This window comes from Pimephales promelas, chromosome 8 (genome assembly GCF_988280905.1).
Source record: "Pimephales promelas chromosome 8, fPimPro1.hap1.1, whole genome shotgun sequence".
Classification (NCBI taxonomy): Eukaryota; Metazoa; Chordata; class Actinopteri; order Cypriniformes; family Leuciscidae; genus Pimephales; species Pimephales promelas.
In genome coordinates this window covers 20,300,919-20,445,097 of record NC_142776.1, presented here as the reverse complement: position 1 = coordinate 20,445,097, position 144,179 = coordinate 20,300,919, and the positions used below count along the sequence as shown (strand labels likewise).

The 144,179-nt window shown below is 37.4% G+C and overlaps 2 protein-coding genes and 1 long non-coding RNA gene across 3 annotated transcripts; 2 read left to right on the top strand and 1 right to left on the bottom strand.

Moving 5' to 3' along the window:
• Positions 1–11,845: 11,845 nt before the first annotated feature.
• dzip1l (DAZ interacting zinc finger protein 1 like) lies at positions 11,846–20,926 on the bottom strand. The gene is made up of 15 exons (XM_089134128.1): positions 20,392–20,926; positions 19,764–19,848; positions 19,480–19,604; positions 18,668–18,829; positions 18,341–18,469; positions 16,569–16,631; positions 16,343–16,489; positions 15,880–15,910; positions 15,711–15,770; positions 15,482–15,615; positions 15,178–15,367; positions 14,864–15,041; positions 14,533–14,726; positions 13,256–13,389; positions 11,846–12,039 (listed from the first exon to the last, which is right to left on the bottom strand). Exons 1-15 carry the CDS (start codon positions 20,872–20,874, stop codon positions 11,893–11,895), a joined length of 2,262 nt encoding a protein of 753 aa, XP_088990254.1. The 5' UTR covers positions 20,875–20,926; the 3' UTR covers positions 11,846–11,892.
• An 11,450-nt stretch (positions 20,927–32,376) lies between these two features.
• hs2st1b (heparan sulfate 2-O-sulfotransferase 1b) lies at positions 32,377–143,717 on the top strand. The gene is made up of 7 exons (XM_039691659.2): positions 32,377–32,813; positions 135,500–135,738; positions 137,217–137,302; positions 139,522–139,660; positions 139,779–139,876; positions 140,023–140,180; positions 142,222–143,717. The coding sequence occupies exons 1-7, from the start codon at positions 32,690–32,692 to the stop codon at positions 142,446–142,448; spliced, it is 1,071 nt and encodes a 356-aa protein (XP_039547593.2). The 5' UTR covers positions 32,377–32,689; the 3' UTR covers positions 142,449–143,717.
• LOC148977717 (uncharacterized) lies at positions 113,024–122,462 on the top strand. Its single transcript, XR_016169494.1, has 2 exons — positions 113,024–115,241; positions 121,972–122,462. It is a non-coding gene; the product is annotated as an uncharacterized LOC148977717 (long non-coding RNA).
• Positions 143,718–144,179: the final 462 nt, after the last annotated feature.

The following is a 144,179-nucleotide window of genomic DNA, read 5'->3' as shown; positions in this document are numbered from 1 at the left end:
GCCACCCTGCTCAATACTAGCTACGCCCCTGAGTAAAACATCATGCTGGGTCAGTCAGAATGTGGCATGAAAACCTATGACCTACTCCATTAATTTGTCTGGACAACCTCTTTTTGGCCTTTATTTACAGTAGTTGCAGAGATGATGGGAAATGGGATTCAAACTCTGGTCCCTTAAGCAAACCACTGTGTGCTACCTACAGCACAAAAGCTAAAAAAAAAATAAATAAAAATAATTTCTACCTACAGCACAAAAGCTAAAAAAAAAAAAAATCATCTCCTACAAAACACAGCAACACCGTAATAAAATAGATTTTTACAAACACTTTCCGGCTTTGTCTGGTGTTGACTTGTTGTGGTAGCTCTGTTCTGTGAGATTGGGTAGATCAGCCTGTTTAGAGAGACATTGCTTTTGCTCCACTGTGGCATCTATATCAAGCTTTCTTTGCGGGAGGATATGGACGGGGGTGTAAAGACAATTGGACAAAATGGCCTTAACACGATTAGAGCCTCTTCTTTCTTTAATCAAAGCACACACACATGAGGCACAAAGGGAAACAGAGAAAACGTGATTCTCCGCTGGAGCTCCGTAGCCTCTGTTCTCTGGCTTAGCTTTACCAGCTGTCCCCTATGCTGAAAATGAGGCGACACACAGGATTTCAATGCCTCTTTCACTTTTAAACTCTCTTAACCATTGAAAGGCTCTCACTATGTTCATTCCAAATGAAATCTGGTGTAAGATTTCTGATCTTAGCAGCTATGACTGGAGTGTTGATGGATTATGAAAGCTATCACAAACTTGATAAAGGTGCAAGTGATCTTAAAATACTAAATATTTGGTAAGGTGTGACACAGTCAAAAGTAAGCACTAAGCCATTTTTGTCCAAAGCAAATGACCTTGCATTCAAAATAATTTCATGCATTCCATCGGAATTGAATCCATGACCTTAGCATGCTAGCACCATGCTACTGTTTGAGCTACACAAACACCGTGTTGCTATAATGCAGAGATCACCAATAAGCAAAACTTTGAATCCATTCTCCAAACTGCTTGTCCTATGTAGTTGCAGGGATGGTTGAGTCTATCACAACTCATAGCGATGTGGATCTACAATTTGGCAGTCTAGTCTAGTCATGTCACATTTATTTATAGCAATATATTTTATTTATACTGCTTTAAAGTATGCAGCTTTACAGTTTTTTGTTTGTTTTTTTTACAGTTTTGCTTTCATTTAGAATTGCAACCTCAATTTCTACTATAAAGCAGCACGTTTGACCTCATTGGACTGAACAGAAGAAAAGAATTGGAGACATCCACATCAAAGAGGGCGGAGCCCCAGAGAAAACATAACTATTATGTAATCGACACAAACCAATGGTTCAAAGGTCTTCACCAGCCATGAGTGAACGTTTCCAGAACGTTTGGTTTTACAAGTTTTTGAACTCCTGAAATGAACTTCAAAAATCCAACATTTTGGCCTGATTTTGTTTGAAGTTCTGTCACACCAGTCCGTTCTTTGCTTTCGCTTGAAGTATATCGGGGTCTTTAAAGCATCTGGTATTCCCAGGCGGTCTCCCATCAAAATTAGAACCAAGCCATACCTTGCTTAGCTTTTGAGATCAGGTGAGATTACATGTGCCCACTGGACCATGAGCCACTGCTATTAAACTATTATTAATATAAAAACAGCACTTTTGGCTACACAAAATGGTTAAACAAACTTTACTTTGCAAAGTTGAAACAGAAGCTAAATGTGAAGTAACATATAATCATGACATGGATGGAGCATTTATACTTTTTGATGCAATAAAGAAAAAGCCAGAATGCAGATTCCACACAGGCTTCATTTATTGATTTCTACTCTTGTATTGAGGTATTGCGGCTGCCAACCTAAAATTAATCATAGGCCGTTCTGGACCCTCATTTTAGAAATCTTTTAACAACATACTGACTGCTGGAACATTGTGAGTTATGATTTGACCTTTAGGAACTTCAGTTGAATACCCATGATATTTCATTGCTGTGGACGTTCAAAGCTGATCATTTTGCCTGATATCACTGGTCTTTCTATTCTCCACTCTGCCCTTGTGATCTTTATTGTTTATTCAGTAGAGAGATCTTTATTTGTTTGACATTTCCACATTTCAGCACATGCAGGTCCGAGAAGAAGCTTTACTGAAGTCCAATAAGAACAGTGACATAATGTTGGATTCCCATCTGTAATTTGATAGCCGAATGAAAGGAGTATACCTGAAAGGGCACAAAGCGTTTAAAGATGGCTGTAGCTGGCCCACTTGCCCTTGCCCTTAGTATAACATTCAAGGGGAGAAGAGTATCCCTTTGTTATCATCCTTCTCTCGCTTGCAATTATCACCCTCTCCACTTCCCCCTGCCCCGCGGAGCCCAAGAGCTGAGCCGGCTGAAGACGAAGAATAGCTACATTTATAATTTTTTTTTTACTCTCTTTCTCTCTCTCTCTTCACTCTCCATAGATTAATTTTCCAGGAAGCCCTGTCACTGCCCATACAGGGAGGGTGAGGGAGAGAGAGAGAGAGAGAGAGAGAGAGAGAGAGAGAGAGAGAGAGAGAGAGAGAGAGAGAGAGAGAGAGAGAGAGAGAGAGAGAGAGAGAGAGAGAAAATGAGGGGAGGGAAGAGATTGGGGCTATGGTGCAAAAGCCTTTTCGCATTTCTTTTTCCCCTTCTTTTTTTCTTTGACAGATCATTTTCATATGGGGTATCAGGGGGTCTGGCCGATAATTGGCATGCAGATTGCTACTGATGGTGTCCTGCAACAGAAGAAAAGAGCCGGATAGTTAGAATAATGAGCCAGCCGTTCTGATGGATGGCCGAGAGAGGAGGTCATACAAAATGTTTCAGACACAATCCAAACCCCGTTCCCCTCCCCTCACCTCCGCACAAGCGCCGCCAATATCCCTACTTCTCCCTTAAAGAGCCGCTCTTCTTTGCCTGATATTACATTATTGCTCTCCAATCTCTCGCTCTCTCTCATTCTCCCTCTCTTCCTCACACTTGACTTTACTTAGATACACCTCTACTTCTTTATGCTTGCATTCCTCTTCCAGCTTTTAGCTCACATACTTCTTTTTGTTTAAAATAGCTTCAATTCAAGGCTTTGATGTCAACAATATGAACAGATGTGTTTGATATGAATAAACCGCAGTGTGTAAACAGGCATGTTTGATAATGACATGCCATTTAAAGCATTTTTTAAAGCATCTGAAACATCCCCTGAGTTTGGCAATTAACTGATGGCGTTAAAGGGATTCTATGCAGTTTTTTTTTAGCTTAACTGAACAGCTTCGGAGTTGTTGAAAAGGTTATATGACTTCTTTCGGTGACACTTTATTTGAAGGGGTGTGCATAAGACTGACATGACACTGTCATAAACATGACATAACACCTGTCATGAACATAAAGGAGTCTTTATGAATGTTTATGACTTTTGTCATTAAGTGTCATTCGGTAAATTATGACACTTTTAATGCAAAGTTGACATTGTTTGAAATTTCTTTGTTATGACAACTTGACATTAACAAAGGCAGAAATGTCTTTGTTATGACAACTTGACATTAACCAAGAAATCATAACCTGTCAGCCTGACATCTTAATAACTAGTCCAACATGTTCCACTTTACTTGAGGTAAGGGGAAATATTAATGACACTGTTGTTAAAGCATTTGATAGTGTAATAACCCTTAATAGCCGCGTTTCCACTGCTGAGCCAGGGCCGGGCTGTGCTAGTGTGTGCCAGGGACAGTCGTGTTTCCACTGTCACTTCCGGGGCTTGATCGGTGCTTACTCGGGGCCAACGGCCCGTCGAATACCTTGGGCCAGAGGGGGCCAGCTTGGGCTAGCGGCGTGCTCAAGGTAAAAGGCTGAGTTTATCGGTGTTATGGAACGTTATGATCTGAAGCAAGATGCACATTTCACTTTTTATATACGCAAAAAAAATCGCTGCTCGAAATGGAGAATCGCCTGTTCTGGTCTGTCGAAGATACCACAGCTCTTCTGAGCATTAGGGAGAAGAAAGGGTACGACGTCAATTTGACGGCGTGTGAAGAAGGATGTTACAAAAACGGCGAGGATGTTACAAAATACATCGATGCCGAACTTTCTAAGCTAAACATTCAGCGAGCAACGCTTCAAGTTCAGGAAAAAATAAAAAAGTTGCGGGCGCAGTATTGTACAAGGCGATTAAAATGCACAATGGACAAAGGATTTTTCCATGGTTCGACTTGATGGACGGTGTGCTGGGTCACCGTCCCTCTGTTAGTGGCGACTTGCTATCTTCCTAACTTAAAAAATAAATTAATAGAATAGAATAGAATAGAATAGAAGGTTTACTTATAAAGCACATTTAAAAACAACCGAGGTTGACCAAAGTGCTGTACAAAAGAAGATAAAACAAATACAAGCTGTAAAATAGATGTAAAATAAAATCCTGGAACAGCAAATCAAGGTAGGCCTATAATTAAAACGCCAAATAAAATAAATGCGTTTTGAGGGAGGACTTAAAATTTCCACAACTTTATCTACTTTTAAGTCCTCCCTCAAGAAATTATGGAACACTCCTACCCGGGGAGTGTTCCATAATTTGGGGCCGATGACAGAGTGTAGCAATCTGTTAAATACTGTGGTGTCTCATTACGAATGGATTTAAAAACAAACAATAGAATTTTGAAATCAATTCTATATTTGATCGGCAGCCAATGTAGTGAGATCAATACTGGCGTGACAGAATCATATTTACGTTTCCCGTAGAGAAGCATTCTGAACTAATTGTAGACGTGAAACACAAGCCTGAGGGGCGCCGATATACACAGAATTACAGTAGTCCAGTCGAGATGTTACGAAAGCATGCATAACTATTTCAAATTAATTCATAATACCCGCTGAAATGGGTTGGGTTGTATGACGTTTGATCCAGAAAGGCGTGTTAGAGGCGGGGTTTAGGACAGCGCTGTGGGGCTACTGGCCCGGCAGTGGAAACGTAGCTCGGCTCAGCTCGCTATTAGCTCTGGCCCAGCCCTAGCCCGGCAGTGGAAATGTGGATAATGGCATCTTTATAACTAGTACAATGTGTTCCACTTTACTTGAGGACAAGAAAAATATTCATGAGTTATAATGGTGTCATGACGGCCAAAGTCAAAACTAACCACATATGACAGGGTAATGTAATGTTAACGCATCAGCTCTCGCGATGCAACATATTCCTTTACGGCACTGCACACATACACACCCCCATTCAGGAACAAGATAGAGAAGGATGGAGGATGTCTTAGCAAAATTTCTGCCACTGGACCATGGGGGGTCCAAGTTCATGGGGGATAATTGTCGGATATATGTATTTAATCGGATGAAAATTCTTACCACTAACAACATATAACAGATCTCATTAAACGACAAATTAAACACAATGTACTATTGTATACTATATTAACACATCACGCTCTGTGTGTTACGACAGTAACGTTAAATACAAGTACTCCACAGCGACTCTAGGGGTCGCTGTTGACAAAAACGGAATTCCTGCATGGTGTCCCTTTAAGTGGCTTCTTCAGTTCGTGAGAAAAGGGTGGTTCCCGAATGTTACATAAAGGGTTAAAAATAAAGCTTTATACTGTTATTTCTAAAGGGTGGACAAAAGGCTGCACAAAAGGCTGCCATAGTTTCTAAACATTCCTTTTGATTATCCTAGATTTGTATAATGTAGTACATTAGATGCATATGTAAATGTTTACACCCTTGTTAAGGAGTGCATGTGAATAAAACCAAAGCTATTTCACTCAATGACAATGAACGGAAAGGCATATTCATTTGATGCATGGAAAGGTGGCTGGTATAACAGACTGTAGAGAATGCATACAGTAAATTTTTATTTACTTATTTATTTTTTGCTTAATATTTTTGTGGAAAATGTTATGCATTTTCAGGATTCTTTGTTAAATAAAAAGAATAGCCTTTATTTGAAAGGAATCTTTTGTAACATTATAAATGTAATTCACTGTATTTACTATTATTACTTTTTGAAAGGTAGTATATATGAAGAGTTCAGATGCAAAAGCCTCTAAGTGCCATTTGAAATTTTCTTCTTTAATGATGATTTTTATCACACTTGTATATTTAAGTTCAGTAATTTCACTTAAATAACAATTAATAGGTAATTATCATTGCCATTTAAGTGAAATCACTTAACTTAAATATACAAGCTTGATAAAAATGATCATTCTAGAAGAAAATTTCAAATGGCACTTAGAGGCTTTTGCATCTGAACTCTTCATATGTAATCAGGAATATGTATGAAAAACATTCATATAGGCCTATATTGTATTATTATATTATGTCTAATAGTATCTAGCAGAAACTTATTATCAATAATAATAGTATATAGCAAATAGCTCTGCCTGAAAGACCTTGTATTTCAAATCAGTATTATTTTTATACAATTTAAATTAAGTACATAGTTCCTAGAAGGTGACTTATGTCTATAATTCGGATTTGACTAAATCTCAAGCTGAAACGCCCACTCAGGGTTTCATTGCCATGCCTTGAGGAAAGATTCAGTTCTTTAAAGATAAAAAGTTCTCAATAGCACACTGACAAGAGGATTTGTGGTGTTGGGCCTTACAAATATCAACCACCATCAACTTTCCACCAGAACCAGAAACCTGTTCTCCTTTGCAGGCAGCAGTAATTATTTTTTGAATGAAAGTAGGTATTGGAATGCTGACGCACCCTATTCTGCCTTTGTGTTAAAACCAGAGGCTTTAAACGTTTCTTTTTTTAAATCTCCCCCTTTCTTTCCTTGACTGTTACCTGAGGTCTTAACTCCCATATCTGTAACCACATAACTACCCTAGCTTAACCCCACCCATTGTGTCAATACTTGTCTGTCTCTCTAACTTTAATATGGCTGTTCACTCGCTCACAGATCTGTTGGCGATGGTGAAACAACCCCCTGTCAATGGCAATATTTCCCCTCTGCTCTTCTCCATGACTCTTTACCATGATGTCAGAATGGGCCTGGAGGGTGTGGTGAGGCCTAGTAGTTAAAGCTTCTCACACAAAGGAAGCTGTCACATCCACACCGCCCCTTGAATGCCATACCTCCTCTCTGATCGCTTCTAATCCCTGCAGCTATACTGATAATTAGCCCGTCCTGTCATCCATCCAGGCACTGCCTCCTCTCTTTGATCACCTCCAGCACAGGTAATGCAGCAGAGGAAGGCTGATTTTAGGCCCGGTCCACACTAACACGGGTGTTTTCAAAATCACAGCTTTTTCTATGCTGTTTGGTCGTTCGTCCACGCGCAAGTATCCAGCGCAGTATCCGGTCACGGAAGCTGAATATTTTTCAAAACTCCAGCCAGGTTAAAGATTATTAGAAACTCTGGTTGTTATGGAGGCGGTGAAACCGCAGATTTTGGCTTGTGATGTCGGAACCGTAATAACCTTTTTTTCCAAGCTTTTGATTGGCCAACATGGCTTTACGTTTAGGGTTATATCGCCACCTGTTGGTTGGGAAAGATCTTGACAGCGATTCATAGCATATTTTTGCATTTTCATGTGCGTTTTCAAAACAAAAAAAGGAAAAACTTGCTAAAATATACAAACGCGTGGACTAGGCCTTAGTGTGGAGGAAATACACTTTACACCTGTATTCAGATACGTTTTGGTCGATCGAATCATGGATAGACGAGGAAAACACCCGTTTACACCTGGGGGCAGATTTACTAAAAAGGGCAAATTAAAGTGAGTGCAATTTCAAAACAGCGCTGATGATCTAACGACCACGTCTTAGTCGACAAATTTAAAATCGTGCCTGGCTAGTCCGCCTCCCATTATGTTGACACATTAAAGGAGTAGTTCACTTTAAAAAAAAAAAAAAAAAAAAACTTTTGCTGACAATTTACTCACCCCCATCTCATCCAAGATATCCATGTCATTCTTCAGTCGAAAAGATTTTTGATGAAAACATTACAGGATTTTTCTCCATATAATGCACTTTACTGGGAACCAAACGGTTCAAGGTCCAAAAGACAGTTTCAGTGCAAACTGCAAACTGTTCAAAGGGCTTTAAACGATTTCAGACAATGAATAAGGGTCTTATCATGCGAAACGATCGTTCATTTATAAAAAAAAAATAAAGTTTAAGTTTTATAAGCCCAAATGGTCGCCTTGCTCTGTTTTGTAATGCGCGTTCGTGACTCCTGTTCGAACTCGTTCATCAAAATGAACGAATCTTTTTTCAAGTCATTTGGTTCATTCAACGAACGAAATGAACGAATTGACTTGGAAAAAGATTTGTTCATTTTGATAACACTTTATTGCATTGTCTCATCAGGCATTTGAAACTAGATTATAGTAGTATATTTTTGTTCCTTTAATGTAGTCAACATGTACTTGAGTAAATTATTAAATATAAAATTATTTTAACATATGATGCTTAATATTGTTTGGGAGACATGATACATTTGTACATTGTACATGGCAAAATCCATACCTCATCAATTATATGGCAAAAGAAAGATAGCCTATATAAATATATAAAGGAAATTATAACATAATGCACTATGTATCCAAGTAATGCATTTGTGCAAATATTTGCATCTTTAATTTTTCAGAGACCAGAAGCTATTTTTCATTGGTCCAAAATCCCCACACACTTATTGGTCACTTGTCATTTAACACAAAATTTACCCAAAGCGATTTAAAGTTCAAAGCATCAACCTTTCCAGTGAGTTACATCACCTTCACTGCTGCAGTTTGCAAGTGCTGTGTATTCAGGATTTGCTAATCGGGATAGTCCAATTTACTGCAAGTTGTTGAGTATTGTGATGGAGATGTCAGGGATTGAACCAGGACCTGCAATTTGCACAGCATGTGCGCTATACCACCATGCTACATCCTCTTATTAGCATGATTCATATTCCTGAACAAACTCAAACCTGGAAATTTCAGGAAACGCCAACTTTAAAGCCCATACCAAATCCGAGCTGCGCTTTCATCAGCTTTTGCGTAGAGGAAGTGTCCATCCCAGAGGGTCTTCCTCGCTGCAAACATAATCTCTTCCGCACCCCCATCAACGGCAAACAGAAAGGGAACAAATTCACTGTCTCATCCTCATTCTTTCTGTCGTGCCAAGAAGCTGTATACAGTATACTGCAGATCAAAGCCTTAATTGAAAAATAATTATAGGCACTTAATCATGGGAGGCGGCGGGCTAATTGAAGCAAAAACAAGGCAGTGAGTGGAGGCCCTCCGAATCGTAGCAGAAAAAGGATATTGTGTGAGCTCCCGTCTTTAATAAAGCATCGTCTTCAATCCCCCATTGTCTCCCAGATTAAATTGGAGAGGGCTATTAGCAGAGTTAATTGGCTCTCTAATTTAGATCTGGCCAGTCTCAATGCATAACGGATGTGAGTCGCAGCGGCCCGTGATGTGTTCACTCTGTCACACCATATTGCCAGACCTGATTGGTTAATTGCTCTGGAAACAGCAAAAGTTTGTGCCCATCCTTCAATTGCAGGGGACCTCTGCTTTCCTGGAGGAATCTCCACCCACAACTCAGTGTGTTGTCAAGTGATTCTTCACTCGTGCGTGATGGACAACAGCTCCAGACCGCACTTAGAAGTGTGTTTGCAAGTCATTTGGACAATAAAATCCAATTGCCGATCTCTTGAGTGAGTTTATGTTTCCTATAGTAAAGATGAAAATCCGCACAGCTTCAATAAATTCACCCTGTGACCTCTGACCCGGGGGTCAACGCATTAAATGCGGCTATCGGTAATAGAGAAAAGGTCTTTATTTTCCACCAGCTTTTTATGGGGAACCTAAGCCTGCTGTTTCCAGCCCCAATGGGACCATGTCAGTTTCAAGCATCTGTGTTTCCTCTGTGTTAGAACAAAAAACTATTTCAATGTCACTTGAATCTGCCATTTCCCGGTCTTTCCGCGAGAGCCGCGCTGGATGTTGTTTCGTGTGCTTGGTGTTGCGTATTAGTGGATGCTGCTCATTGAAGCCGGGCCCCCGGGCATTCATCTTGGAGGATTTGAAATCCTCTGTCTGTCAGCTGAAAGCGGCAGCGCTGGCATTATGGAGCTTCGGGATGGACAGAAGATAAAGAACAAGGACACAGAAGATTGTGAGGAACTATGGATTGACTGTTTCAACACTTATTTCGAGTGTGAAATGTGGCTAAAAATCCTAATTGTCCTCTTCTTGACTGGCCCACATTCAGTGCGAAATCCTCAAGGCCAGTTTCGAAGTACAAACAAACTGTGTCCGCTTGGGGCTTCGGAGAAAGAAAAGAGAATGAAAAGAAACACTCTTATCAAGTGCTCTGCAAATTTGCTTCCTGCTGTGATACAAGCCGCTTATTCTGCACACTCTGCGCCCTCTAGTGACAGCTGAGCTGCAATAGCAACTAGGCATCAATCTAGTGGATAGTGAAGAAGAGTTACAGAGGAAGTAAGCCAGGTAACCATGGGTAAAAGGCTGTAAATGGCACCCTATTTGTCACCATTTTCCCTGGAGAGTCTTTCATCTTCACCAACACTGCACGCCTTGGCTTCTTTTCTCCGAGACTTCGCTAATGGAGGGCCCACAATGATTGCAGCAACTCAGGCTATCAGAGCTCAGAGGCAGGGACAGAATTTAAAGGCCAGAAACCTTTATGCCTCTTTATGAGGATGCAAGCCATTCTAGGTCACGGTGTAAAATAGGACAAACAATCGCCAGGCCGCTGCTGAAAGAGCAGGTAGGAAGGCAGGTTTTGCGTTGCCTGGTGAGAAACGGAGAGGGGTGCGATTCAACATTTAATCTCATTCTGAGATATATGTGTGCTGATAAGAATGGCAAGGAACCCAACTCTGTTGCCCGAGAGATAAGAACATGCAGCCAAGCTATTGTGGCGACTGTAGCCTGCATGGTCGCTTATTTGGTCAGAACTTAAAGCCAACTCACTTGTTGCAAACTATCGTGTTTCACCTTTACTTTGAAATATTTTCTCATTAGCTACTGTTTTACTTTGCATTGTTACTTCTACAGCTATAAGCATACTTAAAATGATGATGCCTTGCTTTAAATTATGAAAGATGAAGAACTATATAGTTGGAATCACTTTCAGCATGCTTTTTTTTTCAGTTGATGAGCAAATTACTAATTGACAGCCAATCAGAATCCTTTAAAGAGACTATAAAGAGAACAAGTATTTAAAGTAATAATAATAATAATAATTAATCACATTTATATAGCGCATTTCTGGACACTCAGAAAGTAGCAGACAACATAACTGTAGTGCACACTTATAATAGACAGACAGTTACCATTCTTGGTGTGAATGGGCCTTCAGACATTTATTAACCTGATTTTGTTTAAATTATATTTCATAAGGTCACGAGTAATGTTTTCATTTTCATCAATACAGCAACCATATATTTATTGCCCCATATATATGATATATTCACGATTGACAGGAAGTCTTCAATATAAGATTAAGATTTATTTCAAATATCAATTATAATTAAATATTACAGACACACACACACACACAAGGTTTTGAAACCAAATGGTAATTTGCTGTACATATATATAAAAAGCTAATTGAAAATTTACTTCCTGCTTGGCTGCTAAAAAATAAATGTGTCTCAATCAAGTGCACAGTTTATAAAAAACTAAGTGTCTCAAGGTTATACTACAGCACACAAACAAATAATGGCTGATATTTTTGGCTACAAATTGAGGGTACAGTTATGATAATGATTTTTTTTTTTTTTTTCAAATGCACTTGTAAATTATATACGAGTCTAAGTGCAATTTTGGGTTTGGAGTGAAAAGATACATTTATTTGACAGGTCACATCACACATTATCACCACGCTCCTGGTCTACTGGCCGCTGAACTCCATGCACTGGTCCCCGAGGTTCCGCCGACCTCTGAACTTTTGCGTACTCCTGCACGGTTTGCTGTGAGCTCTTCTATGGAGGACAGCTCGAAATCACTATCTTCATCAGACAGCTAGAAGACAGGTATGATACAAAGCCATTCAGTCCAATACTAAAGACAAAGAGTCTCATTCACTAATAATTGCATACACTGTTCGTATTTATACGCACATTTGAGCTTCTCAGAAAAACTTTACGCCTAATCTAAAACACATGCTTATGTAACGGACGTAGGCCAGTAAGAGCTGTGCGTGTAAACCTCACTTAACAACTGTCTATTTAAGCAGATATATTCATCTACATTCTTCATTTGAAAAGGCAAAGCAAAACTAAGACTGCAACCGCTTTGAATATCAATCATGCTGATCATGTTCTTTATTCCACGCAGCTCATGTTATTATGAAAATATTTACGCAGTGGAATGCTCAGGTAAGATGATGTGAAATTAGAACAACCTTCTGTCTTTGCCGTCATGTTTTCTTTGCTTGATTTCATCACTTTTGCTTGATTTCATCACTTCTGACTCGTTCGCTAAACTGAACAGCCAATCAGAGTTCTCTCTCTTACCGACGGCCAGACGCTGATTCTAGATTCATCTGTTAAATTGGACAGAAAAACCCTGTGCGGTGCAAGTGTAAACCTTCACTCCCCTGGCCTCAAGAGGAGCAGTTTTTAGCGCCTTGTTAGCGTGTCCGAATTCGAATTCGGCTCGGAGTTGGTCGAGTAGGACTGTATATGAAGAGTTCAGATGCAAAAGCCTCTAAGTGCCATTTGAAATTTTCTTCTAGAATGATCATTTTTATCAAGCTTGTATATATAAGTTCAGTAATTTCACTTGAATGACAATTAATAGGTAATCTTCATTGCCATTTAAGTGAAATTACTGAAATTTAATATACAAGCTTGATAAAAAATATCATTCTAGAACAAAATTTCAAATGGCATTTAGAGGCTTTTGCATCTGAACTCTTCATATACTGTATGTGATGAAATGAAATATATTTAATATCTATATCTATGTTTAAAATTGTATCTTAACATGTTTATAAGGCCACCAACAATATGTGATTTTTGTGTATGAGTGGTTTCCGTTTTCTTACATTTTTTGCAAATTTAGAATAAACTTTAGAATGGAAGCTATTGATGGATCATGAATGTTCATTTCATAAGCAAAATTCATGCACAAATTTGTGTGTACGCATGGTTAGTGAATAAGACCCAACAAATTATATTTCTGCAGCAAGATTTCTATAGGTATGGAAATAGCTTATAGCAAGCTTTTTTTTTACCGCTTTCTGTTTTACAATGGCAGGACGAGGGGAGGGGCTGGATGGTGGCATAACCCTAGTCCCGCCTACAGGCTTTTTGACTGGTGTGCTTAACTGTCTTTCCAAACTTCTTGTCAGTGTTTGGACAACAGAACCTGCAATCATAAACCATTCATGTTAACCGACTAATACTGTAATGTAAGACTAAACTATAATTAAACTGAATTCTCCACATCCCACAGGACATTGAATTGGAATGACAGGAAGGAATTTACTGCAAGGAAATTCAAAGAAATTTCACCCCTGTCCACAAAAGTTTATTAAATATGATAAAATATAGAATTCAAATACCCAAATTTCTATGGGTGGCATTTAAAAAGTCAGTCTATTCTTTTGTTATAGAGTGTTGCAAGGATGATACATTTTTGTAAGCCAAAACCCATTAGATTAAACCCATTAAACCCATAGATTTTAGCACTTTCGGTTCCATCATCCTGACGTCAATAGGTTTTTTGAACTGTTTTTTTTTTTTTTTGGTTAAATGCCTGAAATAAGGTCTGTGGTTAATACAAGCTCAATACATTTTAACGATTTTATTTCACAAGATGAAATACATCAGTAATACACTTAAAATCTTTTACTTGTCTTGAAAAAGGCGGTTGTTTACAAGTGGCTAAATGGTATTATTCGAGGACATTAAATGTCATCTTCTAGAACAGGTAAACTCATCTACTGACTAGTCTGCTTTTTTATAATATGCTCTTGGAAACCAATCTAACTCAAACTTTCAGTGATTTTTTTGTTTTGAAATTTTTTTTTTTTTGAAAAATTTAAAGTCTGCGACTGTGTTGCACTTTGTTTACAGCCTACGTTTAGCCTTTTACTGCTGGTGATTGTATTTAGGCTTCAAAATGAAAACAAAAGTTGTGTTAATTTGTGAAGATTATCACAAATGTACAAGAATCAAACTTTTGTTGGTCACATGTCTATTTTCTATAATAATTAAAAGCCATTAGAAATTTCCTTTTTTTTTTTTTCAAGGGAACCAGGGTAATGCTACAGTAACTTCCAGGTTGGCCTACAAAAATACATAAATCACAGCAGAACTCTATTTTAACTAAATGATTTAGACATTGATAAAGATGTCAGGGAGCGGTGATTATATACATCATTTATATACTGTATATTCAATTCTCTAAATAAAATTCTAAGAATAAAATTCTATTCAGACTAGTTCCAAATGGCCATGTTGTGATTAAAATAAATAAATATGTATAGGTAATTTGGTATTTGCTCACCATGTGGATTGGGAGTTCTGGGTGTGTCTGCAGCCTCTGAAAGCTCACTATCTGTCCAATCAGGCTCAGCTGTTGGGTTTATCAGTGATCCCGATTGAACAAGGCGGACAGAGGTGGATGGCTTGGCCCGTGAGCTTGTAACATAGGCACTGTCCTCAACTGTCTCATCCTCATCTGAACTGAAAGGTGGTGTGCTGAAGACAGAAATATATTAATTAAAGACTGATATTAAGCTAAAAGCTGCTTGGCCTCACAAATATATTTCATGTTTTCGTTTTCATTTGTGTTTTCAGTAGTCTGAATGTTTTCCAATTGTAAAAAAAAAGTATACCTGTTCTTTTTCTGCTTTGTTTTTGGAGTCTGAATCTGAGGAGGTGCATTGGAGCGTGGGGTGGGTGTTGGAATAAGTGCTTTTGGCTGTAGTCTTTTGGCTTTCTGAATGGACGGCGTTGTGCCCTCACTAGATCTGAGCCTTTTTTCCTTCACTGGTGTTGAATTTTTTTTTCCCTCTAAAAAAGATAAACACGGTTGACTGATCTTGGTTCAAATGAGTAGCAATCAAATAGAACATGATATGAAAAAAATATAAGAAATATGTATGAATATGGGTAGTGTGGTGGCATGATAAATAACACTTCTGCTCACTCTGTTTCAAAGTGCTGGGTGTTAATTGCCCCTGGCTCTTCTGTAGGCTTTTCACTCGCCTGGTGACCTCATGTACCAAGTTGTCTCTATGGTTTTGAAGGTTTGGCTGCTGTCTATATCTCTGCTCCCGCTGACCAGTCAACAGTAGACTCAGACTCTTAAATGTTTGCTTAGAGATGCCCTTGGTACCCTGCCAAAACATCATCACTTTAACCACTAAGCAATGTTTTTGAATTACATAATATTCATGTGTCCATGGTCCAAAATGAATAATGTGCTATAATGTGTCTATAATGTGCTCTACCTTCCGTAGTCCCATATTCTCCAGTTTTTTCTCCAGTGATTCTTCTAGAATGGGTCTAGACTCTCTCACCAGCTCTGGCTTTCCTTTGTGTAACTTTCGAACTTTCCACTGGGGTTCATCTGAATCATCCAGGCCTGGAGGTGCATGTACAAGTTTGCTTTAAATACACAATGGCATGACTGGTGTATGCATACAGTATACTGCACCTAGAAACAACTGAACCACATACTCTCCACTTCCTCCTCTAGCTCCTCAGGAGAATCTTGGGTATTCTGAGAAACCACTGGAACTACCAAATGAGAGAGAGAAATGGGCCAAACCAGATTAGACTTAATTCAAAGCAACAATATTTTATTTAATCAAGCTATGAGTAAGTCCACATAGATATAATTCATTACCTGAGACTGGAATGACCGACCGTTTTTTAATCTGTGTGATAAAGCATCAATTAGAAAGATAATTAGCGTTTAAGAATCAAGACATAAGGAGATCATTTTACAATAACTACAATCCCTTTAATAATCTAATTATGAACTACTATAAAGTGTAAATTGTTAAATGTGAAAATACTTAGAATAACTTTAAAATAATAACATGTTAATAAATTTGACGGTTGTCCAAAGTGTAAGCACTGTGGTGCTTCTTTTTACAGGGTGTCCTGCAATAAACTTGGGATGTTGAAGCAGGAGGGCTAGTGGGTCAGTTTGGGGAAACCTTTGGAATCTGGAAACATTATTTTTGTAATTATGTTTGGAAGTGGAACTAGTGGAACTCTACCTTTAAGGAAACTAATTCTGACAATTGCATGATATTATTGCTCACTTTCTTCGACTGTTTGTGAATGTGAAGTAAATAACCAACCTTCTCCTCCAGAGATTTGATGAGTCTGTCCTTCTGGCTCAACTGAGAAGAGAGAGAGACAACCTGCTGCTGAAGTTTCTTCAAACTGGAGCCAGAGTTTTTCTCAACAGACAAGGCCTCCAGAAGCCTGGCATTCTCCCTCTTCAGCTGTGACATACACATACAAGATGATATACATGAGATGATTCTAAAACGTTGCCAAGACCAGAATAGCAGAAATACTTGCCTCCTCTTGCTTCTGCTGGTGTCTGTTCTGTGCTTCCTGGTATTTCTTCTTCCATTCACTGTTCTGAAAGATTAAAAACAACAAAAACTTACTTTACACTAACAATACTTACTTTATTAGGTACCCCTGTTCAACTGCTTGTTAATGCATATATCTAATCAGCCAATCACATGGCAGCAACTCAATGCATTTAAGTATGTACTGTAGGTGCATATCAATCAGCTCTCTAGTTAGGTCAGTAGTCAGGTCACTGTTCAAAGAGTCAGCCATTTAAAAGGCTTGCTCAATCGCAAAATTGTTACAGTGCAATGAAACGTTCGCTCCCTAAAAACTCCCACAATGCATCATGAAAACCAGGGAGCACCGATGCTCACTATGTTCCCTTAAAGGAATTCTGAAATGCAAAACATAAATCACGTGAGCCAACTCACTATGTAGTTTTAAGTAAGTTGGCTCACTTTATTTATGTTTTGGGCAAAAATTTCGAGTGGCGCAATCATCTCTTCCTCAATTACAGAATGGATACCTGAAGGTATGTTGAAAGAAACAGTATACTTACTGAAAGGCATCATGAAATTGTGTAATCGCTCAATCAGTGTTTCAGCAGCGGAAAGACGTCAATAAAACAGCATAGCTTGTCACTAGCATTATATTTACCTCAACAGGCAAGTGATTCAGTGTCCACAACTTTGGTTCCTATAAATGAACTCTTGCACTAAATAAATGCACTACGTTAGCCTATATATTATATTTTACTTAACCTTTTAATGATATCTTGATTATTTAATGTATATTTAAAATATCTTTCATGAAAATGACAACTGTGTAAATTATTATATTTCAATAACAAATTAGAGTAAAAACACAAGTTAATGCAAAAACTGCCTTATGTTCGGTTTCCATGTTTTCATACAATGTGTTGTGTGTTGATTACTATATCTAAAACATAAATAGCATCTAAATTTAGGTTAAAAGTCTAGGCTAAAACCTTTATAGTAATGTTATAATGTTATAGTAATGTGCGGCTCCCTATATAGTTTACAACATTATAGTAGATTTCTTTTCAATCCTTGTGAAATGTTTAATTTTAATTGAATTAATTTAATGAAAAAAATATATATTTTGTCTTTAAACCACTGTTTAAAAAAGGAAAAAAAGACAAAAGATATTTTTTTAATTAAGCCACTGTTTAAAAAAAAAAAAAAAAAAAATTTGGCTTTCTAAACCGAACCGAGACGTCAAAACCGTGGGAAAACCGAACCGTCAGTTTTGTGTATCGTTACACCCCTACTCTATATATCCTTGTGGTCACCATGATTTTGCCAAGTAAGACATGTTCCTGGATCAACATATTTTGTAGATCCTGAATCAACATTCCTGTCCCAAAATGTAGTCCTCCAAAACTCAATCCCTACCCCTAAACGTAACCCAACCCATAACCTTTCCCTAAAATCAGAGGGTAATGAAAGGTGAACAACACTGATGTTTACGTATTCACCCTGGTTCTACGCCTAAACTTGACTTAAACTGTAAATTTGTCCCTCAAATCTGATTGGATTGGAAAGTTGTTCCAGGATCAACAAAAGATGATAATCCAGGAACATGTGGTACTTGGTGAAATCACGTTCACCATATACCTGCCTTTGAGTTGTAGATGAATAATCCCTCTCTTGCCAGTTTAGAGGACAGTGAATAATAATGTCCACTGATTTTAAAAGTGCATTGTATTAATTACTCATGCATGACTCACTGAGCAAGGAGAGAAATCTTACCTTCCTCGCCATTATCTCTTTCAGCTCTCTCTCTCTGTTTTCTCTCATTTCTTTCTCAAGGTCAATCTCCTCTTGTAAACTGGCATTGTTAAATAGACCTACATCTTTGTTCTGCAACACCAGCAGTTTCTATATATGAAACAATGACAAATAACAGACAATTATTACAACAACACTAATCTACTTTTCCATCATACAAAAACATCTTACATGTTCCTCCAATAGCTCCTCTATTGAATGGCTGGTAGAAATACATAGCAAAGGATCTGTCTCCATCTACTGGTGACAATTTACAATGTTCATTTTATTAAACCGGTGTACACTCACAGCCTCTATGGATGAGCTCTTGCTTGCCATATCTTTTGACTCCTGGAGAAACAATTGTCTCAGCTCTCCAATTTCCTGCTGAAGTTTCATTCTCTGTTCTTCTTTCCATCTCTCCAGCACTTGTTTCTCTGACTGTTCTCTCCTTTGTTGCTCTTCATGTTCCTGACAGAATACATTTATATATTTTCTTTTTTATTTATATAACAAAAAGGTACTTAAACGGGTATTTCATCTGGAGTGGTCATGAACTGGATTATTTTATTACTTTATATACTGGTTCCCGTGTGCCCTTTAATGTTAGTATGATTTTAACATAAAAAATTGTCATAATTTATAAATAAATGGCATTTTTCAAGCCTGATTTTAGCCTCTGATTTGTTTTCTTATGCAACTTTTGCATTTGCTCACAAAATGTTTGTTTTTCTTCCCATCCCTTTTGGCGCTCAGTATTATAAGGAGGAAAAATTATATTTCAGTGCTTTAGGGTTTGATCAAAAAACTTTTGAGTTCCCCCAATAAACATTTTTTTTTTTCATTTTGATAAAAAATACAATGCAATCAGATATTGCCAAACCCAAAAATGCTCATTTGCAAGTCCCCTTCCACTTTCGTTGTAATTGAAAAGAGCAGCTAGGACATTTTTTAGGTGACCTATAAGGCATACTAAACTGGTAAATAAATAAATAAAACATTCAAATGTTCAGCAAGTACCAGACATTGGAAATAGACATACAGTAGAAAGAAATAGGGTTATTTAAGAGGTTTAGAGCTATATGTATTAGAGCTGGATCTTGATTCAAACACTGACTCACATGCTGCCGCCTCAAAATATCGGTTTCTCTCTCTGCCTGTAGCTGCAACTGTGTCACTCTCAGTCTCTCCTTCAGTTCTTCTATCCCATCTTCCATCTGTTCGACTTTCCTCTTTTTCTGCCTCTCTGAGAACACACATGCACAAGTGATTCTGAATTGACAAAATAATATTTATTATTTTACCACATCATAGAAACATATTAAGTGAAATTAAAGTGCTAGCTTCCCATATCTGAAATTTTATGAAATTTTGTTTGAGTGTGTGGACACATTTTCTCACCAACCTGCATCTGTGACCTCAGGATGTCTTCGCTGAACATGCGCTTGTAAGTAGGAGTAGTTGACAAATGATTTTTCACAGAACTGGCACTTTCACAAGGAAAAGGGATCGAAACATTAGATCTGGTTTTATGCTTACTAGGCTCTTGCACGAAAAAGACAGTTCACCTTAATATAAAAAAGTGTGTTTATTAGCCTATAGATATTCTACCATTCAAAAGTTTGGGCTCAGTACTACCACAATAAAGACATGCACAATGTATCTTAAGATTTCTATTTCAAATAAATGCTGTTCTTTTGAACTGTCAAATGTTAATTTTTCTATTAAATTATCACAGTTTCCACATACAGTTAGCACAACTGTTTTCAACATTGATGATAATCACAAGAATAGATTCACTTTTAAAATTTATGAAAATAGAAAAGAGTTATTTAAAAAAAAAAGTTAAATATTATTATTTTTGCTGTATTGCTGATCAAATATACGCAGTCTTGGTGACCATAAGACTTCTTTCAAAGTAGCAAAAAAATAGCATGGACCCCAAACTTTTTGATCTGTACTGAATGTGAGTGAACCATTTTTAAAAGCCTTTTCGAAAGCTCTTTATGTGTACCATTTTTTAAGAAATCCACCTTGTGATAATTATTAGCACTGGCCTGCAGAAGGAGCTGTTGAGTGCTGATCAACTTCTTTCTCCGTCGATTCTCCAGCTTGGCGTCCTGGAGATTTTTTTCGAGTTCTGCTCGTTGTTCTTCTCCTTGCTGGACCAAAGAGAGCGCCCCCTGCAGACGCTCCTCCAGTCCTGACAGCTGAGTGCTCAGGAAGTCCTGGCAGTGCAGCAGGTACTCAGTGCTCAGCTGAGACATACGAAGCAGCTTGATCAAAGAAGGGTCGGCATGCCCACGGCAGTTTGGACACCGCTCGCCGTCCACAGCACAGAACGTTACGGTCATAATAAAGTCCTGAAGCATGCTGATATCTATCTCTTGCACAACGCGGTCCACGTCAAGGGCGGAGAGACGTCTCCAGTCTATGGACTCAGTGCGTGAGCGGAAGCGGAAGGGCTGAAGTTGGGGTGGTGTGGGGGACACAGTAGGGGAGAACTGACCCAACATGGTGAAAGGTTTGAGATACAAAGATGAGTCAATGTGGTGATCCCTAACCAGAGGCTGGATGGGGAGAGAAAGAGAGAAAACAAAGAGTATTTCGATTAGCTATTGCAACCAAATCAGCATGTTGGAATGAAAGTAATAAATTACATTTTAAAATAGAATAAACTAGAAAAACAACTATTTTAAATTGGAAAACTGTTACCATATTACTGTTTTTTCTATTTCAGCAAACAATGCAGTCTTGGTGAGTATACGATACTTCTTTCTCTAAGCTGCCTGTTTATTTTCTCATATTTCTTTCTTTACTATTGAGAAAGTAACCACTAACATGAAGATAACTGCATAAGGAGGACATACAAATGTTACCATATAACTATGGTAACTATATGATACCATTGTTATCTGTTCAGTTATAGAGAGAAAGAGACTTCTTCCAAAAACATAAAAAAACAACAACATTTGACTAGTATAAATGACAGAGAGAGGGAGATTTTCATTGAAAAAAGTTTTAAATTTCAGACTGTTCATCACATGCTTTTGTATTGTTTCAAAGTATCACCTGTTTTTTTTTTCTTTGAGCTATTTACAATAATATTTTTGACTGTTAAAATGTTACATATTCAGCAATGTAGAAATGTTTACAGAATAATGAAGGCAAAACATTGAAACGCTGAGATAACATCCAGTTTACATTTTCAGTAAAGCTTAAAACAGATCATTTATTATTATTTATTTTTCATTGTACTTAATACTATGTTATATATACTTTTTAAAAGGAAGGGGCAACGGTTTTTCAGGGTTTCTTTTTTCCTATTCTAAAACACAATTGGAAACCACTGTCTCAGAGATAGTACACCCATACAGTACAAACGCACAGGCACATGCCCTTTTTTAGCAAGTGAATGAAATACTTTTCTTTTCTGCATACTATGGCAGACATCATTATCGTCTCTATGACAACTCTTAAAGTCATTGTCAATTTCAATAAAAATTGTATATATATATATATACTGGTTGTATATATATATATATATATATATATATATATATATATATATATATATACTGTATATTTTGTGCGAAAGAGAGAAAAAATGCATTGCCTTTCTTATGCTCTGCGCAGTAGTTATAGCCTTCATTAGCCTTGGCATAGCAGGCCTACATTTATTACATCAGCCGTAACAACAGAACATAGATCTATTAAGTATAAGAGAACTCCCATTTTTTTAAAGAGCAATTTTCTTTATAACAGTCAAAGACGCACATACAAATCTGTTCTGCTATTTACCTGAAAATGCTTGTGGTAAGGGTTCATCTCGCGCCTATGAAACTGTGTCATAGTGTCTGAACTGAGTTTGATGCCTCTTAGTTTACATATCAACAATAAACCGTCTCTCTGCAACTCAAAACACAACCCCTCTGATAAGCAGCTTAGTATTTCACTTCCCCTGTTTCTAGACAACCAACCACGCCTTTAAAATCACTGGTCTTACTCTTCTTAACTGCACGATCTCTGAGCTTACCAGGCCATTTACAAGCAATCAGGCAATCAATAGTAATATACAGTCTATCAATAGTAATATAAAGTCTCTGGGTCATATTGATTGATTGATTGACTAAAATCAGCATAATTAAAGGATCAAATAACGATGTGGTATCATCAAAAAGTATCATCAAAGTTCTAATGATATTTTATCAAAACACAAAGCCTTCTCTTTATCAGGCCACATTGTTAAAGCTGCAGTGCAGACATTGCAAATGTCACCTGAACTAGTAAGACACATCCACCTTTGTTCTGGTTCTGACATTGCAGTAAATCGCGCTGATTTTTATTATTATCATAATATTATTATTATCATGATATGATTATCATGTTTTTTTTTTCTGTAGCCTCTCCGAAGTCCGAACGAAGTCTTTTGCATTTTACAGCGGGTGAATCTGGTGATTGTCGTTTGAACCTTTCTGGATCTGCCATCAGATTGATAAGGTTAATTACTGTATATCAAGTGCTGTGAGAAAAGTCTATCTCCACCTCCAACATCCTCACACGCAATATAGCCTACTAGCCGAGACTCCTTTATTATGTGTACAGATCTGTGTGTACAGATATGACGTAATGACGCAAAGACATGCTCGAATCTCCAGCGGAAATCCACCAGTACCACTGGAATTAAAAACATTATTACAAGCCACGCTTTAAATCGAGATAAGACAAGCAGAGAGTTTTGAACACTGGCTGGTTATGTATTTTCAAAAATATGTATTTTGATCATTTTTAACCCCCAAAAATCTACAGACTGCAGAGGCATTCAAATGAAATTCTTGAAAAAACAATTTTTTTCTCTGATCAACATGGTTTCAATTTCTAAATTCAATTCTGATATTTCTTTCTTTCTTTCTTTAAGAAAATGCTATTTAAAAGTAGTTTGGCATACTATTTTATTATCATTTCTTTTAAAGAAAAAAAAAATAGGCTATGCAATAAAGTATTTTGGTTTGAAAATATAAAATCAGATCAATGTCAGTGTGGCATAACCAAGATGCAGGATACAGTTTATTATCATGTGACCAATACAAACAACAGTGAGGAACCCGGTGATGATACACAGGGCAACGTTTTGAACAATGTTGCTGGGCAATGTTGCCATCAACGGCAAACAGAGACAGGGCCCATGACAGATCTAAATTATCCAGATAGAAATGTATTGCCCATTTTCAATGGGAAAGTGCCAAGCAACAATCTCTCGGCAGATTACCCAACAACATTGCTCAAAAAGTTGCCCTGTGTATCATCACCTTTACTCATGAGTCATGACTGTGTCACATACTTTAAACTTTTTATTGAAAAGAAACATTTTGTTCAGGTCGAATATAACCCCATGTAACCTTAAAGGTATTCATGACTTAAAAATCATGATAAATACCACATGATGCTCATAAAATCAAATCATGATCAAGTCATGATATATACAGTATATTAGGTAGGTACATCTGCCTATTGATGAAAATATTTTATTAGCCACAGCCACAGATGTACAGCTAAAGTACTAATTGAGCATCAAAATGGGTACGAAGGGCGATTTAAGTGACTTTGAACATGGCATGGTTGTTGGTGCCAGACAGGATGGTGCCAGTATTTCAGAAAATGTTAAATAACTAGGATTTTCACACACAACCATCTCTAGGGTTTGCAGAGAATGGTCAAACAAAGAGAGAAAATATCCAGTAAGGAGCAGCTGTTGATGCCAGAGGTCAGAGGAGAATGGCCAGAGTAGTTTGAGCTGATAGAAGGGCAACAGTAACTCAAGCAGCCACTGAGGTCTGCAGAAGAGCATCTCTGAACACACAACATGTCAAACCTTGAAGCAGATGAGCTACAGCAGCAGAAGAACACACCGGGTGCTACTCCTGTCAGCTAAGAACAGGAAACTGAAGCTACAATTCATACAAGCTCATCAAAATTGGACAATAGAAGATTTGAAAAAAAAAATAATAATTGACTGGTCTGATGAGTCTCAATTTTTTGCTGCAACAGAAATGGTAATTTCTGCAATTCAGATGTAGGGTCAGAATTTGGCATAAACTAGGCCTACATGAAAGCATGGTTCCATCCTGCCTTGTATCAATGGTTCAGGCAGCTGGTGGTGTTAATGGTGTGGGGATATTGTCTTGGCACACTATGGGTCCCTTAATACCAACCGAGGATTGTTTAATGCCACAGCCTACCCTGAGTATAGTAGCTGCTGACCACACCCCTCTCTTTATGACCACAGTGTACTATCTTCTGATGGCTACTTCCAGCAGGATAATGCACCATGTCACAAAGCTTAGATCATCTCAAACTGGTTTCTAAAACATGACAATGAGTTCACTTTACTCAAATGACTTCCACGGTCACCAAATCTCAATTCAATTGATCAACTGTGCGATGTGGTGAAATGGGAAATTCACATTGCGGATGTGAGCTGACAAATCTGCAGCGTAATGCCATCATGTTACTATGGACCAAAATCTCTGAGGGATGTTTCCAGCCCCTTGTTAAATCTTTGCCACAGAGAATTAAGGCAGTTCTGAAGACAAAATGGGGTCCAACCTGGTACTAGCAAGGTGTACCAAATAAAGTCGCCAGTAAGTTTGTTTTCCGTCTATAATATGTTTAGCTAAACGTTTAGGAAAATGTAGTTTACTACTCTACTACTCTACGTCATGTAGTTTTTATATTACCTGACAGTGTAATTTACAGTCATTAATTAATCTAAAAAAAAAAACACTTGGTAAACGTTGCAACTAGCCTATAACATATCAGTGGTGATATTTATAGATCAGCGATGGACACAGACTTCTAAGAACTGAGACATGAGATTTAAACAATATTTTTAAAAGATTGCTCTGATCATCGGATGTCCTTATGTCATTGATCGATTTGTAACCTTATTAATTACAGTACAACGGTATGAATCGATAGCAATATAATAACTTGACTACATAAATGTGTAACGTAACCTGGCTGTATAAACAGTTCTGCGATCAACGGTTGGCAACTGCAAAAACACTGTACAGGAAAAGTAACTAATAACCGCAATAGTTTTGCACAGAGATTTCAGACACTTACCTTTGTTTCTATTATAAAAGATCACAATAATAGTGTATACGTTAAAAGAAGAAAACTCATGATGGCAGTTTCAAGCTAAAAATTGAAAGGAGAAGTTAACAGCTGGCAAATGTTGCTGATGGGCGGGGCTAAGAGAGAAGCGCTTGCTGTTGCCATGGAGACTACTGACTCATGACCTTAGTCAGGAGCCAAAACTGAGGATAAGCAAAGAGGAAGCTTTCACGATATTTGTGAGTTCATCTACTTGTATACTATATTATAATTTTATAATTATATTATAATTGTATTATATTATAATTTTCTTTCCTCACATTTTGAACATAAAAAAGTGGCAGAGGAGACGCAGGAGACAGAGAGAAATGTTTTAAGTTTAGATTGATCACCATGGAAATGCGTTTCCAGTCCACTGCAAACTAGCGGTTATTTGATATACTTTTGTCAAACAATTATGTTTATCTGTCAAAACTTTAAGATAATCTATGCTGTTACTTTATTTAACTTTTAGAAACGATAATACAAACACTGCCATAAAACAAATGAACACAAGATGGCGCCACAAACTAGGCTACACGCCTGAGATGTTGGCAACATTGTATGTAGGCCTATTTAATAAATATGAAGGTTTATTTATTTATTTACACAGGTGAGTTGAGAACAATTTCTCATTTACATCAACGACCTGTGTGTACAGTACAGTAAACAATCAAAAATAAATTAAAAGCAATTAAAAAGAAAATGCAAAACAACATGAAACAAACATGGTCAGTAATAAAATGATCCTTAAAGGACGAATTCGGTATTTTACATGTAAAGCCTTGTTTTAAGATCGTTTCTGATAAATAGAACGGTTAAGATTGAAATTTGGACACATGTTGTTGGCCCAAGAATTTTTGGTTTCTGTGGTTGCACGCGTTGCACCCCACCTCAACAATGATGCGGAACAATCCTGCATAAAACGTATTAAACTTTAGTTTACAAAGACGTGAAACTCACCGAGTAGTCTTCATGGGGTGTTCACTATATGCTTACACAAAGATCGCTGTAAAAAATGCTTTCCAACAGGTTTTATTGTCGTTTTTGTCAAGTCAATGAATTTTCAATCTTAACCGTTCTATTTCATCAGAAATGATCTTAAAACAGGGCTTTACATGTAAAATACCGAACTTGTCCTTTAAGTAAACGTCTAAAATGCCATAAAGGCACCAGATCATCCAGTTTAATGTTGTAATTCATTCCAAATGTGAGGGGCAATCTCCCCAATTCAGAGGAGATAGGGATCTGCAGTATAGCCATCCCTGGGCTCTGGTCTGGTAACCAGGCTATCTAGCAGTTAAAAGTGAATTAATAAAAGATAGTTTGTGCAAAAGAGCTTTATACACAAAAAGAGCAAAATGCATTTCTCTATGAGATTTTAGGGGCAGGCAATTTACTTTCTGGCAAAGTGTAGCCCGTCCCCTGTAATAAAACGAATGGGACTATATAGGCTACTGCATTGAGGTTTTAGAACAGAGGCAGAGGCATGCATATAGATTGTGTCTAGTCAATGAGAGGGAAAAAAAAAGTGGATTCAATAATTTGTTTTCTATTATTTAGAGTAAAACAAGATTTGTTTCTATAAAAGAAACCCACTCTGGACTGGCTCGAGCTGAGGCGGACTGCTGGTGCATGTGCTCTCGGTCGAAGAGCCTGGACTGGCTTGAACTGAGAGGAACTGCTGAGCATGTTCTCTCCAGTGTTGGGTAAGTTACTCTAAAAAAGTAATTAATTACTAGTTACTGATTACCTCTTCAACAGTGTAATTAGATTACTGTACTAATTACTCTCTCTAAAAAGTATTTAATTACTTTTAATTACTAATTACTTTCAAAATCCCATCTCAATCTCATCCAGCTGAATAATACAAGGATAGACATGAATCTGTTTTAATTCTTTTAAATAAATACTATAAAATTGCATGAATTATCCTTAAACAGACCAAGGTGGAGAAGGTTACATTATAAAAACATACTTTTTAGCATCAGACAATAGATTTTGATGTTAAACCCACTATTGTTTTATGTCTGATCTCACACTTTTTTTATACATATTTTACAATAATTCATACGAATTTGTACGAGACGAGTGCGGTCGTAATATTTAGACACCTCATAAAATGCGTACGAATCGCTGTGAGATCGGATTGATCTATACACACTATTTACCTCAATTACATCAGAAGTAACTGTAATAAATTACAGATAAATGAAGAGTAATCCCTTACTTCACATTTTCAAGGGAAAAGTATTTAAATTACAGTAACTAATTACTTAGTAATTAGTTACACCCAACACTGGTTCTCTCGCTGTGAAATACGAACACTGCAGAGAATTTCAACTATGGCAATTTCTCCTGAACGAAAGCTCTGAATTAGATGGGCAAACGGACGTTTGTGTTGTGATGTGAACCATCCTTTCGCCTGACTGAACATCCAGGTATCATGCAGTATTCACTATATAGAAATGATGATGATAATAATGAGTATTGCCAATGTTAACGGTTAACGGGGTTTGTTGTTGTGGGAGGAAGGAGGTGGGAACCGGCGAACATTTAAACATTTTAATAGTAAAATGAACAAATACAAAACGAAAGTAGGCTATAAGCCAACAGCCCCTCATTGACGACTGCTGTAATGTAACACAACAGAAACAAAACAGCATAAAATCAGGCCTGTTTCTCTCTCGATCTGCCGTCGTCGCTCCTCATTTTATGCTTTCGCTCGTCCGTGAGAGACGTTAGACCGGCGCGCTGTGTCTTTCATAATCACTCAGGCCACCGGCCTCTTACGTCCCTCGATCGTCCTGCTCGCCACAGCCAACTAACTAGAAATTTTGTGTGAAATATATTTCAAACGCTGGTGACAGCAAACGTTAGCCTTGTAGACGGAAGAGTGATTTCTCTTGTGCGTGCGCAGTTCCGGATTAGTGGGTGTGGCTTGCGGAGATGTGCATATGTGGTGTGGGAGTAGTTGTCTTACAGACAAATGCGCCCCTCGGTTATTTTCTGTCTTTTCTCGGTCAAGAAGGCACCAAATTCCAAAAAAATATTTTACATTTCGACTTTACATATGATCCACTTTCAATAAAGATTAATAATAATAAGAAGAATATTAATACATTTTATTTATAAAGCACTTTTCATTTGCGAACAGATCTCAAAGTGCTACAGCAAGCGTAAAATGGGCAAGAATAAGATAACATAAAAAGTGAAAATCTAGATTAAAAGTATCTTTTTCTAAATAAGAACGTTTTTAAGCCTTTTTTAAAATGGTCAACTGACTGTGGTGCCCTCAGGTGGACTGGCAGTGAATTCCACAGTTGCGGGGCAGCAGAGGAGAAAGCACGGTCTCCCATAGTCCGGAGAGTAGTTCACTTTCGGTAGAGTAGTTCACGTTTGGTAGATTAATGTTGAAATGGGTGAAATGCTCCTTTATTGCCCTTTGAACAGTTTGCAGTTTGCACTGAAACTGTCTTTTGGACCTTGAACCGTTTGGTGCCCTGTAAAGTACATTGTATGGATAAAAATCCTGAAATGTTTTCATCAAAAACATTTATAACATGGATAAAGATAACTTGGATGACATGGAGGTGAGTAAATTATCAGCAAAAGGTTTTTTTTTTTTTTTTTTTTTTTAAAGTGAACTACTCTTTTAAGAAGAGTTATTGTAATGTAAAACACTTTTAATAGGAAAACGCCACTGAACCTCAGATCTCTGTGTTTTTCTCTGCTATAATAAATTAGCATTTAGGCCAAAACATTTATTATTAATGACTAGTTTTGCGGTTAATAATGGATGTCTGGGCATGATTAATGCATTGTTAATTAGCTTCTAATATGTATTTTCACTGCCTTAACAGATGCCTTACTGCTGATTAGTGTTGTAATCCTTTTAAGGTTGCCTCCCGTATGTCTTTGTTTTACTCTTTTCTCCATAATGCCTCTCAACTGCTAATTTTGCTGCAGTAATGTTATTTCAAAGTGCATGAGGGACAATATATTTCAACTCATAAAAAAAGAAATAATTCAGGAAAAAAAAGCCCCAGATCTTACTTTTGGTCAAGTCATACAAAAGCGTCTCAACAATACAACATAAAAAACACTGCATGTGGATCTCAAATAATTTCATGAAAATGTATTGGCCGTGTATTGTACTGATAGATCCTCCGTAGAGTTAGTTGACATGTAGTTGCTAAGTTAGTTAGTATAGGTAGTCTAAAATGGACCATCAAAATAAAGTGTAACCAAACTTAAAGAAACACTCAAAATGTTTGGGCCTTTTTAACCAAGTCTATATTGGTTGAAATGTTGTTGTTTTTTTTTGTTTGTTTGTTTATTTGGTTGTTTTTTTTTTAAATAATAATAATGGACAAGGTTCACTTAACTTTTTTATTAACCATAGGCTTTTGTCAGATTTTTTTTTTTTTAATAACCATAGGCTTTTGTCAGATTTTTTTTTTTTTTTTTTTAAATATGTAATTTGAGTAGGCCTACATTTTAAATGTTCAATTAAAAATTAATTAGAGGCATACAGCAGTAAAATAAATAAACTTAAAGGTTTAATTAACTACACAACACATCAATACAAAAATTAACTAGTGGAGGGTGAAACCTAAATTATAGTCTAAAACGCTTGTATGAATTTGTGGATAAATTGCCTTTTGGCAAAGAAGACTTTTAGAGATTTGACTTTTAGAGAGTGTTTGCATAATAAGTTGAAAAAGTTGATATGTACTGTAGCTGCAAGGTTATGGTCAGTTGAATACCTGCTGGTGAACCATCACAATAAAGAGTTAGCAGATATTCAGTCTAATAATGACATGGTATAGTTGCAAAGTTATAGTTAGTAATGACTAAAGGGGACTATCGAAAAATTTCTTATAAAAGAATCAACAACATATAATATAATGCACTAAATGCACAACAAGATGCACTAAATTTAACACCCCTGACTTGACCATGTAATGTAAAAGGGCAAATTATTGAATTATTAACTCTTTTTTTAGGACTACAATAAACGTTCAACAATACATTAATTTGAGAAATGGCACTTTTGGCCAATACATTATATTGGTTAAAATCACTAACTTGAAATCACTAACTTGAAGTGCAACAAATAAAACAGCATTTTGTCTTTTCTGCTGTCATCAATAATTTGCAGTTAAACAAGATCAGTTAAACTGTGAGCATGAGAAAAGTAAAACTTATTAAAATAAAAGAAATCCTTTGAACATTCTTATGACTAATACTAAGTACATTTTAATAAAAAAGAAAAATGTAATAAACGCCAGATACAACCAATATATATATATATATATATATATATATAATTTTGGTGTGGTGTGTGTGTGTGTGTGAATACATTTTACTTCTATCTTTCATTGTGTAGAAATGGAAAGAAATGTAGAATGCCAAAATGGATTTAACAACTTTCAGAAAATTATAAGCATTACCGAGGAAAGCAGCATTGACAACAACATTGTGTGGTAGGAGTTTAAGAGTGGTACAAAAAGCTTCATGCTTTTTATAGTTTCACACAGTAAATGCTCAAAAATGTTCTGCTTTACACAGAGACTGATCATTCACCCCTAAAAGAAGCCACATTCAAAAAAAAAAAAAATCTATTCATCAATGTTTGCGTCACTGGAAAGTCTGGCAATAGAGAAGCTGTTACAAACATCTTCTTTGTGTCTTTTGGGCAGTCTGTTTGAGACATTGCCTCTCTTTGTTATCTTCAGTGCTTATATTGAGACACAAAGGATGCCAAGCATAAAACACATCACAATCTGGCCATGGATGTGCAGTAAGCTATTGGTTGCTTCAACATCATATACTGCGGTTTGTGAGGCAACATGTGGCTTTATATATTTCTATTGCCACAGGAATGAGAGTGATACATAGGCCTATAGGCTATGATAATTCAGCACCGTGCCTGCTGTGTGACAAACAGTAAGAGGAGTTATTTTAAGAAGCCAAATCTAGATTATTTGACCCGTGGCAATTTTAATGCATGCCTCTACAGGTCTTACTGTGTTTAGTACAGCAGAGAATAAATACAGTTATTCTTATATCTACACATCATTCCCATGGTGGACACTGCAATTACATTCAGAAATATGAGTCAGATGCTAAAAATACTTGGCGAGGTCTACAGAATCAGCCTTCTAAACCATTATGCAGTTTTATCATCACATGTTCAGTTGGTTATGTTTCTCAGTTTTATTTAGCCTATTGTGTTCTTCATATTTCCTAATGTTTTTTTTTTGTTTTGTTTTTTTTATTCTCTCTCAAAACGTTAGTGAAATAGAACAGTAAACCCATGAACCTAAACATATAAAAAAATAAGCCAATAAAAAACTCTAAACCCAGCATTTTAGAGCGTATGCATGTTTGTTTGTAGATTAGCCTACCCATGTAGCCCTATGTTTTTAATTTGTATTTATTATAATGTATTATTAATGTATAACTACTAATTATTGATAAATTATTGAAAAGAACCCACGCTTAAATCTTATTTAGCCAAAGATTGTAAATCACTTAGAAAAGGCCTCAAAACCTTGACATATCGCTTAGAGAACGGCGAGACGCAAAATTAATACATTTGACTTGGCCACATGACAAAGGCCAAGTGACTAAATGACTAAAAGATAATAAACAGTTTTTGGGACAGCCACTTAAGCCAGTATTTACGCGTAGGCTAGAATAGAGGTGCAGAAACAGATTCTTATTAATATTATGCATATTAAGTCAAGTGAAGTGAGTATCAGCGATCGTTTCTGTCAATCTCCAACTCGATAGATGGCGCTATAAGCGTCATCTCGTTCCACTCGCCTCACTTTCAGTCCGCGGAGGAATAAAATCCCTGTGTTGACTGACGCAGGAGAACAGAGCAGTGGACGATTTGAGCTGCGCTGATGTGCAACAACTAAGACCGACAGTCAGGAGTCCTGGGTTTTTATCAGAATACCACATTCTGCTAACAGATGAGCGTCTGAAATGCCATTGTTTGCAGTTGATGTATTCGGTTACCAAATTATTAACTTTACTGTGTTCTCTGCTGCGCATAATCGAGATCATCTGTCCGGAGTCTATATTACTGCTCCAGTAACGGATTGATCCACGCTTCTCATGCAAATTTACGGCATGACATGTAGATAATCATCCGATACTTAGATGGGGCTCCTGAGGATCATCATGCCACCCAAGTTCCAGCTGCTGGCTGTTATGGCGTTTGGAGTGGCGATGCTTTTTATTGAGAACCAGATTCAGAAGCTGGAAGAGTCTCGGTCAAAGCTGGGTAAGACTGCGGTTTTGTCTCAAACCTTGTGTACTGCCTACATAGCCAGAATGATAGGGATATGATATGCATGTTCGATTCTCGATTGGTGTAGGTGCACATGATCCCCAAAAATGTTGACCGTTCATTAGGGTTTCACATTCTGCTGGTGCTGTTGTCTACTTTACAACTAAAACATCAACTGCGAGGAAGACAAATGAGTTTGCATTGCATAGTTCACCCACAAATAAAAATTCCATACCCATCATCTTGTTCTAGACTCGTGCCTTATTGTTTTTCTTCTGTGAAACACACAAAAAAAGGAGATTTTGAAAAATGCCATTGCTTTGCCATGCAGTGTAGTGTAGTGTAAGTAAAGATGTCAAACCTGAAAAGGATACAATATCACCAATGAACTATAGCTCAGACTTTAAGTGCTATTCTTAATGTCTTTTGAAGCTGTATGGTAGATTTGTGTAAGGGACAGACAGACTGATATTTTGTTTAGAATCTTTACCTCTGGTGTGCAACATTGCCTACTTTTTTAGATTTTTTTTTTTTATCCTGAAAGTAATTAGGACTAGGATAAAAAAGTCTTCCATGAACGAAACTAACCAGCTATGAGGTGAATCACAACATTACAAACTTTAATTTGAGGAAATCGAAAATTGGACAAAAAGACAGGTACAAGACTGTAATAAACTGTTTTATTGAGGGGAAATAACACCAATCATATGAAGCATTGTGAATGATGCTGAAATAAAGATGGATTAATAAAAGCTTTTTGATCAAATTTATTAGATACTGCACCTGCCAAAATTGTGAAATTGTATTTTTCATAAGTCTCTAATGTTCACCAGGGCTGTATTAATTTAAACAAACATTTGATTCAGTGTAGTCTACAGTTACATATGCGTTTTATCTCTGTTTACCTTTAGTTAAGACCTAATTGACTGCTTATTGAGTCTTCAAAATTACCGCAAAGGAAATTACTTCACCGTGAAAGCCCTAGCTGACACTTTAAAAGGCCGCGCTACGATAAAGACCGCCGCCGTGCTTGCGTTACCCCTCCTACCAGTTCCTATGGCCACTTGGCCAGTGCGAACGCAAGCAGCAAAACCGAGTTTGGGGGAGAATAGTTCTTAGAACTGTTTAAAAATGGACAGTTCCTATAACTAAGTTCCTGTAAGTACTTGGTCGGAAAGCGGCTATGGTTACTTTGTGCACGAGACCGAGAAAAGCTTGATATTTGTTTGCATTTTCGCGATAAGGCACAGTTTCTTGAGAACAAATGAAAAGGGGGAAGCAAAAGGAAAGGGGCTCTATTGGGAGAGACAACACCACCAAGCAGCGTTATTTATAGAATAAGGGTGTCACGATTTTTTTTTTAATCGAAATCGATCAAAATGTATTCACAATCTCGAACTTCGAATTAAAAAATGGAATTGTCGATGCTGCCATGCCCCCATGTCACGTCCGTTCGGCTTGCCAAGCGGAAAAAACACACATGTTGAAGTGCTGTGAGTCCATGGTCAACCTCCTCTAACCTGCTCCAAACCGTATTGCGCGCACGGCAGAGATGGAGAGAGCGAGAGAACTCATGAAGCACATGAAAGACAGAGAGCATCCTGATTGGCTGAGAAAATCGAGAATCGTATCGAACCGTGAGTGTAGAATTTGCATAGAATTTCATAGAATCAAGGATTTGGAGAATCGTGACACCCCTATTAGAGAAACTTGACATCAACAACAACATGGACACGTACGACCTGCTACAGAATGGACGAATGACCCGAAGCATACCACCTTTCACACACCCGGACGTAGTCAGTTACCTGGTTTATGTTGTCCGAGTTTAAGTCATTAGAAACTTATGAACAATTCTACTGCGGCTGGGTGCAAGACTAGGATACTCCTAAACCTGCAACGTTAAACTGCGGGAGTTCAGTCATACTTGATGTTTCAGGCCTCATTCATATGTGGAAATAAATCTGATATGAATCAGATACGTGCATTTGCACCTCCCTTGCAACTTTAGGCGGACAGGTCGGACATTCCCGTCAATTCCCGTACTTTAAAAAAGTGTCTTTTTTTTAGAACATTTTGTGTGATTAACACATAATACAAACGAACTAAATTAATACTGTGTTATTTAACTAGAGTTGTTTAATTTGTATAGAGATATACAGATATATATATATATATATATATATATATATATATGAAGAGTTCAGATGCAAAAGCCTCTAAGTGCCATTTGAAATTTTCTTCTAAAATGATCAATTTTATCAAGCTTGTATATTTAAGTTCAGTAATTTCACTTAAATGGCAATGAAGATTACCTATTAATTTAGTTTGTTTGTATTATGTGTTAATCATACCTCGATTTCTTGAATAGAATACATTGCTTTTGTCTGAGCTTTTTAATAACTAGAGCTTTCTGTTTACAAAATGGTGTGATAATAATACATCTGTGAGCTCCGTACCCACTGCTGATGTTCCTCTTAAAGGCATGAAGCTGGCGTGTTTAATCACACACATCCTCCAGTGACCCATGACAAAGCAGCACAGGTGCATCCACACATTAGTGCTGCCGAACTGCTGAAACAGGTCCATTTATTTGGTTTGACACTGAAAAGATTGCTAGAGAATGGGTAGAAGTCTATTTAGGTCTGTGAAAATCCAAGTTAATTTGGACTCTGAATGTTTTTCCAGAAATAAGATATTTACTATGTAAGATATTTACATTTATTTAAAATTTTTTTGTTTGTTTAAATTTTAAAATCTAAAAATATTAATAAAACTTACAATAAATTGTTGGTTGTGAACATCTGTATGAATGCTTTTGCTATGGAATAATCGGATCATTTGTGCTTAAAAACATTATAAACAAGTAATTAGGCCTAATGGAATCTCATCAAAACAAATAGCATGACAGACATAATATAATTTTTCTGAAGTGGGACAAACCCCAATTTTTTTTTTTTTTTTTCAGAAGAGAGAGGAAAAAATATTTACATTTAAATAAATAAATGCATATACACACACATGCATGTGTGTGTGTGTATCCTGTACACTCACCTAAAGGATTATTAGGAACACCATACTAATACTGTTTGACCCCCTTTCGCCTTCAAAACATTTTAGGTGGCATTGATTCAACAAGGTGCTGAAAGCATTCTTTAGAAATGTTGACCCATATTGATAGAACATCATCTTGCAGTTGATGGAGATTTGTGGGATCCACATCCATGGGCACGAAGCTCCCATTCCACCACATCCCAAAGATGCTCTATTGGGTTGAGATCTGGTGACTGTGGGGGTAATTTTAGTACAGTGAACTCATTGTCATGTCCAAGAAACCAATTTGAAATGATTCGAGCTTTTTTATCCTGCTGGAATTGCATCAGAGGATGGATACATGGTGGCCATAAAGAGATGGACATGGTCGGAAATAATGCTCAGGTATGCCGTTACATTTAAACAATGCCCAATTAGCACTAACCTAACCCTAACCCTGCCAAGAAAACATCCCCCACACCATTACACCACCACCACCAGCCTGCACAGTGGTAACAAGGCATGATGGATCCATGTTCTCATTTTGTTTACGCCAAATTCTGACTCTACCTTCTGAATGTCTCAACATAAATCTAGACTCATCAGACCAGGCAACATTTTTCCAGTCTTCAACTGTCCAATTTTGGTGAGCTCTTGCAAATCATAGCCTCTTTTTCCTATTTGTAGTGGAGATGAGTGGTAACTGGTGGGGTCTTCTGCTGTTGTTGGCCATCCGCCTCAAGGTTGTGCGTGTTGTGGCTTCACAAATGCTTTGCTGCATACCTCGGTTGTAACGAGCAGTTATTTCAGTCAAAGTTGCTCTTCTATCAGCTTGAATCATTCGGCCCATTCTCTTCTGACCTCTAGCATCAACAAGGCTTTTTCGCCCACAGGACTGCCGCATACTGGATGTTTTTCCCTTTTCACACCATTCTTTGTAAACCCTAAAAATGGTTGTGCGTGAAAATCCCAGTAATTGAGCAGATTGTGAAATACTCAGACTGGCCCGTCTGGCAAGTCTAATAAGTAAAATATTTGTATAATAATTAATCCTTAAGGTCTGCGAACATCTACATGCTTGCTTTTATTATGGAATAATCTAATCATTTGCTCGTATATATAAGGTACAAATACATAGGCCTGAAATCCAACCAAAGCAAATAACATGACAGGCATCATTTACATATAGTGACACTTTTAAAAGAAATGAATAGACACGCCAATCTATTAGCAGTGCAAATGATGCTGTCATATTTAGCATTGAGCCCAGTTTCTGCATTATGGATGAGGAAATATTAATCATAAGTCCATGAAGTGGCGACTTAATTAAATTGAAAGCAATGCTGCCGTTCTAACCCTGTGATGGACGTTTGTTGAGGCTTAGGATGCCAGGACTGACAGAGGAGTGAAATCTGATTTGCCCTGTGCAGGCTTTGAATTTATAGACTCTGCACTATGCTTATTAGGTTGTCTCACATGACATGGTTCATTAGAAGATGGAAAACCCTTAGCTTTGCCTCCCACTCCACTAAGTTACAAGCATCACTGTCAAGCTATAAATCTGGTGTTCAGCCACTGCCAACACGTCTATTATTGGTTTTTTTCTTATGCCGTAGAATAGGTTATACAACATCAGTTTATTCTCATTCCACTACCAGTTGTGCAGCTCAAAAAGAGAAATAAGCAGAACCCTGTGTGACAGGAATAGCTCCGCTTTAAAAAGCCCACGTTGCATGTCGTAAAATTCTCATAATATTGTACCATATAGGCAAAGAGAGAGATGATGGCTCTGAAAGACTGAATTTCTGAAATCCATTTGATGCCAATGATATGCAGCATAATCTCTCGGATATGCTGTGCAAATAGTTCACGGGATTGTTAGAAAGGCATTTGGAGGCATAAAATGGCAGACATGTATTTATGCATTAAAGACAGTAAGGACATTTATAAATGTGTTTCTTTTGAACTTTCTGGAAAAAAAATGTTTCATTTGTTTTCATAAAAAATATTAAGCAGCACAAATCTTTTTAACATTGATAACAAATGTTTCTTAAAACCAAATCAGCATTAGAATTTCTAAAGATTAGTCATTTTGAAATCAGTTATCATTATTTTCGCATCTGTTTTGTGGTGCAGAATATGCTCACTTGACATTTTATGAATACTTTCTTTCATTCCTTTTATCAAACCACTTTAACTATACAGTCGTACTGCTAACTGAAAGTCCTTTTCACTTATAGCACAAGCATTTTATCATTAATCATTTTGAAAGGTCTCTTTCTGCAGTGAAGGTAGTTAACTGTTAACAGACATACAGACAAGATTGGATGTCCTTGTTAACAGGTGATTCATTCCCATGTCAGCCACTGAAATCTCTCAGGACTGGAGGACAAACTTGCTGTCCATGTGCCCAGGGGTGAGTGGCTGATAGCAGACCTCTCTAAATTGGAGACCTTTCTTTGATGACTTTTAAATGGAGCCGTTTTACTAGAAATCATATGTTCTTAGAATTGAATGCTGGCCGTGTTGTCTGGGTAGATGCAGAACAGGTCTGATCTGATGACAGTGCAATATATTTTTTTGTCTGGATTGCTTTTCTGTTGTATACAGCCTTTTGTGGGCAAATCAAAATCTTGTGCTTCAAGACAAAACGTTTGATTCCTTATGATTTTATGGGAAATGGTGCAATTGTTGATTTGACTTCCTAATTAACCCCTTAAGTGTCACCCCCCCTTTTTTGAATATAGATGAAAATACACATTTCGAACTTAAATGGTTGTAATTCAAGAATGTTCTGGAATATAGACGTAAAAATGGTCTCGTTTTAAAGAAGACATTTGGCAGATTTTTGTAGAAGTGAAATAAATTAAGAATGTGAAACAGAAGAAAAGTTATAGAAGTTTGAGTTTATGAAAATGTACAATATAAAAAATTTAATTATTCATATTTTATATAAAATATATATTTTCAAATCCTGGCAACTCTAAAACTGCTAAAAAAAATCAAAGCCAAAAATCTGAATAAGTTGTGTTTCAAATTTTAGGTTGATATCTCAAAAAATGAGCTTTCAGTGAGATTTTGTTTGGGCGCAGTACCAAACTTTTTCACTAGGGCACAACCAGACTCCATTACTGCCCATATAAGGGCGCCTCCATTTCCATATGAAATAATAATTATTATAATTATAAAATAATTGAATGGAGGCTTTCTTTTGAACTCTTGGCATGAAAACAAACAGGTTTCTACCCTTCTTTCATGATTTTTCATGTTCATCACAATTTCAAAATAAAGGTTAGAGTATGAGTATGAAAGTATGAAAGAGTATGAAAATATTCTTGTTGCAAATTGATAAATTAAGGCTCCTCTGTAATATATTTTGAAAATAAATCACCAAATATAAAAACTAGAGATTCTAAGCTTTCAAATGATATATAGTGTGTCAAGATTAGTTTAGATTTAGTATAGGATAATACTGTTTTAAAAATGTAATGGATGTGGGCCCACCGGTGGGCCGTGACACTTAAGGGGTTAAGGCTAATTTATGCAGACTGCTATGATGCTAATATCTTTAAAATATTATAGAATATAAAAATGAAAAATGTCTTATTCTCTTTGCAAAAAAAAATATGTTGATGGAGCACAATTTAAGTTATTTTTCAGTTATGTTGTTTTAAAGGGATAGTTCACCCACAAATGAAAGTTCTGTCATAATTTACTCATCCTCACGTTGTTCTAAGCCCGTAAGACTGATTGAATTTAGGTTTTTATTCACATTTAAACATTGATTATTACTAAGCAGCAAACAGAAGCTCAACCGAACCTGCATGACGCACGCTCGAGAACATACCTCATTGGTTCTTGCTGAAGCTCAAATGTGCTTCGTAACATGATAATGAATCTCATCGCTTTTCACACATCAAGATAACATACAGAGCTTCAGTTTACCACAACTGATGTGTTAGTTGATGAATGTGAATAAAAACCTAAATTCAATCTGTTCATCAAAGCCATCATGTCTCTACAGAAAATTTGTACTAAACCACTCAATTCACATGGAATAGTTTTACAATTTTTTTAAGCGTCATACTGGTAGTTGCATCAGAGAGGACATAAATCACTCAGATTTTATTAAAGATATATTAATTTGTGTTCCGAAGATGAGCAAAGGTCTTTTTTGGGTGAACTAACCATTTAAGGTAAATGTAGAAAATAAATGTGTTTAAATAGTTTTCTTATGCCAGGTTCAGACTACAAAATATCAGCTGGATTTTGGCCTGAACCATTGGACGTAGGGTGTCTTGGTGATTCTTAAATGACACTGTCCGTCGGGATCATTTTATCTCATATAGTGTGTTATAGTGGATCACATAGTCTGTGATGCTCTTCTCTTCTCATCTTACGTACTTTCAAACATGGAAAACGAAATAGACAATGGTATTGGAGCTGCTAGGTGGAATTATTCAATTGAGGAAAGGTTTGTGGAGCTATGGCAACAATTCTCCTGCCTTTATGGTGTTTCCTCAAGGGACTTTAACAGAGTGAAAAAAGATAAATGCTGGGGAAATATAGCGGAGGCACTTCAGCAACCGAGTGTGCCACTTTGGTAGCCAATGTTTGTTTGTGCTCTTGCTTCTCCGAGAACAAGAGTGCAAGCAAGAGCAATCATAAACTTTAACTAACGCATTACGTACCGTTTCACTGGCTGGTGAACGATCCTGCTTCAGCGTCATCATTACGACATGGCATTGATTACGGCTTTTGCACGTGTTCTGGGACTGATACCGGCAATGTTACTAGGTCCCCAACCCGTCATAGATCCCAGCATCAATCCCAGGTCGTGTTTACGGCAATTTCCCGGGATCAACGCGCTGTGTGAAATGGGCATTTGTTACATTGATACAACAGCTTTTATAATTATTGAAATTCTCCTGAATTCTGTTTTATTGATATCTGTAATGCAGAGCAGATGGAAGGTGCACTGCATGTTGTGCCCTCTATTTAACTCTTTCCTCGGCATTGACGTAAATTTCAGATATTTTTGAGAAAACACATCCCCGCCATTGACAGATTTTCTGTTTTTCCAGACTGATCTCATGAAGTAGCGTGTGTATGACACGCCAATTCGTATTTCCATTTTTGGCGTGCCATCAAGACGCATAATCGCCTTTCAGCTTGTTTATGAACGCCGTTGACTTAACGTTATATAAATATATGACTTACCTCAACCCCGTCCCTAAACCTAACCGTCACTGGGGTTAATGGCATTTATGACTGTTCCCTTACCATCCTAGGTAAAAAAAAAGATATGACTTACCTCAACCCCATCCCTAAACTTAACTGTCACTGGGGTTAATGGCATTTATGACTGGAGATTTGACTGCGTGTTCAGACACGCGGAATGACGCGGACGTTAATGGCGTAGACATACGCATACACGCGGATACACGCGGATAGCACAAAATGCGTGCTGACACGCCACCTGACTCGAAAGTGGCGTATATGTTTACGCAAAAGTCATGATGTCATGTTGGTTTTTCTGTTTTCACTGTGGTAGGGGGGCGCTATTACGCATCTTCTGATACGAGTACTGGATCTCCTGATCAAAAAACACGAGAAGATGCAGAGACAATCGAGATCATATGTTATCATGCATATGTAAAATAACGTGATCACCAACATTAAACAGCATATAAACTAAAACTGCCTAATGTTACTTGAATGAAATGTTGACCCAGGATGAGTTATAGGACTGTAGTAGTTTTTTTTTTTTTTTTTCAATTTGTGAAAATGATCAAAAATGCTGGCACTGGTTGGCAACTTTATTTTCAAAATGCTGGTGGAAAAATAGTTAATTGGCATGAATTTAATTTTACCATAGTCGATTGCATATTTTGCTGTTGGTGTGAGTAGATCATTTGTTGGCATATCTTTTTTTTTCTTTCATGTTTTGTGTGAAAGGGCCTTTAGGTACTTGAAAGTTGAAGCTCCCATCCCTTTCTCCTTTCATGATTTCCAATTACCCATCTCTACAACAATCTTGATGTTAGGTAGGTTTGTGTGTTCTTAAAAAGTACAGTCCATTATCAGAGGGTATTATGTAGAAACTGGACAGTTATGTGTGCTATTGTGACTGTGATCTTGGCAAAATTGCAAGTTAATAGACTTTTGTGTAATGTGTTAGTGATTTAAATAACGTTTTTTTTAAATTTTATTTTAGAGACCTGGACAGAACATATTTAGTTTATTGATTCTGCCTTCCGTTATGATCTAATTTATTTTGAAGTTTATTCTGAACATTTCTGTGTAAAATAATTATGGCTTAGCTTAAAAGGTTGGGTTACATGTGATCCTTAAAATCATTGTGCATTAACAGATAGGCCTGTCATTGTCATATATTGTTGAAAATGTCTCAACTAGACCAAACTATGAAAAAGTGCCACTTACGCACATGTAAACTGTATACACATGCTTTTACGCCACATTTTTGTTTGTAACTTTGTAAAACATTAGTAAACCATATGCATGTTGTTGAACATATTGTAGTAAACCACAATATGTACATCACAGAGGGGCATGACATGCTGCTTGGCTAAAGCTAAAGGGCTTCAGGGATTCATTCGTGTTGCGAATGACGCAGTGTTTTCCAAAATCATTTGAAAGTTCAATCAATCTAGTCTGGATTGTGGGTTTGGCGGTGGGTGAGTATAGTGGGTTGGTAAATAGACTAATCCAGATTAATTGCATCTAACAGAGTGTAAATATTTTCCGTGGCAAAAAATGTATTAAATAAAACGTACATGCATGAAATATACAAAAGCAGCCATGTTGAATTGTGAAATGTGTGGCAGGTGAATAGTTTTCTGCAGTAAATATATTTGTAAATATCAAATGTTCCTACTATATGGGTCATTTTTGATGTAGAAATAGAAAAAACGTGTTTGTTTATAAAGTAAGAAAGGAAAAATAAACAATGATTTGTGGAAATTAAAAACAAGAAATCTAATGAATTCCTGGATGAATAAATGATAAAATACATTTCTTTCAAATATTCAGCAAAGAAACACGAATACGGGTCTTTTTAGACCCATTTTGCGCATTTGAAGGGTAGTGACACAAAAATGATTTTTATTCGAAAAGTAAGAAAGGAAAAATGTAAATGAGGATTTGTAATGATCTAAAAGAAGTTAATTGAGGAATACCTGGAATATATACATGTATACCTGAATGATGAAATACATTTTTCTTGCAAAGATATAGAAAATAAAAAGTCGGATCTATTTAGACCCATGTTGTGCATCGAAGAGTTAAAGAGTTAGTTCACCCAAAAATGAAAATGATGTCTTTAATTACTCACCCTCATGTCGTTCCAAGGCCCGGAACACAGTTTAAGATGTTTTAGATTTAGTCAGAGTTTTCTGTCCATCCATTTGTAAATGTATGTACGGTATACTGTCCTTGTCCAGAAAGGAAATACAGACATCATCAAAGTAGTCCATGTGACACCAGTGGGTTAGTTAGAATTTTAAAGGCTTGGGACGACATGAGAGTGAGTCATTATTGACTTAATAATTTAAATTTTGGGGTGAACTAATCCTTTAAACCATGCGTGTTGTTTTTGTCACGTATTAAATATTGTTGTAGTCATATTTTCCATGCATCGGTATTCAAACTCCAGCTCTAACCGCATCCTGGGAAAAATGCAAACACTTTTGTGCTACCATAATACACATGTGACGTGTGTCCGAACAAGCAGAGGCGCTGATTTGGTCTTGTTACATTTGGATTCTTCACTGTAATGTGTTCTCATGCGTATCACAGTAAAGTGATTGGATTAAGAGTTTATTCTAATGAATAATAGGGAGAAACTGGTGACATAGACGTTTCCAGCCACGTAGATGATGGCAGCCAACCGCTGCTCCAAAATGAATGCATGTACTACACTTTTCGTGACATGGTTAAATTTTAAACCAGAATAATGAGATAGGCCAGAAAAACATAAACCACTTTAAAAATAACAACTTTCCACTTAATAATAAACACAGAGTGCTTTTGGTGTTTTCATTGATGTGAAACACATCTGTTAATATCTCCAAAAATGTGTTGTGTCCTCAGTTTTTAAAACGGTGGTCGCAGATACACAAGGTCTTTAGTGTCTTCTGGGGCCCTTTTAAGAGTAAGATTAAATATAGAATGAACAAACATTTGGCATATTTTGACATGTTTGGAACTTGTGGAATAGAAGGTCACTTTTCAAATTTTTGTACGTTGCTGTCTCCCATGATGAGACTGAACGCCCTCCCTCCCTTCCTTTTTTTGAAAAGAAATCCCTTTTGAAAGAAGTGGGTTTTAGCCACTTGGAGTCCAAATCTGAAAGCAGACAACACAGAAGCCCAGTGAGGGAACAGCTGAATAAATTTTCCAACTCGCTTCCCTCCGTGCTCCTCCTCTTTATCTGAAAATTGGAATGGCTCTTGTTCTGTAGTGGATTCCCTGCTCAACATGCAGGTCTCCTTGGCAAAGTTGTGTTTACTGAGACTAGTGAGGGAAAAGGGAATGGATGATTGACAGATGCCTCTCATTTCACTGTGAACTCTAGTCTGTTGTTCCACAGAGACTTCCCTTTAGTTTTATCACAAAGAAAACACTCTCAGGAAAAACTTGTATGGGCCATTGTAGAGGAACATATAGCCTATTTATTTTTTGAATGGGTGTCGCTTTGACCGTTCTTTCAGTTTTTAATAATTGAGCCCATTCCCAATACACTGTATAATATATATTATGCATACAGTGTATATTTGTATATCATATTTTTTTATATGTGTGTATATATATATATATATATATATATATATATATAGTCATTTTGACCCCCTTTATGCATTTGTGTAGTGTTTTTTTTTTTTTTTGGTGCATTATCGGATTAATGAGCATTATAAGGCATTTTACATATAACATTTACAACCCTGTTACTGGTGAAGTTTTAAGGTCTTCAATGTTTTCTGAAGATTAATAATGCCTTTCAGAGAATAAACGGTTGGGTGGATATAAAATAGATATACGAAATGTATTTAAAAAAAAAATTCAGGTCATATTTTGTATTTTTATTCATGAAATGATGCAAATATTGTTTTCCTGATAAATTGGACTTAATGTATTCAATCCCTTTGTGTCTTTGCAAGGCTATATTTAATTGTCCCTCCCCCTCTGTTACTCTATTAATCATTCCCTCGAAGTCTAGCTTTTAGATTAATCAAGTGACAAATGATCCAGCCTGGATGGTGAATCATAGCTCATCAGACCAATCCTCCTCAACACTAGGGGTTTCACCTGCAACCTAAAGATTTTTTTTTTTTTCATTCTTGCATGGCGTATGTGTTCCCACTGCACACAGTTTCATTAATACAATCTTCAAAACCTTTTAACAGCTGCAGTCCACTTATCAGTTGCTCCCATAAGGAAATTCTGACTGCCGAGTCTCTTTCAGGGCTGAAATTAATTATCCTTAATATCGCTAAATGAGAATAGCTGAATATTAATAGCACCAGTGCTGACCTAAGAATAGCGCTCGTCTGAGATCTTTTTGTTTCCATTCTCATCTCGCTCAGCCATCCTGGAGCCACATGCCAGAGGCTTTATAATGTGCAAGTATGTTCTTGCAGACATTCACTTCTCCATCACTACCCACACATCACCCCAGCCTCCACTCCAGCCGGCAGCCTCACACACGCTCCAATGATCACGGTAATGTTGTCAGGGGAGAGCAAGTGTACCATACACTGGTAATAATGGACAATTGGAGGTTTTTAGTAGCAATATGAAACTGGTTTTGCTTTAGGAGCTGTTCTTGGGCATGTTTTGCATTGGACATCAAGCCCAGCATTATATAAAAATATTAAATGAGTAGAATAATTGGCATTTTCAATTTTTAAACGTCTCTTGTATAATTTGTAGATTGGTTGTTGAAGATCTTGACCAAAAAGTGTCAGAAGTTTGAATCATTCACAAGCTTCTATAACTGAATTTCAACCCACACATTGTAATGCCTTTTTTATGTTAATGCTGGATGAAAATACCAAGATATATCTGGGTCTTTCCATCTAGGATTTGTACAATATAATTATATGTAGAATTGTTTATTTTTTTTGGACATGCATAAACTATGAAGCACATAAATTAAGTCATGTGACTGAACAATTAACTCAGATGTTTTAACTCAGGCTGCTTATCCTCTAGATCTTTCAGATAATTTTGCTCCCAGACAGAAGGCAAAAATCAAGTTCATCGGAGCATTTTGTTTGTGCGCTCTAAACCAAAAGTTATTTTTTACATTAATAAATGAGCCAGTTACTTTGCCATGTGGCTACACCTTCCGTTTTCATTTTGAGACAGTTTTCCAAGTAGTTGTGATTTCATTCTCTTGAACGAATGGGGCTTTATTTGCAAATTGTTTTTGAGAAAATAATTTTTTTCACACAAATTCAACTTGAATGGACTTGGCTTTTGAAGTGACAGAAACATTTGCATTTTTAAGGGCTGTTCACAGTCACAAAAAGTAAAAAAGTTGTCACATCAAAGCTCCATACATAGAAAAATAATTTATTGCATATTATAACCAAAGCGATTTTTCAAGCCATATGGCTCTTGATCAGACAATGAAACCGTTTACAAGAAGGCTGTAATATACACTCACCAAAAGGATTATTAGGAACACCTGTTCAATTTCTCATTAATGCCATTTTCTAATCAACAAATCACATGGCAGTTGCTTCAATGCATTTAGGGGTGTGGTCCTGGTCAAGACAATCTCATGAACTCCAAACTGAATGTCAGAACGGGAAAGAAAGGTGATTTAAGCGATTTTGAGCATGGCATGGTTGTTGGTGCCAGACGGGCCGGTCTGAGTATTTCACAATCTGCTCATTTGACTGAAATAACCACTCGTTACAACCAAAGTATGCAGCAATACATTTGTGAAGCCACAACACGCACAACCTTGAGGTGGATGGGCTACAACAGCAGAAGACCCCACCGGGTACCACTCATCTCCACTACAAATAGGAAAAAGAGGCTACAATTTGTAAGATCTCACCAAAATTAGATGGTTGAAGACTGGAAAAATGTTGCCTGGTCTGATGAGTCTCGATTTCTGTTGAGACATTCAGATGGTAGAGTCAGAATTTGGTGGAAACAGAATGAGAACATGGATCCATCATGCCTTGTTACCACTGTGCAGGCTGGTGGTGGTTGTGTAATTGTGTGGGGGATGTTTTCTTGGCACACTTTAGGCCCCTCAGTGCCGATTGGGCGTAGTTGAAATGCCACGGCCTACCTGAGCATTGTTTCTGACCATGTCCATCCCTTTATGGCCACCATGCACCCATCCTCTGATGGCTACATTCAGCAGGATAATGCACCATGTCACAAAGCTCGAATCATTTCAAATTGGTTTCTTGAACATGACAATGAGTTCACTGTACTAAAATGGCCCCCACAGTCACCAGATCTCAACCCAATAGAGCATCTTTGGGATGTGGTGGAACGGGAACTTCGTGCACTGGATGTGCATCCCAAAAATCTCCATCAACTGCAAGATCCTATCCTATCAATATGGGCCAACATATCTAAAGAATGCTTTCAGCACCTTGTTGAATCAATGCCGAGTAGAATTAAGGAAGTTCTGAAGGCGAAAGGGGGTCAAACACAGTAGTATGGTGTTCCTAATAATCCTTTATGTGAGTAGTGCAACAGATTTGTATTTTATTTTAAGGATAGGTGTTCTCCTTTTTCATTGTACTGCGATTAAAACCTGGCCATCCAATTAAATTAGCAGTTTTAGTCACATACCCAGTGTTGCTGCTGTTACAAATACAATTAGTAAGTAATACAATACTGCTACAAATTACAATAAGTAAGTGCCAGTAATAAACAGACTATTTTGCTAAGCGACAGTGAGGGATAGGATAAGGAAGGGTAAAAAAACGGTTTGCTCACCAAACTACTGTATTTTCAATTAAATGTTAGTTGCCCTTTATTATTTGCATTGATCTCCAGCTTGGCTTCGATTTCTTCAAATCCAGAGTTTCTTTACCCTTTAAAGGGATACTCCACTTCTTTTGGAAATAGGCTCATTTTACAACTCCCTCAGAGTTAAACTGTTGAGTTTTACTGTTTTTGAATCCATTCAGCCGATCTCCGGTTCTGGCAGTAGCACTTTTAGCATAGCTTAGCATACATCATTGAAGTGCACTAGACCATTAGCATTTCTCAGAAAAAAATTACCAAAGTGTTAAGATATTTTTTCCTATTTAAAACCTGACTCTTCTGTTGTAACATCGTGCATTAAAACCGACAGAAAATGTAAAGTTTTGATTTTCTAGGCTGATATGACTAGGAACTATACTCTCATTCCTGCGTAATAATTGGGAAACTTCACTGTCGTACCATAAGTGCAGCAGGCGTAATGTTATGACGCAGTGTCTGAAAATAGTCCCCAGCTTCTAACGTGACCGGGACTAAGTTTGTGTATTCATTGCGCCTGCTGCACTCATGGTACAGCAGTGACGTTTCCTGATTATTACGCAGGAATGAGAGTATAGTTCCTAGTTATATCAGCCTAGAAAATCGCAATTTTATATTTTCTGTCTGTCTTACCGCACAATGTAACTACAGAAGAGTTCAGTTTTAAATAGGAAAAATATCGAAACTTTTTGGTAATCTTTTTTGAGAGAAATGCTAATGGTCTAGTGCACTTCAATGATGTATGCTAAGCTATGCTAAAAGTGCTACTGCCAGAACAGGAGATCGACTGAATGGATTCAAAAAATGTAAAACTCAACAGTTTAACTCTGGAGGCGTTGTAAAATGAGCATATTTCCAAAAAAAGTGGAGTATCCCTTAAAGGTCATTTTAGAAAGAAAGCAGCACTCCTGATGATACAGTGTCACTCTTACCATTTTAAACACTCTCAGGGCTTATATAATATAAAGCTCACCCATTTTAACAAACATATCATATTCACCATCCCACAGAAAAGCCAATATGACAGCCACTGTGTAACAGCAGCCTGTTGTGAGAGGTTGTGTGCATGCTGTGAAGGAATTGATCTGGTGGTGAGAGAGATGATCTCAAAGATAAAGACTGAACAGAGATCCTATAGATAACAAACCCTTTCCCAGAGCCAGTTTGTGAAGAATTTCTCACTTTGGCTGGCGTAGCTCGCTGTAGCTTCCACTCACAGCAAGAAGGTGAAAGCTGTTGTGCTGAATCACTACGGCAGAAGGATCGTCATAAATTATTCATCAGACTCTCACACCTTACTGCCGCCTTGGCACAGAGAAGGAATGCTGGCTATCTTCACCCGTCTCAAGTGTTTTTGTAATCCAAGTAAAACTATTGATGGCTTTTTGACAGCTCTTTTTTGATCTCTCAATAGTAGCAGTGAAAGGCTTACATTCTGGAGGATTGCTTTAGAGAAATCTGACGATGACTAGTTTGTGACTTTGATGTGACTTTCGTCTCAAGCTTATGTGGTCGGCTTCATACCCGCTGAGATCAAAGTTACAGACACATGCTCTTGATCTTAAACTCTGCCTTATGAATAACACTTTTTTTATCCATATTTTCACCTTTCTGCTTAATACTGAGACCACATTAAGTCAAGGTGACTCTTGCCAACCAGAATTCGCTGCTGGGACACCCAATGCCGAAATAAAAAAAATAGCTCAAATGCATGAATTGCATTCATAATTCTGTTGTATACAGTTGTATAAAGTATGTAGTTTCAAGAGTATTTTTATTCAGAAAGTCACAACTACCTGACAGGCCTAATTGGTTTTGTGACAGTTTTTGAGTAAACCTGCTACTCTCACAAATAAAAGGTGAGAAATGAGAAACGGTTATCATAATGGTGTTGTCACAGTGGATCATTGGTGACATTTTGTTTGTGTGTAGTTAAACAATAAACCATATAATGTTTACACTGACATAATTGATAGAAAATATGAAGAGGCATTTCATCATGTTTGTCAAAAAAAATAATAATTAGTAATTATGGCAACATATATATATATATATATATATATATATATATATATTTTCCCACATTTTAAGCAGTTTTCTCTTTTACATTATACATGATTCTTGTAAAGTCAGTTTATAGTTAGAGCTGCAACATAAAAAAGGTTTAAGTTAATAAATGGATTTTTACAGGTTGTTTTTGTTTACTGTTTTGAAACTTTGAACTCAACTGTGCTGCGCTATATTTGTTCTTGGTAATTTTGCATGCAATTTCATACTCTACACTGTTTTATGAAGGCCCACCCCTTGCGATCATGGTTGGTGAATAAATGCAGTCCGTGCAACCTCTGTGCTTACAATACAGAGTAAAAATATAACAGACGTTTTTTAGAATTAATATTAGCTATTTCAATGTTCAATTTCACAATACAGTCAATACAGTTTAGCTATTTATCTAAAGCTATAGCAGCTTCAAAACTGAAACTACAAATACCTGTTTGTATGCCATGATAGGCATTACTACCATTCTAAACAGTAAAGTAATGCATAGTATGTAGTTTGTCATACAACTGAGGATAGTTTTATTTTTTACCCAAACCAGAAGTAATCGGCAGTGGTGGAGGAAGTACTGAATCTCAGTACTTAAGTAAAAGTACAAATACCCAGATAAATATTTACTTTAGTAAAAGTAGAAGTAACACAATGACAACCATACTTAAGTAAAAAGTAAAAAGTACTTTATTTTAAATGTACTTTAAGTATTAAAAGTAAAAGTACTTGCCTAACAATTTATTATCTTAATGTCTATTTTCTAATGATTAATAAAACATTTAATTCGAACTCATTCAACCTAATAGCCTACTCCTATAATGATGTTCAATAATGATGGAAAAAAATGTCACCATTTCTGAAACAAGCTTGCAATTAGGCAATATCATCCTTACTATATGTTAATAACTATGTTTGGCAGTAAACGTGATTCATTTATGGTGTAATTCTGAACCTCTTGGCTTGCCATAATCCTAACCAAACCAAACATATATTACACACGGTGTGTTTCCTATGCACGTAAAAACAAATTTTCGCGTATGAGTTGCATGATAAACACACTGCGTGTGAGACGCATTTAGTGTGACAGGGTTGATATACTGTATCTATGGCAACCAAACGTCACTGGAGAGACAAACGTGGAACGAACGGACGGTCAGATGACGTTTTGGCAGGGGAAAAACTGATCAGAACATGTAACGAAAATGTAACAGAAGTTGTAGAAATATAGTGGAGTAGAAAGTAGAATAATTGCTGCAAAATGTAACGAAGTAAAAGTAAAAAGTAGGCACTATTTATTGTACTTAAGTAAAGTAAAGATCCGTGAAAAATGTACTTAAGTAAAGTAACGAAGTATTTGTACTTCGTTACATTCCACCACTGGTAATCGGTAGTTTCGCTGGTGTTGGACTGGAAAGTGTGTCTGCAAAATCTGAAGCCTGCAATCTTCCTGCATTAGAGACCTGTGCTATTAGTTCTTCACACGGTCCCCATGAGGTCTCAAACACTGTCAAAGTGTCACACCGCACAGAATCCATTAACATGGTATTCTCACTCACACGTCTGTGTCACAGTCTGGTAACAGTCAGAAATAATAACCACCAGTTCAGGTCATGCTGTTCTTCAAGTTTGTTTTGTTCATCTCTTCTATCTACAAGTTTCTATCTACAAGAGAGTTGTAGAGGGTCCTTCAGCCAGTTAGTGGATAAAGGACCCCTATACTTTTGCTCTAGTGTCTTGTTGATGCATCTTAGTCTTATTTAAATAATTTGATATAACCAAACGTGTGATGTGCCAAAGCTTCAACAGATGCTCATGCTGATAATATGAGTATGAGTCTGGCTTGTGACATTTCTTGATCCTGCTCCCCCACTCTCCTCCTCATCATTTCTTGTCCCATTTCTCACTCTCTTTTGAAATAATATAGGCAAATGTCACTTCAAATGTCCAGAGTGACTCTGGGCAGATCCAATAGTTTTAAACTTCAACAGAGGAGAAAGTTAATGCTTGTCAGTGGAGTGAGGTCAGACTCTCTGTACAGTACGAATGAAATGTACAAAAGTCTGGTGGGACTATGCTACTGCCACTCAGGGTTTCCCCTGTATTGACCAGTTTTCGTTTAAGCTTTCTATTTACAACGTTGAGATTTGTAGCCAGTCACAGACATATTTGTAACGCATGTGGGCTGTTTTAGTCTGCCCTTAATTATCAACTTAATGTGTATAGCAATCTTTTTTAATTGCAGGAGAATCCAGACTACAGGCATGTCTCACGCTCTCCTGCAGTGCCGCTGCACGCGCCAAATATGACATCCAGACTTTTGTCAAACAATCATCCCACACGACTGGTTGCATGCACACACATCAACATAGTGTTCAGTCAGTTTGTGAGGGTGTGTGTAAGCGCTCTGTGAAGAGCGTTTAAAGTTTCTATTTACAACGTTGAGATTTGTAGTCACAGACATATCTGTAAAGGATGTGAACTCAATGGCCAATCATGTGTGTCAGAATCCGCTCAAAATAGCAGATACCCTAGCTACGGCCCTGCATACGCAGGTAACTGACCTAACACAAAACTTCTGTATTTAATTGTTAGAAATATTGCATGTCTGGGATTGTTAGCCGGAATGGTTGACAATGCATCATCCTGCTCTGAGGGACAGTATGCTGGGGGAAAAAAAATCCTTGTTAAGCCCATTCAAAGCAAGCAATATTTTTTTCCAGCGAACCATTTCAATTAAAATACTGTACTTAAAAATAATTAAATAAATAAAAACAGTATTCACAAATACCACATAATTGCACTACCAAGGTGAATAATGAAATGAATGAATAGTTCACCTAAAAACAAATATTCGGTCACAATTTACTCACCCTCAAGTTGTTTCAATCCAAACCCAAATGAATTTATGTCTTCTGCTGAACACAAAGGAAGATATTTTGAAGAATGTCAGTAACCAAACAGTTGATAGACCCCATTGACTGTCTGATTACCAACTTTCTTCCAATATCAACAGAAGAAAGAAATTCATACAGGTTTGAAACAACTTGAGGGTGAGTAAATGATAAAATAATTTAATTTAAGTAATTTAACTATTCCTTTAAGTTGTAGGACCTGTGCATATACCTTAAAGCACAAATCTATACCAATTTCAGAATGAGCACTTTGACATTTGCTGTGGGCTTATATCTAACTTGCTCACTTTTTTAATAAGCAGGGACAGTTACCGAATTTTAACAAATAATAATTTACATATGACGTTTGCATTGTAAAAAATGTACAGGGAGTTCAGATGTAAAAACGCTGACTCTTTAGGAAACATTTACACATAAGATGGCTGCTTAACTTGTTAAGTCATGAGCAATTCAGTATTTTATTCGCAAAGTTCATAACCATTGTGAATGGCGTGTTGATTATTACTGCGGTAGAATGTGTCAGCATGGACAGGCATTGACTACGCTACGCAAAGTTGTGCCTAGTCATAGTTTTGGTTGGTGCAATGTATAAATATTTATCGGAAGGATGTGCGTAGCTAAGCCCAGCATAGAGCTTACACCCCAACATTTTTATGTCCAGCAGCTGCAACCAACCCCAGACGTCTAATAATTATAGTTCACTTAAAAATGAAAATTCTGTCATCGGTTGCTTACTATTCATTGCAAACCCATAAGACTCAACCCCATGTGTATGATGGATGAGGACAAACCTCATTGGTTCTCGCACGTCAAGCAAGCACACTATGCGAATAAGAGCCTAAATTACATCTGTTCATAAAACCATTGTCTATTCAAAAGACTTGGATTAAACTATTCCATTTATGGATTTTTCACGCTGTCTCTTTATGAACTTTGAAGCGTCAAGTTTGGTGGAACGGATGGACATTTGTTTCAAAGACTTGAAAAGTTCAAAAGTTGTGGGTTTGCAAAGGCATTTTTGGGTGACTATCCCTTTAAGAGTTAAAAACCTAATCAGAATGAGAAATATCAAAAGTGCTGCCTTTCAAACTTTATCTTTTCCTTTTTTTTTTAAGTTTGGAAGCTGCTAAAATTGCTAAGAACTGATATTTTGTTATTAGACCTTGACTCAAGAGCGGAGTTATTGTGCCAATAAAGGTGAACTTCAAGTGGTTTCCATGGTGACAGTCTTTAGTTTAAGTGTTCTGGAATGGAGGTTTAGATTTCAGCCTTTTGAATGCTCATTGAGAGACTGCAGTGCTGTATAGGTAGATTTGGAGACCCAGACCTTTAGAGCTGGCAAGTAGGCCTATAAGGAAGGATGCTCTAGCAAATCAGAAATGTATAATGTGATGGCTGCTTGTTCATGTATGGGTTCTAAAAGCTTTTGTGACCTCTACGTCTTCCCTCCTGCCCTGCTTATCTGTGTGAACATTCCCCTATATTCACTTGGATTCAGTGTCAAGGTAAGAGAGGGCAAACTAACTATAGTAGGTGCACGGGTTGCATGGAGATGTGTGAAAATTAATGTCAAATTTTCTTTTTTTCAACTGGCATCATGTGTAATTGGGACAAATCTTTTGTTGTATTATTGATTTTGGCATGAATGTAATACAGGGTAATGGATTTGTCTCCAGTGCCTAGATTTATCTCCAGAACAGTGAGTTTCTAAGAAACAGAAACGTATTATTTATATATTTATTTTCTTCAAGACAAAAGAAAAATGAAATCTTCTTTAATGGCACAAAATAGCTTAGGGAATTGTTTTGTTTCCAAATCATACTGCAATCAGGACTTGACATTAACACCCACCAACCCGCCCAATGCAGTTGGATTTCACCCGTGACATGTTGAAAAATTGTAGTCTTGTCAAAAGACATCTGAAATAACAAACAAATTGCAATTTATCACTACAACACCACAACTCCCATTAGTACTACCTATACTCGTGTGTTCTCTGCTTGTAAACAGAAAGTTTTGCGCTTCCGGCACATCATCTTATACGGTAGGTGGCGGTAACACTCCTAAGCGGTGAGTAGCCGGTAACAAGAAGTAGTCGAAGAAGAACGTCCTCATCTCAGTTCTCGCGCATGCATTCTGGAAATCTCTTCAACTCTCGTCTCAAGGCCCACAAGGAAGTAATGGAATAGTCGAATAAAGTTGTTATTTTTTACACAAAAAGTAGTCTCGTCGCTTGATAAAATTATAGTTGAGCCACTGTAGGCACATGGAATATTTAAACATTTTCTTCATTGAATTTCTGGGCTGTCAAGTTTCATTCCCTTAGGCAGCCTATGTAGCAGTGATCCACCTCTCAGATTTAATCAAAAATATCTTCATTTGTGTTCCGAAGATGAACAAAGGTAATTTTTAGGTGAACTAACCCTTTAATAAGTAATAGGCTATTTTGTAATCAAGTTGTGAGCCTACCTGAAAAACGCTCGATTTTTATGGGTGTCTTGCACTGAAGACTTGGAAGTAAACGCCCACTGCTGTGAGTTTGAACTCACCCGTCGATGCACTTGGGGGAAATTGTTTTGAAAACGTCCAATGTTGTAAAAATGGCAACTGGAATGATTCGACCCAGAGTCCGTGTGTTGCACAATTCCTGTCAGATCCAATATAGACGGCACGGCACCGTTCTTTACTCTTGATAAGTCTGCAAATCCAGTCTTGTTTACAAAATAATCCTCAGCAAAATGAAGCGAATAGATGGACGGACAATGTTTTACCCTCATCAGCTGGAGTGGAACTCCATTAAAAATAAAGTTTATCCATGCAGTCCTATTGGAATCCAGAGGAAGCATATGCAGTGACTGTCTTCCACAACCAGGCACTGCACAATATTTTGTATTGTTCGGTAGCTCGATCCGGATTGTCATCACGACTCACGAGGTAGGAATCTGTTATTTAACTATGCGTGTAATGCACGAAACCGGCCGTGTTGAAGCAGGCGTTGATCTTCTTCTGCGGAGGCGTTTTATCCTCTTTGACATCTTAGTTCCCCACTTTGAAAAACGAGTTGTTTGCTGAGGCTGGTGTCAATAAAAGGACTAACAATTGGACTAACAAGGAAGGACGTTTTCAGTTCTGAAACTTACAGGATATTCTTATAATATTCAAAAGCTCAAGGAAAATTAGATTTTTCAGTTCATCACCCCTTTAATTGTGGATTTATTTTTCTTAGAAAAATAATTTATTCTTTGCTCGTTGTTTCTAATGCAGATAATTGTTCTACTCTGTATCACAGTATTTACTGCTGTAAAATATAAAAAATAAATAAATAAATAAAATATAATTTTATTATATACAATAAGAAGCTATTAGTTATGTGCTATAAGTTATGAAGCTACTGTATAAGTTATGTGTTTATCTTAATAGACAACCTGTTCAAAAACAGGAGCTTTACAACCTTATCAGAGCTTATGATAATATTAGTACATTTTGGTACGTTTTAACTGTCAACTTTAATCATATAAAACATAATTTTTCAACAAAAATGTGGCTAGTGAAAATGCTGCATGGGAAGTAATTTTGGAAAACCACTAGCCACATTGACTGGTGGTGAGCAAAAAAGTTAATGTCAAGCCCTGATGACAATGCATATAGTATGTTCAATATTTTTTATATTTATATTTTATTTTGCATTCTTCACATACATGCACGCACGTGTGTATTCAAATAGTTATAAATAATTTTAATTAGAGTTTTATTTGTAATTTCAGTCATATTTTGGTCATATCAGTTCATAAACTGTCAGATATATTTTTTTTTTAAATTTTTTTTTTTTATTGATTTTAGAAATTTGTAGCCTGGGAAAACCCAGGCAAATTTAGATTTGCCCTGCAAGTTAGTCTGTCAAAGAGCTTATTCAAGCCCATTTCTAATCCGTTGAAATCGCGGCACCAATCATAAACGCTGGGGTGGGCTTTACACGATGACAGCACAGCGACAGTGAAGCAGATTTTGTACATTTACAAAGATGGATGCCGCCATGGAGCTAGGAGTGTGGCGGTTATAGTTGAAGACCGTCATTAGAACTTTATACCTGCCAAAACCATGTTATTAATTTTTTTTTTTTTTTTTCACAAACATTTTTTATCATTGAGAATGATTAAAATACTAATAGCTGCTTACGAGGGAAACGGAGGCGGAGTTAGTGGTGCTTGAGATGATTAGAGAGAGGTTGATGCACCTTCTATACCAACGAACGTCTCTCTGCATACATCATCTCCTTCATTGCTCTGATTGGTTTTAGGTATATCCAATTGCACTCAGAGGCATTTGAGCTACGTCCGTTGGTGACGCCTCTTGGAAATGATATGTCTATGAAGCTTTGCCAGGCTAACTTGGTTACAACTGAGAATGGTCTGGTGGTTTTAACCAGGCAAGGGAATTTGCTAATTTGAGAATAATTCATGACCGATTTACTTTAGTTTTCTGAGAAGCTCATAATTAAACTCTTCTCTCACTTTTTGATTAAACTCTGAACAGTTCATGAACCCCTTTTATTTGAAATCATTTTGTATTTGTTATGCTACATAAATTGACTATAACAGCTTTATTTTTATCAGATGGGTATTACCAAATATTACCTATTTTTTGGCTTGGTTTCTTTACAAATTTCTTTATGAATTATAATCAAATACTAGTGTCTTTAATAATGGAAAATTCCGGTCATGTATTTGTCTTTAGTCGTTTAACTCTTTTAAATGAGCGCACTAGAAATGTAAGCATTCGAAATGTAGTGTACTGTGGTAGCCCTTAATTCTCAGCTGCCTTAGAGTGAGGGTGCAGTTGTTTGAGCTAGAGGTTGTAAAGTTGTTCACGGAGCAAGAATGGACACGAGCTGGAAAATCTGCATGGCTGGCAGGATTTATTAAGCCTCTAGTGTCACTGTGCCTGTCTCAAGAGTATCTTTTTCCTTCAGATTTTAGGCAGAAATAATTACCTTTTTTCTTCATTTGTTTTCCTCTTTGCATGTATGAAGTGAAACTGACACCCTTGCCGCAGTTACTGCATGATTACCTTTCATATTCTCGGGAGAATTTAATTGTAAAATTCAAAGGAATATTTTGTCCTGTGGAGTAGATTGTGCTCTTTCATGAGGTAAATTGATCCAGGTAGCGGGGCTTTGCAGAAACACAGTGGGACCAAGTGTAAGTAATGTACTCTTTGAAGTCTGCACTCATTGCTGCAGTCTCCCATGTGCCAGTGTGGTCCATCCTGCCGCATGGGAACTGCCAGTAGCTTTAGTGTTGTTAATAACATCCTCCAGGAACTACTCTTCAGCACAGCTTCTTGAGCAATGAGTGATGCAAGGTAAAACATTTCTACAGAGAATGTGAAAGAGTGTAGGGGAATATTTGCCTCTGAAACTGTTTTTACTCTGTAACAGCAGCACAGGGTCTACATTCTGTCAGCAACCATTCAAAACCATTCAATTTTTTTTTTCTCGAAAGAAGTGTCTTATGCTTACCAAGGCTGTATTTATTTTAACAAGAAAAACAGTAATACTGTAAAATAGTACAAAATATTATAAAAAAATATACAAGTAGTTTCCGTGTCCAGAGACCAGGATGCCGGGGTTACGCCCCTACTCTTTCGGAAGACATCCTTTTTTTAATGACCACAGAGAGTCAGGATCTCGGTTTAACGTCTCATCCGAAGGACGGTGCTCTTTGACAGTATAGTATCCCCATTACTATACTGGGGCATTAGGACCCACACAGACTACAGGGTGAGCACCCCCTGCTGGCTTCACTAACACCTCTTCCAGCAGCAACCTGACTTTATCAGAAGGTCTCCCATCCAGGTACTAACTAGGCTCAGCCCTGCTTAGCTTCAGTGGGCAACCAGTCTTGGGCAACAGGGTGATATGGCTGCTGGAAAAGTACCGTTTCAAGAACCGACTAAGCACCGGAAACATTAAAAAAAAAATACTGAGTAGGTACCAGGGGCGTAGCCAGAATTTTATTTTTGGGGGGTCCCGTCTTTAAATGAGGGGGCAACATTATTTATATATAGACGAATCCGGCGAAACTACCGGAAGTAAGCGGGGCGCCATTACTGAGCTGTTGCTGGGTAGCGTTGCGCCATTGCCTCCTATTGTTTTAGTTGCAACTTGCGTCCACTGGAATAAACAGCCCGCGATTTACAACTGTCACTAACGTTACAACGTTACCCCTTGTATAATATCGAGTGGGTAAACAGTTTCCGTTATAAATTGTTTCAATGGTGGCAGTAAAATTTCAATTTTAAAGAGAAAACACTGTGAATACCCCGGGTCGACTGCCCCTGTCTGGTGCCGTACGTTTACAAAGATTTCCTGGGCGAGTACAAGACGTGGACATTCCCGTATAATAACAATTATTTAATGACATAAGTAAAAAATATATAATAAATATGTGATATAGTGATCAGCAAAATCTCCTCTCTTGCTATTTTTTCTATTCAATTAACACGCTATGGTCATTAAATGGCTTTCCTGAGCTAAATGTAACGTTATGTGACATAATTGTTTTCCTGCTGTTATTGACCTCTTTCCATGGTTTAAAAACACTAATTGGTCGATATTATGTATACTTTCTAGCTGTACCTTACCCTTGCCCGTTGCAATGTGAAAATGAGATAAATAATGGACACAAATGAAAAACATGAATTTGTTTATTTGATTTCATTCATTTATTTATTTATTGCTGCCAAATGGACCGATCTTTTTATAGTTTCCTCGTTAGCAAACGTTAGCCTAGCTAGCTTGCCAAGCTATTTTCATAAATAACGTTAATCTGTAAGATCGTTTGTAACTTCATCTGTGACTGGAGGCCACTGCAGTCACAGATCAAACCAACAAGTCATTCTGCCTGGCTGTAGCTGTCATCGAGGGTGAGTTCGCGTTATCACCGAGGTTTGTTTACATACCGGTGCATATGTCTGTATGCCTGTGTAACAGCTCAGTAATGGCGTCGCCACAAGATGGCAGCCTACACAGAACGCTCGTCGGATTCGTCTATATATCAAGTTGATCTTTCCGTGCTTTTTAAAAAAAGTGTAATATTGTACTTTGAGTTTGAGCGCCTGCCATTGTCACGGCATATTAACTCTCACGCAAAGATGAAGATGACAGCGTAAGTTACGCGCAACACATTATATAAACAAATCAAGTTTGAAAATAAGCCGCATTTTACCGCGCAGCATTTTGATTGGTCAATCTATCAATCCTAATAAAACAACTTTTTTTTTTTTTTTAAGCAATCAGAAATCTGAGGGGACCGGACATGTAAATGAGGGGGCCTAGGCCCACCCAGGCCCCCTCGTGGCTACGCCACTGGTAGGTACTGGTATCGGATAAAACCCAACCAATACCAAACCCTGCTCATAATGGGCTTCTGAACCGTTCTTATTCTGACCCGTCACCTAGGACCTGTTTGGCTTGGGAGACCCTACCAGGGGCATGTTTGTCTCGGCATGTTTGTCACAAGAAACCTATAGGGATAGGAATCGAAAACCAGTTCCACTCGAGAACCAGTTCTAAATTTTACGATCCATCGATATTGTATGCCCTCGACGTTAACGATTCCTCTTATCGATGCTCCTGCTCTGAGTCAGCCAGTATGTAGGCTTCAGACAGTGAACTCACAACTGTCCCTTTGTGCTTTATCAAGCACCATAGCACGGCGTCCAAAGCGTTTTTTTTTTTGTTTTTTTTTTTTGAACCACCAAAGCCTTATTTGATCGGTGAGTAAAATTGTCTTTCTCTGTAGTTATGAACCGCTGCGCTTGTGACAGGCCGCGTGTTAAACTGAACGAGCAGGGAGAGAGAGATTGAGCCCCGGTCGTGCGCGCACTCACCTCTCTCTGGCTTCACTGCTCAAAACTAAGCGCTGTCTTGCTCTCTCTCTCCCTCGCACATATTAATTAAAATAATCGACACAATGGTAAGGTCGGGAGACTAAAGTTTCATGTGCAGCATTCGGAGATTTGTTTTTCCTGAATTACCGCTGGTTGTGAATTGTGCTAAAATAGGCCTAAGTTGCCTTATCTTCTCTGAAAAGCGTTCCGCACATTTAGCTGAAAAACCACACTTCAAATAAACGGAAAAGATGAAATGTTTTCTGTGATGACACACATCTTGTGTGGGATGTCCCAACCGCCGGGATAAATCACACACAACACGCACACGTCCGATAACGACACGTTCAATTCGCGAACTAATGACTCATTTGAATCGATTCGTTTTAATGAATGGTTAACAACTGAACTGATCTTCCAACACTGAACTCATGGGACGTTTAATCGGTGTATAACTAATCGTAACACTTTTCAATAAGGTTTCATTTATTATATAAATTACATCAAAAGTACAGTTTGCTTAGTCGAGTGTAAGGTTTAAAACAAATAAAACCACTTGTTTTTTTCCCCCAAAAAAGCATATGACTACTTTTTCCCACACAGTGCTATCAGGAATCGATAAGAGATTCGTTAAAGAATCGTATCAATAAGCAGAATCGTTAGTGGCATTGATATCGATAAAATCTTATCAATTACCATCCTTAGTAGCCTACGCAAAATCCGACTCAAGAGTCCATTAATTCTGCTAAAGCGCGTTCTTGAATGCGCCACTCAGTTCACTGTGTTACTCTGGTTATCTCTGTATGTATATTTTACGCAACAATAAAACAACATATGTTATAAAACACCATTCTGCTTCTTTTCTATTTTATTTAAATACATTTTAAACATTATAAGCACACAAATGTGGTTCAGGCAAGAGGCAACGCGTAACCTATTGATTATTCACTGCATGTATGCACGGTATATATTTATAACAAAACTAAATATAAAACATAACCCTGCCTCTTTTTGTTTAAATTTAAAAATATTGAACATATTCCAGGCAATATGTAATGTATTTCATATTGCATTGGTACAAATTTTGCAATAAACATCACAGATGATCTTGTAATAAAATAAAAAAATGACACAACCATCTCTTTTTGTTGAATTTCAGTTTTATCAATAATAGCCATTATAAAAGTATAAGTAAAAGGTACAAAAAGCTGTACAGTAAAGCTTCAATAACATAAAGCAAACAATTCATTCAAATATACAAATTTAGTGCTCATATGAAACTTCACTTAGCCTTCTGCCAAAACTATTGGCCAGGGAACGAATTCTAGATTCACGAGACCAAAGATTGCTTGTTAGGTCTATACAAGACAAATTATATCTCATGTTTAACCACTACAGAGACGTCAGAGTCAGTGGCAAACATCAGAATTAGAGCCCGACCGATAAAGGATTTTGAAGGCCGATACCGATACATATATTTTTGGGTTTTAAAATCCGATATTCCGATATATCGGCCGATATTTTATTTATTTATTTGAAACTGGACATGATAGTCACAAATTTTGTCAGGCTTATTTGAGTTACGAGAACTGATGGGGATGTTCTTTTAATTGTTATTCAAGCATTGTATGTATCGTGACCAACTCAACGAGTGGTGCCAACAGGAACGGTGTAGAGTGCCCTCTGGTGGACAAACTATACAACTCCAACACTCATGACATGGTTCAAGCGTGTTTCGTCCGTTTTTATTTTATTTTTGAAATATTCATTTATCGGCCATTATAACTGCCGATACCGATAGTTTGGAAAAAGACTAATATCGGCCGATAATATCGGTCTGGCGATATATCGGTCTGGCTCTAATCAGAATGACCAGCCGAGGAAAGGCTGTTCCAGGCGGGGTGCAAAAGCGCCTAGCGCCTGGTGATTGCTTGGAATGGATCTCAGTCAAATTATCATAAATCTATAAATAAACCACAGACTGCATTCTTGCCTGAAAAACTCTTAAAACTACATTTCGTGACACAATATTATATTTCAACTGTATATTTAAAAAATGGCACTTCTAATGCCCTTTTAGCACATGCAAGTGATGATTATATGTCAACTTGTCTCCGCTCTGCCGTGAGTCTAGCTCCACCTTTTAGTACCGTACCACTATGCTAGGTACCCCCAACGTAAGGGTACCCAAAAAGTGGTACGGTACGGTTCTTTTGAAAGTGGAAACGCAAATAATTGCGTACCATACCGAACTGTACCGTACCGCTCAGTGGAAACGAGCCATAATTCAATGAGTTGAATTATGGAGTTGAACTGTCGGGTATTGGTTTTTTTTTTGTTTTTTTGTTTTTTTTTATTAATGCTATTCCTTTTAAAGTCACCTACAGTACCTTTTGAATAACACATTAATAAATACATGAATACAAACAAAGCTTTCATTTGTAGCATTCTCTCTTACAGAAGAATATTTATCTTATTTGCATCAGTGCTCATTGTTTTTCTCACAAGGGTTATAAATAAAAGACCTTTCAAATGTCATTAGTAGCTCTTGGAATGTATTTTTGGGATGTTAATGAATTAGTCATGAATGACTCTCTGTAACACTGAAGTTGAGTAATTTTGTTAAATTGTCACGGGGTATTGAGTATATGTGAAAACAACAGTTCAATTCTTGGTCTCAGTCACTATTCAGTATATAGGTTATGTCGAAATGGTAAGCAAACAGACACAGTTGTCTCTGTTTTGCTTTGAATGATGCTCTGAGTTAGTCTGCTTTCAGTGTGTTTGTGTTTTGAGAGCTGTCCTAAACACCCTTTTACACTAATGATGTGTGGTACCTGATTCATCTAATGTGAACCCTAGGGGGTACCTTTCCTAATTTGGTACAATATTATGTATTCATGATGTACACAAACACCTAAAGGGGTGGTTCATCTAAAAACTAACAGGGCTGGGTGACATGTGGCCAAAAATATTCTTGCAATAGTTAAATAAGGTGCTGTACAACAGAACTGTAAAATGTTACATTAAGATATTACATTATTATTATTATTATCATTATTATATAAAAATATGAATTTTATCTACAGACTTTTCTATATATACTATTTATAAATAGATATGATCGCCCAGCCCTAATTTGCCATTAAAAATGGTTTTGAAAAGAAGCTTAGAAAAATGTTCATACCATTTTATTCAATACGGTGAAAGTGAACGTGACCAGGGGCTCCAAAAAAAGTAAAGTTCTTCTGACTCATGCACTATTCTTCTGTAGTCTTCCGAAGAAGCCATAAAATCAATTTGCATTGGGGATTTCCTTTGAGTCATTTGACCAATATGATTCAAATAGTTGAGCAGATCTGCTTTGATTTATATTTCCAAATGTGATCATAGATGACCGGGTTTGCACTGCCTGCGGCATCTCTAGCATGGCATCTCAAGGTAGGAAGAGACAAGGTGAATATGAGGAAGTAAGATTGACACAGAGAGCTGAAAATAGCCTGTGATGCAGTGATGTCTCTGTAGAGCATCCATCTAATGCTGTGATTCTTCACATGCCAGAACTGATTTGACACACTCAAGCTTTAGGTTTGTAGTTCATATTGACAAATGTTACAGTCAAATGTGTCAGTTTTCTTTCTGACGTTAGACGTTAGACTAACCACTGATACTGAAACATGACAAAGCAGAGAAACAGGAAGTAGCATTCAGTTTTTATTCTCGAAGCTGCATGTTGGTCGCAAATCACAATAAGAGAGCGAGTATGAAAAAGATCAAGGAAATAATAATTAAGGGAAGGGAAAGAGATGGGAAAGAGAGTGAGCGGCTGGGTGTGTTGGGAATGCTGCATAATTGACAGTCAGAAAGAAACCGCTGAGGCACATACATTTTCTCTCCCGTCATGGTGAGATTAATCTTAGGTGTCAGTTGGATTTGCCTCAATATTTATCATTTATAGCACGCAAGAGCCCACAATGAAGTGCCGAAACTTTTGATGCCTGGAACCGCAATTTCCACAGAAATAGAGTTGGATGATCATGTGCAGCAAATTTAAAATCAACCCTCATGCATGATTTATGAGGAAAAGTAAAATTGACTGCAGACACTGAAATGTGTTTTATTGGAGCTGAACATAATTATGTGAGGTTGATGTAATAATCTTTGTTGAGAGGGGTTTGTGTTATGTGTGCAGCGGATAAAGAATACTGCGACTACTTCATGAATTTTTTAATGTAAATTTAGTGCTTTGGATGGACCTTTCATGTGCTTCATTTGCAGGAGTGAGCAGTAACTCTGGGGGCGAGAGTGTTTCACAAGGCCTATCAACACTTTGGCTGACCGCAGCTTTCAGTAATTCTGTCAGATTGAAAGATCCATTTCGCCATGTGTGAAAGTTCTTTAAACATTTTACATTGCAATCCATTTTGGATGACATCATGGATGACATGCCATGGTGGTTATTACAGTACGGAGTCAGCTTTTTCCTCACCTTTTTCTCTCTTCCACAAATGTATAGGGCTGGGTGATAAACCGATATTGATAATTATCGTTTTTTTCAATTTTCCTCTGTAAAACGATAACAACAGTTCGATAAATGTTCAATGTAATGTTAGTAAGGAACGAAACAGCACTACTTATTTGAACGGCGCCACACAGACCATTTATCTGCTCGTCTCAGTTCAAATGGCAGAACAGTGCGAGCTTTCTATAACTGATGCGTTTACTTGATTACTTGAATTCAGTGAAGAACACAAATGGGTTTGTGATTTAAACTAGTTTAAAGCCAGATTAAAAGGCGCTGAACCTGGAGGAACACTGCACAACGATACAGTCAAAAGGCTTTTCAATCTACATATCACCATCATTTACCATGGATTTACTGTAGTGACACTGACTGCACCATGGTATTGTGGGATATTCATATATAATTGAATTAATTATTAATGCAGACTGATGCGTATTAAAAGAGTAATGGAATATAATTGCAGTATTTTGGGTTTTAAGCTATAGCATTTGTGCAGTTATACTAAATGTCTTATAGGGTACTGTTTTTCATTCAAATATAGGCCTACCATAGAAAAAAGGAACATGGTAGTCCAGTGCTATATGCTGTTTTAACTGTGGTTACCATGATCTAAATGTATGCCACTATGGAAAACCCAATGGTTAATTTGAATATTTTTTTTTTTTTTTTATACATATATTACTGTTTTTGTTAATGGACATAAATGCACATCTGCATCTTAATTTAAGCTACTACTACTGTCAACTCAAGCTACTGTCAAATGTCAAAACAAAACATGTATTAATCTTGTTGCCTGCAGTGAAATCTGTGCTAAACCCAATGCAAACATGTTTTATAACTTGAAACAACCCATTAGAACATGTGGAAACTAAGAAATACATTTTCATATTATAATATTTGATTTGTTAAAGGAACATGAATGGAAAAGTGCAAATAATTCAAAAACATGAAGTGTGTGTCATGTTCTGACAATAAGGGGGTTGGCCTAGTTTAAAACAAATCGGTTAAAAGACAGCCAACGAGCGATTAAACATAACCGTCAACATGTATTGAGTTTATTATTCTGGATGACCAGCCACTGTCAAAACTGAAATGCTGTTTATTTAACAAAATTGTTTATGGACTTATTGTGAAACTAAAATACCCTTTTCAGTTTACAGATGTGTGGTTGCATTTTAAGTTCTTTTTCACTTAAAAAAGATAAATAATATATTGCTGTGAAATGAATGTCAGATAATAAAAATACTGTAGTTCACTGTATGTATTTGTTCATTTCTATGATAATTCTGAAGCACACCATAAAATAATTCTATCAATTTATACAGTGCTAGTATGAATTGCAGCTGTATAGAGACTGTACACATCCAGATATCGGATCAGTACCCTGTATTGTCCAGTCCAGCCTCCGGGCCCCGCTTATAGACGCCAAGCCACAGCCATTCTGGCGGGCTTGGACGTGTTGAGGGCGCAAGTGCCCTTCATTGGACGTGAAGTCACGTCAGGCACACTGGTAGGCTGCTGCAGTTGCTGCAGGGCAGCCAATGAGCATGCTGTGTTGACAATAGATGCAAAATTAAGGATAGTTTTTGGCTTCAATATTTTAAAGATGAATCTTTCCCTTAATCTGAATCTTTTAGCTTAAGCTAAATATACCTCTGACCTGAATAATCCATGTTGAGGGGCAGTTCCTTTAAGACTTGTCAGTAAACAGCCACTGTTATGATTGGCCATAATGTCATTGCATTCGAAAACGTATAAACTCCTCCCTGCTATTGCACATGAGTAAAAGTTTTGAAAACATAATCCATGTAAGTCCATCATTTACAGAATCATTATGAAATTGTTTATTTATGGTTTGCGAAGTAGCTGCTGTCTGATCCAATACAGTTGGTTGCTTCATCTTTCAAACATGTTTTTTTTTTTTTAACTCTTCATTACATTGTGCCTCGTTTACAGAACACTCTGCATTGAAATGCTCCTTATGAACATAATTCTCAGATGCAACCCCATCTGAATTCTGTATGGAAACAAGCTGTTTAAATAGGACACGTCAAAACAAACTTTCAGTTTCTTTGTCCAGTTGTCAGGAGTCCCTCAAGCGTGTGGAGTATATAAGTATATCCAGTGTTGACAGCTTCAATTAGTATAATAGATTCTATTTGCTTTAGACGCGACACATACACCTGGTATGGACTGTCAGACTACACTTCCACAAACAGCGCAACATTTTTGAGAGAGAAAGGCTACATGATTTTTCCAAAAGTCCAAAATGAGCCAAAATATGCAATTTGGTGCTGTCACTTTCTGATATTTATTCGGCTAAACAAAGCTTTTAAAAAGGATGTATGGATAATCAAGTGAGCTTAGGTAGTAGATTGTGTGTAACAGGTTTTTCAACAATGTTTTGATTAATGGTTATGATAAATTAGGCTTTATAGTGTTTTATCGAAGAAATATATATCCATGTGGCTTTAGAAGACTTAGAACATAGAGCACAAGTCGATAACTTTCATAGTGCGTTTGTGTTTCCCCAGTCCCCATGCGTTCATTGTAATTGAAAAAAATAAATAAAAGCCTATTATATTATTTTATATTTTATATTTCTTTTGTGTTTCATGGAAAAACAACTGGCTAGGAGCATGTTTTGGCTGGATTTGAGCTGAAGATTCCTGCTATAGTGTCCCTTCAGGCATTTTTCTGCTCACTTCGGATGATGTAGGAGCTGCCAGCGGTGGCAGGAAAGTCATCGCCTGTCAAGAAATCAATAGCCCAATTAGCCAGTGCTTCCCCAGTCAGACAGAGGGACTGTGCTCCACAGATCCAGACTGGGTATTTGCCTGTTTGGCTGGGTTTGAAACACAGTTTTGCTGGGGGTTAATGCTGAGGTGATGGTCTTGGATTTTGGGTTGTTTACTGTCGGATTGATTTAGTGAGTTGCTGTCTAGACAGAAGCACAGTGGTATTATTTCCCATCAGCTGATGTCCTGGGAAATGTAGATTTGAGCTATTTGGTCTGAGACTGGTACGTGATTTAGGATTGATTGATGTGGCCTTAAAACGGAGGAGTGTGGCTTAGTAATGTTGGAAATAAAGAGGGTTGCAGTTTGGTTTGGACATCCATTGTGCACTAGTGGCTTTCCTTTCTCTTGCCATTTAATGGAGTAAATAAATAATAAAAATACAAATCTATTACTTCCAGTTCCATGATCTTAAGGTGGCAAACAGTTCTGACATTTGATATGTATACTACTTAACATGTATACTACTTAATATGTATTTTTATGGATTCTTTGAAAAGAAAACATGAGAGAATCCTGTAATTAGGGGCCAAGCACCGAAGGTGCGGATGATGGGGTGGGGGGTTGTGTTGTGCAAATTTGCTCTCCCCGGTCTGCATTTTCACCAGACATCCGTTCTTCTCCCACACAAAAACAGAATTTCAAACCAAATATGTAAAAATTACCCGAAATTCTGCGTTAACACTAGATTCCACATTAATTTGCCAGTTACGCAATTCCGTCCGTGATTCCGTGATCGCAGAAATCATAGGGCCCTAAGTAATGGGTAGTAAAATTCAAAGTCACGTGTCAGTCATTTTTAATGTGTTTTTTCATATAAATGTTCATAACTACGAAGCGAAATGTGGCACACATGCATGGGCTCATTCTGAGGACACATGAAAAAAATGGTGGGATTTTGCCTCTTGGTGGCGCTATAATAGAACATAACATGCTATACTTAACGAATGCATTGGTGTAACATTATGAAAATCAGTTTGTCAGCACCATCTTCTGAAGGTACTCAAAGGATTTCAAGGCACCGCCATCTTTTGGTCAAAATTTCAAATAATCTCTTAACTTTTGAATAAATCTGCATATATTAATGCCACTGGTCTGAAGGTTTTTTCATCGTCACCAAACTTTGACCACATAGATTTGGTTACTACGCCACCTATTGTTCGAAAGTGATAATCCATTTGATCACATACTGTGTTTAGTTCCCTATCGAGGGAACTCAACACTGCGTCGATAAAATCGACTCTTTGGGGACGCTCCCTAAGCGTGCGCCTCTGAAGTATGAATGAAACTAATCCAATCCTGATTGGTGTTGCGTCGTGACGTAACATGTGACGGCATACCCGGAAGTATAAAAGTGACGCTGTCACAACACACACTAGCTTTCGCTCTTCAGCAAGCGCTTTATGTTGAAACTGTCTGTCTTATTTGGTGTTGTTTGTCTTATTATTGAAAGAAAGTATGGCCAGTGAACAATTCAAGAGGTGTGTGCATCCCTGCCCTCGTTTCATCACGGGTGGGGACGCACACTCTCTCTGTGTGTATTGTTTGGGAGTGCAGCACGCACGGGCAGCTCTCGAGGGGGCTGCTTGTGAAATGTGTGAGGCTTTGCCTATTAGAGTGCTGCGCTCCCAGCTGGCGTGCTTTGACGAGCACGGTCAGGCTCGCGTTCCCCAGGGTTCCGGTCCCGCATATGTCGAGGCGATGCGGCGACTGAGATCCTGGGGTTCGCAGCGGGATCTGCCGGAGGAGAGTGAGAATGCTGAGGCATTTTCTCGCTCGCCATCGGCTGATCCCGCAGCCTCTGAGAGTGGTGTGGGAGCCCGCGCTGCGGTTTCTCCTACCCGCGATCAGGTCCCGGTGCTTGAGCTGTCTACTTCTGAGGAAGGGGACGTGCTCAGCATCGATGCGGACGACCGTGATCTCAGCACGCCATCACGCGGCCTGGGTTATGAGGAGCTGGTGGAGGTTGTGACACGCGCTGTGGCCAGACTAAACATCAGCTGGCCACAACATGAGCAGGAAACGCAAGTCACCAGTAAAATGGACGAGCGTTACCTGCAGCGCAGGTCACAGCCTCACCGCCGGGGTCTGCCGTTTTTCCCTGATCTCCATAAAGAGATCTCGAGAACGTGGGAAAGACCGCATTCGTCCCGTATTTCGAGTCCCAATGTAATAGATTACAGCAATGTTATGGGGGCTCGAGATATGGGATATGGGAAAATGCCGAAGGTGGAGGAGGCTTTAGCGAGCTATCTCTCTCCCGAATCGGCGTCTTCCCTAAAGACCCCGGTGTTGCCTAGTAAGCCCTGCAGAGAGACATCTGCATTGGTGGGCAGTGCTTACATGGTGGCGGGTCGGGCTGGTTCGTGTCTGCACTCAATGGCGATTTTGCAGGCATACCAGGCCGACCTCCTGAAAGATTTGGATGAGGGGGAGGGGCCTACTCCTGAAGATGTCGCGGAGTTGAGGAAGGCCGCAGATTTGTCTCTCCGGGCCACTAGGGAAGCGGCCAGCGCTATTGGCCGCTCTATGGCGGCCATGGTGGCCACGGAGAGGCATCTGTGGCTGAACTTATCCGGTATTAAAGAAAAGGATAGGTCCTTCCTGCTGGATGCGCCGCTTTCGGCTTCTGGCCTGTTCGGCGACGCCGTTAATTCGGTTGTCGACAGGTTTCAGGAGTCGAGAAAACAATCTGCGGCGTTCCAGCAGTACCTCCCCCGGAAAGCGAAGGCCAAATCTAGTAGGGGGGGGCAAAGCAATCAGCCCCAGCCATCAGCCAGCTCCTCCCACAGGGCAGAGCAGAAGGAGAGCGTTTCCTCTAGAGCCCCCCCTCCGGGGTCTTGGCAACAGAGGAAACGCTCCCAAAAACCGAAGTCCTCCAGCCAGAGGGGCGACCTGAGGGACGTCATTCAGGCTAAGAGGACTCCGGAAAAGAGGTCCTAGCCAAGGCAGGACTTCAGAGGGCTGCCCCCTCCGCAGTGAGACAACCGAGGTTGTTCTCACAACGGGGCCCTCTAGGAAAAGATGCAGGTCCGCCGTTAACAGCGCTTCGGGCCGCATCAATTTCCAGCGAAAAGACACCAGAGGCCAGCCTCGAGAGGCTGGTACCCTTAGCAGATTTTGTAGAGGGATGGTATCATCTTCCCAACATATCTCCATGGGTCCTGCAGATAATACGAGTTGGGTACAGACTGCAGTTCGCGCACCGCCCCCCCAAGTTCTCTGGGGTGGTGCTCACTGCGGTGGTCCCAGAGCAGGCTCAGGTGTTGGAACAAGAAGTACAGACTCTGCTGTCGAAAGGAGCCATAGAACGTGTTCTTCCGGTAGACAGGGAGTCCGGGTTTTACAGCCGGTACTTTATAGTTCCAAAGAAGGATGGGGGGTTAAGGCCAATTTTGGATCTCAGGGTGTTGAACCGGTCTCTGAGAAGGTTCAAATTCAGAATGTTGACCATTCCAACAATCATGAGTCAAATCAGATCCGAGGACTGGTTTGTCACGATAGATCTGAAAGACGCCTATTTTCACATCTCCATCCTTCCTTGTCACAGGAGGTACCTGAGGTTCGCTTTCGGGGGCGAAGCATACCAATATCGGGTTCTTCCGTTCGGCCTAGCACTCTCTCCTCGCACATTTACCAAGTGTATGGACGTGGCCCTTGCTCCACTGAGACTTCAGGGGATTCGCGTATTGAATTATCTCGACGACTGGCTTATTTTGGCCCAGTCTCGGGAGATGGCAGTTCGGCATCGAGATGTCGTTCTTGGCCATATTCAAAAATTGGGGTTAAGACTCAATTTGAAGAAGAGTGTGCTAGAACCGTCCCAGGGCACGACCTTTTTGGGAGTCGTGTGGAACTCGATTACAATGCAGGCACGTATGTCTCCCGCACGTATCGAGTCAATTCTGGCGATGGTGTCCAGGGTGAGGCTAGGTCAGGCCGTCACTGTGAAACACTTTCAAAGGATGCTGGGCCTCATGGCAGCGGCATCCAACATTATTCCTCTGGGCCTCCTTCACATGAGGCCCCTCCAGTGGTGGTTGAAGACCAAGGGGTTCTCACCCAAAGGAAATCCGTTCCGTATGATCAGAGTAACGCGCAAGTGCCTTCAGTCTCTGCAAATATGGAAGAAGCCTTGGTTCCTATCCCAAGGGCCAGTGTTGGGGGTGTCATGTCGCCGGGAAACCGTTTCGACAGACGCCTCCCTTACGGGCTGGGGCGCGGTCATGGACGGCCGCTTTACCAGGGGTCTGTGGCAGGACCATCATCGCACTTGGCATATAAATTGCCTGGAGATGATGGCGGTATTCAAGGCTTTGAGGAGCTTCCTCCCAGACATCGAGGGTCGCCACGTCCTTATACGGACAGACAATACGTCAGTGGTGGCCTATCTGAACCGACAGGGGGGACTCAGATCGCGCCCTCTGTGCAAACTGGCGCATCAGATTATCCTTTGGTCCCAGGGAAAGATATTGTCAATAAGGGCAATGTATATCCCAGGGGTTCAGAATCGGGGAGCAGACATCCTGTCGAGGCAGGGGCTGAGGCCCGGGGAATGGAGACTTCATCCGGATGTGGTGAAGTCGATATGGGAGAGGTTCGGACCGATGGAAGTGGATCTGTTTGCGTCTCGAGAGACGTCCCACTGTCCACTTTGGTTCTCCCTCTCACATCCAGCCCCGCTGGGGTTGGATGCCATGGTACAGGCTTGGCCGAGGCTTCGCCTGTATGCTTTCCCCCCGATCGCTCTGCTCCCAGGGGTCCTGGAGAGGGTCCGTCAAGAGGGCATCAGTCTACTTCTGGTTGCCCCGAGATGGCCGACACGAGTATGGTTCTCGGATATAATATCACTCCTCATAGCTCCGCCATGGCCGATTCCTCTGAGGAGGGATCTATTGTCTCAGGCGGAGGGCACAATCTTCCACCCTCGCCCAGAGTTGTGGAAGCTGTGGGTCTGGCCTCTGAGGGGGTTCAGTACCTAAATGCTGGCTTATCAGCTGAGGTGGTTGAAACCATACTTAGCTCTAGGGCCCCATCTACCAAGAGATTATATGGCCTCAAGTGGAAGGTGTTTCACACTTGGTGTGGAGAACGGAGGTTGGATCCAGTAAACTGCCCAGTGGCTTCAGTTCTGGAATTCCTTCAGGATCGTTTCTCTGCGGGTCTCTCCCCGTCCACTCTTAAGGTGTACGTGGCTGCCGTTTCGGCTTTCCACGCGCCAGTAGATGGTGGACCTCTGGGGAGGCACCAGTTGGTCATTAGGTTTCTCCGTGGTGCTTGGAGGATGAGGCCGGCGATCAGGTCCAGGGTGCCTGCCTGGGATCTGGCAATAGTTCTGGAAGGGTTGTCCCTCGCTCCCTTCGAACCTTTAGAGTCGGCTTCGCCTAAGGACTTAACGTTGAAAATGGTCTTTCTCTTAGCGATTACCTCTCTTAAGAGGGTGGGAGATCTCCAGGCCCTGGCGGTAACGCCAGCTTGCTTGGAGTTTGCCCCTGGCAAAGTAAAGGCCTTTTTGCACCCGAGTCCGGGCTACGTGCCTAAAGTTCCTTCGAGTACGGCTCGCTCTGTAGTCCTTCAGGCATTCCATCCTCCACCTCATGTGTCGGCGGGAGAAGAGAGGCTTCACTTGCTCTGCCCCGTCAGAGCTTTGAGTGTATACTTGGAAAAGTCTGCTTCTTGGAGAAGATCTGACCAGTTGTTAGTATGCTTTGGGTCACCTAAGAGGGGGCTCCCGGCAACCAAACAAACTATAAGTAACTGGATTGTCCAGGCTATTACTGAGGCTTACAAGGTGCGTGGGGTTCCTTCACCTTTGGCCTTAAGGGCTCACTCGACTAGAGGCATGGCTTCCTCTAGGGCCCTTCTGTCGGGAGTACCTCTGCAGGAGATTTGTGAGGCAGCCGGCTGGGCTACCCCGCATACTTTCATCAGGTTTTACAGTCTCAGCCTTCCCAGTACGCCCGGTGCACACGTACTCGGCCCTTGCTGAGTGCCTAATCAGTTTCACTCTGGGGCGGGTCTGTTTGGTGCGTGGCCTAGTGGGTACTCGTTCCCCAAAGAGTCGATTTTATCGACGCAGTGTTGAGTTCCCTCGATAGGGAACGTCTCGGGTTATGACTATAACCCTTGTTCCCTGAGAAGGGAACGAGACACTGCGTCGTGTTGCCACGCCCCCCTTTCAGACCCTTGAGCGTCTTGCTTCATCGCGAGGCTAGTGTGTGTTGTGACAGCGTCACTTTTATACTTCCGGGTATGCCGTCACATGTTACGTCACGACGCAACACCAATCAGGATTGGATTAGTTTCATTCATACTTCAGAGGCGCACGCTTAGGGAGCGTCCCCAAAGAGTCGATTTTATCGACGCAGTGTCTCGTTCCCTTCTCAGGGAACAAGGGTTATAGTCATAACCCGAGACGTTAATGTATGGGATTTTTCAGCCATTTTGCCTAAATTTATATTTAAATGTCTTCATTTGCTCCTTGCTGCAGTTGTTCTGACACATGTTGGCATGTCTTTGTGCTTGGCCCCGGTATTGCTGCTTGTAGCTATATTTTTAATTATAACTCTTTTGTAACATTATAAATGAAATCCTGGGGACATATTCTGCCTGAATAATAATAATAATAAAATGATAGCAAGGATGCAGTTGGTTGCTTTTTATTTTGTGATTTCTCTGACTTGATTAACTTGACCTATACTGTGCAATGCTATTAACATAAAATCCATCCCTCCAACACATTTGGCACTAGCATGCTTTTCATTGGCAGACAGAAATAGAAGCGAGGTGATCTGGTGGGGAGGGAAGCTGTTACATACTGTACAGGGTCATAAATCAGGAGTAGAGATGGATGGGATGATTGTTGATGGACAATTAGTGAATTAGGTTTTTGTGTTTTAATATGTTAAAATATTTTAAACATTAGTTGCTTAAAGGGAATGAATTCTGTGACACTTGTCAAAAATGATTTTGGCAGCACGTTCACTGCCATCAGCATTTTCACGAGAATTACCGTCAAACTTGTGAACATTGTTCCTGTTCATATGCGTACGTTTGATTATGCTTATGAAAAGCTTGCTTTCATATTGCCTGTGCCAGGATCCACCACTGTGATGAGAGTGGGAGATGTCATGCTCAATGCAGACATACATCATCAGTCACATTTTATATTCACAGTTATGGTAAATGCTGAACTCTTACAGTAGTCAACTTTTGAAGTGGATCAAAAACTTTTAACGTTATACATGAATTTTGAACAATATCTGTTCTTGTCTTAGGACCAATTTTGAGGAACTTTTTGATCCACATTTCAAATAAATAACATAAATTATTAAATTATAAATAAATTATATTTTATTTTTGTTGTTTTATATATGTAATTGTGTTGCATTGTGTTATTTTGTGTTTGAGTTATGGTTGTTGAATGAGGAGGACAAAAAGATCGTGGTTGTCACATCAGTGAAACTTTAGTTTATTGGGCTCTTTATCTGCATCAACAACTATGCAGCACACAGCAACATCTTTCCACAAGGAAATAGAACTGTTAGTTACCAATATCAAAATAACAATGCATACAACATTATAAACCAAAATAATAATAGTTTTATCTGCAGTTATATTACCCTTAAAGTCGGCATGAAATCAAATTTGACAAATCTTCTTTTTATATGTAATATTGTAGTGTTTATTTTAAATGATTTATACTTCATTATTTTTAAAAATTAATTTACCCGTATAATGTTTAATCAAATACATTACTCTTCCCTCCCCCCTCGAAATGACCTCTCTTCTCTTTTGGTCATGTGCCATGACCAGTGTGATGAGGGTGCGGCTATCGGTGCACCGCATCTCAGACTGAATGTAAACTGGCATTTGCTGGCATTCAAATCTGCCTCCATTTTGTTTGCAATGTCCAACATCCAACGATCAAATCAATTCCCAAAGGATGAAATCAAGCCCCACCCTAAATTTCTTTTTTTTTTTCTTTCTTTTTTTTTTTTAATTTCAGAAGCCGTTTCACTCGGATATGTCACAACAAGGAAAAAAATACAATCTCAACCTTTTCATGCTGAGTCTGACTTTAATTTGCGGGCTTCTCAAACACTGGAAAAACAAAACAAAAAAACTTTCAGTATATGACAAGTTAAATGTCAGGTGCATTAAAAATACAAAGGATAAAACCTCAAAATACTCAGATAAACGTTAAACACAATACAATATAAAAATATACACCACCGCATGGAAATTACAACACAAATGCCTTAATTCTATGTGGCATTGATTCAACAAGGTGCTGAAGGCATTCTTTAGAAATGTTGGCCATATTGATAGGATAGCATCTTGCAATTGATGGAGATTTGTGGGATGCACATCCAGGGCACGAAGCTTCCGTTCCACCAGATCCCAAAGATGATCTGAGCAGATTGTGAAATAGTCAGACCGGCCCATCTGGCAACAACAACCATGCCACGCTCAAAATCGCTTAAATCACCTTTCTTTCCCATTCTGACATTCAGTTTGGAGTTCAGGAGATTATCTTGACCAGAACCACACCCCTAAATGCATTGAAGCGACTGCCAGTTGATTAGATAATTGCATTAATGAGAAATTAAACAGGTGTTCCTAATAATCCTTTAGGTAAGTATATAATATATTTATATTTGTCCTGAATGGGAGTCACATTCCCCAGCAGGTAAATTTTCTCCAGAATTCTCCAAAAACAAAAGGAAGGTTTGCAAAAATATTAAGGAGCGCAATCTTAATATTAGTGTAACCTTAACATTACAAAATATGAGGCATCAGGACATGCATACAACATACTCACCTTTACCGTCCTTTATAGACGCATCTACAGACATCACTACAAAAACACCAAAAGTGAAACCCCATTGCCTTATCTACTGCTTTTCTTATTGTCGTGGGCTTTATAGGATGAGTGATATTTCTTATTACACACAGGTGAAATAGACTAGGGCAAATATTACAAATAGGTCGTTGTCTTATCTCCAAGCCATGCTGCAAAGTTTTTTACCCCGTAAAGAAATGGTCATTTTCAGACCACAATTTAATACTTTTCAGCTGTCTGCTCCTTGCTCCCTGAAACAATTATTAAACTAATATTAGCTTTGCCACAAACCACATGACAAATGAAGCTACGCAATGGTGACGAATGAGTTAAGATGAACAAGAAAGAAAAACTTGTGGCTTTTAATTCTGGTTTCTCTAGCTATTTGAGTAAACGAAAACATAATACTTGCATTTAAATGTGAATTTGCCATCCAGCACCGAACTCTCAGGCGCCCTTTGTGAAAAAAAATAAATAAATAAAAATGCTGTTGTCACCAGTGAAATGTCTTCCCAGATAGCAAACTGACATTGAATCAACGTAGAAACATGACATCGAAACAACGTTGATCTGACATTGTTTTGCTCATCGAATTAACGTTAAAACCAACGTAAGACGCGTCATTCTTTCAAAACTAACGGAAAATCAACTTGAAATCAACGCGTTGTTTCAACGTTATGAAAGCAAACCAATTTCCGATTTTCATTTAGCTTTGAAGAATGCCGCGTCTGACGTTGGTTTAATGTTAATTCGATGAGCAAAATCAACGTTGTTTCAATGTCATGAGAGACGTCGTTTCCACGTTGATTCAATGTCAGTTTGCTGTCTGAGTTAAGCCCCGTTCACACTACACGCGACTTTATCGCTGCAGGTCGCCTGTGGCTGCGCTGGAGGGCGTTCCCCACTTCTGGTTGCCTAGTAATGTTTGTGAGTGACATTTACGGAAGTTACTCTATGTTAGAAAACAAATACGTTTTATTGCCGCTACAAAAAAATATTTTGTAAGGAAAAGTCTAAATATAAATGGAATCAGTACATAAAATACATTATATTAAAGATGAACGAGAAACAGTGAGTGCTCTTTGCCATCGCGGCTATTTAACTGCAGCAAACAGGCAAATACCAGTTTATCTGGGTTCCCTGAAACCATTAAGTCACGGAGTCAGTACGATGAACACCACTGTATGTACACGGAGATATATCATCCATTATAGGACAGTTTCTGACTGCTAAAATGAGCTTCTCGTTCAACTTGCCACAGTCAAACTCAGCACTGAAGAGTGACGCGCTCCACTGACTTCACTCCTATTGATTGTCGCTTGCGAAAATCGCCCTTCATTTGTATAAAGTTAAACATTTCTCAACTTTGTCGCGTCGCTGGACACGCCCCACCGGTTGCTGTTGCGCGTGTCCCTGGAAGTCGCCCGCTCACCATTGAAATGAATGTTATCGCGTCGCTTGGTCGCGTTTAGTGTGAACAGGGCTTTATTGGGCAAGATAGGCTGCTAAGGATCCATTTATGTATCCTTTGTTTCACAAGGAAACAAAGGGTACATTTGGTGTCTCTTTTTAATCATGGTAGCCTTCGTCGCGCCACGATGACGCAACCGGCCTTTGAAAGCAAGCCTTCGGAGGATGCAGAAATGAATTGAGACCACCTTTATCACACTGCAGTGACACAATCGGCCTTTAAATGCGACCTCCGGAGGGTGCAGCCTTTGAATTGGGACATCCTTGGTCACGCCGCTGTGATACAATCGACCTTCAAAAATGGCCAACCGGCCTTAAAATATGGCCTTCGGAGGATGCAGCCTTCACATTGGGACACGGCTACAATTTGGTGCCCCGTGGCCTTCTTATGACCATAAATCGTTTTTGTCAGGCCCTGTACTCTGAGAGTCTCCAGTGAGTTCAAATGGAGTTTCCTGCATTTAATAAGAGATGAGAACACTCAGGGTGAAGGAGTTGTCCAGCCTGATGGCACCATCAAATGCCTGTAGTCACTTTCTACTGTCTATCTCGGGGCAGCTCACTGCCAGAGTTGGTTCCACCAAGTCTACAGCATACAACCATAAATTAAATGTTAAGTTGTGGGTGTAGGTATGGATCATTTGTTGTCTAAGGGCTCAAATGCTGCATCATGAATCATGATAGATGGATGTTTCAGCTATTCACAAATGTAAACGCAAAAGTAGAGAGGCAACTGATGGCCTGTTAAAAAGTACTAACTAAATGCAGTGTTGACCTGAAACATGCATGGTTGGAGGAGGATGTGGAATGTTTGGTGATTGCAGGCAGAATAGATCCCCAGCAGCATTTAGTACGTTGGTAGAGTGTTATGGAAAGGATGTGCAGAATTATTAATGATGAGCTCCAATCCTCTTTCTGACACTGCCTCCAGTGAGTCCCTTGTGAGTCTGATAACAGACTGGCCTTTTTAATTAGTTCGTTGAGAGGTCTGGTATTGCTGGTGCTGGTGGGCTTCGAAATCACACTGGCCTTTAAATGCTGCAAAAAATCTCCAGTTGCTTAATGCATATTAAAAGACATGAGCATGTTCTGAAATGGCATTTGTTGTACAACATAACTATTTTATCCATCTAGTCTTAAGTTTAAGTAGAAGTAGGGTTAAAGTTTAGCCTGACTTCGTCATACTCATATTTAAGAAAGAATATGAGTCTGAAACTCCTCCATTGGGCTTTGATCATGAGGCGTGTCGTAACCGAACCAGGACAAAAAAAACCCCCTCTGCACTCAATTGGACTCTGCACTCATTATGTTCAAAAGGTCACGGGCGAAGTAGCCTGAAATACAGAGTCAGTGTTTACAAGTTGAACGCATAGGTTGAACGTGCAAACTAACTCAGACGCCGTTTACAAAAAAGGAATTAAAAGTTAAAAACAACGATGTCGGACGATTTTGATTCTGTACTTCCGGCTACGTCGCCCGTGACCTTTTGAACGTAATTACGTATTACGTGACGTTACAAACGCGCCTCACAGAATAGAGCAAGGCTAGCATTTGTCCTTAGAAAAGTTACATTTTTGGAATAAGTTTTGAAATAACCGATCGTTTCGCATGATAAGACCCTTATTCATCGTCTGGTGTCATTTAAAGACATTTGAAGCTGCATCTGAAACAGTTATTAACTCTCATTTGGGCCTTGGACCGTCTGGTTCCCATGTAAGTCCATTATATGGAGAAAAATCTTGGAATGTTTTCATCAAAAACCTTAATTTCTTTTCGACTGAGGAAAGAAAGACATGGACATCTTGGATGACATGGGGGTGAGAAAATTATCAGCAAAAGTTTTTTTCAAAAGTGAACTAATCCTTTAATTATAGTTGCAAATATCAGATCAACTGATAGATGAGACATCTCTGCATATAAATGTTATTATGAAAATATTCATGCATTGGAATGCTCAGGTAATATGATGTAAAATTAGAAGGCAATGATGTGGGACACGCTGAAAAACGGACCGACGTTGCCTAACGGCTGACCTTCACCTTGGTGTGACCATGGCTGCTTCTAAGTGCTGACTAACTGGCCTAACCAAAATACCTGAGCCACTCCATTGCATAGCTCTGGCAACAACACAGAACTGTCTAGCATTATGGTAGCAATTTTGTATAGGCAAGCACCACTAGCATTTTCTTCAGAAAATAGGCAGAACTGAAGATGTATGATATCATGTGCCTGTTTAACAATCAGGGCAAGAGTTCTGCAATCGAAGAGCTTCAGGCATTCTCATAAAGGAGGTGGCCATGCAAGACTGGTAACGAAATTCTTGTTCAGTGAGGTGTTTTCATATCTATTAGCAATCAGGCCTTTGAGGCGCAGATGTTCTTAGAAATTGTTACCCACTCGGAGAGCATTCGATGTATAACATAGTTACCGTGTGACCAATTTACACCGAGATACTGCTCTTTTCATATTGTTTGTTTAACTGCTCTTGAAAGATGTGAATGAGGTGCCTGGGAGAAAAAGAACAAGGGATGGCTTTGGCTTGATATATTGGGAGGAAGTCAGGTTTTCTCCCGCCACAGGAGCTAAATGCTACCTTCCTAATTAGTCCCAGGGGTCCCCGTAGCCTGCTGGCCTGAAGAGGTGAATGTCTCCATCTCTATCATCGACAGCATCATTTTCACCTTCACCCTTCATTGATCTCTCAATCATGCGTGCCAGGGCCAGTCTGGGATGAGAAGCATCTGAAAGAATCATGAGATGGCCCTCTTTAGCCCTGTAATATAGCACACAGCACCCTCACGCCGACCCGTTTTATTTCATGACCCAGTGCTCATCCTCACTCAGCAGACTAATGAAGTGTTTGGAGCATTTCTGCATGTTCTATAATGAGCTGACAATAAGTGATACTTGAGTGTTCATCTCATCAAAACTCCCGAGGCTCTTCAAGTTATAAGTATGTTAGTTTCAAGGGCATATTAGAACCACACTGAACTTCAGCTGACAGCTTTGTTAGCCACTATATTTTAATTTAAATATATTGGAAGTGTATTATTAAATGTATTGGATGGATAATAAGTTTATTTTAACTTTGTGAATTTTTTTAAAAATGTATATAGACCATTTCACAAGATGTAAACAACACTAGTCCAGAAACACTTCCCGTTTCAGTTTGTAACTGTTTTCTTTATTTCACATGTAAAGAAAACATCTTAAAGATGTTTGTTTAACTTTTTGATCCAGTTTTAAATGTTCTGTTGGTTGTATTTTATGCCAGCTTTTATGTAGTGTTAAAAAACTGAAACAGGAAGTGCTTTTGGACCAGTGTTGTTTACATCTTGTGAAATGGTCTATATTAGCACAGTTAGCTCTGTGCTAAAACCATTAACCTGATGACGATGATGATGATGATGATGATGATAGTAATATAATAATAATAATTAGATAAATGGTACTAGCTAGAAGAAATCAATGGAAATCCCCCTTACACCATTTTAATGGATCAAGTGATTCATTCGCATTGATTGGGCTTCTGTCTGGTATTTGATGAGGAAAGCTTTGAATAGAAATTACAAAAAGTAGCTTTAGAAAGAATTATTTTGTTTTAACATACAATTCATATCCATTATATCCATGTTAGGCTGCATTGGATGCGCAGGGAGTTCTCACCCAGAAACAGAACCATACCGCCAATCCTAACTGTACAGTATGCTAATTTCAATCGTATTTGACGATAGTGGTCCTGGCAGCTTTAACAAAAATGTATCTATCATATTTGGAATTTATTAGGAAAGAGAAATGTATAAAAACATGAAAACCTCTGCTTCAATTATTTAAGAGTTGTATGTGTTGCTACAAAAGCTGCGCTATAATCTTTACCCAACTCACGCTCATGAAAGGAATGAATAATCTCTGAAGAGGGTAATACTTCATGCCCTCACACACACTGATACTGTGAGACAGAGAATTAGGCCAGTGTGCTGTCAGCAGTTTGAAGGCCCAAAGAGACACTCTGGTTCCCTAAGTCAGCAGTGTAAGCCAGGCCAGGGGTGCAGCCACTCTATCTTATCCTGAAAACCTAGAGCCGACTGCTATGCAGAAAGCATTTTATAGACATTTCTTTGGTGTTGTCATCTTAGGTGTCTTTACACTCCAGATTCCAGGAAATGTTTGTAGTTCAATGCAAGTTCAGCTCTATTAAAAGCATTTGTAGCGGCATGTTTATAACTATTGACGACTTGTATCGACTAGTATCTCATTTAAAAAATGTGATTTAAATATATATTTTTTTATGATCCCATGGTAATTTATATTGTGGAAAATGTATATTTTAATTAGGGCCTATCTATTTATTTATTTTTTTATTATTATCATAAAACATCCAAGCAGTTAAACCCAAACGACTTCTCAGTGATGTGGTTTGTTGGGAGATACTGACTGTTTTGAATACTGAGTACAGTTAAAGCCCCAGCTGTCAGTATCGTGTCATATCTACTCTGATTGCAGAGAACAGTCGCCGTTTCAGTTCTGTGGATCAAAGCCGTCCATGATTTTTTATGTCAAAATTTAGATCTTGTATCTTGTAATGGCTTATTTCTCCTGACCATTTCAGCCATTAGAACTGATTTGCCTTGCCAGTAAATTAGCTTGGTGCTAATGAATCTGAATGGTGGGGCTTAATAGTAGTTAATGAGAAAATAGTGTACTGCATTATCTATAAAAATAGTGTATGATATTTGAAGATTAAAATGAAACTTTTTACCATTTACAGCCTTATCACCAAAAGACGACCAATGTAGCTAATTCATGTAGGTCATTCTTAAAGCTGCAGTCCATAGGTTTTTTTAGGCGGTTAAAAATTATATATATATATATATATATATATATATACACGAAGAGTTCAGATGCACAAGCCTCTAAGTGCCATTTGAAATTTTCTTCTAGAATGATATTTTGTATCAAGCTTGTATATTTAAGTTCAGTAATTTCACTTAAATTACAATTAATAGGTAATCTCCATTGCAATTTAAGTGAAATTACTGAACTTAAATATACAAGCTTGATAAAAATTTATCATTCTAGAAGAAAATTTCAAATGGCACTTAGAGGCTTTTGCATCTGAACTCTTCATACAGTACCTACATATTTGAGAAAATACATAACCAGCCAGTGTTCAACGCTATCTGCTTGGCTTAGCTCGATTCAAAGCGGTAAGCTTGTAAAGATATTTTAATTACTGCTACTAGTGGATTTTCGCAGGAGATTCGAGCATGTCTTTCCGCCATTACGTCACATCTGTACACATACAGTGTAAAGAAGGAGTCCCAGCTAGTCGCCGGCTATATTGCGTGTGAGGATGTTTATGTGTGTGTGAGGAGGTGGAGATTTATATCCTCTTCTCACGGCACTTGATATAATTAACTTATCAATTTAAACAATCTTCAGAAAAGTCATGGACATAATGAAAATTATATAAAAAGTATTACTTATTTATTTACTTTTTTAAAAATATAATAAACATCACAGAAACTGTTTTTTTTTTTTTTTTACATTTTAAATATATATTTTCACTTGGTAGTAGCAATCACATTTTGACTTTTGATTGGGCTTTTAAAACGGCATCAATGTTTGTCAACAAATAGCATCAAATGTTATTTGCGTAATGTCTATATATATTATTATAAGAGACACACTGTTGTCTTCCATTTCTACCACCATCTCTTCCTCTCATTTTTGTGTCGTCGTCTTTTTTCCTCTGAAGCTCAAGCCATCTCGATGCTCAATGAGATTGAGCAATGCGCCTTTTTTGCTCACCCATCCGCATGGCTGAAGTAGCTGTCAGCAACTTGGTGTCACTGAACGGGCAACTGATGGAGGCACTGCACTTGTTGTCCTTTCCTAAGTTAGCCACACGCCCACAGCCATCTCTGACAACAGAAGGTGAAGCAAACCAGGCCGAGCACGAAGCCCTGCAGGACTCCTGATGTGTGCTCAAAGAAATGGAGCTACTAGAGGTGCAACACTGTTGCTTAGTTAAGCTCAAGTTGATATGTTAGTCTCAGACTCAGGTGGACACCTACAGTCCATTCACTGACCATCTGATGCTTATAGCACACACAAATTGACAGTATGTTCTTGATCTGGCAAGCTTAAATATAGCCTAGTTTCCTTCCTTCCTACTCACTCACTCACATTTGTTTTTCTAGCTTTGCATACGTTTAGTCTGTAAAGTACGCAAATAAATGGGATAATAAAAAAAATGCATCAGTTTTCATGTTGCAATTACGACTGACACATTATGTTTTACATAATGTAGGATATTTAATTTAGACCTGCCCTTAATCTGCACATAAAAACAGTCTCTTACTGTCGAATTGGGTGGTTTTTGGCCAGAATAATTTGCGGCTGTTTTACTGCAGAGATTTGCTTTCTGCATAAGCTGTATGGTTAGTGGCAGGCAGATAACATTAATGCATGGAGCAATTCATTTGCAGGAATCGGAATGGTTTCATGGTTGAGGTTTTGAAAGGGAGGTATCTAAATCTAGGCCACTGCACAATGGGCTGAGGATTTGGCCACTCTGCCTCACTGTCTCACTCTGCTCCCCGCAGAATGTCGTCTGACTGCTGTAATTTCATTAAGCTGTGAGCCCTCACCATACATTGGGTGGTGTAACACTTGCTAATTGGGAACGAGCATTAGCCAAAGCTTGTCTTGTCTGCCGATTTGAAAGGGAAGAGACATTGATCGCCCCCTAGTGCTGAAAATCCCTGGGGTTAAGGAGGCAGTGAGATCAAGTGGCATCAAAGCACTGAGTGCGTTTTAATTGGGACAAGAGGATTTACTAAAGCCAGCTTCTAGCAAGATGAGTCGGATAATGGAAGAGATTGCTAACAATAGCTTTGAGACGCGCTTGCGGGCCAATCACATATTTTTATCAGTTATTTTTGCCACTTTATGGTAAAATGCTAGTTGGGCTCCGCCTACTTCTGCTCAATTTTCATTTTCCTTCAGTACTACGTCTGGGCTTGTGTTGTGTTATTTGGTTTTTTTTTTACCGGTCCAATCAGTGAACCGTTGATATCGTGTATAGTTTGAGTCGTCAAAAGTCACGACCAAACGTCAGTGATTTGGTTATGGCAGATCCAAAGTGACTCTGTTGAAGTTTTAAACTATTGGATCTGCCCAGAGTACCCTTCAAGATCCTCAATGGAGCAAGGCCAGACTCTCTGTACAAATGAAATATACAGTACGAGTCTGAGACCAGGCAGTAAAATGCTGCTCTAAATGGAAAACTAAATTTTGAAATAAACTATTTTATGAAACTGTGTTTTGAGTACGTTTACACGACAATGATGTATCGTTATTTCTATGTTATATAAATATTCATATTACAGACGAACTGTAATTAAAAGTTCTTAGTTCAGATATAAACACTATTTTGATCACTCACTAGACAAGATCGCCCTTTGAAAGTAACATGGTGCTTCTAATAACGATTGTATTGATTACATTGTTACGAAAAGTGATTGTTAAATAATGTATTTGGCATTGAATCATTAATTCAAGAGATTCGCTCAAAAACGCTGATTCATCCAATGAAGTATTTATGAGTGAGAATTGAGAGAAAAAAACATTTGGATTCAATAAACATTTTAAAAAGGCTGCACCAATTAACTAGCCTGACTTTATCATACTCATGTTCAAGAGAGAATATGAGTCTGAAACTCCTCAGTTGGGCTTTTATGAGGCGTGTCATAACCGAACCAGGAAAAAAACAAAAAAAAACCTCTGCACTCAATTTGATAGTCGGTAGACCTACAACCAATCAGAGCAACGCAGTAAGTCAACTCCTTTACATAGTGCAGTTTTCAAATACAGAACGTAGCCTAACTTTATTTATTTTAGAAGTTAAATAACGAGCGTTGCTTCTTTTACTTACTTCTCCATGAGTGCCACCAAAGGAGAAACCACAACGACCACAGGCTTTTCATTACGTCCCATCTTCATAACGACCGTCAGAGCCAGCTGATAAGTTACACTTTTCCCGAATCATGTAGGAAGGAAGCCAAAAATATCTTTCCGTTCTTGCAGTTCTCTGTTGGTCTATTAAATGAATGCGCTGTCGATTTATTTTACAGAAGACGTGACAGCGGAATCTATACATCTCAATTCTCCAGCTGCAGTCATCTTTGACAAGCGCTCTTCGATAACGTGATGATTACGTCCCTGCAGATCATATGCCCATCATCGAATAAAGCCCGCCCTGGCAATTTGATTGGCCCGTTCATTTTTTGCCTGATCATAATTTCTCCTCAATGGATCGAGTCCAGACCGAACTTCCCGACCAAAAAATTTTGTGGGCGGAGTTCGGGCTGGCATCCAGGCTACTAATTAACATTTGTCAGAACATCTGTAAATTTTATTTTGTTTACTTGTCTGTTCAGAATCATGAAATAATGTATTTGTGTTTCTCAATTTATCCAGAATCGTGCAGCTCTATTACTTAGAAACTAGGCTATATCCTGACCACTTCGGCATTTTACAGATCCCTTGGTTGTTGTTCCATCACACCAGGTAACGTGTCCATAATACAATATTATTGGTCCAAAACTTTACTCCTCATAACTAACATCATATCTTTTTGATTTGGATGCATTCTTAAGCTTAATTGGGGTTAGTGGTTTAGAAAAAACATGCAACCTGAGTTTTTGTGCAATACAAGCATGTTGGTTTTGTCAAGCTACCATAATAGATCTTCTTTTATTATGAAACTATCTTTTTTTTTTCTTTTCTTTCACATGGATCATGTAAATAAAGTCACTGCTCTTAGTGTTTTGTCTGTTTGCTTAACTCTGTTTCCTGAGGCAAAATGAAAGACAGAAGCTTAAAATTCCCAGCAGAAGGTAGCAGAATTTCTGAGATTGAGCTCTGCTTTTATGATGTTTGCTATTTGTTTGTTCGCTAAACGCCAGGGAAACACTCAGAAATGGAAAAAAAAAAAGCTTTTCAGTGAAGTTGTGGATTAACCTTTACAGCATTCCATCTTGAATAAATGAGACTTGAATAAATAAACTACAGACAGGGAGACAGTATTGCTTTTACATTAAATGGGTAGCAGTTCACTTGCAGAAAGCTTCAGGTCGTTTTTATTTACAATGTTTATTTATTTATTTTTGTTTTTCTGGTCTTGAGGCATGCGTCTTCCCGACAGGTCCTTTTTTTTCTTTGTTCATGACTGAATGATGAAATGAAGATGCAACCTCATTATACCTCCCACTCCTCAAACAAAGCTTTGCCTATTTTTACTTATTCACAGGGTTTTAAAGGGAAGCTTACACTAAGTCTAATCTGGAACTAGATTTTAGAAAATATCATTCTGTGCTTGTCCATGCAAAACTCACTGCCAATTGCTAGTGTGGTTCTGGGTTGTTATGCTAGCATATTAGTACAGTTAGTGTTTTGTTCTGGGTCATTAATAAGTGACTGCTGAAAACAGCGACACAGTTACAGTTATATTTTCCTCTAATTGTGAGCATAATCTCTATTGAGTTTTCTTTTCAGAGTGCACAAACAGCTTCAGTGTAGTCTAATTCATGAACAAATGTATTTTATGAGCTAGTTATTTTAATGAATAATTTAAAAAGATTGACAATCTCAATCTGACAAATCCTTCACTGAATGAGCTTGCCGAATCAGTCTGAATCACTAAACTACTATTTTCATTGATTTTCAGTGATTTCTGTTTTTGAAAAATCCAAATGTAGCAGATGAATTAAAGGGATAGTTGACTTTGAAATTAATTTTTGAAATGTTTTAGTTTACCTCAAGGGCATCCAAGATGCAGGTGTCTTTGTTTACACAGTATTTTCAATTGTGATATCAAACCGTTGTTGTCTATCAGTCAAATAATAGAGGTCTATGGAACCCACCTCAAAGAGCATACACAGAGAAGTCAAAGTTAAACATGATTTAATGACTCGTCAATGTAGATCAGTTGGACATGGCTGTGGTTACACGAGGTACAAACGATATAAATACTGTTCGTTTTCTCACACAAACCGCTCGTTTCGTGTCTTAGGCCATCAATGTGTACTTACTTTTATGAGTCATTAAATCATGTTTAACTCTTGGTTGAACCCAGGGTGGACCCCCAAACCTGCATTATATGATTGATGGACAACAACGACGGTTTAACCGAAAAATATCAAAATTGAAAATACTGTTGAAACAAAGACCCCTACATCTTGGATGCCCTTGAGGTAAGCTAAAACATATCAAAAATTAATTTCAAAGTCAACTACCCCTTTAAGGTTGATTCGTACACATTTTTTTCCATTGAGATGACTGGGGAAAAAGTGTCCCAAACAAACTGAATTCACCCACCCAAGTTTTGTAAAATGTCAGTTACATTTTTATTCTTTATCACAAGATGCATTTTATATGTGTTATTCACCACTGTAAAGTGACATAACGGACCGATATTTTCTGTGTACAGGCTGCAGATATGATTATTCCATAAAATTTGATTATTATTATTATTTAAATGATCATAGTTGTTGTAGCCCCAATTGCTTTAGCAAACACATATCTTGAAATGGCTGCAGCTCCATACTTGTGTGAAGCTTAAGGTCAACGTTATATTTTTAATTGTTCTGAGTCAGTGCCAAAAATATGCTACATTTTGCCCTTGTGCCAGACAAGGAATCAAAGGTTGTATGGTTAAGGGTCCACAGGCAAGCTTTTTTTTTTTTTTCTGTCATGTCAGACTCAGAACTGGTCTCTATAGTCAGTTTAACACCATTCGACTGACTCTGACCTTCACAGACTCTCTTATCCCTCTGGTAACTACCTTGTTTCTCTCTTTATGTCATCTGCAATGGATGTAAAGTGTCTTGCTCAGGCCAGTGGTTGTCATTGTGGGTGTCATCTGCAATGTTTATCATCTGTACTTAGGGAATTGTTTTAAAGGGATTTGGCTGTAATGAAAGTGTGGGATTGGTGAGTGCTTTTGAACAGAGGTTTCTCGTTTAATGGGCATTTAAAATAATTCTGTCATGGTTTTCAATCACATCTTGATTGGTAGTGAGATCCAGGATTAAATGATGCCATCAAACTCTGCTACAGTTATAGTTGCAGTGAAAAACAGAAGTTAAAGTTCACCTTGGACAAGAGAAAGGGAGTGTGGCATATAGGCCAAAACTTGGAGGACAAGGACATTATTTAAACTTGTTTCAGGTCATTATTGAATGTGATGGAAATTGAACTGACTTGCCAGTGGGATATGCCAGTCCAATATGGACTTTTTTTGTTGGATTGGGTTGGTAAGAAGAGATACTGTACACCCCATAGTTGTACTGTCAAGCTCAAAAAGAAAAGGACCAAAATATCAGCACAGATGGTTCAATGCATTATATTTCAAGTCATCTGAAGCAATTAAATTGCATTATTTGAGGATCACGCAGTATAGTTCACAGAAACCTTCTAACGCTGCAGCTGTCAAATGTCGCCATTTAGCGTCTTCAAACATTGTCTCGTGTTCAGTTACAACAGTTAGCATGGTACAATTTCTCTGAGATGTACCGGTGTTCCCATTATTGCTTAATCTGAACATAAAGGTTTGGGCTTTTGTTTAAAACGACTACTTTGCTGGAGATGTTCTAAATGGTTTAGTACTCTCTGTCTGATGAAAGCACTAGAGAACTGAATAAAACTCATTCACACTAACTGGAATGATTATAAAGGCTCAGAAAACTGTTGGACAGATGTAATAATATGTGTTTTACTCAAAGAATATATATTCTTTGTTCTGTAACTGTTATTAACTCTAAATTCCTAAAACAATTCATTTAAGAGAACTAAAAAATATTTATTTCTCATTATGACAAGACTATCACAGCAGACATATGTTTTGAAATTGTTGATCAGTTGCACACATTCACTTTCGTTTTACGTCAGTTCCTTTCTTTTATCCATCTTGCTGTAGAATGCTGACTGCTTTAATAAAAACTCTAATTGGCATATTTGTCCATATTTTTAAAAATATGCTACAAAAGCTGTTAGAGGCAGGAACATAAAGAAATCAAGAGAGAGAGAGAGAGAGAGCGTAATGAGGACTGTGTTAGTGCTGAGACGGTGTCGTACAATAAATTTAGAGGTTTAATCAGGAGAGGGTGAGTCGGCTGTCAACGATATTGGCCCGTGAGACAGGCGAGTGTTTACAGAGCCAGGTGCGCTAAGATAATGTACTGCCTCCCGGCTCCTGTCCTCCATGCTCTTCCTCTATGACAGATGGGTGATAAATATGCTTGTATCTAATTAAATCAGCAGAGGTTATTGGGATCAATCCATCTCACCTGCCCCCTCCTATAGTCCTATCAGCCATTAATCTCAGCTTTGTTTTATGTTCCGATAATGTTGACACTCCTGCTTGCCTTGAATTGCATCAAATTGATTACCACTGAGATGCCACCACCTGGCATCCTGTTTTTTGTGCATGTTTAAAAGGTAAAAAAAAAAAAAATGAGGCTTGCGACATATGACCTGTGACATATGTTTTCTCTATTTAACAATGACATCCTGCCAAAATCCAAAAATGTGTGGTTTCTTCTGAAGGGGCTTATTTTTTAACAAAATATTTGCAGGGAAAATATGTATGACATTTTTGCATAATTTGGTCAACTGTATTCTGATCTTTAATCAACAATAGTTTGTAGGTAAATAGTCTTGTAAAGATAACCTAATGTTATGTTTAAAGGGTTAGTTCATCCAAAAACGAAATTCTGTCAGTATTTATTCACCCTCATGTTGTTCCAAACCTCTATGTGTTTATTTGTTCTGCTGAACACAAAGGAAGATATTTGGAAGAATATTTTAATCAAACAGATCTCATTCCCCATTGACTACCATATGCATTTTTCCTACTATGGTAGTCAATGGGGAATGAGATCTGTTTGATTAAAATATTCATCCAAATATCTTCCTTTGTGTTCAGCAGAACAAATAAACACATAGACGTTTGGAACAACATGAGGGTGAGTAAATACTGACAGAATTTTCATTTTTGGGTGAACTAACCCTTTAATGTCTTTATTAAACAAACTGTATAAACATACCTTTTCACATATTTTCTCCTTAGGAATCATTTATCATTGTATTAGTTCAAATATATATACATTTTTAAATAATTAACTTTTCTAATTGTTTTAAAGGGTTTTTTTTCTGTGTAAAAATGTTGTTAAATGTAAGCTTAAATTTGATTTTATTTAATCATGTAGCTACACATTTCTTTTTTCCAATTACCCATTCTTGCTTTAAATCAACTTGCCTGTTGCATTGGAAAAAAAAAAAGATTCACATTATGGCCCGTTCGCTCTAAGCACGATAACTATAAAGATAACGATAAAGATAACTAGAATGTACATTTCCAGAGGAAAATGTGAAGTGGTGCTTGCAGTGGCAAAAAGCTCGCTCGGTTGCTAGGGTGTTCTGGGTGGTTGCTAGGGTGTTCTGGGTGGTTGCTAGGGTGTTGCTAGGCGGTTGCTAGGGTGTTCTGGGTGGTTGCTAGGTGGTTGCTATGGTGTTCTGGGTGGTTGCTAGGATGTCCTGGGTTGTTGCTAGGGTGTTGCTAGGTGGTTGCTAGAATGTTCTAGGTGGTTGCTAGGGTGTTGCTAGGCGGTTGCTAGGGTGTTGCTAAGGTATTCTGGATGGTTGCTAGGGTGTTGCTAGGGTGTTCTGGGTGGTTGCTATGGTGTTGCTAGGTGGTTGCTAGGGTATTCTGGGTGGTTGCTAAGGTGTTGCTAGGTGGTTGCTAGGGTGTTCTTGGTGGTTTCTTGGGTGTTGCTAGGTGGTTGCTAGGGTGTTGCTAAGGTGTTCTGGATGGTTGCTAGGCGGTTGCTAGGGTGTTGCTAGGCGGTTGCTAGGGTGTTCTGGGTGGTTGCTATGGTGTTGCTAGGTGGTTGCTAGGGTCTTCTGGGTGGTTGCTATGGTGTTACTAGGTGGTTAGTAGTGTTCACATATGGTTACTATAGAGTTTGTATAATGTTCATGGCATGATTTAACACTTAGCTAATCAATATTAGCATGTAGCTATTCACTGCTAGCATGCTTAACATGTAGCAAGTCCTGTTTGCTAGCATGAGTAAAAAGAGGCAACCCCCATCTCTATACGATGTTTTGATGCAGAGATATAGGTCTTGCAAAATGGTTGCTAGGGTACTCTGTTTGGTTGCTAGGGAGTGGCTTGGCAGCTGCCAATCATGAACCTCAAAAGTCAATGTGAATGTATAAACCAACCCCCATCTCTATACGATGTTTTGGTGCAGAGATATAGGTCTTACAAAATGGTTGCTAGGGTACTGTTTTTGGTTGCTAGGGAGTGGCTTGGCAGCTGCCAATCATGAAACTCCAAAGGCTGCTTGTCAGTATGAATGATATAAACCAACCCCCATCTCTATACGATGTTCTGATGTAGAGATGTAGTTCTTGTAAAATGGTTGCTAGGGTACTCTGTTTGGTTGCTAGGGAGTGGCTTGGCAGCTGCCAATCATGAATCTCCAAAGGCTGCTTGTCAGTTTGATTGATATAATACAACTACCATGCCTCTGTGACATTCAGAATGGAAGATATCCCTCTTTGAAATTTGGTTGCTAAGGTCCTCGATAATGGTTGCTAGGGCGTGGCCAGTAAGTGTTGAGGTGATTCAGGATTGGCTGTTTGCTGGCCCAAATCAAACGAGCCCACCCTTATGTTTCTATGACACTTATATCCTGAGATATCCCTTTGATCTTTTTTAATGGAAGTCTATGGGAGTTGTTGCTAAGGTGTGCTAAATGGTTGCTAGGGCGTGGCTTAATAGCTTCACAATGATCTTGAGAGACTGATTGGTCGTCTGAGTAAAATGAGCCCGCCCCCTTGTCTCTATGACACTGTGATCCAGAGCTATGTTCAATACAAAATCCCTATGCAATTTACCATAGTAGGAAAAACACATGCATTTGATGGGACGTCCTTCACCATAGTAAGTCAATGGGGCAACTTTGGGCCCCTCCTGTACCCCAGGGGTGCAACTTTTACCCCATTGTGAGGTATGTTCTTACAGAGGCTGCCAGCCTCTTCAAATGTGGTAAATTACACGTTTCTGCGACATCCTCGTTTTGAGCTACGATTCGTCAAAGTTTGACGCAATGTTAAGTCTATGGGATTTTTCGGCTGGTTTTTCGCCCCTGGGGCGAACATCGTATCCCCGATCTCTTAGAAAAGTCATAGCACACCATTCCCGAATAAGCCGCACGTTTTGACACCTCATTCATGGGTCTGTGACAAAAACTGCGGGAGGAGTAGCGCGTCAAAATTTGTACGGAATAATAAGAAGAAGAACTAGAATGTACATTTCCAGACGAAAATGTGAAGTGGTGCTTGCAGTGGCAAAAAGCTCGCTCGGTTGCTAGAGTGTGGCACATGATTGCATACGAGCCAACAACCATGTCTCTACGATGTTCTGGTGCTGAGATGTGGCTTATTCAGCTGAGATATGGCTCATTTATGTGTTTGTATGGTTACTAGGGTACCCTATATGGTTGCTATGGTGTGATTATACAGTTTATGAGATAATATTTAAAGACTAGTTGACAGTCTGAGTCAAAAAAGTCAAAATCCATGTTTCTTCTATTTTGTGGAGCTGAGATATGGCTTATTCATGTCTTTAGGTGGTTACTAGGGTACTCTATATGGTTGCTATGGTGTGCTTATACCATGTATGAGATTATATTTAAAGACTAGTTGACAGTCTAAGTCAAAAAAGTCAAAATCCATGTTTCTTCTATTTTCTGTAGCTGAGATATGGCTTGAATATGTTGTTTTTTACGGTTGCTAGGCTGCCCTAAGTGGTTGCTAGGTCGTGAATATGAAGTTATTATGTCACTACTTGTTGGCTGCATGATAGACCGAGTCAAAAGAGCCCAACCCCAAGTCTCTATGACCTTCTGGTCAAAAGATATGATCTCACAAATTTTGTGTCAATGTTAAGTCTATGGGACTTTTTTACCCAATGATTTGCCCCTGGGGCGAACACCGTACCCCCGATCGCTACGAAAAGTCACAGCACACCTCTCCTCAATAATCCGCAAAATTTGACGCCTCAATCAGGGGGCTGTGATGTCGGCGTGTATTTTTTAACAGATGATTACTATTTAGTCTCTAAAATTAGTTTTTATAGAGTTTTTATAGAGTTATTTAGTATGGCACGAGGCCTGCGGCCTCGTGCCTATTGCCCACGGTTGCTAGGGTGCTTTAACCGGTTGCTATGGTGTGGCTATGAAGATTTTAGGCCATTACTTACTGGCTGCTTGATAAATTAAATCCTTCTAGGGAGAGAGAGAGGTCTGCCCTACAGCAGGGCTGTTAGGCCCTTTTGTGTCTGTGAGAAAGTGACAGTTGGGATTTGAATTTTTTGAAAATTCCCCAATGTTTAGTCAAAATCGCTGATACTTGGCCTCGAACAAACCTCCCTAGAGACAAAACTATAGGTTGTATCAGCGAAATGACCTGACCGTCAGCGAGACAAGGCCTTTGTGAACGCTGTGATGTATTTTTTGTGTGGATAGAGTTGAAAAAAGGGACCACTTTGGCAAGTTAAAAAACTGGTCTGTAATGCTCTGATTACTAAAGTTTGACCTGAATTTATAATTGCTGCCAATGGAGGAATGTCTGTCACTCCTGTGGTTTGGAAGGACACAGAGAAAAAACTATAAGTCCGAGGGATTTACTAAACACACGAGAGGAAGCACAACAAAAATACCTACGTTTTAAGTATAATTTCATGGCCAAAGAGTGAAGATTGTGGCCAGGCCAGCGATTTAAAAATTGTTTTTTAGCATTAGTTTTCAAGCTGGCTCACTCTAGCTTATGACATCACGTGCTCTAGCTCTGAACAGTCTCTCTCATTCACTCCCATTATAATTTCAGAAACGGCTTGAAAAACATCATGAGACTAAAGTAGAGATTGTGAAAAAAGTATAATAGATATCAAAAAGTTGAATACAACTTTAATAGCTGACAAATTTCTCAACATTTTAAAGTTTTAATGGGTGAAATAGCTGTCAAAATAGGGCTCTCAGGCCCTTTTTGTGTCTGTGAGAAAGTGACAGTTGGGATTAGAATTTTTGAAAATTCCCCATAGGAAAGTCATTGGGATTTTTTGGCCGCTTTTTCGTCCGCTGTGCGAACATCGTACACCCGATCTCTTAGAAAAGTCATAGCACACCTCTCCTAAATGAGCCGGTCGATTTGACACCTCACCCATGGGTCTGTGACGAAAGCTGCGGGAGGAGTAGCGTGCCAAAAAAGTGTCCAGAATAAAAAGAATAATAACTAGAAAAATTGCATTTCCTGCGGAATATGCGTGTGAATGCTTCAAAAGCTTAACTGAAATGCACAAACAAATGCAAAACAGTGCAAAAAAGAAAAAAGGCTTAATTCAAATGCATTTAATAAGCTGAAATGCAAAGAAAGAAAGAAAGAAAGAAAGAAAGAAAGAAAGAAAGATGGATTAGGTAGAAGGAAAAAAAGACATAGATAGATAGAGAAAGAAAGATATATTATTAGAAATAAAGAAAAAGAAAGAAAGAAAGAAAGATGGATGGATTAGGTAGAAAGAAAGAAAGAAAGAAAGAAAGAAAGAAAGAAAGAAAGAAAGAAAGAAAGAAAGAAAGAAAGAAAGAAAGAAAGAAAGAAAGAAAGAAAGAAAGAAAGAAAGAAAGATGAATTAGGTAGAAAGAAAGAAAGAAAGAAAGAAAGAAAGAAAGAAAGAAAGATTAGGTAGAAAGAAAGAAAGAAAGAAAGAAAGAAAGAAAGAAAGAAAGAAAGAAAGAAAGAAAGAAAGAAAGAAAGAAAGATTATTAGAAATAAAGAAAAAAGAAAGAAAGAAAGAAAAATAGATGATAGATAGATGAAAGAAAGAAAGAAAGAAAGAAAGAAAGCAATGATTAGTAAGAAAGAAATATGAATTTCAAAGAAAGAAAGAAAGAAAGAAAGAAAGAAAGAAAGAAAGAAAGAAAGAATTAGTTAGAAAGAAAGATGGATTTGAAAGGATAAAAAAAGAAAGAAAGGATTAGTTAGAAATAAAGAAAGGATTAGTTAGAAAGAAAGAAGGAAAGATATATTGGTTAGAAAGAAAGACAGATAGTATAGTTAGAAAGAAAGAAAGATTAGTTAGAAAGAAAGAAAGATAGATCAGTTAGAAAGATAGATAGTATAGCTAGAAAGAAAAGATTATTTAGAAAGAAAGATAGTATAGTTAGAAAGAAAGAAAGATAGATTATCTAGAAAGAAAGAAAGATAGATTAATTAGAAATATGGATTAGTTAGATAGATAGATAGATAGATAGATAGATAGATAGATAGATAGATAGATAGATAGATAGATAGATAGATAGATAGATAGATAGATAGATAGATAGATAGATAGATAGATAGATAGATAGATAGATAGATAGATACACAGATAGATACATACATAGTCTATACATAGATAGATAGATCATTTGGACACAGAAAGTCAAATAGTTAAGACAGGCAGATGGATAGAAGAGGATAAAAGGAAGAGTAGAAAGGAGAAGAGATTATGAAAGGAGGATAGAATAGGAGGACAGGAGGAGTAGAGGATTGGAGGAGGAGAAGAGGAGGGAAGAGAGAGGGAGAACAGGAGAAGTAGAAGCATAAATGCAACAAAAACTTGTAGTATCCTTCAGAAAAGAGCTGAGTGACTGTCCACCAATCAGAACACAGGACCAATTATGTGTGTCTCCCTTTGATCTTTGCTAATCAGCATCACCTGTGCAATCAGCTTTCCTATTTAGACAGAGGCCAAAATTGCTGATACTTGGCCTCGAACAAACCTCAATAGAGACAAAACTATAGGTTGTATTGGCGAAATGACCTGACCGTGAGCGAGACAAGGCCTTTGTGAACGATGTGATGTATTTTTTTTGTGGATAGAGTTAAAAAAAGGGACCACTTTGGCAAGTTAAAAAACTGGTTTGTATTGCTCTAATCACAAAAGTTTGACCTGAATTTATAATTGCTGCCAATGGAGGAATGTCTGTCACTCTTGTCCTTTGGAAGGACACAGTGAAAAAACTATAAGTCCCAGGGATTTACTAAACACATGAGAGGAACCACAACAAAAATACCTACGTTTCAAGTATAATTTTATGCCCAAAGAGTGAAAATTGTGGCCAGGCCAGCGATTTAAAAATTATTTTTTAGCATTAGGTTTCAAGCTGGCTCACTCTAGCACGTGCTCTAGCTCTGAACAGTCTCTCTCATTCACTCCCATTATAATTTCAGAAACGGGTTGAAAAACATCATGAGACTAAAGTAGAGATTGTGAAAAAAGTATAATAGATATCAAAAAGTTGAATACAACTTTAATAGCTTACAAATTTCTCAACATTTTAAAGTTTAAATGACAGAAATAGCTGAAAGTATGCAGAAGTTGTAGGCTTTGAAAGCAGAAGGAGCATAAAACAGAATTTGAAGAATTCTCCATTGACTTCCATGTTAAAAAATATGCACAAAAAGTTTAATAATTTAAAAATTATAAAGGTTATAAAAAAGAAAAGTAATAGCACACATGTCCTTGAAAAGCTGCACATTTTGATACTTGAATGGTTTTTGTAGCACAAAGTAGAGAGGAGAAGAAAGCGACCGAAAAACGTACGGAAGAATACGGAATAATAATAATAAGAAGAAAGATTTGGATTTCAAGAGTGTGAATGCTTGAAGCATTCACACTAATAAGTATGCAGGATAACAATAGTGTTGCTTTGCAAGCACCACTAATAATAAGTTTAAATAGGATTTCAGTAAGTTGGCTTTCTCAAGCCAACTTAATAAGCAATAGCCTGCTGATGGATCAGAATGCCAGAATCACAATAAGGCCTAAATGTAGACTGTAATGATGGAAGATTTCTTAGCCAAGGCTTCCATAACCATGAACAACAGTTGTTCAACTTTCGAGCATTTGATATATTGTTTTCCCAGACTTCAAGCTACAGGGCACAACCTGACACGTTTAGACTTTCTCACTTTGTGTAAATCCACTTGGGATTCAAAGTATTTATTCCCCCCCACAATAATTTCACACATGTCTAGTACAATTATGCGGCCTTGTTACAGTTTATACTTTTTACTCTTTTTACCCCAAAATAATGGAAGTGAAATGTGACAACATGCCCCATATGTGGGGAACATTGTAACATATGACTGCTTACAATGTTATCTGATGTAATTAAAACATATATAATATATATATATATATATATCAGAGGTGGGCATAGATTAATTTTTTAATCTAGATTAATCTAGATTCATTTTGAAATTAATCTAGATTAATCTAGATTAAAATGGCTCATTTGAATTCTACCAAAGGCGTGTGCTATACCCAAATAAATAACCTCGCAGGTAGTTTGTAATTAGGCCTAAATATGTTTTATACAAGATTTAACACTGGAATGTTCATATTATTATAAATAATGAGAGTAATCATAATTATTTTATTTTATTATTTAACCCTAAACAGCACGAAATAATAACTTAATCAGTTTTTTTTTTTTTGTGGTTGTTGTTGTTGTTTTTTTTCCCATAAAGTTTTCTTGTGTAATTCTAAACCCATTTGATCTACTTTTCTTCTATGCAACACAAAATGAATTATTTTGTAGTGTTCGGGAAGCTCTTTTTCTTACAATACAAATAAATAGAGAGGGATGAAATATCTGATGAATGCATATAATGGTTATTGTAAATAGTTACCCATATAGGTTCATTTATCAAACATTAACATTAATTCAGTTAAAGGATGCTCTGAAATCACTTCATACGTTTTCTGTATCCGATCTTGAAAAGACCAGGTGTAAATGCCCTCCGAAACTCCGATCACTCAAACCACATCAGAAGGTAGTCTTGGCCACATTCCAGACGAAACTGGACATGCATCTGGTTGTTGAAACCACATATGTAAATGTTACTACTACTCCCAAAAATGCTAAAAAATAAACGTGTGAGAGCGTGTTATAGGCCATATGTCATGTTATTTTAGTCAGATATGACGGCTACTGCGACACGCATCACCTCAGATGAGCAGCTGAGCGCCTATCAAGCGCGCCGCAATCTACCGCAAATCAAAGTGAAAGTAAGTCGCAGTTTCAACCGCTCGTTTCGTGTCTTAGGCCATCAACGTGTACTTGCATTTACGAGTCATTCAATCATGTTTAATTTGGACTTCTCTGTGCATGCTCTTAAGAGGTAAACCGAGGGTGGACCCCCTAAACCTGCATTATATGACTGATAAATAACAACGGTTTGAATGAAAAATATCAAAATTGAAACTACTGTGGAAACAAAGATGCCTACATCTTGGATGCCCTTGAGCTAAGATAAAACATACCAAAAATTAATTTCAAAGTCAACTATCCCTTTAATTTGTGTGTCGTCGGTAGATCACACACAGAACTTTTCACTCCCATCGGCACTATTTTGGAATTGCACTCTCTGGCTAATTTGACCTGTTTAGTCAATATGTGCAAGGGATAGTCTGTAGGTTGTAGGACAGCTGAAATTAAATAATATAGCGACACCAGTCTCTGTGAGAGGACAGATGTAAGAAAGGTGGAGGTTGGTTGTGGATGTGTGATGTACAGAACTGGTTGCTGATGGTCATTACCTTATCAGTGATGTGGCAAAGTCATCAGCAGTCAGATTGTTAGTGGGAAGACAAAGGAGAAAGGAGAACAATGTGAAGAATTTGCGGGTGTCCAAAGTGCTAATAACCTTCTTTTGATAGTAAGTGATTTCAACAGGAGGAGAAGGAGAGGAGGCATTGATACTGGCTCAGATTAGATAGATATTTTGCCATTACCTCTCTGCAGCAATGAGCTTGGTCCAATGGTCACAAAGAGAATCGGCAAGCAAGGTCCTAGAGGGTGTCACACATTCTGGCCTGGAGGTAAAAAGACTATTTCGAACATTAAATTGGTGTATGTATACTAGAATCATTCACATCAAGAAAGAAGTACTAATTAGAGGAGGAAAGATATGCAGACACCACAGAGAAGAAGCATGTGGAGAAAAGGACAAAGGTTACAGTAAAATAAACTAGCTGTTTCCCTGCTTGGTGTACAATTAATCATTTAGCAGACTTTTATCCAAAGCAACTTACAAATGAGGAGGACAATAGGAGCATTTATACTACCAATAGGACAAGTGGTGTGAACGCAGTATATGTAATAAAAAAAAAAGATATAGAATAGATGAAAATAAACATTAGGCATTAGTATTAATGGATCAAGTGTTGCCGAAAGGAAGATGGATAGATTAGTTAGGTAGAAAGAAAGATGGATAGATTAGGTAGAAAGAAAGATGGATAGATTAGGTAGAAAGAAAGATGGATAGATTAGGTAGAAAGAAAGATGGATAGATTAGGTAGAAAGAAAGATGGATAGATTAGGTAGAAAGAAAGATGGATAGATTAGTTAGAAAGAAAGATGGATAGATTTGTTAGAAAGAAAGATGGATAGATTTGTTAGAAAGAAAGATGGATAGATTTGTTAGAAAGAAAGATGGATAGATAGATAGATAGATAGATAGATAGATAGATAGATAGATAGATAGATAGATAGATAGATAGATAGATAGATAGATAGATAGATAGATAGATAGATAGATAGATAGATAGATAGATAGATAGTTCATTAGTACATATAGAATGGTAGTTTAATTGAGTCTAGGGCTTCAGGGAATTTAGATTTGAGTTTTTGTTGTACGCTATTGGGCCACCGTAGTCTTGGCTCAATTTGACCATGCTGCAATGAAAGTCAATGGGATTTTTATGATTTTTAATATTAATTTTTAAGAAATCTGAAAGTCGAATCAGTCTAAAAAGATATAGCACACTAAGTCAGAACAGTCTGAAGGTCTGACCCGAGTTTGGAGTTTGTAGAGTCAAAGCTCTAGGAGGAGTTAGAGTCAGAAAATTTTGAGTAAGAAGAATAATAATAACTAGATTGAAAAGTTCGTCGAGACAAACTTTAAGTTGGCTTGTGAAAGTTTGGAACAGAAAGTTTGAAGAAGTTTAAAGTAGTTTGAAGAAGTTTAAAGTAGTTTGAAGTTTAAATTAGTCTAAAGTTTAAATTAAGTTTAACTTAGTTTAAAGATAGATAGATAGATAGATAGATAGATAGATAGATAGATAGATAGATAGATAGATAGATAGATAGATAGAGTTAGAGAGATAGATAGATAGATAGAGTTAGAAAGAGACAGATAGAGTTAGAGAGATAGATACATAGATAGATAGAGTTAGAGAGATAGATAGATAGAGTTAGAAAGAGACAGATGGAGTTAGATAGATAGATAGATAGATAGATAGATAGATAGATAGATAGATAGATAGATAGATGCTAGGGTATTCTGGGTGGTTGCTATGGTGTTGCTAGGTGGTTGTTAGGGTGTTCTTGGTGGTTGCTAGGGTGTTGCTAGGCAGTTGCTAGGGTGTTCTGGGTGGTTGCTATGGTGTTGCTAGGCGGTTGCTAGGGTGTTCTGGGAGGTTGCTATGGTGTTGCTAGGCAGTTGCTAGGGTGTTCTGGGTGGTTGCTAGGGTGTTGCTAGGCAGTTGCTAGGGTGTTTTGGGTGGTTGCTATGGTGTTGCTAGGTGGTTGTTAGGGTGTTCTTGGTGGTTGCTAGGGTGTTGCTAGGCGGTTGCTAGGGTGTTCTGGGTGGTTGCTATGGTGTTGCTAGGCGGTTGCTAGGGTGTTCTGAGAGGTTGCTATGGTGTTGCTAGGCGGTTGCTAGGGTGTTCTGGGTGGTTGCTAGGGTGTTGCTAGGCAGTTGCTAGGGTGTTCTGGGTGGTTGCTATGGTGTTGCTAGGCGGTTGCTAGGGTGTTCTGGGAGGTTGCTATGGTGTTGCTAGGCGGTTGCTAGGGTGTCCTGGGTGGTTGCTATGGTATTGCTACTTGGTTGGTAGTGTTCACATATGGTTACTATAAAGTATCCATATTAGCATTTAGCTATTCACAGCTAGCATGTTTAGCATATTGAAAGTCCTGTGTGCTAGCATGAGTCAAAAGACCCAACCCCCATCGCGATACAATTTTCTGATTTTGAGATATAGCTGTTAAAAAATGGTTGCTAGGGTACTCTGTTTGGTTGCTAGGGATTGGCTTGACAGCTGCCAATCATGAAACTCCAAAGGCAGCTTGTCAGTATGAATGATTTAAACCGATCCCCATCTCTATATGTTGTTCTGATGCAGAGATATAAATCTTGCTTAATGGTTGCTAGGGTACTCTGTTTAGTTGCTAGGGAGTGGCTTGTCAGCTGCCAGTGATGAATCTCCAAATGCTGCTTGTCACTATGAATGATATAAATCAACTCTCATGACTCTGTGACATTCAGAATGGAAGATATCCCTCTTTAAAATTTGGTTGCTAAGGTGCTCGATAGCTCGATGGCTTGATAGCTTCACAATGATCCTGAGAGACTGATTGGTCGTCTGAGTAAAATGAGCCCGCCCCCTTGTCTCTATGACACTGTGATCCAGAGCTATGTTCAATATAAAACCCTAATGCAATGTGTAGGACGGCCCATTTCATGTAAGTCAATGGGGCAATTTTGGGCAGCTCCTGCCCCCCAGGGGTGCAACTATTCCCCCACTGTGAGGTATTTTCTTACAGAGCCTGTCAGCCTCTTCAAATGTGGTACATTACAAGTTTCTAAGAAATCAGCAATATTTAGTATTGCACGAGGCCTGCGGCCTCGTGCCTATGGCCTACGGTTGCTAGGGTGCTGTAACTGGTTGCTATGGTGTGAATTTAGAGTTAATGAGTTTAGAGTTTATAAGTTTAATTGAGTAAGTGTCCAGAGTTTATTCATTTATGAGTTTAATAGTTTTATGAGAGTTTATAAGAGTATGAATTTATGAATTGAGAGTTTATGAGTTTAGAGTTTATAAGATTAAATTAGTCTTAGAGAGTTTAAGTTTAGAGTTTATTAATTTATTGTGAGTTTAAGAGTTTAAGATTAGATAGATAAGTGTCATAGATTGATGAGTTCATTAGTTTGAATGAGTTTCAATGGCTCATATAGTGTATAGAATGACAGTTTGATTGAGTCTGGGGCTTCAAGGTATTTAGATTTGAAATTTTGACAGTTGGGCAGTTTGAATTTCTCAATGGGAGTCAATGGGAGTTTTTTCCGACTTTGATCGTCATTTTTAGGAGAACCGTAAGTCTGATCAGTTAGAAAAGATATAGCACACTAAGTCAGAACAGTTTGAGTGTCCGTGCCGAGTTTGGAGTATGTGGAGTAAAAGCTCTAGGAGGAGATAGAGTCAGAAAATTTTCCGCTCAGAAAAAGAATAATAATAATAATAACTAGATTGAAAAGTTCGTCGAGACAAACTTTAAGTTGGCTTGTGAAAGTTTGGAACAGAAAGTTTGAAGAAGTTTAAAGTAGTTTGAAGAAGTTTAAAGTAGTTTGAAGTTTAAATTAGTCTAAAGTTTAAATTAAGTTTAACTTAGTTTAAAGATAGATAGATAGATAGATAGATAGATAGATAGATAGATAGATAGATAGATAGATAGATAGATAGATAGATAGATAGATAGATAGAGTTAGAGAGATAGATAGATAGATAGAGTTAGAAAGAGACAGATAGAGTTAGAGAGATAGATACATAGATAGATAGAGTTAGAGAGATAGATAGATAGAGTTAGAAAGAGACAGATGGAGTTAGATAGATAGATAGATAGATAGATAGATAGATAGATAGATAGATAGATAGATGCTAGGGTATTCTGGGTGGTTGCTATGGTGTTGCTAGGTGGTTGTTAGGGTGTTCTTGGTGGTTGCTAGGGTGTTGCTAGGCAGTTGCTAGGGTGTTCTGGGTGGTTGCTATGGTGTTGCTAGGCGGTTGCTAGGGTGTTCTGGGAGGTTGCTATGGTGTTGCTAGGCAGTTGCTAGGGTGTTCTGGGTGGTTGCTAGGGTGTTGCTAGGCAGTTGCTAGGGTGTTTTGGGTGGTTGCTATGGTGTTGCTAGGTGGTTGTTAGGGTGTTCTTGGTGGTTGCTAGGGTGTTGCTAGGCGGTTGCTAGGGTGTTCTGGGTGGTTGCTATGGTGTTGCTAGGCGGTTGCTAGGGTGTTCTGAGAGGTTGCTATGGTGTTGCTAGGCGGTTGCTAGGGTGTTCTGGGTGGTTGCTAGGGTGTTGCTAGGCAGTTGCTAGGGTGTTCTGGGTGGTTGCTATGGTGTTGCTAGGCGGTTGCTAGGGTGTTCTGGGAGGTTGCTATGGTGTTGCTAGGCGGTTGCTAGGGTGTCCTGGGTGGTTGCTATGGTATTGCTACTTGGTTGGTAGTGTTCACATATGGTTACTATAAAGTATCCATATTAGCATTTAGCTATTCACAGCTAGCATGTTTAGCATATTGAAAGTCCTGTGTGCTAGCATGAGTCAAAAGACCCAACCCCCATCGCGATACAATTTTCTGATTTTGAGATATAGCTGTTAAAAAATGGTTGCTAGGGTACTCTGTTTGGTTGCTAGGGATTGGCTTGACAGCTGCCAATCATGAAACTCCAAAGGCAGCTTGTCAGTATGAATGATTTAAACCGATCCCCATCTCTATATGTTGTTCTGATGCAGAGATATAAATCTTGCTTAATGGTTGCTAGGGTACTCTGTTTAGTTGCTAGGGAGTGGCTTGTCAGCTGCCAGTGATGAATCTCCAAATGCTGCTTGTCACTATGAATGATATAAATCAACTCTCATGACTCTGTGACATTCAGAATGGAAGATATCCCTCTTTAAAATTTGGTTGCTAAGGTGCTCGTTAATTGTTGCTAGGACGTGGCCAGAAATTGTTGAGGTGATTCATGGTTGGCTGTTTGCTACCCATAGTCAAATGAGACCACCCTCATGTTTCTATGACACTTCTATCCGGAGATATCCCTTCAATCTCTTTCAATGGAAGTCTATGGGACTTGTTGCTAAGGTGCTCTAAATGGTTGCTAGGGCGTGGCTTGATAGCTTCACAATGATCCTGAGAGACTGATTGGTCGTCTGAGTAAAATGAGCCCGCCCCCTTGTCTCTATGACACTGTGATCCAGAGCTATGTTCAATATAAAACCCTAATGCAATGTGTAGGACGGCCCATTTCATGTAAGTCAATGGGGCAATTTTGGGCAGCTCCTGCCCCCCAGGGGTGCAACTATTCCCCCACTGTGAGGTATTTTCTTACAGAGCCTGTCAGCCTCTTCAAATGTGGTACATTACAAGTTTCTAAGAAATCAGCAATATTTAGTATTGCACGAGGCCTGCGGCCTCGTGCCTATGGCCTACGGTTGCTAGGGTGCTGTAACTGGTTGCTATGGTGTGAATTTAGAGTTAATGAGTTTAGAGTTTATAAGTTTAATTGAGTAAGTGTCCAGAGTTTATTCATTTATGAGTTTAATAGTTTTATGAGAGTTTATAAGAGTATGAGTTTATGAATTGAGAGTTTATGAGTTTAGAGTTTATAAGATTAAATTAGTCTTAGAGAGTTTAAGTTTAGAGTTTATTAATTTATTGTGAGTTTAAGAGTTTAAGATTAGATAGATAAGTGTCATAGATTGATGAGTTCATTAGTTTGAATGAGTTTCAATGGCTCATATAGTGTATAGAATGACAGTTTGATTGAGTCTGGGGCTTCAAGGTATTTAGATTTGAAATTTTGACAGTTGGGCAGTTTGAATTTCTCAATGGGAGTCAATGGGAGTTTTTTCCGACTTTGATCGTCATTTTTAGGAGAACCGTAAGTCTGATCAGTTAGAAAAGATATAGCACACTAAGTCAGAACAGTTTGAGTGTCCGTGCCGAGTTTGGAGTATGTGGAGTAAAAGCTCTAGGAGGAGATAGAGTCAGAAAATTTTCCGCTCAGAAAAAGAATAATAATAATAATAATAATAATAATAATAATAAGTTTAAATAGAATTTCAGTAAGTTGGCTCTCACAAGCCAACTTAATAATAATAATAATAAGTTTAAATAGAATTTCAGTAAGTTGGCTCTCACAAGCCAACTTAACTAGAATGTACATTTCCAGACGAAAATGTGAAGTGGTGCTTGCAGTGGCAAAAAGCTCGCTCGGTTGCTAGAGTGTGGCACATGATTGCATACGAGCCAACAACCATGTCTCTACGATGTTCTGGTGCTGAGATGTGGCTTATTCAGCTGAGATATGGCTCATTTATGTGTTTGTATGGTTACTAGGGTACCCTATATGGTTGCTATGGTGTGATTATACAGTTTATGAGATAATATTTAAAGACTAGTTGACAGTCTGAGTCAAAAAAGTCAAAATCCATGTTTCTTCTATTTTGTGGAGCTGAGATATGGCTTATTCATGTCTTTAGGTGGTTACTAGGGTACTCTATATGGTTGCTATGGTGTGCTTATACCATGTATGAGATTATATTTAAAGACTAGTTGACAGTCTAAGTCAAAAAAGTCAAAATCCATGTTTCTTCTATTTTCTGTAGCTGAGATATGGCTTGAATATGTTGTTTTTTACGGTTGCTAGGCTGCCCTAAGTGGTTGCTAGGTCGTGAATATGAAGTTATTATGTCACTACTTGTTGGCTGCATGATAGACCGAGTCAAAAGAGCCCAACCCCAAGTCTCTATGACCTTCTGGTCAAAAGATATGATCTCACAAATTTTGTGTCAATGTTAAGTCTATGGGACTTTTTTACCCAATGATTTGCCCCTGGGGCGAACACCGTACCCCCGATCGCTACGAAAAGTCACAGCACACCTCTCCTCAATAATCCGCAAAATTTGACGCCTCAATCAGGGGGCTGTGATGTCGGCGTGTATTTTTTAACAGATGATTACTATTTAGTCTCTAAAATTAGTTTTTATAGAGTTTTTATAGAGTTATTTAGTATGGCACGAGGCCTGCGGCCTCGTGCCTATTGCCCACGGTTGCTAGGGTGCTTTAACCGGTTGCTATGGTGTGGCTATGAAGATTTTAGGCCATTACTTACTGGCTGCTTGATAAATTAAATCCTTCTAGGGAGAGAGAGAGGTCTGCCCTACAGCAGGGCTGTTAGGCCCTTTTGTGTCTGTGAGAAAGTGACAGTTGGGATTTGAATTTTTTGAAAATTCCCCAATGTTTAGTCAAAATCGCTGATACTTGGCCTCGAACAAACCTCCCTAGAGACAAAACTATAGGTTGTATCAGCGAAATGACCTGACCGTCAGCGAGACAAGGCCTTTGTGAACGCTGTGATGTATTTTTTGTGTGGATAGAGTTGAAAAAAGGGACCACTTTGGCAAGTTAAAAAACTGGTCTGTAATGCTCTGATTACTAAAGTTTGACCTGAATTTATAATTGCTGCCAATGGAGGAATGTCTGTCACTCCTGTGGTTTGGAAGGACACAGAGAAAAAACTATAAGTCCGAGGGATTTACTAAACACACGAGAGGAAGCACAACAAAAATACCTACGTTTTAAGTATAATTTCATGGCCAAAGAGTGAAGATTGTGGCCAGGCCAGCGATTTAAAAATTGTTTTTTAGCATTAGTTTTCAAGCTGGCTCACTCTAGCTTATGACATCACGTGCTCTAGCTCTGAACAGTCTCTCTCATTCACTCCCATTATAATTTCAGAAACGGCTTGAAAAACATCATGAGACTAAAGTAGAGATTGTGAAAAAAGTATAATAGATATCAAAAAGTTGAATACAACTTTAATAGCTGACAAATTTCTCAACATTTTAAAGTTTTAATGGGTGAAATAGCTGTCAAAATAGGGCTCTCAGGCCCTTTTTGTGTCTGTGAGAAAGTGACAGTTGGGATTAGAATTTTTGAAAATTCCCCATAGGAAAGTCATTGGGATTTTTTGGCCGCTTTTTCGTCCGCTGTGCGAACATCGTACACCCGATCTCTTAGAAAAGTCATAGCACACCTCTCCTAAATGAGCCGGTCGATTTGACACCTCACCCATGGGTCTGTGACGAAAGCTGCGGGAGGAGTAGCGTGCCAAAAAAGTGTCCAGAATAAAAAGAATAACTAGAAAAATTGCATTTCCTGCGGAATATGCGTGTGAATGCTTCAAAAGCTTAACTTAAATGCTTAAAAAAAAATATTGCAGTTCAAACAACAGCAAAACAGAGCAAAAAAGGAAAAAAAAAGCTTAATTCAAATGCATTTAATAAGCTGCAATGCAAAACAAGATCCAAAAAATTGTAGAAAACTTCAAGTTTACTTAGAGAGGTAAAGAGAGGTAGAGATGTAGACACAGAGGTAAATAAATATAGGGGTAGAGAAAGAGACAGAGGTAGAGAAGTAAAGGAGTACAAAAAAGAAAGGTAGAGAAAGACAGGGGATAGATAGATAGATAGATAGATAGATAGATAGATAGATAGATAGGTAGATAGATAGATAGATAGATAGATAGATAGATAGATAGATAGATAGATAGATAGATAGATAGATAGATAGATAGATAGATAGATAGATAGATAGATAGATAGACTGTAGATAGACTGTAGATAGATGGATAGATAGATAGATAGATAGATAGATAGATAGATAGATAGATAGATAGATAGATAGATAGATAGATAGATAGATAGATAGATAGATAGATAGATAGATAGATACATAGATACATAGATAGATAGATTATTAGAAAGAAAGAAAGGATTAGTTAGAAAGAAAGAAAGAAAGAAAGAAAGAAAGAAAGAAAGAAAGAAAGAAAGAAAAGAATTAGTTAGAAAGAAAGATGGATTTAAAAGAAAGAAAGAAAGAAAGAAAGAAAGGATTAGTGAGAAAGAAAGAAAGGATTAGTTAGAAAGAAAGAAAGAAAGAAAGAAATATGGATTAGAAAGAAAGAAAGAATTAGTTAGAAAGAAAGATGGATTTGAAAGAAAGAAAGAATTAGTGCGAAAGAAAGGATTAGTTAGTTAGAAAGAAAGATGGATTTGATAGATAGATAGATAGATAGATAGATAGATAGATAGATGGATTATTAGAAAGAAAGAAAGAAAGAAAGAAAGAAAGAAAGAAAGAAAGAAAGAAAGAAAGAAAGAAAGAAAGAAAGAAAGAAAGAAAGAAAGAAAGAAAGAAAGAAAGAAAGAAAGAAAGAAAGAAAGAAGGATTAGGTAGAAAGGAGGAAAGAAAGATGGATTAGGTAGAAAGAAAGAAAGATAGATAGATAGATAGATAGATAGATAGATAGATAGATAGATAGATAGATAGATAGATAGATAGATAGATAGATAGATAGATAGATAGATAGATAGATAGATAGATAGATAGATAGATTATTCAAAATAAAGAAATAGAAAGAAAGAAAGAAAGAAAGAAAGAAAGATTAGTTAGAAAGAAATATGGATTTGAAAGAAAGAAAGAAAGAAAGATAGATTGATTATTAGAAATAAAGAAAAAAGAAAGAAAGAAAGAAAAATAGATGATAGATAGATGAAAGAAAGAAAGAAAGCAATGATTAGTAAGAAAGAAATATGAATTTGAAAGAAAGAAAGAATTAGTTAGAAAGAAAGATGGATTTGAAAGGATGAAAAAAGAAAGAAATGATTAGTTAGAAATAAAGAAAGGATTAGTTAGAAAGAAAGAAGGAAAGATATATTGGTTCGAAAGAAAGACAGATAGTATAGTTAGAAAGAAAGAAAGATTATTTAGAAAGAAAGAAAGATAGATCAGTTAGAAAGATAGATAGTATAGCTAGAAAGAAAAGATTATTTAGAAAGAAACATAGTATAGTTAGAAAGAAAGATAGATTATCTAGAATAAAGAAAGATAGATTAGTTAGAAATATAGATGGATTAGATAGATAGATAGATAGATAGATAGATAGATAGATAGATAGATAGATAGATAGATAGATAGATAGATAGATAGATAGATAGATAGATAGATAGATAGACAGATAGATACATACATAGTCTATACATAGATAGATAGATCATTTGGACACAGAAAGTCAAATAGTTAAGACAGGCAGATGGATAGAAGAGGATAAAAGGAAGAGTAGAAAGGAGAAGAGATTATGAAAGGAGGGTAGAATAGGAGGACAGGAGGAGTAGAGGATTGGAGGAGGAGAAGAGGAGGGAAGAGAGAGGGAGAACAGGAGAAGTAGAGGCATAAATGCAACAAAAACTTGTAGTATCCTTCAGAAAAGAGCTGAGTGACTGTCCACCAATCAGAACACAGGACCAATTATGTGTGTCTCCCTTTGATCTTTGCTAATCAGCATCACCTGTGCAATCAGCTTTCCTATTTAGACAGAGGCCAAAATTGCTGATACTTGGCCTCGAACAAACCTCAATAGAGACAAAACTATAGGTTGTATTGGCGAAATGACCTGACCGTGAGCGAGACAAGGCCTTTGTGAACGATGTGATGTATTTTTTTTGTGGATAGAGTTAAAAAAAGGGACCACTTTGGCAAGTTAAAAAACTGGTTTGTATTGCTCTGATCACAAAAGTTTGACCTGAATTTATAATTGCTGCCAATGGAGGAATGTCTGTCACTCTTGTCCTTTGGAAGGACACAGAGAAAAAACTATAAGTCCCAGGGATTTACTAAACACATGAGAGGAACCACAACAAAAATACCTACGTTTCAAGTATAATTTTATGCCCAAAGAGTGAAAATTGTGGCCAGGCCAGCGATTTAAAAATTATTTTTTAGCATTAGTTTTCAAGCTGGCTCACTCTAGCACGTGCTCTAGCTCTGAACAGTCTCTCTCATTCACTCCCATTATAATTTCAGAAACGGCTTGAAAAACATCATGAGACTAAAGTAGAGATTGTGAAAAAAGTATAATAGATATCAAAAAGTTGAATACAACTTTAATAGCTGACAAATTTCTCAACATTTTAAAGTTTAAATGACAGAAATAGCTGAAAGTATGCAGAAGTTGTAGGCTTTGAAAGCAGAAGGAGCATAAAACAGAATTTGAAGAATTCTCCATTGACTTCCATGTTAAAAAATATGCACAAAAAGTTTAATAATTTAAAAATTATAAAGGTTATAAAAAAGAAAAGTAATAGCACACATGTCCTTGAAAAGCTGCACATTTTGATACTTGAATGGTTTTTGTAGCACAAAGTAGAGAGGAGAAGAAAGCGACCGAAAAACGTACGGAAGAATACGGAATAATAACTAGAAAAATTGCATTTCCTGCGGAATATGCGTGTGAATGCTTCAAAAGCTTAACTTAAATGCTTAAAAAAAATAAAAAATATTGCAGTTCAAACAACAGCAAAACAGAGCAAAAAAGAAAAAAAAGCTTAATTCAAATGCATTTAATAAGCTGAAATGCAAAACAAGATCCAAAAAATTGTAGAAAACTACAAGTTTACTTAGAGAGGTAAAGAGAGGTAGAGATGTAGACACAGATGTAAAGAAATATAGGGGTAGAGAAAGAGACAGAGGTAGAGAAGTAAAGGAGTACAAAAAAGAAAGGTAGAGAAAGACAGGGGGTAGGTAGATAGATAGATAGATAGATAGATAGATAGATAGATAGATAGATAGATAGATAGATAGATAGATAGATAGATAGATAGATAGATAGATAGATAGATAGATAGATAGATACATAGATACATAGATACATAGATAGATAGATTATTAGAAAGAAAGGAAGAAAGAAAGAAAGGATTAGTTAGAAAGAAAGAAAGAAAGAAATAAAGGAATTAGTTAGAAAGAAAGATGGATTTGAAAGAAAGAAAGGATTAGTGAGAAAGAAAGAAAGGATTAGTGAGAGAGAAAGAAAGAAAGGATTAGTTAGTTAGAAAGAAAGAAAGAAAGAAAGAAAGATAGATTAGAAAGAAAGAAAGAATTAGTTAGAAAGAAAGATGGATTTGAAAGTAAGAAAGAAAGAAAGAATTAGTGAGAAAGAAAGGATTAGTTAGTTAGAAAGATGGATTTGATAGATAGATAGATAGATAGATAGATAGATAGATAGATAGATAGATAGATAGATAGATAGATAGATAGATAGATGGATTATTAGAAAGAAAGAAAGAAAGAAAGAAAGAAAGAAAGAAAGAAAGAAAGAAAGAAAGAAAGAAAGAAAGAAAGAAAGAAAGAAAGAAAGAAAGAAAGAAAGAAAGAAAGATGGATTAGGTAGAAAGAAAGAAAGAAAGAAAGAAAGAAAGAAAGAAAGAAAGAAAGAAAGAAAGAAAGAAAGAAAGAAAGAAAGAAAGAAAGAAAGAAAGATGAATTAGGTAGTAAGAAAGAAAGAAAGAAAGAAATAAAGAAAGAAAGAAAGAAAGAAAGAAAGAAAGAAAGAAAGAAAGAAAGAAAGAAAGAAAGAAAGAAAGAAAGAAAGAAAGAAAGAAAGAAAGAAGGATTAGGTAGAAAGGAAGAAAGAAAGATGGATTAGGTAGATAGATAGATAGATAGATAGATAGATAGATAGATAGATAGATAGATAGATAGATAGATAGATAGATAGATAGATAGATAGATAGATAGATAGATAGATAGATAGATAGATAATTCAAAATAAAGAAAAAGAAAGAAAGAAAGATAAAAAGAAAAAAAGAAAGAAAGATTAGTTAGAAAGAAATATGGATTTGAAAGAAAGAAAGAAAGAAAGAAAGGATTAGTAAAAAAGAAAGAAAGAAAGAAAGAAAGAAAGAAAGAAAGATAGATAGATTATTAGAAATAAAGAAAAAAGAAAGAAAGAAAGAAAAATAGATGATAGATAGATGAAAGAAAGAAAGAAAGCAATGATTAGTAAGAAAGAAATATGAATTTGAAAGAAAGAAAGAAAGAATTAGTTAGAAAGAAAGATGGATTGGAAAGGATGAAAAAAGAAAGAAAGGATTAGTTAGAAATAAAGAAAGGATTAGTTAGAAAGAAAGAAGGAAAGATATATTGGTTAGAAAGAAAGACAGATAGTATAGTTAGAAAGAAAGAAAGATTATTTAGAAAGAAAGAAAGATAGATCAGTTAGAAAGATAGATAGTATAGCTAGAAAGAAAAGATTATTTAGAAAGAAAGATAGTATAGTTAGAAAGAAAGATAGATTGTCTAGAAAGAAATAAAGATAGATTAGTTAGAAATATAGATGGATTAGTTAGATAGATAGATAGATAGATAGATAGATAGATAGATAGATAGATAGATAGATAGATAGATAGATAGATAGATACATAGATACATAGATAGATACATAGATAGATACATAGATAGATACACAGATAGATACATAGTCTATACATAGATAGATAGATCATTTGGACACAGAAAGTCAAATAGTTAAGACAGCCAGATGGATAGAAGAGGATAAAAGGAAGAGTAGAAAGGAGAAGAGATTATGAAAGGAGGGTAGAATAGGAGGACAGGAGGAGTAGAGGATTGGAGGAGGAGAAGAGGAGGGAAGAGAGAGGGAGAACAGGAGAAGTAGAGGCATAAATGCAACAAAAACTTGTAGTATCCTTCAGAAAAGAGCTGAGTGACTGTCCACCAATCAGAACACAGGACCAATTATGTGTGTCTCCCTTTGATCTTTGCTAATCAGCATCACCTGTGCAATCAGCTTTCCTATTTAGACAGAGGCCAAAATTGCTGATACTTGGCCTCGAACAAACCTCAATAGAGACAAAACTATAGGTTGTATTGGCGAAATGACCTGACCGTGAGCGAGACAAGGCCTTTGTGAACGATGTGATGTATTTTTTTTGTGGATAGAGTTAAAAAAAGGGACCACTTTGGCAAGTTAAAAAACTGGTTTGTATTGCTCTGATCACAAAAGTTTGACCTGAATTTATAATTGCTGCCAATGGAGGAATGTCTGTCACTCTTGTCCTTTGGAAGGACACAGAGAAAAAACTATAAGACCCAGGGATTTACTAAACACATGAGAGGAACCACAACAAAAATACCTACGTTTCAAGTATAATTTTATGCCCAAAGAGTGAAAATTGTGGCCAGGCCAGCGATTTAAAAATTATTTTTTAGCATTAGTTTTCAAGCTGGCTCACTCTAGCACGTGCTCTAGCTCTGAACAGTCTCTCTCATTCACTCCCATTATAATTTCAGAAACGGCTTGAAAAACATCATGAGACTAAAGTAGAGATTGTGAAAAAAGTATAATAGATATCAAAAAGTTGAATACAACTTTAATAGCTGACAAATTTCTCAACATTTTAAAGTTTAAATGACAGAAATAGCTGAAAGTATGCAGAAGTTGTAGGCTTTGAAAGCAGAAGGAGCATAAAACAGAATTTGAAGAATTCTCCATTGACTTCCATGTTAAAAAATATGCACAAAAAGTTTAATAATTTAAAAATTATAAAGGTTATAAAAAAGAAAAGTAATAGCACACATGTCCTTGAAAAGCTGCACATTTTGATACTTGAATGGTTTTTGTAGCACAAAGTAGAGAGGAGAAGAAAGCGACCGAAAAACGTACGGAAGAATACGGAATAATAATAATAAGAAGAAAGATTTGGATTTCAAGAGTGTGAATGCTTGAAGCATTCACACTAACTAGAAAAATTGCATTTCCTGCGGAATATGCGTGTGAATGCTTCAAAAGCTTAACTTAAATGCTTAAAAAAAAATAAAAAATATTGCAGTTCAAACAACAGCAAAACAGAGCAAAAAAGAAAAAAAAGCTTAATTCAAATGCATTTAATAAGCTGAAATGCAAAACAAGATCCAAAAAATTGTAGAAAACTACAAGTTTACTTAGAGAGGTAAAGAGAGGTAGAGATGTAGACACAGAGGTAAAGAAATATAGGGGTAGAGAAAGAGACAGAGGTAGAGAAGTAAAGGAGTACAAAAAAGAAAGGTAGAGAAAGACAGGGGGTAGGTAGGTAGATAGATAGATAGATAGATAGATAGATAGATAGATAGATAGATAGATAGATAGATAGATAGATAGATAGATAGATAGATAGATAGATACATAGATACATAGATACATAGATAGATAGATTATTAGAAAGAAAGGAAGAAAGAAAGAAAGGATTAGTTAGAAAGAAAGAAAGAAAGAAAGAAAGAAAGAAAGAAAGAAAGAAAGAAAGAAAGAAAGAAAGAAAGAAAGAAAGAAAGAAAGAAAAGAATTAGTTAGAAAGAAAGATGGATTTGAAAGAAAGAAAGGATTAGTGAGAAAGAAAGAAAGAAAGGATTAGTGAGAGAGAAAGAAAGAAAGGATTAGTTAGTTAGAAAGAAAGAAAGAAAGAAAGAAAGATAGATTAGAAAGAAAGAAAGAATTAGTTAGAAAGAAAGATGGATTTGAAAGTAAGAAAGAAAGAAAGAATTAGTGAGAAAGAAAGGATTAGTTAGTTAGAAAGATGGATTTGATAGATAGATAGATAGATAGATAGATAGATAGATAGATAGATAGATAGATAGATAGATAGATAGATAGATAGATAGATAGATAGATGGATGGATTATTAGAAAGAAAGAAAGAAAGAAAGAAAGAAAGAAAGAAAGAAAGAAAGATGGATTAGGTAGAAAGAAAGAAAGAAAGAAAGAAAGAAAGAAAGAAAGAAAGAAGAATTAGGTAGTAAGAAAGAAAGAAAGAAAGAAAGAAAGAAGGATTAGGTAGAAAGGAAGAAAGAAAGATGGATTAGATAGATAGATAGATAGATAGATAGATAGATAGATAGATAGATAGATAGATAGATAGATAGATAGATAGATAGATAGATAGATAGATAGATAGATAGATAGATAGATAGATAATTCAAAATAAAGAAAAAGAAAGAAAGAAAGAAAGATAAAAAGAAAAAAAGAAAGAAAGATTAGTTAGAAAGAAATATGGATTTGAAAGAAAGAAAGAAAGGATTAGTAAAAAAGAAAGAAAGAAAGAAAGAAAGAAAGATAGATTATTAGAAATAAAGAAAAAAGAAAGAAAGAAAAATAGATGATAGATAGATGAAAGAAAGAAAGAAAGCAATGATTAGTAAGAAAGAAATATGAATTTGAAAGAAAGAAAGAAAGAATTAGTTAGAAAGAAAGATGGATTTGAAAGGATGAAAAAAGAAAGAAAGGATTAGTTAGAAAAAAAGAAAGGATTAGTTAGAAAGAAAGAAGGAAAGATATATTGGTTAGAAAGAAAGACAGATATAGTCCAGGCAAAGTAGCGTTTTACGACAGACTAATTGTAAAAGAATTTTTTTCAGCATAGATCATTTCGATGAGGTGTCCAGAACAACATACTAAAAGTCCTAAGAAATCCTAGTTGAGGAAATATGTTTAATTCGCATCAATCCGAGATGTGTGCCAGTAAGGCCAGACAACAATACACCCCAATGGGGCTATTTTTTTCCTTTACTCCTATCAAAATAAAACTTTATACAATGAAAGTATCCATGAAAAGTAACAAATTTTGTATTACAAGTTTCTTTGAAAATGAATTTTATTATGCAAATGAGCTATACACTAATCGAATATGCCCCAAATACACCCAAATAGGCTTAATTTTTTCCTTTACTCCTACCACAATAAAACTTTACACAATGAAACTCTACAAGAAAAGTAAAACATTTTGTATTAGAAGTTTCTTTGAAAATAAATTTTATTATGCAAATGAGCAATTTACTAATCGAATATGTCCAAAATACACCCTAATGGGCTTAATTTTTTGCTTTATTCCTACCACAATAAAACTTTACACAATGAAACTCTACAAGAAAAGTAAAACATTTTGTATTAGAAGTTTCTTTGAAAATAAATTTTATTATGCAAATGAGCTATACACTAATCGAATATGTCCAAAATACACCCTAATGGGCTTAATTTTTTGCTTTATTCCTACCACAATAAAACTTTACAAAGTAAAAGTATACAGGAAAAGTAACTTATTTTGTATTACAAGTTTCTTTTGAAATTAATTTGAATATGCACATGAGCTATACACTTATTGAATATGTCATAATTTGCATAGGCAGAAACACCCTTCATATGTATGACAAATCGGCCCAATCTTCATCCAATCATCCTACTGCCAATGGGTGATGGCAATGCTGCTTTTAGACTGGCCTCTAACATGAAAACTGCCTGGCTTGGTAGTACCTGCCAGGGGTATAACCCCCGCCGGTATAGTCTTCAGGGTCACAGAGGGACACAAGCCTCAGGGGAGGGTTGGGTGTTTTTTAATTTTTGTTTTCTCTTATTTTATTTTATCCTCGACCCCTTCTCTGTGGCTCTTGGTTCTGGCATACCCAAATCAGTTCCCGGTTTGTTCTTTGCTTAGTTCTTCCCCTCATATTCATCAGATAAATCAGGCAACTGTGAGTTTGTGCATGCAGCTAGTACCACGACATTCCCTGCAAATGGCAGTGCAAGGGAGTCCATGTTTTTTGCATGTTCTTCTCTTTGTGCCACAGTCTTTCTTGCAACTACAGCGGACTACATCTAGAATTTCTGGTGGTGCCGCAGGCTGATCGGTCATTATTGGCAAAACTCCCCCATCCAAAACATGCCACCCCCCGTCTTTTGGGTCCATACATTCACTTCCCCCTTTCCACACCATCATTTGTTTAAAGACCCGAAGACTGGAACTTCGCAGATGTTGACGTTGGAGGGAGAGTTTGAGGTTCCACTGGAGATGAGTTCGGGGTGACTTTTCAGTCACTATTCAGAATATGTGGGGCCACGGGTCGGCACATTCCCGGGATGGGCCGGCTGCGTCTCCATCCATTGTTTCGTCCATGGTTTGGTCTCTTATCTAAATCTGACCATGGAGTTGACTTTGGCGGAAAGCTGAAGGTGATTGCTGATATTAGACCACGTCTCATTGAGAATGAAACATTGTCTAGAAACGACATGTTCATTTTCTCGTGTTTGAGGCATGGTTTATGAATGCCCGGAGCCATATTATTGGGTGTTACGAATGTCTATCAAATGCGTCTGTACGTAGCTCATAGCCAATCAGTTCAATGATACCAGATGACGTACGGTATGTAGAACGGCAGAAAATTAGACGAGGAAAAAGACGATGGGTCAGAGATTTAGGAGATTTAAAGTAAAACTTCAAATAATAGCGAATCCCAAATAGTCTGTCTCTTTTACACGCCTGTTGTGGCTGCAGGTTTGTGTAAATAAAAGCCGGTCTCAAATAGAGGCCAGGTCTGTTTTTTAGTTTCGGGTTGTTAATCTTCTAAAACCGTCAGATCGTCCGCTTTTTGGCGTCTGCCAAAGCAAATTTTTGTCCCGCCAAAGACTATTTTGATCGGTGAATGATGTAGAATAGAAACTGCTGCACTTGATAGGACACATAAGGAGCAGAGAGAGTGCACCGGACACACGCGCGCACTCTCACGTCTTCAAACAACACGAGCGCTGTCTTGCTCTCTCTCCTTCGCGCATAATCAATTGACACGATACTAAAAGGTTGGAAGATCGCAGTTTCAGGTGGAGCATTTGGAGATTTTTAGAGATTATAGACTCAATGAACAACATCTCAACACTAAATTATAAAGGCCGGTTCCATATAGACGCCTGTCTCAAATACAAGCCGGTGCAGTTCGATGATTTGGGAAAATAAGAGCCCGGGCTATTATTTTAAGTTTTACAGTATGTATGTATACACAAAGACTGTATCAAAAGGTAACTTCGCGTCCACTGCCAAGATGGATCCATAGAGATACACAAACTGCTGCGGTGTTGCATAGACATCATCATCGTCTTGCCGCTCCCTCCCCGTTCTGTGATTGGTTCCCTAGCTCAGGCGAAAATTTGGTTCATGGTGTCCAGGCTGCCTAGCAGCGTGAATAAAATCGCGCTGTGGCAAGACAGCATGGGGAAACCCAGGCTAGGCGCTTGCAAAATCCAATCACGTTTGAGAGGGAAACAACAAATTGAGGGTTTCCGAGATTTTTCTTATTTTCATTTTTTTTTAGAAGTAGTAATGGGTGCTCACTGTTATGGGTAGAAATGTAGTGGAGTAAATAGTACAATATTTCCCTCTCAATTGTACTTGAGTAAAGTCAAGAGTACTTCCCAAAAATGATCCTTGAGTAAAGTACAGATCCCTCAAAATTGTACTTAAGTACTGTACTAAAGTACTACTCTGATACTGTCCGGCTCTGCTAACTACATACATTTTTGTTTTACAAGATAACTTGTAAAACAAAAAGGTTACTTTTTATGTATACTTTCACTGTCATTGTTCTGTGAGGTTTAATTGTGAGTTTTATAGGAGTAAAGGAAAAAAAAAAGCCCATTAGGGTGTATTTTGGGCATATTCAATTAGTAAATTGCTCATTTGCATAATAAAATTTATTTTCAAAGAAACTTCTAATACAAAATGTTTTACTTTTCTTGTAGACTTTCATTGTGTAAAGTTTTATTGTGGTAGGAGTAAAGGAAAAAATTAAGCCTATTTGGGTGTATTTGGGGCATATTCGATTAGTGTATAGCTCATTTGCATAATAAAATTAATTTTCAAAGAAACTTGTAATACAAAATTTGTTACTTTTCATGGGTACTTTCATTGTATAAAGTTTTATTTTGATAGGAGTAAAGGAAAAAAATAGCCCCATTGGGGTTTATTGTTGTCTGGCCTTACTGGCACACATCTCGGATTGATGCGAATTAAACATATTTCCTCAACTAGGATTTCTTAGGACTTTTAGTATGTTGTTCTGGACACCTCATAGAAATGATCTATGCTGAAAAAAATTCTTTTACAATTAGTTCTATTTTTGGCTCCAAAATGGGCTATTTTGCCTGGACTAATAGTATAGTTAGAAAGAAAGAAAGATTATTTAGAAAGAAAGAAAGATAGATCAGTTAGAAAGATAGATAGTATAGCTAGAAAGAAAAGATTATTTAGAAAGAAAGATAGTATAGTTAGAAAGAAAGATAGATTATCTAGAAAGAAATAAAGATAGATTAGTTAGAAATATAGATGGGTTAGATAGATAGATAGATAGATAGATAGATAGATAGATAGATAGATAGATAGATAGATAGATAGATAGATAGATAGATAGATAGATAGATAGATAGATAGATAGATAGATACATAGATAGATACACAGATAGATACATAGTCTATACATAGATAGATAGATCATTTGGACACAGAAAGTCAAATAGTTAAGACAGGCAGATGGATAGAAGAGGATAAAAGGAAGAGTAGAAAGGAGAAGAGATTATGAAAGGAGGGTAGAATAGGAGGACAGGAGGAGTAGAGGATTGGAGGAGGAGAAGAGGAGGGAAGAGAGAGGGAGAACAGGAGAAGTAGAGGCATAAATGCAACAAAAACTTGTAGTATCCTTCAGAAAAGAGCTGAGTGACTGTCCACCAATCAGAACACAGGACCAATTATGTGTGTCTCCCTTTGATCTTTGCTAATCAGCATCACCTGTGCAATCAGCTTTCCTATTTAGACAGAGGCCAAAATTGCTGATACTTGGCCTCGAACAAACCTCAATAGAGACAAAACTATAGGTTGTATTGGCGAAATGACCTGACCGTGAGCGCGACAAGGCCTTTGTAAACGATGTGATGTATTTTTTTTGTGGATAGAGTTAAAAAAAGGGACCACTTTGGCAAGTTAAAAAACTGGTTTGTATTGCTCTGATCACAAAAGTTTGACCTGAATTTATAATTGTTGCCAATGGAGGAATGTCTGTCACTCTTGTCCTTTGGAAGGACACAGAGAAAAAACTATAAGTCCCAGGGATTTACTAAACACATGAGAGGAACCACAACAAAAATACCTACGTTTCAAGTATAATTTTATGCCCAAAGAGTGAAAATTGTGGCCAGGCCAGCGATTTAAAAATTATTTTTTAGCATTAGTTTTCAAGCTGGCTCACTCTAGCACGTGCTCTAGCTCTGAACAGTCTCTCTCATTCACTCCCATTATAATTTCAGAAACGGCTTGAAAAACATCATGAGACTAAAGTAGAGATTGTGAAAAAAGTATAATAGATATCAAAAAGTTGAATACAACTTTAATAGCTGACAAATTTCTCAACATTTTAAAGTTTAAATGACAGAAATAGCTGAAAGTATGCAGAAGTTGTAGGCTTTGAAAGCAGAAGGAGCATAAAACAGAATTTGAAGAATTCTCCATTGACTTCCATGTTAAAAAATATGCACAAAAAGTTTAATAATTTAAAAATTATAAAGGTTATAAAAAAGAAAAGTAATAGCACACATGTCCTTGAAAAGCTGCACATTTTGATACTTGAATGGTTTTTGTAGCACAAAGTAGAGAGGAGAAGAAAGCGACCGAAAAACGTACGGAAGAATACGGAATAATAATAATAAGAAGAAAGATTTGGATTTCAAGAGTGTGAATGCTTGAAGCATTCACACTAACTAGAAAAATTGCATTTCCTGCGGAATATGCGTGTGAATGCTTCAAAAGCTTAACTTAAATGCTTAAAAAAAATAAAAAATATTGCAGTTCAAACAACAGCAAAACAGAGCAAAAAAGAAAAAAAAGCTTAATTCAAATGCATTTAATAAGCTGAAATGCAAAACAAGATCCAAAAAATTGTAGAAAACTACAAGTTTACTTAGAGAGGTAAAGAGAGGTAGAGATGTAGACACAGAGGTAAAGAAATATAGGGGTAGAGAAAGAGACAGAGGTAGAGAAGTAAAGGAGTACAAAAAAGAAAGGTAGAGAAAGACAGGGGGTAGGTAGGTAGATAGATAGATAGATAGATAGATAGATAGATAGATAGATAGATAGATAGATAGATAGATAGATAGATAGATACATAGATACATAGATACATAGATAGATAGATTATTAGAAAGAAAGGAAGAAAGAAAGAAAGGATTAGTTAGAAAGAAAGAAAGAAAGAAAGAAAGAAAGAAAGAAAGAAAAGAATTAGTTAGAAAGAAAGATGGATTTGAAAGAAAGAAAGGATTAGTGAGAAAGAAAGAAAGAAAGAAAGGATTAGTGAGAGAGAAAGAAAGAAAGGATTAGTTAGTTAGAAAGAAAGAAAGAAAGAAAGATAGATTAGAAAGAAAGAAAGAATTAGTTAGAAAGAAAGATGGATTTGAAAGTAAGAAAGAAAGAAAGAATTAGTGAGAAAGAAAGGATTAGTTAGTTAGAAAGATGGATTTGATAGATAGATAGATAGATGGATAGATAGATAGATAGATAGATAGATAGATGGATGGATTATTAGAAAGAAAGAATGAAAGAAAGAAAGAAAGATGGATTAGGTAGAAAGAAAGAAAGAAAGAAAGAAAGAAAGAAAGAAAGAAAGAAAGAAAGAAAGAAAGAAAGAAAGAAAGAAAGAAAGAAAGAAAGAAAGAAAGAAGAATTAGGTAGTAAGAAAGAAAGAAAGAAAGAAAGAAAGAAGGATTAGGTAGAAAGGAAGAAAGAAAGATGGATTAGGTAGAAAGATAGATAGATAGATAGATAGATAGATAGATAGATAGATAGATAGATAGATAGATAGATAGATAGATAGATAGATAGATAGATAGATAGATAGATAGATAGATAGATAATTCAAAATAAAGAAAAAGAAAGAAAGAAAGAAAGATAAAAAGAAAAAAAGAAAGAAAGATTAGTTAGAAAGAAATATGGATTTGAAAGAAAGAAAGAAAGGATTAGTAAAAAAGAAAGAAAGAAAGAAAGAAAGAAAGAAAGAAAGAAAGAAAGAAAGAAAGAAAGATAGATTATTAGAAATAAAGAAAAAAGAAAGAAAGAAAGAAAAATAGACGATAGATAGATGAAAGAAAGAAAGAAAGCAATGATTAGTAAGAAAGAAATATGAATTTGGAAGAAAGAAAGAAAGAATTAGTTAGAAAGAAAGATGGATTTGAAAGGATGAAAAAAGAAAGAAAGGATTAGTTAGAAAAAAAGAAAGGATTAGTTAGAAAGAAAGAAGGAAAGATATATTGGTTAGAAAGAAAGACAGATAGTATAGTTAGAAAGAAAGAAAGATTATTTAGAAAGAAAGAAAGATAGATCAGTTAGAAAGATAGATAGTATAGCTAGAAAGAAAAGATTATTTAGAAAGAAAGATAGTATAGTTAGAAAGAAAGATAGATTATCTAGAAAGAAATAAAGATAGATTAGTTAGAAATATAGATGGATTAGTTAGATAGATAGATAGATAGATAGATAGATAGATAGATAGATAGATAGATAGATAGATAGATAGATAGATAGATAGATAGATAGATAGATAGATAGATAGATAGATAGATACATAGATAGATACACAGATAGATACATAGTCTATACATAGATAGATAGATCATTTGGACACAGAAAGTCAAATAGTTAAGACAGGCAGATGGATAGAAGAGGATAAAAGGAAGAGTAGAAAGGAGAAGAGATTATGAAAGGAGGGTAGAATAGGAGGACAGGAGGAGTAGAGGATTGGAGGAGGAGAAGAGGAGGGAAGAGAGAGGGAGAACAGGAGAAGTAGAGGCATAAATGCAACAAAAACTTGTAGTATCCTTTAGAAAAGAGCTGAGTGACTGTCCACCAATCAGAACACAGGACCAATTATGTGTGTCTCCCTTTGATCTTTGCTAATCAGCATCACCTGTGCAATCAGCTTTCCTATTTAGACAGAGGCCAAAATTGCTGATACTTGGCCTCGAACAAACCTCAATAGAGACAAAACTATAGGTTGTATTGGCGAAATGACCTGACCGTGAGCGAGACAAGGCCTTTGTGAACGATGTGATGTATTTTTTTTGTGGATAGAGTTAAAAAAAGGGACCACTTTGGCAAGTTAAAAAACTGGTTTGTATTGCTCTGATCACAAAAGTTTGACCTGAATTTATAATTGTTGCCAATGGAGGAATGTCTGTCACTCTTGTCCTTTGGAAGGACACAGAGAAAAAACTATAAGTCCCAGGGATTTACTAAACACATGAGAGGAACCACAACAAAAATACCTACGTTTCAAGTATAATTTTATGCCCAAAGAGTGAAAATTGTGGCCAGGCCAGCGATTTAAAAATTATTTTTTAGCATTAGTTTTCAAGCTGGCTCACTCTAGCACGTGCTCTAGCTCTGAACAGTCTCTCTCATTCACTCCCATTATAATTTCAGAAACGGCTTGAAAAACATCATGAGACTAAAGTAGAGATTGTGAAAAAAGTATAATAGATATCAAAAAGTTGAATACAACTTTAATAGCTGACAAATTTCTCAACATTTTAAAGTTTAAATGACAGAAATAGCTGAAAGTATGCAGAAGTTGTAGGCTTTGAAAGCAGAAGGAGCATAAAACAGAATTTGAAGAATTCTCCATTGACTTCCATGTTAAAAAATATGCACAAAAAGTTTAATAATTTAAAAATTATAAAGGTTATAAAAAAGAAAAGTAATAGCACACATGTCCTTGAAAAGCTGCACATTTTGATACTTGAATGGTTTTTGTAGCACAAAGTAGAGAGGAGAAGAAAGCGACCGAAAAACGTACGGAAGAATACGGAATAATAATAATAAGAAGAAAGATTTGGATTTCAAGAGTGTGAATGCTTGAAGCATTCACACTAATAATAAGAAGAAAGATTTGGATTTCAAGAGTGTGAATGCTTGAAGCATTCACACTAATAAGTATGCAGGATAACAATAGTGTTGCTTTGCAAGCACCACTAATAATAAGTATGGAGGATAACAATAGTGTTGCTTTGCAAGCACCACTAACTATATATGCGTCCACACCAACAACCGATAACAGTCTTTTTATTCTAAGCACACCTGCGGTTTCAAAGTAGCGAAAATGGCAATGCGTTCTCGTCCTAGGATGTCATATAGTGACACTTTTGAAATTCCGTCTAAAGCCAACGCACATGGCACCCTTTAGCGTCAATATAACACGCACAGAGCTTTGTTCGGTTATGGTAGGTTTAGTTCTGGGGTAGGTTTAGGGTTAGACCACTAGGAGGCGCCTTCTGGCCCATACATATCTGCGTCTCATATTGACGCTAAAGGGTGCCATGTGCGTTGGACTTAGACGAAATTTCAAAAGTGTCACTATATGACGCCTTGGGATGAGAACGGGCTGAAAATGGATGACTGCTGCTGCTGCTTTACATTACAAACAAATATAAAAAAAAAAAAAAAAAACAGGCGCTTTTGGGAGCGCATCTAAACAGTGAATCTAGCAAGTCTAGTGTAATATCTAACAGTGGATTTAGCTGACGAAGTCATGATGGGATAAAAACATCGCCTTGTCAACACCTTTATGTATACAACACCTTTTTCACTGCAACTTCAGCAATGTTGTCAACTAGCGCTGGATAGCCTGAGGTAATTTTGTAACACTATGCTAAACTGCATATCTCATTGTGAATACTTCTCACCGTTTATTCCCAGGATACGACCGATTGCTTTTTAACGTATCCTTGAAAAGGGGGTTTGACTTTGTCAAACAGGGGTGGATTTTTTTTTTTTTGTACCTCGACGATTACCTTCTCTGCAATGTCATCTGCCATTTTAAATGTGCAAGACCTTTAAATTAGAATGGATTCTGATTGGTTGTCAGTGTTTTATCATTGGACAGCTGGAAAACGATATCGTTTCTCGTATGTTTATTGTTATAGAAGCTGTGGTGTGAACTCTGTTATTCTTTAATATGGAGAAAGATTTTTTGAATTATATCTTTATAGTTATCGTGCTTGGTGTGAACGGGCCTTAAAGTCCCAGTGAAATCAAAATTGAACCTATTTACTTTGTTAGCGCATATTACTAGTCTTGTGGTGAACAATTAATCTGTGCAAGTAAAAATATATTAAAAAAAATGTTTTACCTTGGTAATCTTTAATCAAAATCTGAAAAGTTACTTCCGGTCTGGAACGGTTTCTTTTTCAGATGACGTAGGTTTCACAGTTTGGGTGGGGAAACACTTAACCACTCCCCTCAAACCGTTAGTTTACTATGAGCGAGAGATGGAGAGGAGGAGCGCTAGAGTAAAACCCTGCCCTCTGTTCAATATTCCGTTTCACTTGGAAATACGTCACAGCACTGGAGAAAAATCGTTTGCAACTTCCGGTTCACGGGGACTTTAAACAAATTTAAACAAATTGATTGATTCCTTCATTTCATCAAGTCACACTCGAACTGTAATCCTCCATATTTCCTAATATTGAGACTATCAGAAAATAGCTGATTTTAGTCAAAGTAAATCAAGTTAGGGTAGGTTTGTTTTCCAGTTTCAAGCAGGTAATCTTTTCCCATGTTTGAATGTGCATGTGGAGACGTGCTTTTACACATTTAAAGACTGCTGTCATCGCTCAGAGATGAGAGATCTGCTCCACTGATCACATACCTCTTATTCCAAGCACAGATGAGTGTTCTTCCCGCTGCTCCTGCAATTGAGATGAACTTCAGAGCTGTAGTTCAGTTCTGCCTCGTGAGAAAAACAACAAAAGCTAGAATTCCAGCAGATAAACGTCTGATAGCAGCAGCTTTTCAACCTACGCTCCAAATAAACCTCCTCTGGAGCTTTTCTTCTGAGGAGAGGCACTGGATTAGGATACTAATAAAGGTACGGAATCGGAATAGGGCATAGCTGGTGGAGAGATTGAAAAGACATTCAGTCACTATTAAAGTGAAAGGGTGTGTACACTTATTTGTGTAGATATCAAAATATCAAGTTTACACATCTCTTTTCTTGCCCTCCACCAAGAATGACTGTTTTGACCCCTTTCCTAACTCGCAACGTTCATTTCTTGAAGATTAAATGCAAAGATTATCTGGAGATCAGTTTCTGTAGTGATATGACCTGTTTGAACTTTTGTAGGTTTACCCACACAACATTTATGCTCCAACTGCCAGTTAATTCCAGACAGTGGTGGAATGTAACGAAGTACAAATACTTTGTTACTTTACTTAAGTAATTTTTTTTATGTATCTTTACTTTACTTAAGTAAAATAAATAGTGCATACTTTTACTTCGTTACATTTTGCAGCAATTTTTATTATACTTTCTCCACTACATTTCTACAACTTCTGTTACATTTTCATTACATTTCTGATCAGTTTTTCTCCTGCCAAAACGTAATTTGACCGTCCGTTCGTTCGTTGCACGTTTGTCTCACCAATGACGTTTGGTTGCCATAGATACATCAACTAAATGTGTCTCGCACGCAGTGTGTTTATCATGCAATTTATACGCGAAAATTTGTTTTTACGTGCATAGGAAACACACCGTGCGTAATATACGTTTGGTTAGGATTATGGCAAGCCAAGAGGTTCAGAATAACACCATAAACTAATCGCGTTGACTGCCAAACATAGTTATTAACATATAGTAAGGATAAGCATGATGTGTAGCTATATTGCCTAATTGCAAGCTTGTTTCAGAAATGGTGACAATTTTTTTTTCCATCATTATTGAACATCATTATAGGAGTATTAGGTTGAATGAGTTAGAATTAAATGTTTTATTAATCATTAGAAAATAGACATTAAGAGAATAAATTGTTATGCAAGTGAAGAGTTCAGATGCAAAAGCCTCTAAATGCCATTTGAAATTTTCTTCTAAAATGACCATTTTTATCAAGCTTGTATATTTAAGTTCAGTAATTTCACTTAAATGACAATTAATAGTTCATATTCATTGCCATTTAAGTGAAATTACTGAACTTAAATATACAAGCTTGATAAAAATTATCATTTTAGAAGAAAATTTCAAATGGCACTTAGAGGCTTTTTGAACTCTTCAAGTACTTTTACTTTTAATACTTAAAGTACATTTAAAATCAGGTAATTTTTACTTTTTACTTGTCATTGTGTTACTTCTACTTTTACTAAAGTAAATATTTATCTGGATATTTGTACTTTTACTTAAGTACTGAGATTCAGTACTTCGTCCACCACTGATTCCAGATAAGCGCCACCTGCTGGATATCATGCACTTGACACAAAATGAGTTTTATGGATAAGTGTTCAGGCGGGGTTGGTGGATGTTATTTTCTGTCTTTGTATTTTAATCTGAAAAGAATGATCGAGTGGCTCTCCCATAAATGCTTGTCTATTCCTTTAAACCCTAAAAAAAAAAAAAAAAAAAAAAATTCTGTTACCCGCTATTAAATACATTAGATTTTTGTTCTGTGAGTACCAAAAAAAAGAACTTTTTAAGATGTTTAAGCTGCTCTTTTCAACGTATTAAAAGCATTTTGTAGATTGCAGGACAAATAAAGCTCAGTGCATTTAGCTTTTTACTTATGCCGATTATATATAAGGATTCTCCTCAATTCATAAAAGTGTTCCCTGCAGCACTCTATATAATTTACACTAATAACAGGATCAGTCGTCATCATTTTATTTAAAAAGTATATATTTTATATTTTATTTTAAAAAGTTTGTCTCCCCATCAGATAATGTCACTGATATAGAGATGTAGACAACAGTTGATCATTAGTGGATGAAACGCCTCCAGGAAACCTGCTGAGCCTCCATGAAGGAAAGCCTTCCCAAAACCCTGCCAATTACACGGCCACCTGTCCTGGTAGCAAGATGCTGCCCTCTACTGTGCTGAAGGGAAACCAGGAAGAGCGAGAGATGCGCGTAGACTTTAATGAGCTCCCATTAGACCTTGGTTTCAGCACAAAAGCCAAAACCTCAAACAGCTTCACTTGTCATGCATCCTCCTCTTAATACCTTCAAAGGCGTAATCACCTGGAAAGGTGTTTGTGTGTCAGGAAAGAGCGTGTTATTTTACTAATTAAGACGAGCAATGCAAGCGTGTCTGCTATCCTCTGTACTTCTGCTGGGAGAAGAGCTGAGCTTTTCTCCCTCATCAGATTGATGAAAAGTGTAAGATGCATGAGTGAGAGAAATGCATTCCTGCTGTGAATTATGTAAAGAAGCTGGAGGGAGTTGGATCTTTAATGGACGCTTTGCTCGGTGACACGAATGAGCGTCTCCATCCCTCTCCATTACGAGCAGATTCAGCCTTCTGTTAGTGTTGCAGAGGACAAACCCAAACACACAGCTCCAGTTTCAGGTTTTATCACTTCTGGCCTATTACACCCGCAACCTTCTGTCTATGATGCCTTTCTCTAGCATAGCCAAACTAAACGATGCCATTATAATCTTATTATATATGCCATTTATAATGATTATAAAAGTTTGTTTATTTTGTGCAGTATGCTATTGCATGGTCAAGGACAAATACAAAATATGAATTATGGTTTTGTGGGTAACACTTTTAGCATCACCTTACATGTACGTAGTAATGTACTACTATTATTATTAATATAAATTATGCCTAAATACTAACCCCTAATCCTAGACATAACCATAAGTAAATGTTGATAATTAAATATTACTCTGTCTCTACTTAATTGTATAATTATAACACCTTCAAATTGAATAATTAAATGTAAAATATTATCAAAAAATTATTTTAAAACTGACTTAATGGGAGTTAGTTACTATAACTTATTTTTATTATTATTATTTTTAGTGTGCTTAAATATTTTATGTAGACATCGTAATATATCAGAAGTGTGTCGACGAGTGCTCTGTCGCACACATAACACACTTATTTGTGTATTGTCATGATGGAATGTGGCATATACATATATTGTGGATTGCCATAAATCCAAACTTCCACAATCAGTTTTTTTTTATGTTTAATGTTAAATATACATAAGTACAAGTGTTTAAAATAAATACAAGTATTAAGCATTATACATAATTATTATATTATATATTTTTTATTGATTTAAGGTCTTGCTCATCAAAGCTGCATTTATTTGATAAAAAAAAAAAAACTATGTTAGAATGTAATGTATTGCTTTGATGGAAAAGCTTATTTTTAGCAGCCATTATTCCAGTCTTCAGTGTCACGATCATTTATATCCATATTTTTTTTTAAGATTCTTTGATAAATAGAACGTTTTAAAGAACTGTATTTTTTTTTTTAGGGAAATCTTTTGTAATGGCCATTCATGATTGTACTGGTGAGGATGTGTTAGGGGAGGGTTCTAGTTTGGGTGTTTTATGTCAGTCACAGTGTAGACGGCCCTGTTGATATGAAGAGAGTGTCCTGGTTTTGTCGTGGTTTAGTGTCCTCAGCGGTGGATGATGTTTTAGAGCAGCACAGCTGATGCACAGAGGCTTGTTAAGACTTGATCAATATTTTAAGTGGCTTATTTAATGCACTGGTAGGCGTGCACTGTTGAAGACTGATGAGTCTATTAGCAAACTGAGCTTTGCATAATTGCTGTGTGGAAAATGAGTGTTTGATATAGTGCGATGACTGGGGAAAGATTTCATTATTTTTTTGCTTGGCTTTTGTTTTGCAGGATTGCTGTGCATTTCCATTATAAGCGCATGGAGCGTCAAATTTCACTCTGTTATTTAGTTTCTTTACACTCCAGAAGATATCATGCTATTTTAATCTTTATTTGTTAAAAAATATATATATATATATTTTAAAGATAAGTCCACCCAAAAATGGAATGCTCTGGAATGCTTTGGTTTCCAACATTATTCTAAATATTATTATTATTATTATTATTATTATTATTATTATTAATGTTGTTATTATTATTATTATTATTATTATTATTTTTGTTCCAGCGAAGAACAAAAATACAGGTTTGGAAAACAGAAAAAAATGAATGTTCACAACATTGTAAATTGTAATTTTTGGGTGAACTAAACATTATTTTAACTGCATATTAAATTATTTTGATTAAAAATATATTAGAATGCACAAAATCACTGGCATGCCCACATTTTGTGTTTGGGTACAGTGATGCATCAGATAGTATACAGGTATAGTTTGTATTTATTTATTAATTTAGGAAATGTAAGTGGTACTTTCATATTTGGTGTTTCCATCCTGAACTCTCTTGGCTCCATGTGAACCACAGGAGAATTCTTGTTTTGTTTTTGAGTGTTGGTCCCTCATGAAAAGCAGTTCAAAATAAAGGTCCTTAATTGGCATTGATGGTTCCATAAAAATCCTTTAAATGGGTGATTTACTGCTTTTTTTTATTTGCATGATTGTGTTTATGGGGTGCAATATAACATGTATTTGTGTTTTGTTTTGTTTTTATAGACTTATTTTTCATAAATTTCACCTTTATTGTTAGCTGCTTTCTCCCATAGCTTTCTCCTCTGTCGTTTGAACGGCGATTGACTTCCTGAGTCTATAAAACCACTCCCTCAGAAACAGGCAGTGGGCTCTGATTGGTTAGTTGGGTCGCTGTGTTGTGATTGGCTAAACTGCGTAGTGCACGTTGTCCGGAAACTTCACGCCCATTACCTTTACGCACAAAAGTTTCATGTGCTCCGGTCAATGTAAATAATGGTGTCGATAATGCTGTATCAGTTCGAGCCAGAATGAGACCCAGAAAGCGGCAATGAAGAGAGTCACGCAGAACCTCCCCAAACACGGCTCTCACAAAACATTTCTGAATGGTACATTTATTATTATTATTATTATTATTATTATTATTATATTATATTCTACTATTATTGTACGAATTTCAATACACTGTTACTCCTGATTAAACATTTAATATAACTGAATAAATGCCTGAGTAACCATTTTTTATTTAAGTTATTGTTTTATCGATATACTGTATGAACAAACAAAACTGAGTTTACTCTGTGTATCGTTTTCTTTAGGTGGACATGTGGCAACTGTGTTAAAACCATACTGTACACTGATAACAGCAGCTGAAGTTTGCTGTTGCGATTACATATATACAGTATATATATATATATATATATATATATATATATATATTTTTTTTTTTTTTTTTTTTTACTTTATACACGTTTGTCTTATTCACACACAATAGCATCGAACTAACTGGCTACAAAACAAACAGTGTTGGCATTACGTTCTTGATGAAATTGAAAAATTATGTCAAAGTATACATAAATGTAAAAAATTAGTACATAATTACAAATTCAGGTCAAAAATGTTTGTATGCGTTTGACAGACGAAATAGCATAACTACTAAATACTAAAGGCAGGCTGGCTACTAAAGCGAGCGCTGGCATTTGTTTACGTCCTTGATAAAACGTAAACATCTGAAATTTTACTTGCAAATACATTACTTACAGGTTGTGGGCCAACAACTGCTGCCTCTGGTTTTAAAGTTGGAACTGCTTCATGTTTTAATAAGTTTCTTGTTGAATCTGGAAGCTGTGTTCTGTAAATGCACAGCACAGAGAGCTAAATTACGATTGTAATATTCAGAAACATAATCAAACGTAAACTTTAACTTTTGTTTTGACGAACTATAGCACCTGTAGGAAGACCGAACACAGAAGACCTGACAGCTGGGTGAAAATAACACACTTTTGATGGCATGGCTACAGCTCTCCACGATAACTCTTCCTGTTCGATAAAGCCACAGAAAAAAGGCCATGCCCCCTTTTTGCATATATCCTGGAGGGAGGGTTGATATGAAAGTATCTTGTTGTAGTCCCATTCGAGTCGTTTTTGTAGGCCTTAAACTTCTTGATTTTTGAAAGACGATATCTCTGCTTATGTTGAGCATTCAGCGATGCAACTTTGCGATCTCACTTTTTTCATTTTGTGTTGCTGTTGGTGCATGAACAGGACCTACAAAAAGCTTCTATAGAAATTGAAAATGTTCTTCACACTTAAGGAAATAAAATGGTTCTATTAAGAAGTGATCACTGAAAGGTTATTTTTGGAACCAAGAAGTGATTCTTCTATGGCATTGTGAAAACCCCTTTTTGGAATCTTTATTTTTAAGAGTGCACTTGTGTCTTTTGAAAGCACCTCCAGGGCACGGAAGAATTGTCAGCGGTGCTCTCTTTACATGGAAGAGGGTGTTCAGCTCAGACCACAGCCCTTAACAGTTTGGATAGAAACGACAGATTGGTTGGCTAAAATATAACATTTGAATCTTATTGGATCCTTCACATGGGACACATTGAGCTTCATGAGCAATGTGCCTTCCTTCTGTGGCAGGTTGTGAAAATTGGAAACATCTGCCAAACTCAGATGTGTTATTGTTGAAAATGTATAATGTTGTTGTTTGTTTGTTTATGAAAAACATTTCAGTTCCATTTTAAGGAAAGCATGTCTACAAAAATATGTTGCGATACACTGATGTGGAAATTTTGGTCGATGCAGTTGACTGATAATTATTTGTTTAATTAGTAATTTTGATGTTTTTATTTATCTGTGGAGCTGATTTTGAAATAGATTCTATATTCAGGCTTTAGATTTTAGAATTTGTAAACTCTTCACCATACATTGCATGGTGAGTTGTGTAAATGTCACTGGGATCATCATGTGTAGCCTTTGTCATCAGTGTCTTTAGTGTCTTCCTGTGACTCCCAGAATTGAACTGAAAACCCATGAAATACGGAAAAGTACATTACCTGCAGAAAATGTAGTTTTATTAAGAAAAAAAAGGTGGATTTTTAACACAGTCTCATCCCAAAAAGTCATATAACTGACGTTTTGGGACGTATTTTGACCATACGTCAATATCCGCCTTTTTAGGGCCCCCTTAAACGTCGGTAGATGGCGATCCCGGGCCGTCATACAACTGACGCTTTACCTTTAACGTCAGTTAGGTGACGGGTTAGGTTTAGGTATGGGGTAGAGTTAGGATCCCATAACCTCATCTACCAACGTTTAAGGGGGCCCTAAAAAGGCGAATATTGACGTATGGTCAAAAGACGTCCCAAAACGTCAGTTATATGACGTCTTGGGATGAGACCGGGTTGGGATTTTCAAAGCTATCCTCTCAAATGGTGATTTAGCTCTGATATGATTATAGGGCTAAATAGGGTAATTACAACATTTATATACATTTCTATATTCTGTCTTGTGTGTTACTTTACACTGTTTTCTTAAACAGAAAGCTGAGTTATTTTAGGGTGCCGAATTCTGCTGATGTCTTAATACCGACAGTGAAGTTATTGTGCTTGAGTGTGTGTAGTGTACATAAAGAAAAACATGCTCTGCTGCTGAAACTGCTTGTTTTGTTTTCCCTTCTCGCTCCATTATTCAAGCTTTTCATCCTTCTGCTGTTTTCTGTCACCTAAATCAACAGGTGGCTGAAGGGCCTGTTGCGAACCTTACAGATCTTTAGCTGCCCCTGATTTGTAGTGTCTCTCTCTCTCTCTCTCTCTCTCTCTCTCTCTCTCTCTCTCTCTCTCTCTCTCTTCTATGTGCTTGCTGTCCTTTGGAATTACCCGTGCTTTGGAACTGTAGTCAATTCTCCATATAATGGGACTTTGATCATCTTGCTTATAGGAGTATATTAGTAGAAAAAATACACACTGTGTCTTTAATGCTATGTTTACAGCCCATTCTCACCCCCAAGGCGTCACTTAACTGACGCCTTGGGAAGCATTTGGACATGCTTCAATATCTGACGCTTTAGGCGCCCTTTAGCGTCAGTAAAATGACGCCCTAGGATCGCGTGTACCCTACCCCCACCCCACACCTAAACCTACCCAGATAGCAGACTGACATTGAATCAACGTGGAAATATGACATCGAAACAACGTTGATATGACATTGTTTTGCTCATCGAATTAACGTTGAACCAACGTCAGATGCGTCATTCTTTCAAAACTAACGGAAAATCAACTTGAAATCAACGCGTTGTTTCAACGTTATGAAAGCAAACCAATTTTCGATTTCATTTAGCTTTGAAGAATGCCGCGTCTGACGTTGGTTCAACGTTAATTCGATGAGCAAATCAACGTTGTTTCAATGTCATGAGAGACGTCGTTTCCACGTTGATTCAATGTCAGTTTGCTATCTGGGTAACCGCGTCCTCTAACTGACGCTTTCCTTTAGCGTCAGTTAGATGACGCCGTAGGATCGCGTCATGTAAGTGACGCTAAAGGGCGCCTAAAACGTCAAATATTGAAGCATGGTCAAAGGTGACGCCTTGGGGTGAGAATGCGTTGATGTTTATTACAATCTAAGGTCAGATTACCTCAATTTATTTCTAAATGTCAGGCATAACACGGCATAATGAAGTGTTTGAGATTCTTTTTTTTAAATGTATACAAGGATGACCTGAACAATGCTTTGGCTGTTTTACCCTAATGAAGTATGACCGTAGAAATTCTGCAATAACATATTTATATTTTTAGGTGTTTGATATAAATAAAAAATAAATATGAAAATTCTTCTTCCTCCTGCAGAGCGCACCATGGCCAGGCACGAGGTGCGAGAGGTGGAGCATAGACAGACGCGGGACGGTCTGCGGGACTCTCCAGCTTTGCCTGAGATTGAGGATCTGGTCATCATCTATAACCGTGTGCCCAAGACTGCCAGCACCTCCTTCACCAACATCGCATATGACCTGTGCGGAAAGAACCGCTTCCATGTTCTCCACATCAACACCACCAAGAACAATCCAGTCATGTCCCTGCAGGACCAGGTAACATGTCCATTACATCAGCTTGAACTACATCAAAATGATTGCCATTTCTGTAAATACTATGAGGTTATTTAACATTTTAATCCAATATTCTTTATCCAAAATTATTTATTTATTTAAAAAGATAATAAAAGGTTCTTTTTCCAGGATTTATTTGATGAATAGAAAGTTCGAAAGAACAGCATATTTACATTTACTTAATAAATATATATATATATATATATATATATATAATTTATTTATTTATTTATTTATTTATTTATTTTGCAGCAGTCACTTTTGATCAAATGAATGCATCATTGCCGAATAAAAGTATTCATTTCTTCAAACATTGGAGATCTGTAAGATTTGTTTAGGTGTAACTTAGGTTTAAATTTTGTCAGTTTACAAAAAATAGATTATTTAAAAAATAATACATTTTACGAATGGCATTCATTTTTAAATATGCTTACAGGATAATTAAAACGCCAGACAATGTCTGTGACTATGCCAGCTGTTCGTTTTACAGACACACCTGTGCATTTTTCACCGAATGCAGAGGTCTAGGGCATTTGTACTTATGAGATTGTGATAATCTTTTGCTCAATTTTCACTCTGACAGGCCAGGTGACGTCAGTGCAGCGGCCCTGTGTTTCTGTCGCACACGGTCTCTAACAAGCCTTCTCATCTCTGGCTCCACCTTCATTATTCATAGCCTACTGTCAATATCCACACTGCTTCTGTGCCTTTGTTTGACAAGCAGCATTGAACAAACTGAACCCAGAGATAAAACGATGAGCAAGGATAGAAAAAGAATGAAGCGCAGATTTTGTTGACAGCAGCAAAGAAATACAATTCTCTATTCATCATATGTATTGTTACATAGAGGAACGCGTTGGCAGCTAACGGAAATCAATCTTGGGTTTTGACGAATGAATGTACACGTTTTATTTGCTGGGTTGAAAGTGTTGCCTTCAACAAAAAGCATTCCCTCGTCATTTTGACCTCACACGTGTCAACGTTATTCAACCCGGCGTCTGGCTGTGTCGGACTGCGATCGTGAGCATACGTTTGAATTTGTATTCATGTCATCTTGCCATCTGCAAAATAAAATGCCTTGGAGCATATGGAGGGAAGGTGTTATTTGTGGGTTATTCTGCCAAGGTAATATCTAGTCTAGCTTTCAACAAAGCCTGTCAAAGGTGCAGGAGGTACAACCTCTCCCCTCCCAGGGGAGTTTAGCTGTGGGACTATGTGGAGGATGTTTGGAGAAAACATTGCTGAAATGTGTTTGTGTCTGGTTTGTATTAAGTAGTCACTTGGCTGGTTTGTTCAGCAGACTGTGACAGATGCAGTACGTCAGTGCGAGATTGTTATATGAGATTTGGATATCGTTGATGCTTGAATGATGGAGGCATAGCACACATGCATTAAAATAAATTTAGTGGTTTATAAACTGTGCACAGGGACAAATCGAATGTGTTATCTTGTGCTTACAGATGAGGTTTGTAAGGAACGTGACATCCTGGCGAGAAATGAAACCAGGTTTCTACCACGGCCATGTTGCCTACTTGGACTTCACAAAGTGAGTTTTTGCTGTTTTCATATAAAATCATCACAACAATTACTGTAAGCAATTGCCTTAGTAAATGAATTGTTTGTCTGTCTCTGAATAAGAGAGGTCCATCAGACAGCTACATAAATGACTGATGTGAGAAGAGAAGATACATTTAGGTGCTTCTGCACTCTAGTGGTTAAAAATGGAACAAGCCTTCATTTTGTAACACTTTATTTTGTATTTTACATATGTGGAGTTTGTGCTGCTGTCATGAAAGGAAAAGAAATGTATCACAAATTAAGAAAATTTAAACTTACATTTATATTTAGTATATTAGTAGTAGTATAGTAGTAGTAGTAGTAGTAGTAGTAGTAGTGTGTCTGTGTGTGTGTGTGTATATATACACTCACCGGCCACTTTATTAGGTACCCCATGCTAGTAACGGGTTGGACCCCCTTTTGCCTTCAGAACTGCCTCAATTCTTCGTGGCATAGATTCAACAAGGTGCTGGATGCATTCCTCAGTGAGTTTGGTCCATATTGACATGATGGCATCACACAGTTGCCGCAGATTTGTCGGCTGCACATCCATGATGCGAATCTCCCGTTCCACCACATCCCAAAGATGCTCTATTGGGTTGAGATCTGGTGACTGTGGAGGCCATTTGAGTACAGCGAACTCATTGTCATGTTCAAGAAACCAGTCTGAGATGATTCCAGCTTTATGACATGGCGCATTATCCTGCTGAAAGTAGCCATCAGAAGTTGGGTACATTGTGGTCATAAAGGGATGGACATGGTCAGCAACAATACTCAGGTAGGCTGTGGCGTTGCAACGATGCTCAATTGGTAACAAGGGGCCCAAAGAGTGCCAAGAAAATATTCCCCACACCATGACACCACCACCACCAGCCTGAACCGTTGATACAAGGCAGGATGGATCCATGCTTTCATGTTGTAGACGCCAAATTCTGACCCTACCATCCGAATGTCGCAGCAGAAATCGAGACTCATCAGACCAGGCAACGTTTGTCCAATTTCGATGAGCTTGTGCAAATTGTAGCCTCAGTTTCCTGTTCTTAGCTGAAAGGAGTGGCACCCGGTGTGGTCTTCTGCTGCTGTAGCCCATCTCCCTCAAAGTTCGACGTACTGTGCGTTCAGAGATGCTCTTCTGCCCACCTTGGTTGTAACGGGTGGTTATTTGAGTCACTGTTGCCCTTCTATCAGCTCGAACCAGTCTGGCCATTCTCCTCTGACCTCTGGCATCAACAAGGCATTTCCGCCCACAGAACTGCCGCTCACTGGATGTTTTTTTCTTTTTCGGACCATTCTCTGTAAACCCTAGAGATGGTTGTGCGTGAAAATCCCAGTAGATTAGCAGTTTCTGAAATACTCAGACCAGCCCTTCTGGCACCAACAATCATGCCACGTTCAAAGTCACTCAAATCACCTTTCTTCCCCATACTGATGCTCGGTTTGAACTGCAGGAGATTGTCTTGACCATGTCTACATGCCTAAATGCACTGAGTTGCCGCCATGTGATTGGCTGCTTAGAAATTAAGTGTTAACGAGCAGTTGGACAGGTGTACCTAATAAAGTGGCCGGTGAGTGTATATATATATATATATATATAGACCATTTTGCAAGATGTAAACAACACTGGTCCAGAAGCACTTCCTGTTTCATTTTTTTTTTAACTCTACATAAAAGCTGGGATAAAATACAACCAACAGAACATATAAAACTTAATCAAAAAGTTAAACAAAGCTAAACAAGTTAAATCTTTAAGATGTTTTCTTTACATGTAAAATAAATAAAACAGTTACAAACTGAAACAGGAAGTGTTTCTGGACCAGTGTTGTTTACATCTTGCAAAATGGTCTATACACACACACACACATATATATATATATATATATATATATATATATGTGTGTGTGTGTGTGTGTGTGTGTGTGTACAGCTACTTAAAAAGGGTCTTGTGTCCCCTTGAGGAAACAAGTTTAAAAATCATATAGAAAACTTTTTTTCCTTTTTTTTGCGAATGTAAAAATGCTGAAAGTTTTGTATGATGGGAAGGTTTAAAGATAGGGTTTGTATAAGGGGATAGAATATATAGTTTGTACAGTATAAAACCATTACGTCTATGGAGAGTCCCCACAAAGATAATAAACCAGCCACCCGTGTGTGTGTGTTTAATATATATATATATATATATATATATATATATATTATTTTCCCAAATAGGTTTGGGATCAAGGGGAAGCCGGTTTACATCAACATCGTACGGGACCCCATCGAGAGGTTGGTGTCTTACTACTATTTTCTCCGATTTGGAGATGATTATCGGCCAGGTCTCAGACGGAGAAAGCAGGGCGACAAAAAGGTATTGTATTTGAAGGTTTTTATCTCTTAATATTTGATAATGCCTCCATTATGAAAAGTAACATTTCATGCTCTCACCATACGAATGCTCAGATGCAATGTGTGTGACTGTGTTTCAGACGTTTGATGAGTGTGTGTCGTCAGGAGGTTCTGATTGCACTCCTGAGAAGCTTTGGTTACAGATCCCGTTCTTCTGTGGCCATTACTCAGAGTGCTGGTGGGTAATATGAGCAGTCTGCAGCCTGTTACTCTGCTTTTCATTTAATGCTCTTTCTCATTAAATTAATTGATTGATTCACCCATTACTGATTTGTTCTCAACTATGTAGAAGCTGGAATTGATCTTGTGTGTCTGTGTGTGCAGGAATGTTGGCAGTAGATGGGCCCTCGAGCAGGCCAAGTATAATTTAGTGAATGAGTATCTGCTAGTGGGAGTGACCGAGGAGCTGGAGGATTTTATCATGATGCTCGAGGCAGCGCTACCACGTTTCTTCAGAGGAGCAACTGAGCTCTACCGCACAGGTACTTGATCCGAATAGGCCAACCAAAAATAACAATTCTACATCTACTCTACTAGTGTTTTCATTCCAAAGCTGGCTGACTGTATTCTATACAATACAAAAGTGAATGCAATAGCTTTGTGAGTTTGTAGTTCAAATTTATGAAAGTCCATGAGAGAAGTACCTTAAAGGCAGGCCCGGCGCCACGAGGGGGCAAAAGGGGGCATTGCCCCCTCAGATCTCATTTGTGCCCCCTCAGTTTCATTTTTGTATTCATGGTTACAAATGAAATGTTTAACCTTTTGAGCGGTACAGTCCCATAAGGGATGTATAATGTTCAGTGACGTGACATCACTGATTCGCGTTGGTTGGCACTGAGCCAGAGACGGACGGACAGCGCTGTCATATATCAAAACTATGCAGTGTTTCAACCTCATAATGTTTATTTTAGGTTTCAGACATTGAAATTCACTTAAGCACTAGTAAAACAGTACATTTGGAGTTTGTAAAATACACACGGATGTCTGTGGAAGCAGCAATAACAATCTATTCAAATATAATTTGCCAACGTGTGTTATTGATATCAGACAAACATAGTGGAAATGACTGTAAAGTTTACTTTATTCTTCTCACAGTTCACTGGCCACTTTCTTGCATATATTTCGGGAGAAACTGATGATGACTGACAGGACTCTCTGAACTGCGGCGCAAATAAATGTGGTGTCGTCTCACGTTATAGATAAAGATCAAGATTATTTATAAAGGTTTTAAACAACCAAACACACTCACTTACACATTTTTGACAATCGGAAGACCAGATAGTTGATGACATGGTAAGCAAGTTTGTGAATATATTTTAAATAAAAAAGGAAAAATGAAATAAAAGCGATACACATCTGTCATTCATTGTGGCTATGGTGTCACGTGACAAATATGACGCGTTGCCATGGAAACATTAAGGGGGAACGTTCTAAAATAAAAACTCACTCTGGGGAGTAAGTCAGAATATTTTAAACTTAAGCATGAAAGAGTTCATATATGAATAAAAAATTATGCTGGCTTATCTTTTTATTAAGTGGTTGCATACGGAGTGTGTTATGGAGCGCTGCATTTAAAAATCTGTTGTTTCAAAGCGAGGTGTATTGATTGTTCATTGATGGTATAAAGTTAAGCCCCCTTAACAATTTCACATGCCCCCTCAGTCATTTCATCCTGCAGCCGGGCCTCCTTAAAGGGGTCATGAACTGGCTTTTTCAATTTTATTATATTGTTGTATGAGGTCAACTTATGACATTCGCTGGGTTTTTACATTCAAAAACATCAAAATGAATAAGTAATAGACTATTTCTACCCTAGTTTTGAGCCTTGCTCAGAAACGCTTAGTTTTTATTGGCGTCTCGCACTTAAGACTTGGAAGTAAACGCCCACTGCTGTGAGTGGATAACAGTTTTTGCAAATTATTATGAGTTTCAACTCACCTGTCGATGCACTTGGGGGAAATTGTGAATGATTCGACCCAGAGTCCGTGTGTTGCACAATTCCTGCCGGATCCAATATACACGGCACAGCACCGTTAATCTTAATCGGTCGGTTAATGGCCGTGTTGAAGTAAGCTTTGATCTTCTTCTGCGGGGGTGGTGTTTTATCCTCTTTGATGTCATAGATCCCCACTTTTAAAAACGAGTCATTTGCAGAGCCTGGTGTCAATAAAAGCTTTTATTGGACTAACCAGGACGTTTTCAGTTCTGAAACTTACATTATATTCCTATGCTAATCTTAATGCTATTTTTTATATTTTTCTACCAGCACTAAAAATCTTCCCGTTTTTGTTAGGAAATGAAACATTATTTTGTTTTTTTCAACCAAAATCACTTTAACACACATCAGTATAGTAATGATATAGTTATGATGCATAGTTATGATGCGTGAAGTTAAAATGCGTGTAGATTAGCTACTAAAAGGCACCTTATTCAGGTATTCGGCATTTAAAAAAATGTTGATGATTCTAACCAGTAAAATCTCCTGAGTGATCTGCATTTTATTGTCTTTGACGTCAACTGCAGGTAAGAAGTCTCACTTGAGGAAAACAAGCGAGAAGAAACCTCCCACTAAAGAGTCCATCTCAAAGCTGCAGCAGTCCAACATATGGAAGATGGAGAACGAGTTTTATGAGTTTGCGCTGGAACAGTTTCAGTTTGTGCGTGCTCACAGCGTCAGGGAAAAAGACGGAGAGCTTTACCTGCTGGCTCAGAACTTCTTTTACGAGAAAATCTATCCAAAAGTAACCTAGAGTATGCATTATCATCCCGGTCCATGTATCGTTCGGCCTGTTCGTGTACTGTTCTGTCACTTTCACTGGCAAGAGAAGAAAAGGACGTCAAGAAATGTGGACACGAAATCCTGGAGATCCTAGACTAGAGGTTTTAGAGCCTGTTTTTATTTTAGTTCGTTTTTGTTTTTTTGTTTTTTTGAGATAGAAAGAGAGAGAGAGACTTTACGCAGTGCTGACCACGACTCTCTTTATCAAGTCTCTTCGAGCCCACTCTCTTTTTATGAACTTTCACAGCAGCGAAAACACTTGTGACATAAACATCACATTTTCACATAATTCATCATGCCTTCCAAAAGAAAATGACAGAAGCTTTTTTGGCTATCAGACATGGTTGTGAAATATGAATTTTGAACAGGGTCAAAGGGGGTACTTTTTGTACCAGGCATTTGGTACATTAGGAACACCTCCTTATTTTACTACTAACTGTGGTTTTGTGAATTCTTATCACTTTCTTGCATTGTGTATATTGATTTTTAATAGAATGCCATGAACAGTGTTTACAGACTTTAGTAAAGGTATTGTAGCCTAGCCGGAGGTTAGAAAGTGGTGAAACAGATTTCACATCTGTACAAATTGTATTTATGTGTATATTTTATGTAATTGGACCAAATGGTTGTAAGAAATTCAAAGCTGTAGAGTTTAAAATTAGTTCGAAAATAGACTTCTTTTTGAGAAACCCACTGGTGCTTGCTTGCTTTCTTTTCTATCGCTCATTTTTTCCATCACAACTCCTGCAGACTCTAAAATAATGAAATAGAAGTTGCACTGTCCGGATACTTTTAAGAACAGAGACTGTTGTGAATGGAAGGCCATGATCTCCATGATCCTGTTTCTCAGTCCAGATCTGGTTCCTTGAGGCTTAACTACTGATATCATCTTTTAGCGGTCAGGACCATGTTCTCAGCAGACTGCTACCCTCTCAGAAGTCCAAATTATTTTTATTATAGTGTGTTCTACCAGAAGATATGAAAAAAGGAGAGAAAAGGTTTAAACCAACATTAGTTGTACACTCAATAGTGCCTTCATGAGTCATGTATTCCACCCGGGTTTCAGCTTTTGGTTCGGATCATTTAAACAACGTCTGTTTTAAACTTTTAAACATGCCAGGTTTCCAATTTTTTGGGGGGTTCGTCCCTTATATTTTGGGTCCTTTATCTTTCGTTGTCTTTTTTTTTTTTTAAATATAAACTGTCTCAAAGCATTTCAAATAAACTTAGCTGTCTGTGAGATCATGTTGTTTTCATGATGCTTAGTTTCTCTTACAAATTCCAGAGATTCCAACAGGGCTGTACATGTACAGTATAATGTGTTTTCTGGGACTGTCAAAGTTAACGTGTTACATTACAACATCAGTTAAATAGTAAACATGTTAAATTTTTACTTATTTACAGATTTATCAAATATATTGATCCTATAATTAATGTGTGTTAACTAAGGGTTGCTTAATACGATTTTGTGAAAACTGAAAACTATTTTCTTTGATACATAGAAAATAAAAATGAACATTTCTTTGAAATAGAAATATTTTGTAACAATTTAAACATCCTACTGGTCGCTGATCAAATTAATGTATCCCAGCTGAACAAAAGTATTATTTTCTTTTTTTTTTTTTTTTGTTTATGATTATGATGTTTATTTATTTATTTATATTTTATATATAACAAGACTATACAGATTTTGTCATAAATT

Coding starts and splice junctions, on each gene's coding strand:
- dzip1l (XM_089134128.1), bottom strand. CDS start 20,874: ATGTTGGGTCAGTTCTCCCCTACTGTGTCCCCCACACCACCCCAACTT. Junction 19,849..20,391: donor GTGCTAATAATTATCACAAG/GTGGATTTCTTA, acceptor TCCTTGTGAAAG/TGCCAGTTCTGTGAAAAATC. Junction 14,727..14,863: donor ACAAAGCAGAAAAAGAACAG/GTATACTTTTTT, acceptor TTCTGTCTTCAG/CACACCACCTTTCAGTTCAG.
- hs2st1b (XM_039691659.2), top strand. CDS start 32,690: ATGGGGCTCCTGAGGATCATCATGCCACCCAAGTTCCAGCTGCTGGCT. Junction 135,739..137,216: donor TCATGTCCCTGCAGGACCAG/GTAACATGTCCA, acceptor TTGTGCTTACAG/ATGAGGTTTGTAAGGAACGT. Junction 139,661..139,778: donor GAAAGCAGGGCGACAAAAAG/GTATTGTATTTG, acceptor ACTGTGTTTCAG/ACGTTTGATGAGTGTGTGTC.